General features: G+C 35.5%; 8 protein-coding genes and 1 pseudogene across 16 annotated transcripts; 3 read left to right on the top strand and 6 right to left on the bottom strand.

Moving 5' to 3' along the window:
• Nucleotides 1–3,057: 3,057 nt before the first annotated feature.
• LOC147539168 (basic helix-loop-helix (bHLH) DNA-binding family protein) lies at nucleotides 3,058–5,379 on the bottom strand. Its single transcript, XM_086643077.1, has 7 exons — nucleotides 5,264–5,379; nucleotides 5,047–5,175; nucleotides 4,819–4,924; nucleotides 4,668–4,682; nucleotides 4,514–4,576; nucleotides 3,673–4,401; nucleotides 3,058–3,471 (listed from the first exon to the last, which is right to left on the bottom strand). The coding sequence occupies exons 1-7, from the start codon at nucleotides 5,377–5,379 to the stop codon at nucleotides 3,058–3,060; spliced, it is 1,572 nt and encodes a 523-aa protein (XP_086499203.1).
• Nucleotides 5,380–17,806: 12,427 nt separating this feature from the next.
• CKX3 (cytokinin oxidase 3) lies at nucleotides 17,807–23,309 on the bottom strand. Of its 2 annotated transcripts, none has more exons than XM_086644484.1 (5): nucleotides 22,548–23,309; nucleotides 21,486–21,613; nucleotides 19,453–19,791; nucleotides 18,511–18,779; nucleotides 17,807–18,210 (listed from the first exon to the last, which is right to left on the bottom strand). In XM_086644484.1, exons 1-5 carry the CDS (start codon nucleotides 23,185–23,187, stop codon nucleotides 17,874–17,876), a joined length of 1,713 nt encoding a protein of 570 aa, XP_086500610.1. In that variant the 5' UTR covers nucleotides 23,188–23,309; the 3' UTR covers nucleotides 17,807–17,873. The 2 variants fall into 2 exon arrangements, with proteins under 2 accessions (XP_086500610.1, XP_086500611.1); XM_086644485.1 differs by having other exon boundaries at nucleotides 19,453–19,671.
• A 14,725-nt stretch (nucleotides 23,310–38,034) lies between these two features.
• On the top strand, nucleotides 38,035–39,522 carry LOC147539166 (mediator of RNA polymerase II transcription subunit 9-like). The gene is made up of 6 exons (XM_086639443.1): nucleotides 38,035–38,338; nucleotides 38,482–38,544; nucleotides 38,646–38,726; nucleotides 38,809–38,867; nucleotides 38,940–39,025; nucleotides 39,270–39,522. The coding sequence occupies exons 1-5, from the start codon at nucleotides 38,090–38,092 to the stop codon at nucleotides 38,998–39,000; spliced, it is 513 nt and encodes a 170-aa protein (XP_086495569.1). The 5' UTR covers nucleotides 38,035–38,089; the 3' UTR covers nucleotides 39,001–39,025; nucleotides 39,270–39,522.
• A 10,302-nt stretch (nucleotides 39,523–49,824) lies between these two features.
• LOC147539165 (phospholipase D alpha 1-like) lies at nucleotides 49,825–55,052 on the top strand. Of its 6 annotated transcripts, none has more exons than XM_086639436.1 (4): nucleotides 49,825–50,249; nucleotides 50,530–50,636; nucleotides 52,023–53,919; nucleotides 54,378–55,052. In XM_086639436.1, exons 2-4 carry the CDS (start codon nucleotides 50,538–50,540, stop codon nucleotides 54,809–54,811), a joined length of 2,430 nt encoding a protein of 809 aa, XP_086495562.1. In that variant the 5' UTR covers nucleotides 49,825–50,249; nucleotides 50,530–50,537; the 3' UTR covers nucleotides 54,812–55,052. The 6 variants fall into 6 exon arrangements, with proteins under 6 accessions (XP_086495562.1, XP_086495563.1, XP_086495567.1 ...); XM_086639437.1 differs by having other exon boundaries at nucleotides 49,834–50,249; nucleotides 50,518–50,636; XM_086639441.1 differs by having other exon boundaries at nucleotides 49,885–50,007.
• Nucleotides 55,053–63,789: 8,737 nt separating this feature from the next.
• Nucleotides 63,790–65,023, bottom strand: LOC147539164 (NDR1/HIN1-like protein 13). The gene has a single exon (XM_086643724.1). The coding sequence runs from the start codon at nucleotides 64,824–64,826 to the stop codon at nucleotides 63,999–64,001; it is 828 nt and encodes a 275-aa protein (XP_086499850.1). The 5' UTR covers nucleotides 64,827–65,023; the 3' UTR covers nucleotides 63,790–63,998.
• A 2,631-nt stretch (nucleotides 65,024–67,654) lies between these two features.
• On the bottom strand, nucleotides 67,655–70,874 carry LOC147539163 (transcription initiation factor TFIID subunit 9-like). Of its 3 annotated transcripts, none has more exons than XM_086643873.1 (3): nucleotides 70,570–70,874; nucleotides 69,663–69,965; nucleotides 67,655–68,208 (listed from the first exon to the last, which is right to left on the bottom strand). In XM_086643873.1, exons 2-3 carry the CDS (start codon nucleotides 69,927–69,929, stop codon nucleotides 67,936–67,938), a joined length of 540 nt encoding a protein of 179 aa, XP_086499999.1. In that variant the 5' UTR covers nucleotides 69,930–69,965; nucleotides 70,570–70,874; the 3' UTR covers nucleotides 67,655–67,935. The 3 variants fall into 3 exon arrangements, with proteins under 3 accessions (XP_086499999.1, XP_086500001.1, XP_086500000.1); XM_086643875.1 differs by having other exon boundaries at nucleotides 69,663–70,055; nucleotides 70,181–70,747; XM_086643874.1 differs by having other exon boundaries at nucleotides 69,663–70,097; nucleotides 70,156–70,676.
• A 2,999-nt stretch (nucleotides 70,875–73,873) lies between these two features.
• Nucleotides 73,874–74,513, top strand: LOC147539162 (triphosphate tunnel metalloenzyme 3-like; annotated as a pseudogene).
• Nucleotides 74,514–83,392: 8,879 nt separating this feature from the next.
• Nucleotides 83,393–84,358, bottom strand: LOC147539161 (pathogen-associated molecular patterns-induced protein A70-like). Its single transcript, XM_086643241.1, has one exon. It carries the CDS (start codon nucleotides 84,298–84,300, stop codon nucleotides 83,560–83,562), a length of 741 nt encoding a protein of 246 aa, XP_086499367.1. The 5' UTR covers nucleotides 84,301–84,358; the 3' UTR covers nucleotides 83,393–83,559.
• Nucleotides 84,359–88,005: 3,647 nt separating this feature from the next.
• Nucleotides 88,006–93,186, bottom strand: HTH (Glucose-methanol-choline (GMC) oxidoreductase family protein). The gene is made up of 6 exons (XM_086640424.1): nucleotides 92,968–93,186; nucleotides 91,824–92,205; nucleotides 89,755–90,065; nucleotides 89,288–89,673; nucleotides 88,554–89,122; nucleotides 88,006–88,262 (listed from the first exon to the last, which is right to left on the bottom strand). Exons 1-6 carry the CDS (start codon nucleotides 93,047–93,049, stop codon nucleotides 88,208–88,210), a joined length of 1,785 nt encoding a protein of 594 aa, XP_086496550.1. The 5' UTR covers nucleotides 93,050–93,186; the 3' UTR covers nucleotides 88,006–88,207.
• Nucleotides 93,187–131,866: the final 38,680 nt, after the last annotated feature.

Below are 131,866 nucleotides of genomic sequence, written 5' to 3'. Positions count from 1 at the left end.
TCTATCTATCAATAAGATCTTATGTTTTGAGATGGTTTAATATATTGTACCCCATAATTGTTTTGTTAGTTGTTTGGACCTTCCATTTTGGTTTCCCTAAAATCGAACTCAATTATTATTTATATGACATAGTCTTCTATAATATGAGGAGCAAAATATACATAATGTGTTGGTCAAATCGGGTATGTACTATATGACATAGTCTTCTATAATATGAGGTGCAAAACATACATGATGTGTTAGTCAAATCACGTATATACTTTTAAGCTTGATCTCTCTTTTAAACCTTTGTAAGATAAATAAATTGCCCAAATTTTTACAGAACTTCATAACAAGTGCCAAGTGCGCCACTTTAGTTCCATCGGCCTCTCACTCTGGAACACTAACTTAAAATCCTTTGTCGACCCACCTACACCTCTAAAATTATTTATACAACCCCATTTGAATAGATATACTTCTATAAAAGGATTTAATTTTCTGTGGTCACTGTTGATCCACATCATTTTTATTTTATTGTTCTTATAGTCACCTGTTTCAATGATTTTGATGTACATTCTAGTGACAACGGTTTGAATCCTTTTTTCTTTGCGGTTTCTCTCCTGCTTCTTTTCACTCAATTTTATATTGGATCATTTTCTTAATCGTTATTTTTAGGAAGTACAAAAATTAAAGGGAAACAGTGGTTTTAAGAAATTGTCTCCGATCACAAAATTCATTCTTCTTTCTCATCTCTAACCACTAATTCTTGCCACCACCATCACTTCTCTCTCTCTCTCTCTCTCTCTCTCTCTCCTCTCTATCTCCCCTCCCTCTCTCTCTTCATCTCTATCTATCCAGGCGACGCGAAGGGTGTTCTTCGTCAGATCGTCGATTTGGTCTGGGGAAATTCTTCCTAGAGATTTCAAGATGTAAAAAAAGGCGTCGGTGAGTATCTGACACCTAGACGGCTAGAATTATAAGTATCAACTATTTAGAGTTGGAAGGTATTTTAATAGCTTTTGTTGTGTTTTGTGGTAGAATGTTTACCTTATATGACATATTTTGTAGGTTTGATTGATTCGATTTACAGTGGGGATTTTGCTAAAATTTTTTGTTCTGCATTGACGGGACGTATTTGTGTCTACTATTTGCCACGAGGCGTTACAAATGGTAAATCAAATTTTAAATGAACAAAATAGCAAACTCTAAGATCATTGGATAAACTTGATCCAAACTGGCCAAAAAGTGCCACTTACATAGATATCCTCCAAAAAATTGTACATGTATCTATAATGTCTCTTATGTAATACCAACTTTTTTTGTTGGGTTAATAGCAAACCAAATGACCAGATATTAATCGATAACATACAAATTCACAAATCAACTAACGAATAAATATAAGATATTAAACGAAGTAGTTTCTCTTAATTGTAATATTAACCCCATCATTTTGAGATCCATTAATATGCAAAATAATCGATCTAATCAATTGGGCAAAAATTAAACTCAAATAACTCATTTCTAATACAAACAGTTGAAGCTACTCAAAATTGACAACTCAAGAGTCAAGTAAGGAATTTCAACAAAAAAGTAAGGAATTTCAACAAAAAAAAAGTCAAGTGAGGAAGGATGAGATAAATAATTGTGGGCCCAAAAAGGGTGAGATGGCAACTTGGGTGGGGGTACGTGAAGCAATATCCTTGTTAGCTTACAAGGGTGAGGTGGAATTTTCCATGGATCTTTTTTCATAGAAAGCCATCTTTGAACTTGGAATTATTCTTCAGCTGTTTGTTTCCTTCTCACTCCCTATCTCTCTTTCTCCTTAGTTTTCTATGTTTGGATTTGGGACCAGGATAAAGAGAAGTAAATGAGAAGTCCAAAGTGGACAGCATATATATATATATATATATATATATATATATATATATATATATGGTGGTGATGTGATAAAGAATATTTGATGATGATGTGGTGGTGGTGAGTGGTGCATGTGACTATGAAATTAGGGTAAAATTATCTGTCACTTAGCCACGTCATCAATATCCTTTCAATGGCTTCCTTGAAGGTGGACTCATCAAATCTTTGGTTACCCTGCAAACAACCATCACCACAAAATCCAAACCCTTGTCAATTGAAGCCAAAAGGTCAATAGTGGTACTCCAAATGATAATAAATGTACTTCTTTTACTTGTTAATCCAAATTAATAATTATCAATTAAATAAATACATCTTTTAACAAAAAAACTAAATAAATAAACTTAAAATATTAATGGATCTAGAGCTTTAGTATAAACAAATTTGAATTGAAGTATAATTAGTATGGAAAAAGTAAGAATGTATGATCTACCATGTCATGGTATACAAGTATGCATACACATTATAATAAAAAGAAATATAAGCATGTGCTTCTCCTAGTAAGAACCAACCATTTTTTTCTCTTATATTAAGATCAAAAGATATTTATTCGTGAAAATAAGTCTTACATGGACAAAGGTGACCTTTTAATAGAAGAAATATGATATCTAGGTCTTTTCTATTTGGATAATCGCAATGATACAGAGTTAGGTGCATATGTGATAGGTTTAAAAGTTACAAGTACTCTACGTAATTCAAAAAGAAATAACACATGTTAGCTAGGGGACGTATGAGAATAGTCTCATATATGACAACGGTGATCTATTAACCAAAAACATAACGTCAAGCCCTATTTAGTTTAAAACAAAATAACTAATAGTTCTTTTAGTTATATATATCTAACTAAAACAAACTATATTGGTCGAAGATGATTGATTGAAGAACCATATTTAATGTGCATACTAATTTAAATCATGAACATTTAATGTGCATACTAATTCAAATCATGAAGTAGCTAAAACAGAGTAAAAAATAGAGGAAATGTACATAAATAATTGTATTTTAAGGTATGATTACTACTTGCTACTTAAAAAAATATTAGTATTAGTTGTTTTCTTGAAAAAATAATATCTTATTACTAATTGATAGGATATATATACTTGGATAGCTATCTAAGATAAATGAAATAGAGCATTAACTATAATTTTTGGATTTTAATTATACTTAATTTACCTTGATTTTTAGCCTAAAGATTACTCGAAAAACAGATGAATCCGTCGGTGCTGATTGGGTATCTCCAGCTTCCATATAGTCCAACTTTACATCCTTCTTTACTTGTTTTAGGAATTCAAGTAATCGGCTAACCAAATCCATAAGATCACAATGCCTCCTAACATTGATCTGTAAATCGATTTGTCGCTCCTCAGATGTCGATTCAGAGGCTTGAGTTATCTGAATTTCAACCATTCTATTCGAAGTTCCACTGATATCGGTGGTAGCAGCTTCGTCACTACTAGATCCTCTTATCGGTGGATGTCGTCTCTCTAATAAACGATTTGTTTGTTTGAGTTCCAAAACTTCAGCTTTTAGTGCACTCACATAATCTCTAGTATTTGATAGCACAGATACCTTATCTTTCTGCCAAGATCACATAAAAACCCTATGAGATTCATACAAATAAAATCCACCAACCTATACATAAATCCTCATTACGAAATGGGACGGTGTTTATTTTTAATTAGGTGGTCGACCGATTTATATATGCATGCGTTGAAAAACTAGATTATGATATTTTACTAACAGAACTTGAATTGTATTTAAATAGTAGACAAGAAATACCTTGGAACCAGGAGGAAGAATTGATCTCAATGCTTCAAAGATATCATTAAGTTTTTCTCTTCGTTTACGTTCTGACATTTTATGATGCAATTGAGCGCTCGTTGGCCGACTTAATACTTGTGTATCTTGTTCTTCGATTATCATTCTCCTTCTTACAAACATGTTCCTATAGAAAGTTATCGCTTGTTTAAGCTTTTCTTGTCCTTGTAAATTAGCTCTAATTGGAACTTTTCCATGGAATAGACTAGTACTAGGCGTATATCTTTTGAAAGCGCTTGTTTCTTGGTTTAAATGGTATGGGTAGGTTATTTTATGTTGGGTTTGAGGATGATGAGATGATGAAGAAGAGGAAGGCGAAGACATAACTGCAAGCATAGCTTTTGTCAGAGCAGCATCTACACTTTCTGCATTTGGAAGTTGAATATTTCGGATTCTATCGATGTAGCTTTGCATTAGGTTGCTTTGATTGGGTGGAACCAAGAATGAATTAGGTCTAATTGTTTGTTCATGAAATGACGATGATGGTTCTTGCACAAGAGAAGTACTTGGTATGTTTAACATATAAGATGAATATTCTGGACTACCCACAGACAATAACGAAGGCGAATTAGATGATGTTGCCCAGCTACTTTGATCGATTATTCTACGAGGAATATCTCTTATATTGGTTCCCTGATGACTAAAATCATTCGGAAACCAGTTCATTATCTCCATTTCCATGTTAGTGGACTGCTCAAACAAAAACCCAACTACATATATAAGACTAAGTACATATATATATATAATTGACGACACGACCGAAGAAGGTATAGATATGAATTGTATTGATAATGTTGAGTACCTGATCGTCGTTGGAGTGACCAATCTCTATTTCTCCACTCTTACACCCCATGAATATTGCCCTCTGCGCGATTGTATAATTAAAATCTTCATTACTATACAACATATGATCACAATCTTACTTTAGCATATTAAAATTTGTGCTCTAGACGAACCTTTATTGACGCTTCCTGTAAAAATCAGAATTCAATTGTTTAATTAGTAATATATCATTTAGCAATATATATATATATGTTCAAAATTTATTTTTTTATTCAATTCATGATCAACTAACTAACTTAACCTAATCTAACTGATATGGATTACCTGATAAAACTGCCGTTGAATTTCCGTTGAAGATCTATTTAGAAGGTCTAATTCTTTGAACTCTAGAAAGGTGACACCTTCTTTGAAAGCAAGACCAGGAACAAAACTGAAAATACAATTAGGACAAACATTTTATAATTAGATAATTATACTCCTAACTTTGAATTAGTCCATTCTTGACAGTAGTTAGATCAACCAATCCGAAAAAAAAAACTTTTAATTAAATACCCATTTCCTAAATTGTGTGCTGTTCTTTGATAAGCATCGAAAAGCATCCTGACGAGACCTTGATGAGAGGAAGAACTAGGCTCTTTCGTGGGAATGTCGTTGAACCACCCGTATATGGAGGATAAATGGCTGACCATGCATAAGATCCATAATAAGTATTGAACTCAAGATGATTAGTCAATGACCAAAACAGAGAGAGGGAAAGAGAGAATCTTACTTGGCTGGTAAGGGATAGTAAGACCATAAGCAAAGGTAAGTGCAACCAAGAGCTTGAGCTAAGGTTAGAAGAAAACGATCTCGGGCTTCTTCGTCGAGGAAGAAGACCGAGTCCATATATGTATATATGCAGAGAAAGATGAACCTAGCTAGAACTAGTTCATATATTTATGAGAAATCCTTATGTTGAATCTCTAACTCTATTGATTCTTTTATATGATCACCTCCTCCTACTTGTTTATGCATTTAAATTAGAGATAGAGAGAATGAGTCTTGAAAAAAAACCCTAGCTTATTTGCATGAGAGAGAGAGAGAGAGAGAGGAAAAAGTCTAGACTCTTGAAAGTGATATAATCTTGGATTAATGAAAAAGTTTAAAAATTGTGAGTTGTTGGTTGTAGATGTATTCATAGGTATGTGAATCCAATTATGAGTAGAGGAAGCAATTCTTTACTGGGTCTTCTCATAACTCTTGTTGATCCCTTTGATCCATACACATGTTAAAGAAAGAAAAAAGTATTAAAGAGAAAGAGTAAGAGAGAGAGAGAGAGAGAGAGAGAGAGAGAGAGAGAGAGAGAGAGAGTAGTTGTTTTGAAAAGTTGATGATTTTATTATAGCAGCCAATGAGAAAATAAAAAATGCAAAAGTCAAAGTCCATTGGTAGCTTCATTAGAAATTGTACCCAAGAAAGGAAGAATTGAAAATGAGTCAAAGGAGGAAGGCTTTCTTTATGGCCCACAGACAGGGCCTCTTCATTTATTCCACAAATGCCCCCTTTATTTAACCTGATGGCTATAACTTTGATCTGCCCTTTGATGTTTCAATTGATGTTTATGCTATAATGAAAGAAATGGCTACCAATGTTTTGGGGGAAAGAAGCAACGTTTCGGGGGTAATAAGTTTTGGGTGGAAACAAATTTTTTTTGTTTCCTCCAAACACTATCCACTTCTTATGTCTTCTTCCACCATCTTCTTTCTCACCAGCATCAACCCGGCAACCATTATTTCCGATGACAACAACTCCGGTCATCCATCTCCCTCTCTTTCTCTTCGTCCCTTTTTTTTTTATCTTCTCCCCCTTCTCTCTCTTTCCTCTTTCTTCTCTCTCTTTTTTTTTCTCAAAATCCCGGAGAAAGAGAGTCCCCTTAGCCGGAACCCTCGTCTTGTTCTGGAATCCAGATCCAGACGAAGGAGTCCTCCCTTTGTCTGGTTTTCCAGACAAAGGGTTCCGCTGAAGGGACCATTCCCTTCGCCGGAACTTAGAGAGAGAGAGGGAGAAAAGAGATGCAGAAATGGGAAAGAGAAGGGAGAGAGAAGAAAGAGAGAAGAGAGAGAGATAGAGAGAGGAAAGAGGAGAGACCGTCGGCCGGTTGGCCGCCGGTGGCCAGAGAGAAAGTTGGCCGGAGAAGAGAGAGCCGAGAGATAAGGTGCCTTTGGATTGTGTTTTTTTGGGTTTCCACCGTTTTCCCTGAAATTTTTTTGCTTTCCCCAGAACGGTGGCCTTTATATTTTTCTCTACAAGGGCAGAGTGGATTTGTGTAAAGATATGACGACAGGTGTATTCCAATTTTTAATTTAAAAAAGGGAGATGCTAGAGAGCCCAAATTTTTTGGGCATTTTAATGCCCAGCTGATGTGGAATCACTAAAAGACAAGGTTTTTTTCAAAGTTTGACTACGGTGGGGACCGCTTTTATTTCTAAATGAGGAAATATGTCACCCTCTAAGTACCAATTTCTAAGTCACTCTATCATTTCCCTTTAAAAAAATCAGCTATCTCGTGAAAAAAAAATCTTGCCGCCAAAAGAACATAACTTTTATTGATTTGCAAACGAGACATAGCCTTGCATTTAGCTTGTTTTTTTTTATGAAGGACATTTAGCTTGTTATGTTCTAATTTCTAACACCATTGGCTCACAAAATCTATTGCGCGAAATTATCGAAGGAAGAGCTATATGATTTTTAACGGAGGGAGATTCAGAAATCGTTGTGTTTCTTGAGTTCATCTTTTGTTTTCTTTCAAACACATTTTCTTATTGTTTCTGGAAATGGCGCATAACAAACCTTAATAAAGTTTAGAATTATGTTACCAAATAATATAAATACGAGAGTTTTGGTGATACATGATCTAGTTTTTCCTTTCTTCGAAAAATGATCTACTTATTTTTTGTGGTGGAAAATGATTTACAATTTTTATGTTTATTCAAAATACTCACGAGTTAATTTTTGCGTTAAGATGACCAACTCATTAAAGTGGTTTCCTAAAGATAACCAATTTCTATTTTTGGTTTCTTTTTGCATTTTTCTTGTAGTCAACTTTAATAATTGACTGTTTTTTTCTCCTTCACCCTTCTGTCAAAGAAATATTTCCTTCCTGTTATTTCAATTTATCTCCGTTCGAGCCCCCCACCCCCACCCCCCAAATAATATAAATACGAGAGTTTTGGTGATACATGATCTAGTTTTTCCTTTCTTCGAAAAATGACTTATTTTTTGTGGTGGAAAATGATTTACAATTTTTATGTTTACTCAAAATACTCACGAGTTAATTTTTGCGTTAAGATGACCAACTCAATAAAGTGGTTTCTTAAAGATAACAAATTTCTATTTTTGGTTTCTTTTTGCATTTTTCCTGTAGTCAACTTTAATAATTGACTGTTTTTTTTCTTCTTCACCCTTCTGTCAAAGAAATATTTTCTTCCTGTTATTTCAATTTATCTCCGTCCGAGCCCCCCCCCCCCCTCCGCCTTGGGGGTCCGTCGTCGTGCAAATAAAGCTTAAGCTTGATCATAGTCAGTTGACCAAGTCAAATAAAAAGTGGGGGAATAACAGTGAGGTCCCTGGAATTAGCCTACATAAAAAAGCCTTGTAAGAGTTCTCTGTAGGGACCAAGACTCGTTGGGCCTCAGTACCTATTCAAATTAGTCCACCTTGAGTGGGCCAGGAAATGATAGCCCATGCTCTCTTTGGAAAGTTTTAGAAGCGCCTGCAGAACTATTGTAGTCTCACTCCAACGACGTTTGGCTATAGAGGTGCTTATAGTAAGTTTGCATTCTCTTATACAAATCCGCGTGGAAAGTGATTCCTTTTTGAGAAATCGACTATGATTGACGTTAGCTACTGCAAGGCATTTGTACATCATCTAAGTGTGATAAACACTATAACTGACTAAGTTAAACGAATAATTAAAGGGGCCAAAGCCCAACTACATAGAACCTAAAATCCAACAAATTTATTATCATTTATACTTTTTATAACTTAAATTCAACAACCGTGGATTCCATTTCTTTTGGGAATCAAATCTACAGCTTCAAATTTTTTAAGTTTATATCAATCACTTGGACAACCAAGTGTTGACCCTATGGAAAGAGTTAAAGGCCTCTTTGTCAAAATAAATTTTAAGGGACCATGTAAGAATAGGACACACCTTTGACAAACGTGAGGCGGCTTTTAGAACTTCCCTTCCTTCCTAACAAAAAGTTGTTGAGGGGACCTTTGTTCTTACGTATCCTATATAGAGGCAGCTCAAGCTTGTAGTATAGAATTTATGTAAGGGGAATTTAGAGGTACCCCTCACCACTAGTATCCAATTATCGATACCTCTTTTTTAACTGGATATTAGTGAAATCTCTTTTTCTGCACTTAAAAGTACGAAAATAACGATATACTTATTTTACTTTCTTGGTCGCTGATATATACAAAGCTAATTGGCTCTTTACAGAACTCAAAAGTTAGAACCTTTTCACTTTCTCTGTAAATAGCTAACTCTTTACAGAACTCAAAAGTTAGAACCTTTTCACTTTCTCTGTAAATAAGCTTAGCTATTTACAGAGCATAGAGGGATTAAAATAAAACTTTGATAAGGATGCAACTGAAAAAAGATTTTATATTGCTTATAGAGTAAAAAATATTTTATCTTCTTCATTCCTAAACCCCACCACCAACAGTTTCCACCACCACAACTATGAACAAGTAACTCACATTCACCTACTAGACACACTAGTAATTGAAGAACTAACAATGAGGAAGATGTAATGATGGAGGAGTTTGGTGGTCTAAAAGCTTCATTAATGGAAGAGTTTGATATTAAAGAACTCAACTACAACTCTTCATTGGACTTATACAACAACATTCTAAGGTGTCGTTTGGCAACCAGCTTGTAGTAGAAGTTCTTTTGCTCTTAAAAAGTAAAAAAATTTCAAAAGTATATTTGGCAAAAATGTTACTTATAAGTAAAAAAAAAGTCAAAAAGTTAATTTGGTAACTCAATATACTTTCGATAATTTTATTTTTTTTTCTCAAAGAGATACTTGATTTTAATTGAATTTATTTATAATTTTCACGATTACTCTCGTACACGAAGTAGGGGTGATATTGGTGGCAGTGGGGGTGCCATAAAGGTATGGTTATAGAGTGTGGTGGTGGTTGAGGTTTGATGGTGGTGGTAGAGGCGGTAGGATGATGGTGGCAGCGGTGGTGATTGTGGTGGAAGTATGGGTGATAATGGAGGTATGATGGTGGCAACGGTGGTGAAAGTATGGTGGTGGTGGAAGTATGGTGGTGGTGATTGTGGAAATACGATGGTGGTTGGGATACGGTGGTGGTGGTGGATAAGGTATGATGGTGGCAACGGTGGTGATTGTGGTGGAGGTATGGGTGGTGGTGGAGGTGGAAGTATGGTGGAGGTGGAAGTACAGTGGTGGTGATGGTGGAAATACGGTGGTGGTGGTGGATAAGGTACGCGAGTGATAGTGATGGTGGTAAAGGTGGTGGTGGTATGGTGATGGTGGTAATAGTGGTGGATAAGATATGTAAGTGGTAATGATGAAGGTACTATGGTGGTGGTGGTGATGGTGAAGTTACTGTGTTGGTGGTGAAAGTATGGTGGTGGTGGTGGTGGTGGCGGTGAAGGTACGGTGGTGGTGGTGGTGGTGAAGGTACCGTGGTGGTGGAGATACGAGGTGGTTGTTGTCGATGTGTGGTGGTGTATGATGGTGGTACGAAGGTGGTGGTTAAGGTGTGGCGGTGGTAGTGGAGCAGAGATACACTAAAAAAAACCGCCAAGTAATTCATGCATGTCTCAAAAAAAGTTACTTTACTTTGAAGTCAAAAGCTAAAAAATTGAACTTTAGAAGAAAGTCAAATTTTAACTTAAATGAAGTTGGTAGTTTTTGCGTACCAAACTAACTTTTTGGAATAAGCAAAAAAGTAACTTATTTTAGTGTTGCCAAACGACACCTAAGTGAAGACATAACAAGTTGACCACGTATCGTTAGAGGCAAGGCCACCTCTGGACTGGAGACCTAACCTAAATAAATAAAAAAATTGCCCCCTCGTCAGAAACGACTGGTTTCCAGACGTTCAATTTCTGCTTTTAAATCAGATCTGGTCTCCTTAAATATTGTTTCTTCTCTCCCCCTCCATCTATCTAACCTGAAACAGTTCGATAGGTCGATGCTCGACAAGGTAAAATTAATTGGATTCGAGACAATTCTTCCTTTAATCTTCTGCATATACCCTGGTGTCTATTAATTAAGACTTAAAATTTTTTATTTTGAACAGACATTTTTTCTTCTTTTTCCATTTATAACCGTGGGGTCTTTTCCCTGATGTTCATCTTGGTTCTCTAATAAAAATTTGAATCACTGTGGGAATTCAATGGAATTATGAATTTTTCATGTTAAACTATAGAATAGATATAGGGAAGATTCCTACTTCCTTTTTCTGTAAAAGTAGGGTTTGCTAATGGGTGCACCTTGCTTATGTAATTTCACATGGAACATATGTTTGTATTTAAAAGCTTTGATCGAAGTAACTGGAATCAAGTGGGAGAACCTTGATTTTAAATAATCAGTTCAATCTTAGTAGGGTTTTTATTTCATTTTAAGTTAGATTGCCGGCCGAAAGTTGATGGCGGCTTGAGGTTAAACTCTATTTTAAGCATTGCCTCTTAAACACACTTTACCTTTAACAAAACTAGATATTGCCTTTAACGAGATTGCCTATAACAACTTCAAGCATTGCCTTCAAAATCTTCCTTCAATGTAACCCAAGGTTATCTTTTGGGCTTAATTAAGGCCAGCGCTTTGGGGAAAGCTAAATAGTTTCCGGGGTGTGAAGACTTGGTCAAAAATTGGTCAATTTTGTTTGACAATTTTATTTAGGGGGAAAGCAAAATAGCTTCTCCACCTCAGCTCTCTCTCTCTCTCTCCACCTCATCTTCTCTCTCTCTTCTCCGATTAGGTCGCCGGCCGGAAAATTTTCCGGCCGGCGACCATGAAATTTTTTATTTTTTTTCACTCACTCTCTCTCTCTCTAGAAACTCCGGCGAAGGGGTTTCCCTTCGCCGGAGTTCCGGTCTGTTGAAGAACAGACCGGAACTGGTCTGTTCTTCAACAGACCAGTTCCGATCTGTTGAAGAATAGACCGATCTGGTCTGTTCTTCAACAGACCGGAACTCCGGCGAAGGGAAACCCTTCGCCGGAGTTTCTAGAGAGAGAGAGTGAGCGAAATTTTTTATTTTTTTTTTTCATGGTCGCTGCCGGAAAATTTTCCGGTCGGCGACCTATCGGAAAAGAGAGAGAGAAGATGAGGTGAGGTGGAGGGAGGTGAGGTGAGGTGGAGGGAGGTGAGGGGGAGAGTTTTTTTTTATCCCCATAAAATATGTTTCCCCGGAAACTTTTCAAAATTTTGCATATTCCCTTTAAAATTTCACACTCCGGAAACTATTTAGCTTTCCCCAAAGCGCTGGCCTTAATTAAAGATACTTTGCCTTGGTAAGAGAATATATTTTGGATCAAACTTGGTTTTCCTTTCTCCAAACAAGTCCCATTTTTCACCGAAATCAGTCTCATAATGTGGTAAATATTGCTTATATTTGATTCCCACTTTATCACAAAACCCTAAAATTTCTCTGTTTTGATCCTCCGAGTACTTCCAGTCACGGTCACTCTTTACATTTGATTGCAGTAATCCTAAGGAATAGAAGATCTCTTCTTGGGATTATTGCTGACACTCTATTATCCCACCTGCAATTTAAACAAAAATATCATCGTATTAATACTTTTAAGTATTTATACACTTTGTTTACACCAATCACTTTATTTGATTAAAGAAATGTTTCTTCCCTTTATCTATCATTTTCTCGTAATTCAGTTCCTTCAGCTTCAGCCCATTTATTCTACTATTGTCTTCTTGAGAAAAAAGCATTTTTTTCAACAAAAAAAAAAAAAAAAACAGAGAAAAAAGCATTTTGTTACGATATACGATAAGAGGTCACTATGGCCCGGTTCTTTTGTTTGTGAAAAATATTATTTTCCTTTTCTATCCTATATGGAGTTTTTATGACGAGTGTTAATTTTTCGTTTTGGTATGATATTTACTTACATGTTTCGGTTGATTGGGTAGACGAGGATTAGATCGTCCTTATTGTTGTGTCTGAGGATAATTCCATGGAAGACACCATTCTTGAAGACTACTTTCAGTGGTCAGAGACTTGATTTGGGTGATGGTGTTCAGAGGTTCAAGTATGTCCTTAAGCAAAATGAATTATTTTACTTTTCCTTTGTACCCAAAGGGCCCTTATTCTTAACTTAGTTTTGGGCTTCGCCGGTGATGCTGTCAGATTTTTTTTTTCTAACCACCTACAAATTGAAGGTTGTAAGTTTAAAGTGGAAAGATAAGTTTTAGATTTTGCCAAAGGAACATTACTTTTTGTTAATTTACAGAGGAGACAAAGGCATACAATTAACATGTTATGTTTTAATTTCTAACACCATTGGCTCACAAAATCAATTGATCAAAATTATCGAATGAAGAACTGTATGGTTTTTAACTGATTGAGATTCATAAATTGTCGTCTTTCTTCTATTCATTTTCTGTCTGTTTCCAAGCGTTCTTTTTTTGTTTTTGCGAAATGGTCCATAAGAAAGCTTAATAAAGTTTAGCATTATGTTTCCAAATGATATGATTACGAGAATTTGGTGATACATGATCTAGTTGGTCTACTTATCTTTTGTAACTTCTATTTTGGGTCTTTTTTGCATTTTTCTCTTCCGTCAATTTTCACAGTTGACAATTTCTTTTCTATTTTTGCCCTTCTTTCCAAAAAAATTCCTTTCCTGTTATTTTGTTTTATTGTCGCAGGAGAAAGGTCCCTAGCAGACAGCCTCCCCCTTAGCCTTGGGACCTTCGGGGTCAGCTGGTGGGCAAATAAGCTTAGACTTTATCATATCGAATTGACCGAGTCAAATAAAAAGTGTTTTTTTTTTGTTGAACTACAATAGAATTAATGAAGCAAAGAGTTCTTACAGTACATAAAAACTAAAAAATAAGGGATATTATGCCACACTTTACTCTGACTATGCTTCCTCGACCATTTCGCCAGTTTATCAGCTTGGGAGTTAGCTGCCCTCTTAACGTGGTGAAACTGGATTGCATTGAATGAACTACATCTTTCTTTGATTTTCTTGATGTGAATCTTTGATTGCCATTGGATAGAGTGACGACTGTTACGGATATGCTGTATCAGGTTAGCGTTGTCACTTTCAATGATAATCGATCTGTAATGCTTGTCTGCCGCCCATTCCATTCCTAGGAGGATAGCCTTAGCTTCACCTTCTTCACTATTCCTGGCTCTAGTGGATTGAATCTGAGCTTCAATGAATTTAGCCCCACTGTCATGAGCTATCATACTGATACCAACCGTGGAAGTGATGTTGAGAAAGGATGCATCGACATTAATTTTGATGAAATTATTCACCGGCGGCTGCCATTTATCACATCTTTTTTCTTTATTCGGTTCATGAGTTTTGCCAGTATTCGGATAATGTTGTATCATGTTAATAATTTTCGTAAGGTCGTTAATTTCATGCTGAAAGCAATGGTCACAACGCATTTTCCATAAGATCCACAGGATCGTAGCAAAGTGAATATTGTTACTAGTGTACCAAAGATCAGGCTGTTCTTCCCACGAGAAAATCCAATCTTCGATGGAGAGAATGTTTTCAGTTTTAATGTTATAGTGGAACCATATATTTCTCACTATAGCACAGTGTAAAAGGGCATGTTCAATGGATTCAACAGCGCTACAGTTCGGGCAGGTCTCGAACAGACCAATATATTTCCCTATTCTAGCTCTGACCGGGAGAGCCCTGTTACAAGTTTTCCAAATGAAGAACTGGATACGGGGTACCACCGGTAGAGACCATATGTATTTCCAGTTTTTGGAATTGGAGCTATGTAAACTATTCCTGGAGCTTAAGTGCTGATACATCGAAGAAACTGTAAATTTACCTGATTTGGAGAGTTGCCACTTCAGTTGATCTTGACCTTCTGAGTCCACTGGGATTGCCTTGATGAGGTTCTGGGTGTTAGCATCAAAGTTATCGTTAAGGACATCTAAGTCCCATTGATTGTTGCTAATGAGCTGTGAAACTTTGGTTAAATTGGAGTTATTGTTATTCACCACGTTAGTTTCTATTTCAGGGATCCACTTATCTATCCAGATGTTTATATCCTTACCTGAGTGAACTTCCCATACTGCGAGATCTTCAACGAAGTCGCAGTGTTTTCTTATGTTTTTCCAGGTCCAGGAGTGATGAGCTTTGGCAGGGCCCGGGGTGTCTTTGTTCGGATAATATTTGCTTTTGAGAAGTTTAGCCCATATAGCTTCCGGGTTATTTTTTAGTCTCCAAGCCATTTTCGTGAGGAGCGTTGTGTTGTCAAGTTCTGGCAAGTGGATTCCCAGACCCCCTACATTCTTAGAAGTGCAAATATCAGACCAAGCCTTTGTACGTATACCTTTAGACTTACCCCACCAGAAGTCCCGCTGAGCGGCCTTGATGCTTTTGCAAATCCCTTTGGGGATGGCAAAACATTGCATCTGATATCGGGGTACAACCGCCGCAATGGTTGAGATTACAACCGTGCGACCAGCTAGAGATAAGAAACTGTGATTCCATTTATTGAGCTTCTTATTAATTTTATCCAGAATATCTTTAAATACCGTGGTTTTTTGAGCTCCAATGAAAAGCTGCGAACCAAGATATTTTTCTGACGCTGAGGCATATTTCACCTTAAGTGCTCTCATGATCATTCGTTTGAACTTCGGGTGCGAGTTTTCGAGTAAAAGATATTTGATTTGGCATAGTTGATCATTTGACCAGAAGATTCGCTGAAATCCTGCAAAATGTTTTTAAGAATGTGAACATTGTCAATAGAGTTTTTACCAAAAATAATGCAGTCATCGGCAAAAAGCAGATGCAATATTTCCATATCTGAGTGATTGGTGTGGAAGCCTGTGAAATTGTCCTGGACATTAAGGTTATTGTTATCCATCAGCTTCCGACTGAGGCCTTCCATTGCCAAAGTGAATAAGAACGGTGACAGCGGGTCCCCTTGTCTTATTCCTCTGGTTGGGCTAAAAGTAGACCCAGGTCTGCCATTAACCAGAACCGCCATGGATGAGGTCGTTATGCAGACTTGGATCATCTTAGTCCAGTGCTCATTGTAACCTAATTTCCTCATGATATTCAAGATATAGTTCCATTCTATTCTGTCAAACGCTTTGGACATATCTAATTTAAGTCCAAAGTAACCCGTTGCACCTTTCATATGCTTATAAGAATGAATGATCTCCTGTCCCATTATAATGTTGTCCGTAATCTGTCTACCCGGGACATAAGCCGCTTGGTAGGGGGAGATGACTGGATTGAGAGTATATGTGTATTTCTTTTTGGAAATTTACCACGATCAACGATAGTGATTACATTTGGTATTGATACATCAAAGATGTGATAAGCTCGATAACCACCCATTCAAACTCTTACAAGACCGGGCCTATAGCCCAACTAAACTATGACCTAAAGTCCAACCACATTACTTATTGGGACCTCCAGAGCGTTCTGGAGTTTATGTCAACACCTTGGAACCATTTGGACTACCAACTGTTGACAAGTATATGTGTATTAAAATGTCCCTTTAACTAGCCTACATAAAAAAAAAAAAAAAAGCACTGTAAGAGTTCTCTGTAGGGCCTAATACTCGTTGGGCCTCAGTATCTATTCAAATTAGGCCATCTTGAGTGGGCCAGCAAATGGTAGATATGCACTCTTTGGAAAGTGCAAGACGCGCCTGCAGATATGTTATAGTCATATTCTAAAGGATTTTTGAGTCAACAGTCCAAAATCTGGGGGGTAAACCCAAAAAAAATCTACTCTTGCCCAAAAATTAGTTGCAGGTCCAAATGTCAGATTTTTTTTTTATTCCCCTCTTGCCCTTGGACGGGACATGCTGACGTTTTCCTGAAAAAAGAAAATGTCTGGTAAATAAAATAATTTACCAGTATACGAAAAATTCAAAGTTTCAAAATTTTTTGAAAATTTGAAAACGAAATTTCAAATTCCCGCCCAGCAAACCATCTCTTCCCGGTAAATAAAATAATTTCCCTTACACAAAAAATTCCAATTTTCAAATTTTTTTGAAATTTGAAAAACGAAATCTTTTTTTCGAAATTTTCAAATTTTTAAACGAAATTTCAAATTCCCGGCCAAAATTTCAAAATTTTTTGAAAATCAAAAAATTTAAAATTCCCGCCCAGCAAAAGTGTCTAGTACAGAAAAAAATTTCCAGTAAATAAAATAATTTCCCGGTCACAAATTTTTTTTTCGAAGTTTTGAAATTTTCATACGAAATTTCAAATTCCCGCCCAAATTTTTTTACGAAATTTCAAATTCCCGCCCAAAATTTCAAATTTTTTTGAAAATTTTAAATTTTCGGGCAAATTTTGAAATTTTATTCCCGCCCAGCAAAAGTGTCTAGTACAGAAAAAAATTTCCAGTAAATAAAATAATTTCCCGGTCACAAATTTTTTTTTTCGAAGTTTTGAAATTTAAAACGAAATTTCAAATTCCCGCCCAAATTTTCAAATTTTTTTACGAAATTTCAAATTCCCGCCCAGCAAAAATGTCTAGTACAGAAAAAAATTTCCAGTAAATAAAATAATTTCCCGAAAATTTCCAGTAAATAAAATAATTTCCCGCCCAAATTTTGTAATTTCCAGTAAATAAAATAATTTCCCGAAAATTTCAAATTTCCAGTAAATAAAATAATTTTCAGAAAAAAAAAATCGTTTCCCGAGAATTTTCGATGGCATGAACGGTAAATACTTTATTTTCTAAGGGCCCTTTACGTAATTTTGACCCCCAAACTGACACTTTGGACCTCCCTTTCATTTTTAGTCAACTTTGGGTGAAATTTTCATTTTGGCCCCCTTTTTGGACCAATGGCCCAACCCCCCTATTCTAAAACCACCCGATAATTTTGGCCATAGAGGTACAGTACATAGAGTAATTTTGCAGAGTCCTACATAAATCTCCTACCGGAAGTGTCAAGGAGCATCTCTCGAAACAAATTTTAATGCATTACAACCACAACGCATTTATGAACATGTCGTAATGTATTGTAGTGTCACTTTGTCCTTCCATTTCGAACTACCATTTACTATATAAATATGACGACTGTCGCGAATTTCTTCATACAAAGTGGGTGTTTAAAAACAATATTATGGCTCATTCACATACAAATTTCATTCAATACATGGATGATTTTTGAAGTTAATATATATGGTGGTTTTCAATGGAACCCAAGATTACAATTTGGGCTTGATTGAAAATTCTTTGCCCTGGTGAGAGAATATATTTTGGATCATACTTGGTTTTCCTTTCTTGAAACAAGTCCCATTTTTCACCAAAATGGTTCCTCCACTCTACCTCAGTTTCATAATGTGGTAAATATTGCTTATATTTGATTCCCACTTTATCACAAAACCCTAAAATTTCTCTATTTTGATCCTCCAAGTACTTCCAGTCACCCTTTCCATTTGATTGCAGTAGTCCTATGGAGTAGAAGATCTCTTCATTTGGGATTATTGCTGACATTCTATCATCCCACCTGCAATTTAAACAAATATAAATGTATTAATACTTCTAAGTATTTTTACACTTTGTTTACACCAATCACTTTATTTGATTATAGAAATGTTTCTTCCATCTATCATTTTTTCCTACATTTTTTTATCGTAATCATGCAGTTCCTTCAGCCCATTCATTCTAATATTGTCTTGTAGAGAAAGAAGGAGGTCACTAACGGCTGGTCCTTTTGTTTGTGAAAAATATCATTTTCCTTTTCTACGTATATATGGAGTTTTTATGACGAGTGTTAATTTTTCGTTTCGGTATGATATTTACTTACGTGTTCCGGTTGGTTGGATAGATGAGGATTAGACCGTCCATATTGTTTTGTCTGAGGATAATTTCATGGAAGACACCATTGTTGAAGTCCTCGATTTGAGATTTAGGCACAAATAGATTGAGCCATGGATGAGGAACTTCCCATAGTCCCTGTGATTGAAGATTTAGCTCTCCACTTCTAACTCTATTTAAAAAATCTAAGTATGAGACATCTTTTATGAATATAAGTTCATTAACGTAGTTCAATCCATTAAGTAATAATTTCATTTCCTGCAAAAAAAAAAAGAAAAAAAATGTAAGCACAATTAATCAAACAAAAAAAAAAATTCTTAATAGTCAATCCCACTTTCTCAGATCTAGAAATTTGAAATTTAGAATGTAAACTACTCGATCAGAAATGTGGTAGTTTAATAGAGTTATGCAGTATCAGTAACTAGTCAGCTCTTTAGAGATTAGATGGTTGGCTTTGTCTAAAGATAACTCTGAAAGCCACCCTTAAAAAATATCTAACAGTTTATAAGGACATATTTATTTAAAAGTCGAAAATTTTGATATTAAGGAGGAGGAGATTTAAAGTTAAAACTATTAGAGGCATGTCCAAAAGTCAAGTTAGAAAAAGTTCTGCATCAGCATCAAAGGGAACATTGTTAGTTTACTTCTGCATCAGCAAAGTTTCCCATTGTATACAATATTCCATTGACTTTTGCCAACCTGTCTTTTGCTCTCCCACAATTTACTTTTAGTCCTCAAACCTAATTTTATTTTTCTACAAAACCAGACCTTGGGATTTAGGGTCTGTCTCATATTTCTATTTTGGTGAGGACTTTCACATATTAGGGAATTAGGGTTTTTTTGGGCTAATGCTACATTTCTTTTATATATATATATATATATATATATATATATATATATATATATATATGTTTGTGTGCCTATAATATACCTCATCAACAGTGTGGGCAGTTGGATGGTCATAATACTTTGCAACTTCAAGGCAATATATGATGTTAGCACCATTCTTGGTAGCAAGAGAAAGTATTCTTGGATAATCAGCCTTTAAGTAAAATGAAGAAGACCTCCAATTATTCCCATAATTACTACTACCACTACTTGTTTGATCCAATATCATAACTGAACCCTCAACATAATCGAATCCTGGTCCCTGCATATTTTCTAAATTACCACCAGGTCCACCATCATTTTTATTATTTAAGGAGATCAAATGTTCTTGGTCTCTAATAAACTCAGAGAAATCATTGTAAAGCATTCTTGCCCACTTCACCTGTAAATTTACAAAACAATATTAATGGTGTGTTTGGTTGCAGAATTCCTAAGTAAGATTCCTATTAAAAGTGGGATTTGGTAGGAATCATGAATCCTTGGTCTGTTTGGCTACCAAGAACCCTAGGACTCTTGAATCCTAAGAATTTCTAATTCCAAATTTTATATTGGACCAAAATCCCACCCTACCCCATAAAATTTGTTAGGATTTTGGATTAATAACCTAAATTTCAAATTTAAAAGCAACAAAAAATTATTTCCCTTATACAAAATAATTATTTTTTCAAAAATCATTATTTTTTTCAAAAATTATTATTTTTTTCAAAAATCATTATTTTTTTTTCAAAAATTATTATTGTTTTCAAAAATCATTATTTTTTTAAAGTCATTATTTTTTTTCAAAAATCATTTTTATTTTAGGAAATCATTATTTTTTTTCAAAAACCATTATTTTTTTCGCAAATCATCATTTTTTTTCAAAAATCATTTTTTTTCCAAAAATCACTATTTTTTTCAAAAACCATTATTTTTGAAGAATAATGATTTTTGAAAAATAATGATTTTCGAAAAAAATAATGACTTTGAAAAAAATAATATTTTTAAAATAATTATTTTGTAGAAATAAATAACTATTTTTGAAATTTTCGTGAAAAAAATAGGTTTCATGAAATTTCAGTTACCTAGAGACAATATTTCGATGAGATTTTGTTTTTGGGATATTATTCATGAAATTGGAGGATATTATTTTAATTAGAATCATATTTTATAAGAATCCAAATATAATAGACTAACAAACCCAAGGATTTTAAATGAAGAAATCAAGAATCCTAATTCTTATTAGTTACCAAACAAACCAAAAGAAACCATTTTAATTCATGAATCCGTGGAATCATGAATCCCAAGGACACATGAATCCGTGGATTCATGAATCCTGCAACCAAACGCACCATAAGTGAATTTGTGGACGTGCATGCAAACGAATTTAAATAACAAAAATGCTATTTAGTTCGAGACTATTGCCCGCTTAAGGCCAGAAAGATGGTGTGGCAGGTTAGAATTTGATAATGAGCATGTCATGTCACCTTTCTAGCCATATGTGGACAAGATTATCAGGTTAAGTAGCATTGTTGTTCAAATAAGTACCATTTCAAAAGAAAATAATCAAATTTTATACAATTAATCTAAAAACATATTGTTAGTAAAATAATTAAGATTGTCAACTTATATAACTTCGATATTATGGCTTTTTTCATAGTTGATGACCAATTTATTTTAGTAATAGAAAAGGTAAATTTTCCGTTGAAAAAGAATTATTGATTAATTGACGGATGCCAGTGACAATCACCAGTTTGTTACTCAAACCATAAAATTTATAAAATATGACTTTTCCGGCACGAGTCAGTTGAATCTCTTTGAAAACGAGTCTAATTGCAACCAAAAGATTGCCCAATATTTATATATTTTACAAATTCTAATATAATGTTAATACTTTCAACCGTGTCTAGAATATATCTACAACCTAAACACAAAATATTCTTAAACTTTACTTTTATCAATTTGGTGATAGATGTCCAATAATCTTAGGTTATAAGTGGTAGTTGAGTAATGAAATTCTTTTGCAACTTCAATAATTGGGATATGTTATATTGGCTTCCACTTTTGGTAGTAGTAGTAGTTGAAGAAATATAAATGTACCCTTTGTGGGGCAGGTTGCAAGGCAATTCTTGCTCTAGTTATTATCCCAAATTGACCTAGACCTCCCAATACTGCAAAAAATAGCTCTGAGTTTATATGTTTGGAACAAGTCACTGTCTCTCCTTTTCCTGCAACCATTATGCAAAAAATAATTCAAACACAAAGAAAACAATTATGTACTCTAGCTCTTTAAGTTTATTGTAATAAATATTAGGTATACTAATTATAGGCAGAAAATATTATTTTTGTCTTTGTTGAAATTAGGCCGAATATACACTTATATGTGCACGAAATTGAAAAAAAGCCATAAGTTCACATGGAGGAAAAATATTTAAATATCAGTAATGATACACTGGCCGAAGTCACAACAGACTCTGGAATGAAGAGAGACAGTCAGACAGAGAGTGAGGGAGAGCGGCTAATATTTAGAGAACGTAAAGTTCATCAATATATAGACAATAGATAAGGGAGAGTCTGACTTCTCATCTCAGACACGGTCCGCGCCCATTTCGTTGGTCGGTATTATCGTTTTTGTTTAAATATAGCAAAGCATTCCAATAACTATAAAAAATACAAGTAATCAAATTATTTTATACAAATTCAATATTGTGAATTCTAACTTTTAGAGAAAGTGATTGGTGGAAGATTTAAGTTGAAACATTGAATATTTATGAAGTCCCACTATGGAATCTCATAAGCGCGTGCATGATCAATCGATCTCACTATATTATACATGTACCCATATGTCTTGATGTAGATAGGTGAAATGGTCCTCGTTTACATTTAATAAGATAGTGACCTAAAGCCATGGGCATAGAGTAAAGCTTGCTTAATTTGTAATTGTTGGTGTCTTTTGATTGATTGAGGCTTACTATTGTATGAGGAAAAAAAATTCATGCATGCAATCCATGACAACTATAGTATTCATGTTCACCTTTTTTAACTTCTCTTTCATTTCCAATATTTTAGTATTAGTTGGATAAAAAAACAATTTATTAAAAATGTTTAAGATTTTCGAACGATAAAGTATAATAACTAAAGAATATGTTCGTAAAGATATACCAGTAATCACATCCATCTCGTAAACATTGTTGATTTGAGGCCCGTAGCGAAAAGCTTGTCCACTAATTCCAGCATTCGATAATGTTCCACCAACACTTAGATATAAATAATCAGTCCATGATCTTGGTGAAAGCCCATGTTCAAGTGTAGCATTTAACACATCAATCCATAGTTGTTCTCCCCCAACATCTACATACAACTGCGTTTTCTCGGTGTTCTTCGTCAAACTTGGTTTAACAACATTAATCCGATTTCCGATATTGTTTAAAGATCTCATATTAATAACAACACCATTAAAAGCCATGGCTTGTCCTCTTAAAGAATGACCTCTACCTCTAGCTGCAATACTAAAAGGTCTAGAACAATTGTATGAGAATTTTATGATATTCAAAATATCTTCATGAGAAGATGGATGTAAAACCGCAAATGGTATCATTTGAGTTAGGTTGCCAAAATCAGTAGAAGCTAAGTTAATTGATTTAGAATCAAAACTTAACCCCTTAGCAAGGTCATGTGAAAGAATTTCTTTTGGTATCAAACTTTCCCATTGCCTTTGATTTCCTATGGTTGACATTAAACTTGTTAAAATGAAGATCACAACTATAAGATATGATGGAATTTGAGTACCAATGTTGATCATTCTTACATGGAGAAAAGAGAGAGAGAAAGATATGGAGAAACAATGAGAGGAAAATATAGGAAGAGTGAAAGAGCTAGAGAAAGAGAGATGGCATGGGTGGAGTTATTTGGTTCAAGTAATAATGTAGGAAGGAATTAGAGGAGATGTGGGGGTATTTATATATGAAGAACAATCAAAATGACCCCAAAGTCAAACTCTAATGTTTGAGTTCAAACTAGTTTGGGATGCTTTAGTTAGGTTGTAATCGATACTCTTCTATTCTATTATTTTTTGTTTTATTGCCGTCTTGATGACAACTTAAATTCGATCGATCTTTTTTTAAAAAAAAATGTGCAAACTTGTAGTCTTCAAGAGTTAAAGATACATCTAGACATGAAACGATGAAGTGTACTATAGTCTGTGAAAGCCTATGACAAACTAGTTGGACTCAAAAGTGTAATGTTTGTTTGCGAACTTCTTAGGTTATAGTTCTTTAATTGTGTTGTGAGATGTTGAATATTTAGCAAGAAACACGTAGTATACGATCTTTTAGTTAAAGAGGGGAAATATTGGTTTTCGCGTTTACGTATAGTTGGACGAAAATTATGGTTACTACCCATCAAACATCACATACTTCTACACGTATGTGATAAGTGGTTGACCATTCAACGACGTCTGTAAATCGAGATAAATACTGCTTTCTAACTAACTTCTATATATTGATATGTATTTTGAGTTCCTGACCCATGAAATTATAACTATTCTAACATTAAATTGTTTTTTAGAATTTCAGTGATGTATGCTCATGTGCATGTCCTAATAATTTGTTTTTTTAAAGAGGATGATCTTCTCACAGTATAGAACAAGGTCCAATTGTAATTGCATAGACATCTATTTTTTATGCTTTCTTACAATTATATATAGTCAATGAGAAGTGCCAAGAGCGCAGTAAGATGGCAGGAAGTTTATAGAATTGAATGGAAATTCGAAAATGTTACTCAAACATGGCCGAAATGACAACGTGTCACGCTTGAGAGAAAAAAATCACGCTTGAGAGAAAAAAATAGTATGCCACGTTATCAATCAAGGCATGCTGGGACAACATTTTCGATCGAACCATGTAACAACTTTTTTTTTTTTTGTATATTCTCTGATTAAATCACGTGTAAGGCTTACTTGGCTCTGATCTATGAGCTAAATAGTTTTTCTTACAAATCACTTTGTCCAATTTTCTTACAAATCACTTTGTCCAATTTCTAATAAAGAATTATGCATAATTTGATTGAAATATGTGAATTCAATTTCAAGTTGTTACATGGTTATCTCAACAACAAAAAAAAAAAGTTGGTGGAAACCACAGATTTCTCCCATAGGCTAGCAGCTAGCTAGGTATCTTGTTTTCTTGGTGGAAACTCAAATCAAGATAGTATTCATAGAATTAATCTCACCACTTCATTCATGACTTCAATGGTTGAGATCTAACTCAATTGCTTGTCCTATAACTATATTTACATAGGTACATTCCACTAAGAAGTAGGTACATGTGAAGAGATGGTTTCCATCCTTCTTGAAGGAAAGAAAGGGGCAGGGAGGGTCAAGATCTAGAATCTAATTAAGGGTCTTTATAAGATCTTTTCTAGATATCATGTACGATGTATCTATCAAGACCTTGTTTTTCATCTAAGAATCTTTATATATGGTGAAGAGAATCATGGATTTTTCTATACAAAAAGGGAAATTAAACATCTTATCAAGATCCTAAGATTTTCTTTGTTTGTGTTTAGGGCTACATAACTTGAAATAAAATCTTGAGTGTTTTCTCTTGTCAAATCAAAAGGTTAATAGTAGGATTTGTTCACAAGTGTCAAATTCATAGAGATAACCAAAAAAGAATTAAATATAAGAAAACATTTGATGTAGCTTGAATGAGTTGAATATTTTTAAAAACTTTGAGAAAACATATCTTTCTAAGGATCATTAATTGAACATTTTAGAGATTTCTAAGGAACTCTAATGAACGCACTCAAATAATCTTTGAAAAGAAAACCTAATTTGGATGGTTCATTCTTTTAATCAATCTACATTTCCTATGAATACAATGAATGTTATGATATAACTTTGTTGCTTTGGTGAAAAAATAAAAAACCAAAATAGTGAAAATGCAAAGTCCATAAAGGTAAGCTTTATAACCTAATGAAGTTCCTTTTGGACAAGCAAAAGTTGTTAGTGTATTTGTACATGATACTTAGTATATTTGTATAGTTTGGTTTAATTGGTATTTTACTTTCTATTCAAGAACAACATTGTAATTGTACTTTTGGCTCTCTCAATATAAATACAAACACTACCCTATTGATTAGGGTATCTTGACTTCAAAACTTTACATGTTATCAAGAGCCAATCCCTAGAAAACTTCTTCTTCTTCACATAGTTTTCAGTGTATCTTCTTCTTTTTCTTCTCTTCAATGGCCGACCCTATCACTGTTTCTGTTTCTTCTCCTTCTCAAACCCACCCTCAACCTCAATCTCCCTTCCCTGCTCTGTCTAACATTGCCAACCTAGTCTCCATTAGACTAGATAACACCAATTACTTACTCTGGAAAAGCCAACTCCTACCCATCCTTCATTCTCAAGACCTCTTTAAGTTCATCAATGGCTCATTCCCACCTCCATCTGAATTTCTACCCTCCTCTTCTGACTCTACTAATCCACCTGAAAGGAACCCTGAATATGTGTTCTGGTATAGAATAGACCAAATGTTACTTTCATGGCTAAATGCCACTCTAACTGAGCCAATCTTAAGTCAAGTTCTTGGATTAACATCTTCCAAAGAGGTATGGGAGTCACTTGAAAGAAATTTCTCATCCATTAACTCTGCTCGATTAATGAACCTCAAACTCCAACTTCAAACTCTCAAAAAGGGCTCTCTCTCTCTCTGTATCTGAGTATCTTCTTCGAATCAAAACAATTTCAGACTCTCTCTCGGCTATAGGGCACTCTGTTGCTGACTCTGAACTTGTTCTTATTGTGCTTTCAGGCCTTGGTCCTGATTATGAAGGGTTTGTTACTTCAATCACCACTCGATTGGTTCCCCCCACTTACTCTGAACTTCATTCCTTGCTTTTAACTCATGAGTTTCGTCTTGAACTCACCAAACCTACTATTCCTCAACCCACTGCCTTTGTAGCTCAACCTCCTCCTTACTCTCAACGTGTTCCTCAATACTCAAATCAAAGAGGTAACAGAGGTCGCCACAGTAGAGGTTGGTTATCGTGGTAGTAGGAGCTATCACTCAAACAGAGGGTCAAACTTTCGAAACAACTCCTCTGTTCTTGGTCCTCCACCATCTTCTTCACCTATCATATGTCAATACTGTGGGAAGATGGGTCATACAGCAAGATAGTGCTACAAACTTCAAAACACCTCTGATTTAGCTTACTCCTTTGCTGCCATGGGTATTGATGCTGCTCCTATTGACCCAAATTGGTACATTGACTCTGGTGCGTCTATGCACATTGCCTCTGATATTGCTTCTACATCTGCTCGATCTGAAGCTCATGGTCCTGAACAAGTCATGGTGGGAACAGGTCAGTTAGCCTCTGTTTCTGGTATTACAAACATCTCTTTCCCATCAACCCCAATTACTCTTAAGAATGTTTTAATTGTACCCTCATTTAAAAAGAACCTAATCTCTGTCTCTCATCTTCTTAATGATTTTAACTGCTTTGTGGTATTCCATCGAAATGGTTTCTTTGTTCAGGACATTCCAACAGGGAGGAGACTCCTAGTAGGAACGATTGATCAAGGTCTTTTTCGCCTATCTCTTCCCAAAGCTTCTCAACCACCAGTGTCATTGCTTGCTTCATCTTCATCCTCAGCTTCTTCTACCACTTCTGACGTTTGGCATCGACGTCTTGCTCATCCTCACCTGAAAATTTTTAATTTTATTGTTAAGAACAATGATTTGCAAATTAAAAAGTCTGTAATGAACTTCTCAAATTGCTTAAGTTGTGTTTCAAGTAAACATCATCGTCTTCCTTTTAATTATGTTGTTCATCATTCGTCTGCACCTAATGAGATCATACATTCTGATCTATAGGCTCCTTCCCCTGAAATTTCTGGTTCAGAACATCGATATGTTCTGTTATTGATCGATGACTATACTAGGTTCACTTGGTTATATTTTTTAAAAGCTAAATCAGAGGTTCCATTTCATTTTAAAAACTTCAAAGCTTCTGTGGAAAAGCAATTTGGTACAAACATAAATATACTTCAATCAGATGGTGGTGGAGAGTATGTTAACTCTGATTTATCCAATTATCTTCTCCAAAATGGTATACAACACCGTCGTTCTTGCCCTCACACTCCACAACAAAATGGAGTTGCAGAGCGCAAGATCAGACACTTAGTAGAAACTTCTCTTTGTCTTCTTCATCAAAGTTTTGTTCCATTAACATATTAGCCAGATGCCTTCCAAACTGCAATATATACTATTAATCGCCTTCCAACCCCTGTTCTCAATTACATTTCTCCATTCGAAAAGCTGTTTAATCTCAAACCCACTTATGAATTTCTTCGAACCTTCGGCTGTAGGTGTTTTCCACTTTTATCTCCTTATCGAACATCTAAATTGGATGTCAAAACTAAACCCTGCATCTTTCTTGGCTACAGCCCTCTCCACAAAGGTTACAAATGTCTTGATATGGAATCATCTCGCGTTTATGTATCTCGTCATGTTCTATTTGATGAGAATCTCTTTCCCTTCTCTGTATCATCTTCTTCCTCCCCAAATTCGACATGTTTTAAAAACCCTAACATTTCCCCTATTTCGTTAGAATGGACGGTCAGAGATTGGGTCCCTAATCCTTCTAACGGTCATTTTGTTCCTGCTGAGTCAACGCGTCTTTTACACGCGTCCTCATCTCCGCTACCAAATCAGACTGGGTTTCCAGCTGGTGGTCCACAACCTGACACGAATATCACCCCACTACTCCCTGTCGACAACTCTGCTCTGTCATCCTCCAATGACACGGTCCCCTCTAATTCTCTGCCATCTGTGTCCCCCACTACCACTTTACCCTTTCCTTCATCTAATTCTACTCAGAATACATCTTCGTCTTCTTCTACTTTACCAAATCAGTCCCCTGCAAATGACGACAACAACATCAATCTTCCATCAAACCCTAATTCATCCTCTATTCACGCCATGATCACAAGATCTCGTGATGGAACCAGAAAACCTAAGATCCTTCTATCCGAATCAATTTTGTCTTCTCCTTATCATGAACCTTCAACATTTCATCATGCCTCAAAACATTCTCACTGGAGAAAAGCTATGGAGGAAGAAGTATCGGCTCTTGTTAAGAATAGAACTTGGTCCTTAGTTCCACCACCGTCAAATGCAAATATAATAGACTCAAAATGGATTTACAAGGTCAAACAGAAATCAGATGGATCGATTCAACGATACAAGGCTCGATTGGTCGCTAGGGGTTACTCACAATAGTATGGGGTTGATTATGACGAGACCTACAGTCCAGTGGTTCGACCAGCAACGATCAGATCGGTTTTATCTTTAGCAATTACAGGAAATTGGTCAATTCGTCAACTTGATGTGAAAAATGCGTTTCTCAACGGAAATCTTCATGAAGAGGTATATATGCATCAACCCAAAGGTTTTATTGATAATTCTCGTCCTGATTTTGTTTGTAAGCTTCATAAAGCTTTATATGGCTTGAAACAAGCCCCTAGGGCTTGGCATTCTAGATTCAGTGGTAGTCTTTTGAAGCTTGGTTTCACTCAGTCGATTTCTGATCCCTCCATGTTCTATATTAATTCATAGTCCGACCTCACAATTCTTCTTCTATATGTGGACGACATAATTCTTACTAGTTCGTCCTCTCTCTTATTACAAAACTTAATTAAAAACCTAAAAGAGCAATTCGAGATCTCTGATCTTGGTAACCTAAGTTACTTCTTAGGCATGGAGGCCTCAAGATATACAGACCACTTACATCTCACTCAACGTAAGTATTCTTTAGATCTCCTAAATCGTTTTGGTATGTTACATTCGAAACCGGTTTCTACTCCGGTCATCTCTGGTTCAAAATTATCGAAACTTGATGGAGAACCGTTGTCTGACCCTCAACTATTTCGAGGAATGGTCGGAGCACTACAGTATTTGACCTTAACTCGACCGGATATTGCTTATGGTGTTAATCAAATCTCGAAGTTTATGAGCAATCCAACAAATGTTCATCTCGTCGCTGCTAAAAGAATTCTCCGGTATATCAAAGGTACTCTCTCTCAAGGATTAACTTTCCGGCGAGCCACGAGTAATCATCTCATTGGCTACTCAGATGCTGACTGGGTTGGGTCACCCGATGACCGAAGGTCCACGTCTGGTTATGGGGTTTTTCTCGGGCCAAATCTAATTGCTTGGGCCTCCAAGACCCAACCGACTGTAGCCCGGTCCTCCACAGAGGCCGAATATAGGGATGTGGCCCATACAACCGCGGAAATAATATGGGTTAAAAATTTATTAAGTGAATTGGGGGTGCTCTTATCAAATACCCCTATTATCTACTGTGACAATCTTAGTACCACTTATTTAACGGTCAATCTGATTCTTCATTCTCGCACAAAACATGCCGCAATAGATTTTCACTTTGTACAAGAACAAGTCAAAAATGGTAATCTACGTGTTCATTTCATCTCCGGTGAAGACCAATTGGCCGATATATTCACAAAAGGGTTATCAACTTCAAAGTTCAACACTCTCATGGTCAAGCTCTCTCTTGCTTCCGGCTGATCGTCTTGAGGGGGGATGTTAGTGTATTTGTACATGATACTTAGTATATTTGTATAGTTTGGCTTAATTGGTATTTTACTTTCTATTCAAGGACAACATTGTAATTGTACTTTTGGCTCTCTCAATAATAAATACAAACACTACCCTATTGATTAGGGTATCTTGACTTCAAAACTTTACAAAAGTTGTATATAATGGAACATATGATACCAAAGGAATATGGATGTTTTGGAGGATTTCTAATGTAAAATTCTAATAATCTTGCATGATTATGGCTTTAGAGTTGTTTACTTAGTGTTGCTCAACCTCCTGAGGAAGAAATTATGATTTTGTTTTACATCTAAGTTTAAAAATCAAGGACAAAAGTTCTATCAACTTAAAACACGCATGTAGGAAATTGGTACATAGCTGTTTCTAGGGCGGCCGCTACCCGTACCCCTTTCCCCTATTTCTTTTTTAGTAGTACATCTAATTTTAACTGTAAGTCTTAACTCGAATCTTTCTAGCACTAAGACAAATTAGTAGTGGATCACATTTTAACTATAAGTCTTAAATCGAATATTTTTTACACTGGAAGATGGAATCACACAAAAATTGAAGTTTTTACTCTGTCATCACTTTATAATAAATTCTATACACAACATTAGACTTCAGTGTCTGATTCACATTTTGGAAACTGCCATGGCATATTAAAACATTACCCATTACCACTTTTTTCTTACGAAAAATTTACATCCATGCTTTAATTCTAGATTATAAAATGTGCTACGCCGTGAAATGCACAAATTTATGTTATGTGTACAATTTACATGAAGAAAATGAATTATATATAATTTTTGCATTGTGAAGATGCTAGAAGAATATAGTGTTATTTTGGCATCATCACTGATTATATTGGGGCAGATAGCATAAAGATGGATAAAATCATGGCTTCTTAGTAGGCATTCTTAAGTTCAAGTTGATTATACGTTACACTATATTATATTATGATATTGTGGAAGACCATATGTAATAGTTTGTTTCAGGGGGTTTTCGATACTCCTTCGCAGACCATCAATAGTGTTCAACAGAATTGTGAATCTGCAGCGTAGGATCGTCGTGATTGATCAATCTGCTATGTTTATTCATGCTCCCGCTCCTAAGAACCTGGGAGAAAAACTTGCAAGGAGTTCGGAAACCTCACTGCGTTTGTAGACGGTGAGAAGTCTACGGGTCGGAAGTCAAAAGGTCGGTAGCGGAAACGTCCTCTGGAATTCCAAACGTCGAGTTCTTAATTGATGGGCACCAGCAACGTGTGAAAGAAACCTGCAAAAGAAGGTGAACAGACACAAACAAACCCGTGAAGGCTTGGGGAGACACCGGGATGGTGCCTGCCAAGGGCCCTCCGACGGTCAAGTCAGCAAAGTATTACAGTGAATAATAAATGAAAAGCCGAGGATGTAACCGTTGATGCGTAATCGGAGAGTGGCTAGGCTCGTAGAATGACCGGAGTTCGAATCTACGGGAGTGAAATGATCGGAAGTATGAGAGTAGATGTTACCAGTAGCGTCTAGCAAGAAGAAGGTTGTGATCTCCTCGAGGACGTCTGGAAGCGTCGAGCAGGGAGCGTCGAGCCGGAAGCGTCGAACAGGAAGCGTCGAGCAAGGATAAACTTTAACACCCTTAAGGCGTCTAGTAGTGTCGACGACCAGAACCAGGTGAACTTGTATGCAAAACGTCTCAAGGATAATCGAAGAACAGAGAGCGAGTGGAGAAGAAGAAGTAGTATGGGTTGCTTTTCTCTCTATTCGATGTCTTGAGAAATGAAAGTGCTCCTCTTTATATAGGCTTGAGGAATGATCCGTTGGGAGGAGTAAAGGCTGACCGTTACGGAGTAAATGCATGTTAAGATACCTGGGATAAGGTGACGTGTACACTGGCTGTACATGCACAACGGTTGTGCATGTTCTCTGGCAACTACTCTGATTGTGCATGTGCATGGTCTCACATTTATGTGAGACGTTACCATGTTATGCATGTCAATAATGGGGGAATATTCATTGTTGGGGTTACGTTGACCAAGTCTGATATCTTTGTCATTATGGATATATTTGACATGTAGAGTATCTCTTCATTAAATAATCTCTTACACGTGGTACGTGGAGATATAGACGTGTCGAGCGCCAGACGTGTGGAGATTTGAGCGTGTGGAGCTTTGTGCACGTGGAAACTCTTTGCACGTGATTGGGCCTTGACACGAGTTTTAGGGTCTAGTTGACGAGTACCCATTAAGAGACTTCTGGGCTGGGCCCAAACAAGGACAAGCGAGCCGGGTTGGGCTTGACGTCTCGATGGACATTTTATCGTCGAGGGCCCAGGTGTAGTTTTTGGTCAACACAGCGTTCAAGACATATTGCCCTTGCAGTTAAAAGATTGACTATTGAATGAACCTTGGAGTTCTTACCTTGTTCAAGGCAAGTTGATGTCCTTTTATAGGCTGCCTTTGATGATACATAAAATGGTCAACCATTGACTGGAGTCAAGAAGGCAAAAAAAAAATCAGAGCTCAACTGGTCAACCCGCCTCAAGGCAACAGGACCGATGGGACCGAAGAGATCTGCCACCTAAGCCCGAAATCGGGAGGTCAACAAGATCATCCAAGGAGTCAGCCCTGTTCCACCTAAAACACAACCAGGATTGTCTTGAGATTCTCAAGAAGTGTAGGAGTCCACACAAGCAAGGTCAATGCATTGCGCTTTAAACATGTGAAGGCAGAAGCGCGCCACACACATACCGACTTAATCCCGAATCTTCCTACAGATCTCAATCGGCTATGATCCTAAGAGTTTAACTAACTTAGGCTTCAAGAGTCTCAATGGAGGAGACATCTCCTAGAAGATCTATCAACTCGACAGGATATATACGAAGGATCCTTGAACAGAAGAACTTCTAATTATCCTAGATACGAGATAAACTCAAAAGAAAATCCCAACTACAAAATAGTAGTTCTAATACAACACGGTGGATCGCAACCGCCTCAATCTAACCGTCTATCACAGTCGGTCCAAAGTAGCCTATAAAAGGGCATCGCATCGCCTTCAACAAGGTATGCTCATTACGTTCCCCAGGGATCAATGAATACTCCATACTTTAATTGTAAAGGGAGATCTGATTGTCTTGAGTGTTTTGAACTCTTTGCAGGTTCCCCCTCCCCCAAGTTTCTAAGAGCGGGAGCTAGAGGAGAAGTATCATTCATCCAGACGGAGTATCATTCACTCAGACTCGTTCAGACGCCATCCAGTATCAAAGTCTCTATTTTCCTGACTGATAACCGGAATTGCCATTTTTGGCATTGACAGCTTTGGCTGATTGTTGACAAACGGTGATGAAGAGGAGGTTGAGATCCACCATGTTGGATTGAAACTACTATTTCGTAGTTAAGAGATTAAGGATTTCCCTTTAGAGTTATCTCGTATCTTTGATATTTAGGAGTTCTTCTGTTTTGGAATCCTTTATAGATATATTTCTGATTTGATAGATTCTCTATGAGATGTTTCCTCCTTTAGAGACTCTTGAAGTCCAAATTAGGTAAATACTCGAGATCTTAACCGATTGAGATCTTTGATAAGATTCAGGATTAAGTCGGTACGCGTCAGACACACTTATACCTTCCCATGTTTCAAGCTCAAGGTATATGGCTTGCTTACGTAGACCCCCTATCCTTCTCGCAGATCCCAGGGCAAACCTGGTTGTATTTGAGTCAGAGCTTAAGGTGCCTCAGACGATCGTGCCGACCCCCCCCCCCTCAGTTTCTAGCTTTGAGTCGAAGACCGAGTTCGAATTCACCTCCTTGTTGACTTAGCGCGGGTTGACCCGCCTGACTTTTAGTCTTCTCTTGACTCATTAACCGTAGTCAACTAATGACTATTTTTTAGATCATCAGTTATAATTATGTAGTTATGGATAAAACTAAGGAGAAAATAAAGCAAAATCTTGGCAAAGTAAGATCTACATACTTGAATTTGTGGAAGATAATTGATGAGCGTTGGAATCTTCAACCCCATAGGCATCTACATGCTGCAACTTATTTCCTAGATCTCAAATTTCATTACAATGATGATTTTAATCCCCAGGAGATTAAAAAGGGTTTATATGACACCATTGAAAAAATATGTCCTAATTTAAGGGGAAAAAAGTTCTTGATTCACAGATTAATAAATTCTCAAGAGCAGATGGGTCATTTGGAACAGAAATGACAAAATTTACAAAAGCCTCAAACAACCAGGTATACAGATTACAAACTTTTGTTATTTTTTCTAGTCAAGTGTATAATATTTTTATATAATGTTAAAAACATTCATATCCAGCTCTACGGTGGGAAGGTTATGGAGGTCATTGTCCAGAACTACAACGATTGGCAATTAGATACAAAGTTTAACCTGCAGTGATACAGGAAGTGAGCAAAATTATAGCACATTAGAACAATAATAAATGCCTAAATAGAAAATAAGTTTAAAGTTTTCCACTTTATATTTCGAATTAAATTGTGACTCGCTCACATATACGATTGTAGATACCCACAAAGAGGAGAAACAAGTTGGAACAAAATCGCTTGTCTTTATAAAGTAAAATCTTCGACTCGAGAAACGACAAGTAAAAAGAGAAAAAGGAACCGATCCGACATTGAATCCAATAATGAATGGATAACTTAGAAAGAGAGTCATGCACTCTCAGAACACACGACATAGTTGGACATAGATGATTTTGTTGAAAAAGAAGGAGAAATTCTTCAAAGACGTCGTCTTAATTTAAAACACTTTTATGAAGCTAATTTGTTTCAAAACCACAAATTAGCTCATCGCACACTTTTATGTCTTGTGCAGAACCAAGAAACTTAACAAGTTAATGAGAGGAAAAGGCAAGGAGAAAGAACTTATTGATGAGGATGAATCTTCAGAGTCCGACAATGATGAACATAATGATGATTTAGATTTAGAAATATATTGAATTTTTTAGTTAGCAAATCCCTTGAGCTATTATAGTTAATAAATTAATATATTTATATTATTATATATAATTCTTACGCTTTTCTATTTACAGATACAATACGATTTAGTAAATTGAAAAACAATTTATGATAGAGTTATTTCCTAAATGACCCCCAACTTTGTGACCAGCTTCCTGCCTAGCCCCCTACTTTAACAAAAATATCCATATGACCCCTTTTTCAGTTACCGTTAACTTTACGTTCCTCTCTCTCCTCCATCTGATCTCCTTTCTTTGCCACATCGCTGGTTCACCAGATCTAGAAAGAGAGCTTTTAAAAAAAATATTAGAGAGAGAGGAGAGAGAAAATAAACAAGGCTTTTTTTATGTTTGAAAGTCGCCGGCTGACGACCTTCGCCGGAGAAGATGATGAGGTGGCGTGACCAATGATGTGGCAGAGAGAGGAGATGAGATGGAGGAGAGAGAGTAACGAAAAGTTAACGGTAACTTAAAAAGGGAGCCATATGGGTATTTTTGTTAAAGTAGGGGGCTAAGCAGGAAGCTGGTCACAAAGTTGGGGGTCATTTGGAAAATAACCCTTTATGATACAATTTAGGATTTGAACAACATTACTCTTAAGTACGAGGTCTCCTCGTTTGGGCATGTTCATAAGTCAATCCTGGGTCAGCACAAACCAAATAGTGAATTTAGGTAAAATGAAGAAAAAGATAATCTAAATAGAGTTGGAAAAGAGGGAGTAATTGAGAGAGAGACTTGGCAATACATGGGCATGTTTCCAAACAGTTAATTTAGGCAGAATATAGAAAAGTATAAATCTTAATCCAGTTGGAAGAGAGAGAGAGAGAGAGATCACTGAGAAAGAGTGAGAGAGTTGGCAATACATATTTGTCTCTCTAAATTGAGCCGGAAGAGAGAGAGAAAGAGAGAGTGTGGGAGAAAGAGACTTGGCAAGAATCTCTAAATTTAGTCGGGGAGAGAGAGGAAGGGAGACTTGGCAATAAATACATATATATAGAAAGATATGGAAGAGCTTTGGTGGAGATATGATCAAGTATCATCTCATGTGGCCCCTTAATCCAATCCACCACCTCCATTCATCATCATCATTTTATCAGAAGATAAGAAAAAAAAAAAAAAAGGAAACTTACCCAGTTGGTTCTTACATCCAAGTGATATCAATTTTTGTTTTCATGGATGAATAATGTAGAGAGAGAGAGATTATTCATTATTTGGATGGATAATGCTGAACAATTCCTTTCATACTTTAGTTTTATAATGAAAGAACCCCATCAATCAATCAATCAGTTCTCCACTCGTTTGGAGAGTACCCAAGTTAGGTTCTATGTCACCATATTTTGGCCCCACCCCACAAAAGTAGGAAAAAGTTGTAATGACCACCAAAGAATAACAAAATTTAGAGAGTGAGATAGAGAGACAGAAACTAGGGGTGAGAACATGGTCGAGCTTTGGTGCCCAAGGGTAGTTCTGGTTCGTGATCGGACGTTCGGGTAGTCTATGTGAAAGGCCACTACACTTAGAGAATAGGCACGGGCCAGCTAAAATCAAAACTTCATTGAATAGAGCATGCCATGGGTGCTAGCCTGCATTGGGCAGATCCAACTTCGGGTTGGTTGGTTTTCTCATCATACATTAACAAATAGGAAAGAAAAGTTACTAACTAATTAGTCAAATATTGGTCAATCTTGACCAAACAAAGAAGTTAACTGATTGACCAAGGTTGCACGTGCCAACATGAACGTGACCTCCATTGAACCAACAAAGAAGTAGAACAGAATGAGCTCTTACACCTGAGTGCTGAAATAGGAGGTCGACACGAATCTCCTTGACACTATGCATGAGGCTAAATAAAACAGAATAACCGTTTGCCTTATCATGAGATACGATTTCATCTGCTATGATCGAAAAGATTTTACTCACGAGCCTACCACGTGACTCGTTTAAGCAAGTGATTCGCCACTTCTATGTAGGCCTATATAAATTACTCAGGTTTGCCCTGAAAAGATATCTGATCCTTACCCTTCGAAATGTACATTGACTTTCAACCTCAAACACTGAGTTGGGGACTCGTGTTGAGCCAAATATTGGTCATGTAGGACCAAGTTAAGAAGTCAACAAATTAGCCAACAACGCGTATAGGTAAACCCTCGTCAAAGCCACTAATCAACTCACGAAGGTCTTTACTAAAGCTCTTCCTAAAAGACAATTAGAGCGTATACTTGAAAAGCCTAGAGTTTGGAATATCTACTCTCCACTATCCGACTTGTGTGTGCGCGCCTTGGAGTTATGCACATACATATAAGAGAATATGTTATCTATGTAAGCTTTGTTTAGTCTTTACCTCTATTCTTTTTTATCTGACATATGTAACTCTTCGTAAAGAAGAAAGAGAAAAATATAAGAGGTCAAGTATCATGAAAGAAAAATTGAAGAAGAAAAAAAGAGGCAAGCATATTTCCCCTTGAAACAACCCCATAATCACCTGACCTCCTCCACTACCACCAATCCCACATTTACCACCCTAAATCCTAATTCAAAATTGGACCATATTTGATATTTCGCCTTCTCCAAAAGTCCTGAAACCTTAACTGAAGAACAAGAGGTCTAAGGGTTCAAGACACGGAGTCATACTCCTTAAAGTATGTTGACATTCTACCACCAATTCCACATTTACCATCCTAAATCCTAACTCAAAATTGGACCACATTTGACATTTCGCCTTTTCCAAAAGTCCTGAGACCCTAACTGAAGAACAAGATGTCAACGGTTCCAGACACGGAGTCGTATCCCTAACTAAAGTATTCTGACATTTCCGAAAAAAAATCATGAAGTGATCCATTGTTGGTCAAAATTGGAGAAGAAAGTGGTGTTTACATACCACTTTACTTGGTTCTTTATGTGCTTATTTATCAGAAAGCCCAGTACAACACAAAGCAAAGCTCATTGGTATCTTTAGCCAAAGCCCATTACAACATAGAGAAAAGCCCATTAGTATCTTTAGCCCAAGCCCATTATAGCTGAAGTCACTAGACTGTATTTTAGTTTTTAAGCCATGGAAGAAGTAATTTTAGGTTGAAACCTGTGACGTTGAAGAAGAGGAAGAAATTAATGGAGAACCCATATTCAGGAGGAAATTGGGTAACAATTCCAAATACCCAATCGCACAATATAACTCCATCATCATCAAATCAAGATCGTTTCCTTCATCATCCTCAACAACAAATTCATCAATTACAACAACAACAACAACAACAACAACGCCTTCATCATCCACAGCAGCAGCTACAACAACAAAATCAACAAACCCAACAAAATCAGCATCACCAATCTTTGGCTTCTCATATCCATCTTTTACATGTAAGTAATCAAACCCTAATTCCACATAATTTCTATATTCTATACTTGGTAACTCTAGGGTTCTAGTTTTTTTCCCCTAAGTTTTGGGTTTGTATTTGTGGTTTAATTTCAATTCTGATAATGGGTTTTCATTATATTTATAGTTGGTTGAGAATTTAGCAGAAACAGTTGAGAATGGAACTCGTGATCAACATTCAGATATGTTGGTTAGTATCTTCAAGTTTATAACTTTGAACCCATTTAGTAAAAGGGTTATTTTAAGATTGATGTTTTGTTAATGATTAATAGTTCATAATGTTGTTTATAGGTTACTGAATTGACTAACAATTTCGAGAAATGCCAACAAGTTTTAAACACCATAGCCGGGTTGATTAATACGAAAGCTGTGGTGAGTTAGTAAACTTTTAACCATTAACCCTAGATTTAGCTCAGTAGTGATGTGCACTGTGTTTGATTGATGTTAATCTTAGACAGTTGAGGGACAAAAGCGTAAGCTAGAGGAGAGCGAGCAACTACTAAACCAACGGAGGTCTGTTTTTTCATTGACGATGTTACTTCGACTATACTATCTGCTTTTGCTAAAATTTGATTTTCATGTCAGGGATGTAATTGCCAAATATAAAAGATCTATCGAAGAGATAACTAAATCTGACCGAGTTTGATATGACATTCATTCTTCTGTTAGTGGTAAGTGTATCTCTTAGTGATCTTTCTCATTTGTTTCTCCATTTACGTTCTTGGATATTCTCGATAATTGCTTTTCAACACAATTGGGTCGACATCCAAATAAAGATACTAAATGGCTTATAGTGTAATCATGGTCCCATGATTTTCAAGTACAATAGCACAAAAAGACTTCTGACTACCTTTTTCTCATTGTGTTATATGAACTTTTAGTTGCAATTGCTAAATAGTTACTCATTTCATGCAGGCGAAGACATCAGAAGAAAGATCAAATTGAAGAATATTTATCTTGCTGGACTTGTCTGTGTTGTGGTTAGAGAGAGACGAGAACGAAATGGTGGAGACCTATTGGTAAAAGAATGAATTTTTCATTAATGTCAATTACTTTAGCAGATTATGAGAATGGGTAGCTCACAAATATCATAAATTGTTTTCGTTGGTAGACCAATGTAAATGAAACTGATATTTATCGATAATGAGATCATATTTACCTCCTGTTATTTTGGTGGGCAAGACTGATACCGAAGGGCAGTTTCATAAGTACGTTTAAAGTATCTGATTCTCAGTTTCGAGTATTTTGTCAATAGTATATGTTGATTATCGTTTCGTTTTCCAGATTCTGAATTTCAACAGAGGTTCTGCTTATAACTGTTCCAATGTTGGCCGACAGTGGTATTCTACTATTTTTCTGTCGTTTGAATCTCGTCGAATTGCAGGGTATTTGTACGATGATATCACTGAGAAAGGAGTTCCGTGAACTCATCAAAAGCTCTAAACAGTCGGGGAGGAGCACCTCGTGTACCTCGACTGTAATTTCTTCTGCAACTGAACTAGAACCGAGTGAAAATTTTCCACTTCCAGATAACAGTATGCCACATGCGGAACCCCTAATCTGTCATTGGTTCCAGATCCGTCAAAAGAACTAGCAGCTTACGGGGTTAGGACTTAAGATTCCATGTCAGTTCTAAATACTAACCGGGTCAATTATGGTTGACTCTGATCAAGTATAGTTTATGAGCACCTATATGTTGCAGATGTCATCATGGTGCGAGTTACTGTTCTTGATTTGGGTACTGTTCTTGTGAATCCATTAGTAATTAATGTTAAGTTATTTAGTAGAAACCTACCATTCAACTGAGCACCCCCTTAATTCAATCACTCCTATTCCTCTAATGATGGGATTCTCTTCGCATTTCCACGTGCCAAATATGGCCTAAGGGGTTCGTGTCGAAGTTAGGATTTGACCTTTTCAAACTCAACTGAGGGTGTAAGAAGAGATGATGGATGAAACAAAAAGTATGAGGAGATTCAGCTGGAGGAGCCTGGTTTTGCAAAGCCAATTGGGAGATAGGAAGAGATATGCAGCTTGCTTTCTCCACGATCGCATTTGGTTCGCCTTCTTCACTGATGCCTGCTCTTGTCCTAATTTTTGTATTAATGGGTTGAGGGTTAGGGTCATGAATGATAAGACCTATACCCACTTGTTTCTAAATTAGGAGCAAATGCTTACCTAAATGGACAAAGGTGATTGAGTTAGTATTTGACAATTAAAACTTTATAACCACGGCTATCAATTGACATACATAAACTCTCATTCACATAAAAAAATGTTGTCAATTGAGGTATATAAATCTGATTTAACATCTAAAAGAGTGAGTTCTTCAAAAAAAAAAAAAATACATCTAAAAGAGTGTTGTTTTTACAGGTTAAGGGTTTTGGAATTTGTTAATGAGGACCTCCGGTGATGCAATTTTACTTCATATATTGAACACAACTGAACCTACTTTTTATCAGATTTTTGAGCTATGTTTTGCAGCGATCATTTCTTGCGCATCCAACCACAATTGAACACAACATATTTAAACCAGGTCATATCTAATTTTATATAGATCTTTATCAAAAGTTACTATCTTCTGTACCTACTTTTTATCAGATTTTTGAGCTCTGTTTTGCTTATCAGAATTATGTCATTGATTTATTCTATTTGTTTCATGTTTCAAGTTTATTTGTCCTCATTACTTTTCGTTGCGTCAATGGTTTGTTTTTAATGAAAAGTTATATCTTCCAAATTATTTTTGTTTTGTCTTTGCAACTATAGGATATGGTTACATGACTCCATTTTTATTTTGTCCTTATTACTTTCGCTGCGATAATGTGACGTCACATGTTACCAATTTTTGTTGAAGTGGATAAACATGAGATCGTGCGCATAATGTGAACTAACATGATGAATAAATATTGAAACATTCATTCAAAAATAACTTATGATCGTGCGCATAGTTTGCTCGATCTGTAACGCATTCGAAAAAACTGTCTGTGCCCCACGTGCACGGGTTACACCCTCGTATATATATATATGTAACAACAATACCCTACGTATTAAAACTGGAGAGAAAAATTGAAGCAATTTACAAACTATATCCCTTACATTTCTATCTCTTAGGATATCCCACCGTCTCTCTTGTGCTTTTTTAGGGTTATTTCCCAAATGGCCTCCGTATGGCCCCTTTTTCCGTTATCTTTAACATTCCGTGACTCTCCTTCTCCATCTCATTTTCTCTCTCGGCCACATCGTTTCAGCACGCCACATCATCGTCTTCACAGGAAACCGGTGTTATAACGGAATCTGAAAAAGAGGGTTATCTGAATAATTTTGATAAAGTAGGGGGGCTAGACAGGAAACCGGTCACAAAGTTGAGAGCTATTAGGAAAATATTATCTACAGTATATAGAGAAATATTTATGAGAGAAAAACTGGTTTATGGTATAAGGGGTGGTTCAAGGAGAGCGAGAGAGGTTGACAAGATGGAAGAGAAAATCGTATTTTGATGAGGAAAAAAAAAAGTTTACCAAGTTGAAAGTAGTAGAAGATTTTTTTGCTTTGAGAGGAGATCTTTTTTTTTTTTTTTTTTTTTTTTTGTTGAAACAGTGCTTTGAGAGGAGATAATTGATGAAATTTTAAACAGACCACTTCGGTCTGAGCATAGCTGAACTATACTTCCTATGATACATATTGGACTTTAAACTTCTTTCATGTGTAGATCGTAGTTGATTTCTTAAAAAAACAAAAAATATATTATTTTTTAACCGTAGCCTAAAGTCTGGTTTTGCGTGAAACTGCTTTTCCACCGGCCAACCTTCATGTATGATAATGACACCAGCCGACAGAGAATTTAAAAACGTTGTACGAGGTGGGGATTGGATCTGAAAGACTTTTTCTCTTCTTGTATGTCAATTTGGTTATGTGCACGTACCACTTGGACACGTTCCAAAGAAAAGGGAACGATTACCTATGAACACATCACCGCCCAAATTCAATGAACATTCCAAACAGCTAGGCTACCACTATCTTTACCCACCTAGATGGACGAACAAGAATTGAGTCCCATATGGTAAGCCTAAAAAACAAAGAAATTAAAAATTGGCTTTTAACTTAAAAATTCAGCCCCTCATCAAATAAATAAAAAAAAAAAACTTAAAAATTCAGCCCCTCAACGAAAAAAAATCAGTGCTTATTGAGCTCTACAAAAAAATCAGTGCTTATTGGCCTAAAGTCTGGCTTTGGTAGGCTTCTCTCCTGATCGAAACGACCTTATCCATTTTTAAGTTTTCTTTTTTTTTTTTATCTCTATCTAAAAGCCTTGTATTTTCCTTTCGTAGTTTTACCTTCAATTGATTTTTTTTTTAATTATATCTTTGATGTTTCAACAAAAAAAAAAAAACTATATCTTTGATGCTACTTTTAGATTTGTTATCAGTCCTTTTGTAATTTTATTTTTATGTTGCGTTTGGATGCAGGATTCTTACGTAAGATTCCTACTAAAAATAGGATTTGGTAGGAACCATGATTCTTTGGTCTAGTTGGCTACCAAAAGTCATAGGACTCTTGAACCCTAAGAATTCTAAAGTCCTTAATTTATTTAGACCAAAACCGGCTTTTTTTCGAAATTTTTCCCGAAAATTATTTTTTTTCAAAAATTTTCCCAAAAATTATTTTTTCTCGAAATTTCTCCCGAAAGTAAATTATTTTTTCTCGAAAAACTTTTTCACCTGAAAATAAAAAAATAATCATTTGGACTCATGAGTCTGTGAAATCATTTCCAAGAGACTGAGTTGATTTTTTTACTGCATCCTTAATGCTACTTTTAGGTTTGTTACTTGGTATTTTGTAATTTTACCTTTAGTTGATTTTTTCTCCGGCTTGAAATTGTAATAATACTTAGTTTTTTTTTGTCATGTCTAAACTTTTACCGACCAATTTTAATGTCGGTTGGATATGATTAGCCCCTATCGTCCAGTACATTATAAATTCTAGGGTGCGCCAATATGCGCCTCCCAAAATTGTTTAGGCGCCTCCACAAAATTAGTCTAGGTGCCTCTGAGCACCCCCGTCTTCTTCATTACTGATCTTTCTCTCTCTACTTTCAATTTTTCAATCTCAAAATTAATCAAACATTAAACTAACAAAAATACCTCAACAAAAAAAAAACTAACAAAAATCATTAATCTATCAAAAATATTATCAGTAAACATCATGAAGGAAATATAAAACCTAGACTTACCTTAAGGTCTTCAAGCTTGGGAAATCAAAAATCCTTTAATCTTCAAGTTTATACGTCTCTAGGTTTTGTTGAGAGGATGAAGAAACCTTAGATTTGAGGATGATTTAACCAACCCTAGATTTGGGGATGATTTAACCAACCGTAAATTTGGAGACGAAGAAGTCCTAGATGAAGGAACCAACGAAGAAGAACCACTAGAATTTTGTGAGATTTGAGACAAAAATCGACCATGTCCGAAGCCATCGGACTAGTCAGGCTGAAGCCCAAAATAAGGCTTCGGACTTGGACCAGTCCGAATCCTATCGGGCTAGACAGTCCAGTCTTTTCGAACTGGGCCAGTCCTATAGTTTTTTCCTCAGACTGATCAGTCCGAACGGGGGAGCCTACCATTATCGGGGTTTGATTGTGGTCAAACCCTGGAGGGAGGCGCCTACAACAATTTAGGGAGGCGCCCTACATTCTAATGTAATCCAATTTCAAACCCACATAGCTCCAACTAATTTTCCTCTTGTATCATGTTAAATATATACTTCTATTTTTCACAACGTGGTCTTATCTAAATACATTAATTTCATAATTTGTTTAATTGAGCACATCCTCAACTACCAACTTTTTTTATTAAAGGACTAAATTACCAACTTTATTGACTTTTAAATATAAAAATTTGAACCTGGTCCTAACAAATAACATTTTTCTTTTATAATTATTATTGTTTTGTGCAAGAGGTTAAGACTAAAAAAGTACATTGTCACTTGAAGGACAGTTCAACTAGACAAGCCTATGGTCAACAATTGGTTGTCCAAGTGGTCCAATGTGTTGACATAAATTCCAAAATTCTGGAGGTCTCAGGTTCGATTTTCAAAGAAGGTGATTTTCATGGTTTATTGAACTTGGGCTATTAAGGTATATAAATAATGTTGTTGGGCTTTAGGTCATAATTTAATTGGGCTATAGACTCATTCTTTGTAAAAGTTTGAATTCGGCGGTTTCGTATTTATCACATCTTTGATGTATATGTCAATGTAATAACTATCGCAGATGGTAGTCAATTTCAAAAAAAAAAAAAAAAAAAACTAGACAAGCCTACCTTCATCTGATACTTTTGGTGTCATCCAGGGAAGCATAGTTTATTTTGGTAGAATTGTTTTTTGTCGTTTGTTTAAAACTATTATTAATCCTTGCAACATAAAAGAACTATTATTAATTTTTAAAACTTAATCTCTAGCATAGATTAAGCAATTTTTTTGTTTTGGTTATTTTTCAAATGGCCCCTAGTTTATGACCAGTTGCCCGCATAATCCTATAGTTTATCGAAAATACCTAGATCGCCATTTTTGACCGTTACCGTCCTTTAACTGTTGACTTCTTTTTAGATTTCTCAAAAATACCCTTATTTTAATTACTCCGTACTTCTTCATCTTCCACAAATTATTTCTCCCTCTTCGTCATCTTCCCCAAGGTGTTTCTCTCTCTAAAATCAATCAAATAACCCATAAATTACTTCGAGAGAGAGAAACAATTTGATTCCCTCAAATTTCACCAGAAAATTGATTCCCTGAAACATCAACCCATTTCAAAGGAGAATTGCTTCTTCATCGGGAGAGAGAAAGGGAGAGAATAGAGAGAAAAAGAGGAAACGAAAAAGCCAAATAAAAATCCAGAGAACAAAATAGAAATGAATTACAATAGAGAGAAATTGAGTTTTGTTGTTGGGGTTTAGATTTGGAGGGAAAAAATGGGTTAGATCTTGAAGAAGAAGAAGAAAGGTCGTCCACCAAAACCTGATCTTTGTCATAAAGTTAGAAGAAGATCTAGAAATCCCTTTTCAGAATCTGAAGACCGACGAGCTACCCGTCACTGAAATCTAACATAAGGTTATGATTTTGGTTGATTTTTGTATTAGATCTATTCTACCCATTTCCATTTCTGTCATTTTTCTCTATTTTGGTATCTTTGATTTTTAATCCTTTCTCTGATTTGATCGATTTGGTTTTCATCCCTGTTTTTCTTTCATACTTTGGGTCTCTTATTCAACTCCCAAACCTTCAAATTTCGATCTTATAAGGATTGGGGTTTGACTTTTGATTTGAGATTTGATGGGATTATATATTGATTCTACTGGGTTCTCTGGGTGAGGGGCACTTTAATGGAGAAGTTGAGAATGGGTTACTGAAACTGCAAAAGTCTTCTAAAAATGAAGAAAAAGAGCTTTCAAAGAACATCTCTGTCATTAAAGAGGTTGTGAAAGTTCTGTTGCAAGGATTAGGAGAGGATTATAATCGAGAAGGATTGTCGACAAATGTTACTCTTTTACTTCTTTTTCTTTAATGAAGAAGAAGAACAACTTCATAAATTTGATTTGAAACCACTAGTGAACTTCAGTTTCAATGAAGTCATCCAATAATCTTTCTTCAAGAAATCGTCATGAGCACCAGGAACCAGACCAGATGGAGAAACAATCATCAACCCAAATCTTTCGTAATCTTAACTGGTTGGTCATTAAAATAAGGATATTTCTGGGAAATCCAAAAAGAGGTTAACAACCAAATGGAAAAGAGGATCATATAGATATTTTCGATAAATTAGGGAGCTACGCGAGAAGCTGGTCATTAATTTTGAGAGACATTTCAAAAACAACTCTTTTTTTTGGTGAAATATATTAGATTATATCAAATCTAAAGGACCAAACCTTATCTCCAAAAGAAAAAGGCATAGATTTCTTTTGAGAAATCAATTTATACGGCTAATAAACAATAGCTATAGCACATAATTGTTTATTTGTTTTTATCTTTTTCTTTTCCATTTTTTTCTTTTCTCTTTACCTTCTATTCTTGCATACTTTATTTCAATCTAGAAGCTCAAGAAAATAGCCCATACCATAACAATCGTTCAAGTCTAAACCGAATATGAATATCTATTAATCGTTTCTACCAATGTCGTTGATTGTCCATTGAGAAACTCACCTGATTGTGCATCAATTTTTGGACAATTTCGAGTAAGAAGCTTTAGTAGTTTAATGAAGTTACCTGGATTTTGTGAAGTTTCAGATTCATCATTTCTGCAAAACGCTAATCCTTATCCTGATAGATACCGAGCAACCTATATGGTAGCATAAATGGCTGTGGTATGATATTTGAGTTTGCTCGGAAGTAAGTTTATAAGATTTAGGGAAGATAAATTAAATTTTATAGGGTGTAGGGTTGTTGTGTTGAATTTTATAGGAATTTAAGATATTTCAATACATAAGAGTTTAAATACTTCAAATTGTTATAGTGGGACCCGAACCCGAAAACCTCACGCTCCGACTCGCCCACAACGCAATGTCTTAATTGCTAAACTTTAACCGCTAAGCCAAGGAATTCTTTATGTTAAATCAATACATCAAAACATATATTATATACCCCTATTTATTCAAAAAAAAAAAAATTACTACTACTAGTTCTTTTTTTCGGGAGGATCCAGGGGTGGACGCACCCCTCGCACCCAAGGATGGATCCAGGATTTTCACCTAGGGGGTGCGAAATTATATACTCAGATAATTTTTTTTTCCAAACACAATAATTAACAAAATACTTATAACAATTAATTATATTAATACATCAACGATTACGAACGCAACTGGCCTCTACGAGAGTTCATGTTTTGAAATGTTCGTATATCGACTAATTGACAATTTTATTAAAAACATCTTTTTCAATGAAGATTACTAAACTATCCTTCAATCACGGATCACTCATCTTGTTTCTTAAGCGTGGCTTGACTAGCTTCATATGCGGAAAAACTCTTTCAATGGAGGCAGTTTACGAATTTTATCTCTATATTTGGATTCACAACTTGAAATTTGTAATTTAATTCACAGATCAATTGGTAAAGATGATAAATTTAATCCGAGAGGACTTACCAATGTTGGAGTCGATACTGGTCTTGGAATGAAAAATAACGTTAGATTCGAGTCCGAAACTTCTGATGCTTAAATTTATTTTGAAGTATCTCTCTATAGTTGATAGTTGAACTTGAGTACGTGATTAGATAATGAAGAAGATGAAGAAGTAGTAGAGCAGAAGTGGTTTTGGTGTGGTTTAAAATGAAGAAATGAGAGATGTATATAGAGGTAGAGAATTTAGTTTGTGTAGTTGGATGATTGGGTAGTCAAGTTTATGGGGTATAAGTTAGATGAATTGAATCTTATAGGGTAGTTTTTTTTAAACATGTAACTTTATAGGGTACTTGAATTGAATTTTGTAGAGTTCATTAGTTTAGTTGAATAATTTCAAAACAGAAAAAAATATAGATTAAATGTTTATTATGGGAGGCGATCCTTCAACCTTAGGCTACCTCCATCATCGTAACACACACCACTACCACTAAGCTACGATATTAGCTAATTTTGAGTTTACACGTGATTAGATATATAAACAAGAGATATTGTCTAGGAGCCTTTCCCTCAATTTATAATATGGTCCTTAAAATTAAATATAACTTATTTAAAAAAGAAAGAAAAGAAAAAACTAACCCGTATAAAGAAAAAAGAAAAAAAAAAAAAAAAAAGAAATAACCCGTATAAAGAAAAAACTAAAGAAAAAAAGAAAAAAAAATCTATTCAGAGATAAAAGAAAGAAAAGAAAAGAAAAATAACCCGTATAAAGAAAAAAAAAAGAAAAAAAAAAATCTATTCCTAACTTATAGAGATATTCGTTTTCTACGTTCCATCTCTCTCAAGTCGTCTAGGTTTAGAAATAAAGCCTGGGTTTATAAAGAAAGAAGTTTAGGGCAAGAATGATTATTTCTACATCAATTCATCTCTCTCAATTCGTTTTGAGGTAATTTTTAAATACCATCTATCTCTCTTTAGATACGTTTAGGGCAAGAAAAAGAAATTTTCTAATGAGGTTTTATAGATTATCAATCTACAGAAACGCAAATCTCTCTTTCAATTCGTTTTGGTGTTTTGGTTTTGAAATCTATTGAGGAAATTCTAAATTCAATCTCTCTCTAGATTCGTTTAGGGCAAGGAAAAGACATTTTCTAATGGTGTTTTACGGATGATAATCTACAGAAACTCGATTCGTTTCTCTCAATTCGTAAAGAAATGAATTTTTCTAATGGTGTTTTTACGGATGATATAAAGGTAATAATATATCGACCATAACAGAATAGAAGAAAGGATGAGAATGAATTAGATGAAATTCAAAATGAATTTGGGTTGTTTATATATGAATCAGATAGGCACTTTCATTTGGGACACATCTCTTGATTTTTTGCGACATACCTCTTTGTTTTTGGGACACAACTCATGAAAAAGAGTTGGTTAAATAACTTGTTTTGTCAATTGCTCTCTGATCCATCGAACTTGGCTTGAATTCGAGGAGAGAACACCAACCATTATATGGATACCGAATGATGCCCAACAGATGATAAAAACGACTGTTAGATGATGATTCGGGCTATCCCACCTACTAACCCACGCAGAGGTAACGCTGGTCATTGGATCCTTGCGGATCCAACGCTTATGTCGCGTCCCTACGGGATCCCAAAAGGATCAACGTGCGTCCGTTGGATGCACTCGGGTTGAACGCGAGCTGTCCAGATCTGTACGTGCTCCCTTGGCTCAGAAGGCCCCCAACTAACTTGACTTTTTTGATGTTTTAGTCCCTAACTTAGCAGATCTTCGTCCAAAGTTTAAACTTGAATTTCTCATTCATCCGGATTCGAATTTGAGTGATTTTTTGGCTCTAAGTTGAAGAACTCGACGAGATGAACGCAATGACGTGATCCGTTTCTGAGTTGGACGAGTCAGGTCGAGCCAAAATCAACTCTTATTCCAACAAAGAGAACGATATTCACACTCAGTAGAGGATCGAGTTATTGTACCATGCTTCTTTGGAATTCACGAGTTATATATTTGAGATATTTAGCGTTAGGCTAAAAGAAAAGTACCAACATTAGCATTTGGGTCAAGAATTTGTCCGTTATAGAGTCTGAACTACAGACTAACCGTTGACATATTTGACTAGAGACGGTCGTTAATAACCATTAGTCTGTGACCTAAATACGAATACTGGTACTTTAGAATATGGTCTTCGGTCAGTGACCAACCGACCTCTAGCGATCGACCGACAACAAGAAAGTGACAAGAGACTAGAAAGGAAAGAATTTTGAAGAGAAGGATATAAAGAAAAGAAAAAGATTTTGATTTTGGTCTAGTTTCCTATTACACCCCAAATATTGGATATTTAAATTATACTCACTTAATTGAAAATGAAGCATTATAGTTGAGTGAGGGAAGGAAGGAAGGAAGGAGATAAATTGTATAATAGGCCTTGGCGCCTTGCAGCACCATATGTGTGTTAATCGAAGTGTTGACGCGTTTATAGATCTGTCTCGAGATCTACTTCCCTAATCGGTCTCTAGTAAACGATGCTGGTACCGTTTTCTTTCTTTATAAATCCTCCATCCTCTTGGCGCGTCATTTCTGTGTGTGTGTCTCTTCCTTTCTACTCCGTTTCTTTCTCTCTCTAAAAACTTCATCACTCCTTCATCTCAGATCTACTTCTTATTTAAAACTTCAATAAAATAACTTCTCATCACTCCAAGGATAATATATATTTATATATCAACTCCATTTCTTTCCTTCTTTCTCCCTCATTCTCGATTTCAGATCTCTCGTAAGCTCTCTCTCTCTCTCTTTCTCTCTCTAAACACACAGACTAACTCTCTCTCTCTCTATCTCTTGTGTTGAATCACAATCTTATCTTCTTCCGAAGTTAGTGGGATTAATTGAGAGTCATTTCACAAAGTCAATTTGTTTTCTAAGTTTTTTTTATTTGGTTTATACGATTACCATTTTTCTTTGATCTAGTGATCTTTTTTTCTGGTTAAGTTTTAATTAGAATCACCGTTTTGAACTATTAATTTGAGTTTCTGATAGCTAAGATTTATGTTCAGGTTAAAAAATGGCGATGATTTTACTTCACGGAACTCTTCATGCTACCATCTTTGAAGCAAAATCAGTAGGTAATTCTGATGGAGGAGGACCCAAGTTCTTCCGAAAGGTACGTTTTGATCTCTCTCTCTCTCTCTCTATCTATTTATTTATGTTCGTTTTCATTGATCTAGCAAGGGAATACTAGGCAGATTTGGGAGGGAATCTCAAATCAACGGTTAGGGTTGATTTGTCAACTTCCTCTTCATTTGTGTCCTAAATCAAGAGGAAATTTCAGCTGTTGATTTGAAATTCTCTTCCAAATCTGGCTGGGAATTTCCTTGCTCCATCACTACTAATAAATTAATCGATCCGACCATCGCTAATACGGCTATGGACATTTGTTTTTTAGTTCTAGACTTTACTTTGACTAAAATATAGGTAGCCTTTGTTTCCTTTTATAACTGACCCATGTCTCAATTGACTCGTAGTGTTTGTTTCTTGTCTCGACTCGTAATGTCTGACTAGTCTGAATGGTCGATTTTATATACATTTGAGTTAGACGATTCAGAAACAAATGAGTCAGGGAAGTTGGACTCAGACAATGAAAAACAAACACCTCGGAACGTAAGTTTGAGACAAGAGATAACATGGGAAAAAGTTCTGATTAATATTTTCTGGTTGGTTTTCTTTTGGCGTCATCCCTTTCAACTTTAATGATGGTTAGATTCATAAAATACATTCTTTTGGTAAAAATGTTCTATGGATACAATTATGAGCAAACACCTTTTTCAACTGCAAATTCGTTTCCTAAACAGTTTAACTAAACACATTTCTTGGAAATTTTTCTTCTTTGTTTCTGAGAAGACTAAATTATGTCCAGATCATGGGGACTCTGTGGAGGCTCTAATAGTCATCTTTGTTTGTAAAGTCCATGTTACGGGAAAAAAAAGAAGCTAAATGAACTCTCAATGTCCCGACCATGTATCAGAGTGAAATTGCTTATCAACAATGGATAAACACAAAGTAACTCCAATCCTGTATCTCCAAATATTTGGCGATACATGAAATTGCTTATCAACAGTGGATAAACACAAAGTAACTCCGATCATGTACTCTGTTCGGACTTGGGTTGATCATCTAACATTTCCTTAGTTCCCTTGCGGCCGGCTTTGGAATTTACGGGTCTGTTTTTTTTTTCTAACTTTTTGATGCTTTCTGATGCATAAGGTCTAACCGGGAAAGTGGACGATACCATTAGTTTTTCAACTATCCTGAAAATCAATTTTGATGCTTTTGTTTTGTTATTCTTAACTGGAAATATTTTTATCATCATTGCTGCACTATACGCAGATTCTGCTTCCATTACGTAGATTTATGACCACCTATTGACTTATTTCTATTATTGCACCTAATATCACTAAATCTTATTCTTGTGGGATACGGGTGAACTCATTTTGCTTGTTGCTATGTATCTCTCGTTATTATAATTCACATACCAACTTTCTTCCTTCAGCTTGTGGAGAATGTCCAGGAGACAATTGGACTTGGAGAAGGTGCTACCAGACTTTATGCCTCAATTGATTTAGAAAAAGCTAGGGTTGGACGAACCCGAATCCTTCAAGAAGATACCTCCAACCCCCATTGGGACGAGTCTTTTCACATTTACTGTGCTCATCATGCTTCTAACATTATAATCACAGTCAAAGATGATAATCCTATTGGAGCAACACTAATTGGAAGAGCTTATGTTCCTGTTGAAGAAGTCATGACTGGGGAAGAAGTAGATAAATGGTTAGATTTATTAGATGAAGAACGTAATCCTGTGGGTGAAGATTGTCAAATCCATGTCAAGCTCCAATACTTTGATGTTTCCAAAGACAAAAATTGGTCTCTAGGGATTAGAAGTACTAAATTTCCTGGAGTTCCTTACACATTCTTCAAACAGAGACAAGGGTGCAAAGTTTCTTTATACCAAGATGCTCATGTCCCAAATGACTTTATTCCAAAAATTCCTCTTGCCGGAGGCAATTATGAACCAAACAGATGCTGGGAGGATATCTTCGATTCGATCAGTAATGCAAAACACTTGATTTATATTACGGGATGGTCTGTTTATACTGAAATAACCTTGATAAGAGACTCGAGGAGGCAAAAACCTGGAGGAGATATCACCCTTGGCGAGCTTCTTAAGAAAAAGGCCAGTGAAGGTGTTGCAGTCCTTATGCTGGTTTGGGATGACAGAACCTCTGTAGGTCTATTGAAGAAAGACGGATTAATGGCTACCCATGACGAAGAAACTGCAAATTATTTCAACGGCACAGACGTGCATTGTGTTCTGTGTCCCCGTAATCCTGATGATGGAGGAAGTGTTATTCAAGATTTACAGGTATCAACCATGTTTACTCATCATCAGAAGATTGTACTAGTAGATGCCGCAATGCCAAATCCAGAATCAGAAAAAAGAAGAATTGTGAGTTATATTGGGGGTCTTGATCTTTGTGATGGAAGGTACGATACTCAGTTTCATTCCCTTTTCAGAACTTTGGACACTGCCCATAATGATGATTTTCATCAGCCTAACTTCACCGGGGGTGCTATTGCTAAAGGCGGGCCTAGAGAGCCTTGGCATGATATTCACTCTAGACTGGAAGGAGCTATTGCTTGGGATGTATTATTCAATTTCGAGCAAAGATGGAAAAAGCAAGGAGGAAAGGATATATTGGTCAATTTGCGAGACCTTTCCGATATTGTGGTTAATCCCTCTCCTGTCACGTTTGCGGAAGATCCCGAAACTTGGAATGTGCAATTATTCAGATCTATTGACGGTGGAGCCGCTTTTGGATTCCCTGATACACCCGAGGCTGCAGCAGGAGCTGGGCTTGTTAGTGGCAAAGATAATATTATTGATCGAAGTATTCAAGATGCTTATATACATGCAATTCGGAGAGCAAAAGACTTCATCTATATCGAAAATCAGTATTTCTTAGGAAGTTCATATGGTTGGAAAGCTGATGATATAAAGCCCGAAGATATTGGAGCTTTGCATCTTATACCTAAGGAGCTCTCCTTAAAGATTATTAGTAAGATTGAAGCAGGAGAGAGATTTACTGTTTATGTCGTGATTCCTATGTGGCCAGAGGGTATACCAGAAAGTGGATCAGTTCAAGCTATACTTGATTGGCAGAGAAGGACATTGGAGATGATGTACACTGATATCTCCCAAGCCCTTAAAGCTAATGGAGTTGAAGCAAGCCCTAAAGATTACTTAACGTTCTTCTGTCTGGGTAATCGGGAGGTGAAGAAAGACGGAGAATATATTCCATCAGAAGAACCAGAACCTGATACTGATTATAGTAGAGCTCAGGAAGCTCGTCGTTTCATGATCTACGTTCATACCAAGATGATGATAGGTACGTGATTTCTTTTGTATTTACACAGAAGTCTGAAATAGTTTCTTCTGAACTCAGACGGTGTTGTTTCATTGTCTCAAACTGAATCTTCTAAGCCTGACTTGTGATATAGTCCGGGGCTTGTCATTTCAAGTTATTTCAGACAATGAGCTCTTAAGTCAGACTTATTTTATGTCTGATTGAAAAGAGTTCATAATTAGCCCGAGTCAACTATTCAAAACGACTAAGACAAAAACAACCACGCTGGAGTCTAACTCGAATCAAATCAGATCTTGAGACAGATTTCAAATCTGATTAAGAAAAAAACTTAATAGTACTCAATTTGACATTTACTTTCACTCGATGATTTCGATTATACTCGCACCGTTGTTTGTTTTGTTAATTTGATTTTTTTTCAATCCAATGGCCATACTAAATTACTAATCGATGAATTTTGATTAAATTTTGTGTATTTGCAGTTGATGATGAATACATTATTGTCGGATCAGCCAACATCAACCAAAGATCAATGGATGGTGCAAGAGACTCTGAAATAGCTATGGGAGCTTACCAACCGTATCACCTATCCAACAGAGAACCAGCAAAAGGCCAAATCCACGGATTCCGAATGGCATTATGGTATGAACATCTTGGCATGCTTGATGATACTTTCCTTGCACCCAACACCGAAGAATGTGTCCGTAAAGTGAACAGAATTGCTGACAAATACTGGGAAATATACTCGAACGAATCACTAGACCGTGACTTACCTGGCCATCTTCTCACTTACCCCATTGAAGTAACTGATGATGGAGATGTCAAAGAGCTTCCAGGAACGGAATTCTTCCCTGATACTAAAGCTCGTATTCTCGGTACCAAATCTGACTTTCTTCCTCCAATCCTTACATCATAAGTTGGTCATTGTATCCAAGTAGTTTACGTGGAACTATCTTTCCTTTTCCAATACTAGTTTTGCTAGTAGAAATAAGCCATCATCTGCTTAAGTTTAATCGTTTTCATCGTCATTACCATAGGATTGGTTGTTTTCATGTCTACAATGTTTACTTAAACTGTGTTGATTTTAAGTTAAATTAGTTTGATTTTATGTTTGGATCTACATTAGTAATGAAAGGTTTTTAAGTTTGAAAGGAAAAGATAGAAACAATGGGCCGAAAGGCTCAACTATTCCCGACGGTTGTTTGGGCTTATTTTAGGTTCAAACAGTGATCTTGAACCATGATAAAACATGGTATGTTCTCTATAAATGTGGGTCTTGGGCCGTGGACTATTATGTGGAGTTTTATGTATAATAACTAAAAATACTAACATTATCTTTCACATAGATTAGAATATTTTACAAAAATGTTTAGTTTTATATATAGCTAAAAGTATTCTCATTTTATTTTACTAAACTTATATGTACTAATTAGATATTATATATGTGATAGTTCTTGTATGAATATGGGATACCGATACGACACCGATACGACGTAAACAAGATCTTAAGGCTGGTTTTAACCTTTTAGGTCTAAATCTCACTTGTTTGAATATAACAAATTGTTTGGTACAATAGTCAGATTTTTTTTTAGATAATTGACTTTTAATTTAGATTTATTTTATAGTATTTGATTTGAATGAACACAAAATCGACCTTAGACAACCATTCATAAAAGGAAGAAAGAAAAGGAGGCAGATAAAAGGAAAATGCTAGAACTTATTCATACTATTATTTTAAAATCAATTCAATCAAATTACTCAAAAAAATAATTATTATTTTCAAGAAAATCATTAAGAATTTGTGAAAATATTTGGGAGAGAGTGATTAGAGCAATGATTTTTGTTTTCTATAAATGAGTCAAAATCTTGCACTGAAAACAAGAAGAGAAAAGAGGATAACCCTTCCACTCAGCAAAACAAAGGGGGGGCAGACCCACATAACTAACCAGCTGGATCCTCAAGGATAGAGAATCACCATCCCAACCAAATAAAACTAAAACCTAAACATCTGCCAGCTAATAATAATAAAACCAAAACATTGCTATATCTGTTCAAAAATACTATTTGCCTCTCTTTGTAATTTAGTGTTAATAGGGGTAGAAATATATTAGACCACTGCTGGTTAAGTCACCTAATGAGGATGAATTAGAAATTAACTTTTCTCAGCATCTCTCATATAAGATCACTGCATACGAATTCATCAAAAAATTGCATCAAATTCCAAAAACCTAATCCTATAAGAAAAAGTTGCACTTTTTAAACGTTATCGGAGTTTATGTATGTCAATTCATAGCCGTCCATATAAAATTTGAATTGCAAATCAGAGTTTATGCGGTAATGATAGTTGTAGATACAAAGTTCAAACTATAAACCAGAGTTTATATATAACAATTGACTATGTGGTTTATGAAGTTTAAATTGTCAAGTACTAACTCAAACTTTCATTAAAAAAAAAGTACTAACTCAAACTTTCATTAAAAAAAAGTACTAACTCAAACACTGAAAATCCAACAAGCAATATGTGAAGGTAAAGCCAACCACAAGTGACATTATGATACAAGGACAAGCAACCTAACTTCTTTTCATATATAAACCATAGGAGCAACAAAACTCGTGTGTAAGTCTTAAATGAGTTTTTGTTGAAAGTCTTAAATGAGTTGGTCATGCATAAAGTGAGAACTTTTGGAAGCTTCTTTCTTGAATTTTTTTTTTTATCGGACACAAACACTCTAGCGTCTTGAAAAAATGCCCCTTGTTTTAGTAAACAAAAAGAAAATTAAAGAGAAATTGTGGATATTTTACCAAAGTTCGTAGGATACAGAATGTTTAAAAAAATTTGTGGGCGGAGCATAAAACTTCTTCTTCCTCGTTTAAGGTCATCAATCTCCATCCACCACAACCACCACCATTTCTCTTCCTATGTCTCTCTCCCTTTCTTTTTTATCCTCACTTTCCACCACGGCACCACCACCACTATTTATCTTTCCTCTCTTTCTCTCATCCTCTCTATCCCCTATTCTCTCTCGCTATATCCGTTCTGACGAAGGGCAGGACCTCCTTCATCGAATCTCCAGCTGGTTTGGGGTGATTCTCCGAAATGATTTCCTGTCGATACTCGATAATGATAGCACTGGGAGGTGGTGGTTAGAGGAGAAGAGAAAAAATTTTGAAAAGAAATTAAAGATCGTCGAAAACTGTCATGTGCCGACACCCATTACCAAAGTTAAGAAGGAACGGGGATGTAGTTAGGACACACACCTAAACCGAAAAAGGACAAAAGAAGTTTCACTCAAAATTTCTTGTCTAAAATCTTTTCTGTTTCCCAAAAATAGCAGTCAAATAAATCAGTTACACTTGTGACAAAAAAATAAAAATAAATCAGTCACAATTTGTTCAAATGTGACCATATGAAAGTTTACTAGGTTCCCACCGCGCCCTACGGGCGCGGTAGATCCCTCTTGGCTAACGCCGTTGTGGTTTACTACGTCCTGATTTTACGAGTAAAGTATTTTCGAGCATTCTCCGTGTGTGCGTGTACCGTGGGATCTATGATCACGTCGTTCACATCACGTAAACGAAGTGATCATAGATCCCACGGTACACGCACACAAGGAGAATGCTCGAAAATACTTTACTCGTAAAATAAGGACGTAGTACACCACAACGGCGTTAGCCAAGAGGGATCTACCGCGCCCGTAGGGCGCGGTGGGAACCTAGTTTCATGTAATTCAAGGTGGAAATCTAGTTTTTAGTTATTCCATCGTAAAAAAAAAAAATTAAAATTGTAATGAAATTGAAAGGGAGAACTAAATTTACCCACCAACCGCAACAAAACTACTAATCTTTTGTTAGTTCCAAGTGAAATTTTTTAAAAAAAATCTTAAATAATATCTCAATGTCGAAATCCATGTCTACACCAATTCAACATTATACAGAGACATGTAATTCGAATTTGCATCACAACTCTCTGTATTAATTTCGCAACACATAAACCTCTCTGTATACAACCGCCCTGACGTAAAAATAGCACTAATCTCCTTGAAGTGTCTATCGAACTTTCACTCATCTCGTGTATCAAATACAATCAAATTCTTCTTACGTCTTCCACACAAAAGATCAAACCTTGTTTTTCAAATGTGGGTCTTTCATAAAACACATGCAAACATACAACCAAACAAATGCCCATATTCTACAAAAACCAAAATACAAAAAAAAAAATGAGAGAAAACATACAATCAATGGTTACCTTTTTAGTAGTAAGGCAAGATGAGAAAAAAGAAAAGACAGAGAGAAAAAATACAACTGTTAGGTCAAATTGACATTTTTTTTATGAAGGTCAAATTGACATAGAAACTGGACTTAATATGGAGCACTTGATTCCTATCTCACCATGGAGGAGCCCGGTTGATTTAAACTTGAAAATAAAAATAAAAAAATCATTTGTCAAAACTAAGAAAAAAACTCGAACCAATTGTAGATTGGAAGAAATTTGGAAGAAATTGTTACTCTTTTACAGAAAACCCCAAAATAATCACAAATTGGCATACAATTATTATGGGGTGATTCTCCGAAATGATTTCCTGTCGATACTCGATAATGATAGCACTGGGAGGTGGTGGTTAGAGGAGAAGAGAAAAAATTTTGAAAAGAAATTAAAGATCGTCGAAAACTGTCATGTGCCGACACCCATTACCAAAGTTAAGAAGGAACGGGGATGTAGTTAGGACACACACCTAAACCGAAAAAGGACAAAAGAAGTTTCACTCAAAATTTCTTGTCTAAAATCTTTTCTGTTTCCCAAAAATAGCAGTCAAATAAATCAGTTACACTTCTGACAAAAAAATAAAAATAAATCAGTCACAATTTGTTCAAATGTGACCATATGAAAGTTTATAACCACTCACAATTTTTGTTTTTTATTACCAACACCAACATTAATTGTGCTATACAGGGATGAATGTTTAAAGGGTGTGACGAGGGAATTTAAAAAGTATTCAAGGAAAGATAAGTACAATTTTCAAATGTTAAATATAGGTGAAGATATGGCATATTCTTAGATGTGAGTAAGCTTTTATTTTAATTTTTAAGAAGCATAAAGTATTAAGAAATAAAAAGAGGTATCAAGAAATAATATATTTATATTTTTTAATTTAACAGTTTACGATCTTTGAGTTAAAGGTCGTGATTAAATATCTTTACAAGAAAGTTGGAGACAAAAATTGTCACTTTTTACGATTTTTTTTATCTAGGTATTAGTTGTCTCAAAAAATTAGTAGTCGGTTGCAATGGATCGGATTGTGTCAGTTTAATATATTAGTACTTATTTTACTGGTATAAGCCAATTCGGATTTAATTATGTAAATGTAAATACATTACTAAGAAAAGATTAGGAAATGAAATGTACCATATTACCACGCTCTACAAATTTTTACAATAATTTAATGGGAGATTGGGCCAAAGGCTCGACAATTTATCAGAATTAAAGGTCGAGTCTCCTGCAGAAAATAAATAAGTTGCAAGCTCATTGTTGAGACAGTAAAAAAACTACAAAATTAGATTACTTTACACGATATTGCATATTTTCCATTTGAGAAAATTCAGTTTAAATTAGAAAAGGTACGCGTAGATGTTATTTTTTAGAAAATTACATCTGTGTCATCGACTTGTATAATGACAAGTGTTTTTTTTCTTTCTCCCAATTAAAATTGCATACTCTCTCTAAAATCACGTCTCTTTTCCTCTCTCTCAAATAATGTTTCTATTTTTTTTGTCTCTGCAACTTTTACATTCTTTGCAATTTCTACTTTCTCTCTTCTTAATTTATTTTATATTTTTCTTCTATTCCATTTATACTCTCTAATTCTACTTTTTCTTTACAATGTCTTACTTCTCAATTTCTTTTCTCTTTTCTTATCTCAATTATTCCAGAGTTCATTTTTCTTTCTTATTAATACTTTCCTCTCCAAACATTTTTCATTCCTCAAAATGTATAAACATTTATGAAAATGTATTGGACATTAATGAATGTATATCAATTTTTTTTGTGATGTGCATTTTGTATATTGTAAGGAACATTTTTTGACGTAGTTGACATAATCAAATGTAAAGGACAATTTCAAAAAGGCCAGCGTTTTGGGGAAAGCAAAATAGTTTTCGGGGTGTGAAGACTTGGTCAAAAATTGGTCAATTTTGTTTGACAATTTTATTTAGGGGGGAAAGCAAAATAGCTTCTCCACCTCAGCTCTCTCTCTCCACCTCATCTTCTCTCTCCCCACCACTCTCTCTTCTCAGACAGGTCGCCGGCCGGAAAATTTTTCGACCGGCGACCATTAAAAAAAAAGTCACTCTCTCTCTCTAAATTTTTTTTTCTTCTCTCTCTCTCTCTAGATTTGGGACCTTCAACAGATCCTCTCTCTCTATATTTGTTCTAGAGAGAGAGAGTTTAAGAAGAAAAAAAATTTAGAGAGAGAGGTGAGGTGGAGAGAGAGTGTGGTGAGGTGGGGTGTTTTTTTTTATTTCCCCTTAAAATTTATTTCTCCAGAAAATTTCTAAATTTCTACATATTCCCTTTAAAATTTCACACCCCGGAAATTATTTAGCTTTCCCCAAAGCGCTGGCCTTTCAAAAAATATCTCACACGAATAAGACAAATAAAAATTTCTATGTAAGACATTTACGAGTGCACTTTACATACTCTAAAATTATTTATTTTTTCAATTTTTTTTTGCGAAGTGCATTTTTTTATATTGTATGCGACATTTTTTTTATGTATTTCATTTTTTTTTAAATCCACTTAGTCCATTTTTAGAGAGAAAAATTCAAATATTTTTCGAATTTTCAAGCTCTTGTTTCAATCTCTAATAAAATTTAACATCTTTTTCGAATCTTCAATAAAATAACATGTGATAATTTCACCAAATCTGACCCCTTCTCCGTAACAAAAAAAAACCATGATTGATTTCATTATCATTGAAAAAGGGGCAATTCTGTTTTGGCACCCAATTTGTGACACAACACAGCATTTTGATCCCATAAGTCTCTGACAGTTCGATTTAACTCCCAAGGGTAAAAAAATTAATTTTCTTCAGAACTACCCTTCGAGTGCCAAAATGAAATTATTTTCAACAAAAATAAAAACATAAAAGCCACATCAACCTTTTTATTTATCCTTCACTTCACCTCATCTCTGTTCCATCTCATCTTTCTCCACCTAACCTTTCTTCTGTGACGACCTAACCCTGCAAAAATTTCGACCGACGGCCTAACCCTAAAAATTTTATTTTTTCTCTTGTCTCTCTCTTCTTCATATTCCTTCTCTATCTTCTTCTCTCTCTAAACTCTCAGACGAAGGGAGAGAAAGGAAGAAGAAGAAAAGAGAGGAAGGTTAGGTCGTCGACCAGAATTTTGTTTTGGCCCTTTTTGCCGAAGAAGAAAGGTGAGGTGGGAGGAGGAGATGAGATGGAAGAGAGACGAAGTGAAGTGGAGGAGAAATAAAAAGGTGAAGTGACTTTTATGTTTTTAATGTTTTGGGAAATAATGCCACACTCCCAAGGGTAGTTCAGCAAAAGGTTAAAAAAACTTTGGTCATTCGGGGCCAAATTGATCTATCAGACACTTATTGGAGTTGAGTTTGTCAAAAATTGGGGGCCGCAACAGAATTAATCCTTAAAAGAAATACCACCAGACCAAAAAATACTATCAGATTTCTTCACGATTAAATTCTTGGTAGTTTCATTCACAAGAGAGAAAGGATAGACATCAAATTTCAGCATTAATGTCTTCGTCATTTTTAGAGAGTTTAAGAAAGAATGAAAGAACATAGAGAAAGAGGAATACAAAACATGGTTCATTCTTCATCATCCCTACCGCCACCACCTTTGGCTGCCACAACTCCGTCCACCCCACCACCTTGTTTCTCTCTCCTCCTCCTCTTCCACTACTCTCTTCTCGTCTTTTTTTCTCTATCTCGCCCTTAATTCCGACGAAAGGAATGGATTACCCTAGCCGAAGCCCTTCGCATGAGAAGGGGGACCCCCCTTCTGAGGCGAAAGGTCATCCCTTTCTTATGAAGAAGAGGGTGATTCACTTAAAACTATTGTGTCACTCATGTATTCTTCGCAATCACACCAGTATTTTCAGTAGCGTGACAACTTAATTACATCTTATTTTTCTAGTTAAAGCAAATTATCTTTCAACAAAAAAATAGTTAAAGCCAATTATGTATTTTTCTTTTACTCTATTATTGTTTTGTAGTCATTTACCCACTTTCATCCCTTCACTAGACCTCTCATAATCTCTTTTAATAGTGAGAAAAGCTAACGTCAACTATCTCGCCGTACTTTAATACAAAAAAAAAACTATCTCGCCGTACTTCTTGATTTGATTTTTCTTTTATGGGTTAATTCTATTTTGGCACCCAATTGTTGACCAACTCATTATTTTGACCCTCAATTGTGTCCGACAATTCGTTTTGGCCCGAATTTCTTGTTTGACCCCCAAACATTTTTTTAAACCTCCCAATTCTACCTTCACACCTTTAAAGTAGAAACTCAAAAAACAAGAATAATTTCTGGAAAAAAAGGTGGAAACTCAAAAAATACATGAACCAAACACACCTTTAAAGTACCCGGCAAAAAGTCATTGACTAGAGTTGTCCGTCGACGACCGACGACTTCTTTGTCTCTTCTCTCCCGTCTCTCTCTTCTCTATCTCTCTTTTCACTTTCCCTTCTCTCTCCCTCTCTTCTCTCTCCCTCTCTTCTCTTTCTCTCTTTTCCAATCTCTTTTTCTCCTCGCTCTCTTTATCTTTTCGCTCTCTTCTCTCTCTTTAACTCCGACGATGGGGAGGAACCCCTTTGTCGGATTTCTGGTTTCTCGACGAAATCAGTATGGTTTCGTCTTCAAACCAAGGTTTCGGTGAAGGGACTCCTCCCTTTCGCCAGAGATATATATAGAGAGAGAGAGAGAGAATAGAGTGAGAGGGAAGGGAGAGAGAGAAGATGGAGAGAGGGAAGGGAGAGAGAGAAGAGAGAGGGAGAGAGAGAGGGAAGATGAGAGGAGGAAGTATTGTCGGAGAAGGTGAAAGTTTCGGCGAAATTTATTGGAGAGGTGGTCGGACTTTACTGTGGAAGTCGATGGGGTTCATGGTGGAAGCGGGAGAGAAAGAAGAGGGATGAGGTTGAAAATATTAAGTGTTTGGACAACGATGAATTTTTTTATCTATTAGTGAAAATGACTCATCATGTCAAGGATTTTGTCATTTTAACACTCCCCAAAATACAAATTTTTTTTTTTCACTCAAAACTTTATAACTAGAAAAATTCCTTTTTTTCTCCCAATGACCCACCTTCTAAAACCGTGATGTTGATTATCAACTACTTAGCGGGAACTGGGAAGTTCTCGAGGGGTCCAGTATCAATTAAAAATCTCCCCTAAATGATAATTGTATCCTGATTAATACAAGTCATATTAAGACAAAAAGAAACAAACACCACTCAGAGAATAATTCACACAACTTAAATGAATAGGCTAACAAAACGCACTCTTCACCTGAAAATTCAATTTGTTGACACTTTTTTATTAATTATAAATATTAAAATAATTTCTCTAACCAAATTATATACTATTTCATTAAATACAATAGTAATACCAGTAAAGAACCAATTAAAAAAATTGTTTTTATTGAAATTAAGAAACTATCAAAATAGTGATGATTAAATTACGGGTCATCCTAGTCAAATATCGACATCCAAGAAACTAATAACACCCATAAAATGAATAACATTCAAACAAAATGAGAGAAATATAATTATAATTACATGAGTAATAAAATACAAGGAAAAGAAACTACTATTTCATCAAAAAAAATTTTAAAAAAAAGGAAAAGAAACTACAATTAATAAAAAGAATATTTATATCAATTTTTCCAAGTCTCATACTTTTCATCCAATAAATTTACAAATATATAAAATTAAAAAAAAATGAATTATCACTAAAATAATGAAAAACAAAAGAAGAAAAGAAAATAGATTGATTAATAAAAAAACAAAAATGGGAGAGAGAGAGAAAGTAAAACAGAGTTAAGTAATTTATTGATTTTTGAGATCAAAAAGTCCATTTCCAGATCTTGATCTGAAGATTAACCTTACATTTAGGAGTAGGAGAAGAACCAGAAAATTCCCAACTAGTTGAATTTGATTTCCCCCCTTTCCCTTTCTTTGGTACTGCCCTAATTTGATCACAATTGATTTGAATTCCAACTTTCTTAGTCTTCAATCCACCAATCTTCACTTTAACTTCTGTATTTAATTGAATATCTAATGGCAACCCAGATTTCTTCTTCATATCAGTTTTCAATAAATCAGCAGTAGCAGGATCTAAATCAGCAACTTGATTTGAAGGACTAATGAGTTTAAATTTAAGAAGGGTAACATTTTTAGTTCCATGAATTAAAGAAGGAAAAGATCCATCACCAATATCAACTCCATTAGAAAAAACAGAGATATTAATAGGATTATAATAAAAGATCAAATCTTTGTTAGGGTTTTTAGCTGAAATTATAAGATCAAGTTTTGAATTGAGATTAGAAGTACCATCTTTGAATGTAGTGATATTAAATTGAGTGATATGAAGATTGTAGAGAGAGAAAGTGGGTCGTTTTGGTTGATAAATTGAGTAAATAACAGCACCAACAATGGCAGCTAAGATTAAAATAATGATAATGAGAAGGGTAGACCAGAGGAAACAAGAACAACAACAACTCCGGCGACGGCGGCGCTTTGGTTGAGGACGATAAGTTGGACGGGTGGCGCCGTACAACTGAGATTTGGTAGGTGGGAAGGGTTGGTTATTATTAGTGTTTCCATTGCCGTTTAGGGTTTGACTAGGAGGATTTGCTAGTGGTTTTGAAGATGGGTAGATCCTCTCTGTCATCTTCTTGGAGTTCTTTTGTTAGGGTTTGAAGGAAATTCAGTAGAAGATGGAGGAGATAAGGAGATTTAGGGAAACAGAGAGATAAAGTAGTGAGAGAAAGGAGAGGAGAGAGATAGAAAGGAGTAAAGGAAGAGCACTTACTCCAATATTTGGATCTGAATCAGTCTTTTTCTTTCTTTCTCTAGACAAGTGTTTAAGAGGTGTGAGATAATAATAATAATTTTATTATTATTAATTCTTTTTGTGAATAAACAACTCATTTCCAATTCATAATTGAGTGTTGAAGAAACCCTATTTTGAATTCTAGGGAGGTGGTACCCATTTTGAGTTTTTGTCACTATTTTGGAGTATGACCAAGATTGATGGGTACTTGTAATTAATGAATGATGGATGGTTCGTGGGGATTAGGAGATGAGCCCTATTTTCATGGGCAGTCTCTGCCCAAAACCAAGTCGGCTGTGTAGCTATTGGACATGGGGTGGAGCTAAAGGCGTCCCTTCTCGCCTCAACCTTGACTCTTGGCCTTTCTCGTGGACTTCGGCTCACGGACCAGACAGTTTGAAGGCTCTCGAACCGACTTTAATCTATATTATTCAAGTCCAACACAGCTTAGGTGTTAGGTTAATCCCACTTTAATTGTGGAAGGGGCAGGGGGTGTATTAATAACTGTGGGAGAAGCCTTACCTCTTGAGCTAGCTTTTGGGATAAGAAGGCCCAAGACCACACAACCCTGGTATCAAAGTCCGAGTAATAACAAGTCTCGACTCAATAACTATTGAAGTTAAGAGCCAATGTGCGAGAGAGAGATTGTTAGGTTAATCCCACATTGGTTGTGGAAGAGGCAGGGGATGCGTTAATAAGTGTGAGAGAAGTCTTACCTCTTGAGCTAGCTTTTAGGGTAAGAGAGACCCAAAGCTACCCAATATTAGGCACAATCCAAGTGCCTCTGGACTTACCTAAGTTGTACAACACGAAGAGAGAAAGCAAGGCTTGAATAAAAAGGAAGGACCGCCTACAGATGTGCCAATTCAAGATTCTAAATGAGTCTCTCCTCTAAAATTAGTAGAAGTCAAATTTCTATTATATAAAGCATGCAGTGCTTGTAAATTATGATTTACATACATTTTTAGTGTATATGTCAAAAACCCTATAGTGTCAAAAATCTAGTTGTGACACCAACACGGTTTAGTCTCCAAATTAACCCGGTTATTCTTTAAAATAGACAACCCATTTATTGTACTTATCTTACCGGCCCACACACTTTACCGTGATCATTACGGTATGTGATAGGTATTGTTGATGGACACTCGATAATACTAATTTCTTCATTAAGGGAGAGTATATTTTGCTATTACCTTGTACATATTTACATAAAAGTTACTATAAGATAAAAAGACAAATGAACGATTTTTACTCATGCTATTTAATCAAGCTCGACATAAGTTATTTTAATAAGTACTTATCTCAACTAATCTAAAAGATAAAAATAAAATACTACAAGTTTAGATGATTTTGTGATGAATGACAATGATAACTTGTGGAAAAATAAATCCACTAATTTTTCATAGAACTTCATGATATTATTAATAAACACATTGATGGCTAGTTTCACTATATGCCCAAGGTTGTGTAAAAAGAATTTCGTCAATCCTGTTTGTACGATGCATCTGGTAATGTTCTAACTCGAACTTTCAAAATGGAAAAAGTGAAAGAAAGAATTGTATTCATAACACACCAAAGCTACAAATATAAAATAGGTAGTGAAATGATGTAGCCTTTAACATCAATAGTTTTTTTTTTTGATGAGAATTTTAACATCAATAGTTAACAACACGTACTTCTAACTTCTAAGTACAGAAATTCCATAAATTAGATGTTGGGAAAGTTTAAGGAAGAGTTTCTAGAAATACAAAAGCTCAACAATTTACCACTATAGTAGATGGAGTAAGAGATATTAAAAAAAAACTTTATGATGATAACAAAATTGAAAATGCAAAGACTTGATATTTAAACATCTCCTTTGAGTTGAACACGCCCTACAATCGAAGTTACGTTTTACCACTTCGGAAAATTTTGGAAATGTACTTTCCACTTCAACAAGTGATTTGTAATACAACATTAAAAATAAGTGACTCAAAATTCTATAAACCGATTCAAATAATAGAAAAAAGATAGTATTTTATGAGGATTAAAAAAATCCAACCACTTATGCACAAAGTACATATTTAACAAGTGACTACACCTTATTTCTTCCTGATCAAATGTGTATGTTATGTGGAAAAATATTTGATGTGAAAACTATTTTTTTTTTTCAGATGGAAAAGAAAACCAAGTTTTTTCTTACAATTGTGTGGTATGGTATGAGAGAATATGAAGTAAACTTCTAAAGGCATTTGACGATATTACTGGCAGTGTCCTTATTTACTCCTAAGGGACGCCAACTGCAATAAGTCTGGGTGCCTTTAGAAATTTGCAAGTCGAACCCTCCCTCCCAAACTTCTCCGTCAAAATTTCATCCAAATTTTAGGTTCATAGTTCTTCGTTTGGGGTTTTCTCTTTTTCTCTAATTCTTCTACGGTTATTTATACATACATTAGTTTGATTTCGTTTAAGTTTATGTCATTTAGATCGAAGGTGCGTTTAAGTTTATGTCATTTAGATTGAAGGTGCACTAATTCTTCTTCTCAAGTTACTTTAACTTTTGGATTGATTGATTTTGTAGGATTTGGACAACAGGGTTTCACATGAAAGGTTGATTTGGCTGATATTTTTATTCAACATTGGAGAAGATTAAAAATTGTTGTTTGAGAGATCTGGAGTACTTTCGGTTGAACAAATTAGCTGTGATTATTTTGAGATCAAAAGAAAAACAGTAGCTGTTTGGAGGACTTGAAAGCCCATCAATGCCCTAGGAATGAGCTGCAGGTAGCTTTTGCATGTACTTAGGCACAACATTTACAAAATCCAACCCAGGCTATAACTCAATTTTACACTGATATTGATGCCACAGTATTTGTATTTGAGCTCATCAAACAACTCCTAAATTCTCTCCATCTCTCTCACTTTCAGTCTCTCTCCAGATATAGAGTTCACAAGCTTTTCCTAGAATTTATCGAGGACGTTTCCCTGCAAGGGGAAAAGAAACTCTCTGGGGAGTACTTTGCATCTGTTCTGTCTTTAGCTCCTGTGGAGGATTTGGATTAACTACATCATCATCTTCTTCTGTTTCTTCAACTGCTTGAGGTGGTGTCCTTTTTGGGATTGCAAGTTGATAGTTTGGACTGATCAATGTGTCTTCCTCAGGCGGGAGCGGAATCCCTGGCCCTGTAATAGACTTCGGCAATGGAGTTTTGTTTCTGTTTCTAGCCAGCTCAAGTAGGACCTGCATTTCGATGAAAAATTACTCAAACATTAAGTCAGGAACAGTTTAGCGACCAATCTGTCGGAGCAGCCGTTAGAAAATGGACTCAGATTAAGTGCTCGAACAAGATACCCATAACATAAAGATAGCTCTTGAAAGGTTAAGAGACAAGTTCATAAAGAAAGTCAATCTGGATACAAATAATTGGGTTAATGGCTCAATAGCAAAACTATGATCTATATTGTTAGGGGTGAAAAAAGAGGAGCGGGGCGGAGTGAGGGTGAGATTGATGGCCAATCTACTACAGCCCTGTTTTGCGCACGGGAAAGGAATGCTATCACCAGGAATAGCAATCCTGTAATGTGATTCCGTAACCGCAATACCTCATTGTAGTACAGTACTTTTTGGTTTGGTCAGGAAGAGGATTAGTAGAGACTGATTTTGTTTGTAAATTATTTGATTGACGATTCAAAGGAACTGCGTTTGAGATTCCCCCTCTCAAGGCAAATTTATTCCTCTCGAATGCGGTTCTTGATGCATTACCCCGTACCAAATACCATTACGGGATGCGATTCTGGGAAATAACATTTCATGGGTCAAATATATCTATAATTGCTAATATGTGGTTTATATGGAGTTTATGTACTCAATTTAGCTCTCTATTCCCGTACTCAATGTATATGTAGGAATTTTTAGTTATTAATGGATGAAATATGAGTTTATGGACTGATTTTAGCTCTTTAACGCCCTAACTTGACATGTATATGGGAATTTTTAATGTATTAATGCATGAAATATGTTTATGATTAATAATTAGTTTATATTGTGTAGATTGGGTTGAATTTTATACATAATTACATATTATTACATATACAAACCGATGAAAACCGAAATGATCCCAATGACATCCCGCCTGATGGCTAGTCCCCAGTTGGTAAGTAGTCTTTGTTTTCAATTTTTCGAGCTTAGCCTATAGGTATATACTTTTTTATACCTCATATTTTTTTGAACAATGAACGAGTAAACTAGTAATAAACTGAACCAACGGATAAATAATATATTAGTATGATAAAGAATATACTTATCTAGTAAACTAGTAATATCCCCATGAATGTGACCCACAGTATCAACAATATACAAAAATCAGCATGATCTATAATAATGCGGCGTTTGTTTGCTAATAGTGAAAACACTAACTGATCCATTGTCCTTTACTGAGTAAAAGCAATTGAACTACTCAGATAGATCCAACATCACTTTCTAATCATCTTCTGAATAAGATTGGTCTGAGATGGTAAAAACGAAACTGTGGAAACACTATAACTCCATGAAATATAACTCAAAGTTTAGATGATTCGTGTAAGTATCAGCATTTTCCGCAGACATGTAAATTTGATAGTTAATAACTCAAACTGATCTGCAAACCAGTTTACTAATTAAATCGTCTAAACTAGAACGGGTATGAAGAATAATACCTCTCGAGGAGGAGGTTGTGAGAAACTAAAATTAACTTTAGTTTGGATAGCAAGCTTGATATCATCAGGATCAATGGCAGACTTTCCAGCATGCTCTGAATATACTTGTGCATCTGTCAACACATCGACAACATATCGGTGCCATAATTCCAAGAACTGGTGAATAACTCGAGGTTCATATTCCTCAATACCCATAGACTTTAACAGCGATTTAACAATTTTTGCGTCTCTGGGTAATTCATCATCCCCAATCTCCTTATCAGCCATTCCTTTTTAAATGTTTCTCTTCAGTAGCTCTTTTATCTGTACCAACGTAAAGATCTCAAATTAACATACAGAGATATACAGTTTCATCAATTATACTTGAACTCAATTACCCATATGATAATTATACTTGAACTCAATTACCCATATGATAATTATACTTGAACTCAACTACCCATATGATAATTATACTTGAACTCAACTACCCATATGATAATTATACTTGAACTCAATTACCCATATGATAATTATACTTGAACTCAATTACCCATATGAAAATTTTAGTAACTGTTCAAAATTTAAGACTAAATGATATAATTATGACCACCAAAATTCATTCAAACATTTTAACAAACACCTCTCAAGAAAGATTCTATTGTGATGAATCTGTTAATGTAATAAGATTGATGTGTTCATAATAAAATTTGTATCTTTTATGATCAAGTTATTATCATAACAAGAAATTGTAGCTAGGTTGAGAAAAAGGGGCACGAGATGAATTGGAACTACAAAGCATTTCGGAAACTGGGTTAGAGAGAGAGAGAGAGAGACTTCAACAACTGGAATTATGCAAACCCTAGTTTCAAACTTCGCAAGTACGCATCAGGCAAAGAGACAAGCTGAAAGGGGTTGAAGCTCTAACCTTTTGGAGTTGAATACCCTGGTGTTTTCCTTCAGGAACCCTAAACGAAGGAACTGGACTTAACAATGGCGAGAAGGAAGGCAAGAAGATCTCCGACGAACCACGGTGAAATTGAAAAAAGTTGGGGCTCTCGTTTAAAAGTGGAAAAGAGAGGATTCTTTGGGGCATAAGAAAAGTCACCGGGGCTTGTTTGACTTTGGAGACATTCGCTTCATTGTACTTTGCCTCCTAATCTTCATGCTTCCGTCACCTTCAACACCACAATTTCCGATAACCACCATCTGGCCACCGACCAACTCACTCTCTCTTTCGCTCACTGTTTTTTTTCTCTTTATGTATGTCTCTCTATAGATGTCTCTCGCTTTTCCTCTTTAGTTTTATCTCTTTCGTCATCTCTTTCATTCTCTTTACATATCCCAGCTTATCTGTAAACCTCTAGCTCAAAAACCCTAGATCTAACTCTCTCTCAAGATTTCATGGTTGGTCGGCCACGAGATCCGTGGTTGGTCGACCACGAGATCCGTGGTTGGTCGACCAAGAAACATTTCGAGTCCGACCAACCAAGAAACCTTCCTCGAGGGTTGGTTTTGGCGAAGAAAACACTTCCCTTCGGCGGAACTGTGTGTGTATGTGTGCCCTTGAGAGGGAGGAGAAGAAAGAGAGATGGACAATGAGAGATAACGATATTAGAGAGAGCACGAGGCAGTAAGGGAGATAGACAGTGAGTGAAAAAAAGAAATTAAGACTGTCAGAGGGAGTGGGCGACAAATAAAGAGGAAATGAGAGAGAATAGAGAGAAAACAAGACAGCGAGAAAGAGAAAGTAAGAGAGAGAGAGAGAGAGCATCATAAGAGAGGGGGAGAGAAAATGGTAAATGAAGGAAAGAAATGAAGAGATGAAGATAAGGGGAGAAAAACGAACAAAGTCAATTTTTGGACCTAATATGAAGATTCCCCTAGGTCGAATCTTGTTTACCAAAGTATTAAGCTTGAAAGACTTTTCTTTATGCCCTAAAGTCTAGGGCTGTTCATCGGTTGGATAACCGATTTTTTCGGCTTATCCATAGACCGAACCGAAAGTCTCGGTTATTGTAAAGTTCTAACCGAGCCAAACCATCGGTGGATCGGTTCGGTTATCCAACCGAAATCTACATGGCCGGTTTGGTTCGGTTGGATAACCGAACCAAATCTCTCTCTCTTTCATAATTTCCATTAACAAATTCAGGGAGATGGTGGTCTTGATCGAATGGGAGGGAGAGCAAAACGCTAGGGTTTGTTTGTTTTATATTTATTTTTGTGTTTGTTCTGATGTATAAAAGTTTTGATGTACAAAGTCAGGGATTAAATCTTAGCCATCCATCCATCACCCAATCATAAATATTTATATATTTATAATATTAAAAGTTTAAAAGTTTTAAATACCGGTTTGGTTCGGTTGCTTCGGTTATCCGACAACCTCATCCATTAACCGATCCGAAGGCTTCGGTTTTGAGGTTTTACTAGCCGAACCAATCCGAAACACTTTTGGATCGGTTCCCGAACCGCCCAAATCCGTTTGGATGGGTTTGGATTGGTCGGTTCGGATAATAAATGTTCACCCCTACTAAAGTCGTGGCCTATTCAAAACTTAGAAAACTCGGACCTCATAAAGAGTACAGAATTATTAAAATTTTATTGACATAACTAATGAATTATTATTAAACTACTACTGGATCCCTTTTATATAGCTTGCCTCTATTTTGGCCATCGATTTTTTTCATGTATTTTCGGTCAGTCGCTCTGCATCAGTCTCTTCCACTTGAAAAGAACTCAACCTCGAGTTATCGTTAGGATAAATCGACTTATCGGGATAAAAGTATAAATATCTATCGCATTAAAAGTATTTGAAATCTCGATATGTCCAGGAAGATCCACCACATAAGCGTTGTCGTTGCTTTTCTCTGAAATCTTGTACGAACCATACTTCGTGGGCTTCAATTTATTATAAGTACCTACGGAAACACTGTCTTTACGTATGAAAACCATCACTTGATCCCCCCCCCCCTTCATGCACCTTTTTTTCGACGATGCTTATATGGTGCTGCTTTGTTTTAGCATTAGTCTCCTCAAGTCGTAGTTGTACTTCTTTCTGCATCATCTGAATTTGTTTATACATATTCTTTTCTACTAGACTAAATCTTGCTCCATTTGGTAATTTCGCCAAATCCACAACGTGATTAGGAGGTTTAACATAAACAACTGAGAAAGGGGTAAACCATGATTCCACTGCCTGGGTTAGAGATAAATGGAATCATGTTGTCCAAAGTTCGGTTTATCACTTTAGTTTGTCCATCTGTCTGAAGATGGACTGTAGTACTCCTATTTAAAAAACTGTCGAACATCTTGCGTTAAAGCGATCAAAAAATGGCTAAGGAAAAAAACAACCTTATGAAAAACATCTTGCATGCATTAAAGTGATCAAAAAATCCCTATAAGAAGTAATCAATTGAGACACTCCATGTAATGTGACAACCTCACAAAAAAAAACAACCATGTTTTGTGGCATCCGAAGTTTTCTTACACGAAATAAAGTAGACCATCTTGAAAAATCTATCTACCACTACAAATACCGAGTCTACTCCACTTTCTGTTAGAAGAAGATCTAACACAAAGTGTAGGAATAAATCTTCTCAAAGATTTGCAGGAATAGGAAGGCGCATATAAGGACCGGTATTTTGACTCTGACCTTTGCATACTTGACAATTGTAGCATGTCTGACATTTGAATATCTTGGAAAAAGCACTGTAAAATTGAAAGAGGAACCCCAAACATTAACTAAACGCCCTAAAAAGGATAGATGATTAACTTGGAAAATATTAACTTGATAGATAAATGAGGTTTAGTCCTCTATGTTGAATTACAAAATCTATGTATCGAGATTGATCTAATTTCTTAATCTTTATTCAGGGATTTTATTCATAGATCAAATTTAACAGTAAATAGAAGATCCTCCTAATGTACAATATTGACATAAAATAAAAGGATAGGGTGCTTCTAAAGGCATCAGGCCAAAAGGCTGTTAGCATCCAGATATTTTGTGGACTCGGGTCAACGTGTGTTGACCCGAGTCCTCTATTAGCACCGGTTGTTAACGTTGGTTATGTTCCTGCGTCAGCTTCTCCCATTTTCTTCCAAAAAAAAAAAAATATTCGCTCTCCTCTTCTTTCTTCCTCTCTCTTCCCTCTCCTGTTCTCCCTCTCTCTAACTAATCTCTATCTACTTCCATTTTCTTCCAACACAAAAAACGACAGAAAACCCTAATCCATATCAATGGAAGTTGAAGTAAAGCTTCGTTTACCAGATTTAAAAACTCTTCAAAACCTATCAGATCTTTTCTCTCCTTTCCATCTCAAAACCCATCTTCAGGAAATCATTTTTTCAATGGTACAAGTTCTGAACTTTCGTCAAAACGAGTTGTTCTTCAATTACAACTCTACAATAAGGATTCACTCTGTGTTGTTTCTTTGAAAGCTAAAGCTGTACTTATCAATGGTGTTAGAAGATGAAGAGGAAATTGATCCAGCTATTGCTAGGGTTTGTGTTGTTGAACCATGGAGACTTGGATTAATTTATAATTCTAGTTTTTTTTTTGTTGAGGATAATTCTAGTGTTTTGAAAAGGGGAAAAGATGAATTTGGTATTGCTAGTGAAAATGGGTTTGTTTGTTTAGGTGGGTTTAGAAATGTTAGAAATGTTTATGATTGGAAAGGTTTGAAATTAGTATTGCTCTCGGCAACAGACCTCCTGTATCGTATTGCTAGATGAATTTGATATTGCTATTTATGATTGGAAAGGTTTGAAATTTGAAAAGGGGAAATGATGAATTTGGTATTGCTAGATGAATTTGGTATTGCTAGTTATGATCTTGAATGTGAAAGTGAAGATCCTGATGAAGTTCAGAAATAGTTTGAGGAATTGATGCATATCCAATGGCCATTGTTCTCGGAAACCAACCTCCTGTATCGTCTGGAACTCTTTACATATCTTCCAAGTAATCTCCCATTTTATCTTGAGAATCTCTGTTAATCTGTTCTGAATGGAAATTTTGTGCAGGAAAGTGGTGTGGTTGAGTGATATAGAGAAAGAAAGAGGTTATGCTGTTGATTTCTTATCTTTATCTCTCCTTTTAATTCATCCAATTGGTTCATTTGATGATGGCCGTGGGTTTTTAATCTCGGTCTTCTTTGATGAAGAATTTTTTTTGGGGTTTTCTCTGTTTGGGAACCGAATGGTTTTCAAATTTGTCAACTATTTTTCTTTTTTCTAATTTAGTTAAGATTTTGTGGGAGATGGATGGAAGGGTTAGGGTTAACTCCACTTTGACGGGTGCCTACATAGTTAGACGGTGCTAACAGAAAAAGGAGCAGTTGGACATGGTGCTAATAAAGATGGATGCTAACAGCCTCTTGGCCCGGTGCCTTTAGAAGCACCCAAAAGGATATTAGTGTTAACAATAAACTTTCCTGAATAGACCAAAATAGTTACAATCACTCTAAAGTTTTCTCTCTCGAATTTGGTTCAGACTATCAAAATCGAATTCAGTTCACGTTATATCGCAACGTATTTTTCGAAATCTGAAACTAATTCGATTTCTAAAACACATTTTCTCCGATCCTTCTCTCTTTCCCTTATTAGTTAATTATCTTACTCTTCCACGTAATAATATCTAAATCCAATGAATTATCATCTCTTACATTATGACGTTCATGTAGTGTGAGTCAAAGAAAGGAAAGAGAAGAAGAGTTTTTTGAGGAGAGAGAGTCTGTGCTGACGTCAACAGGCGATTTCTCAATCTCTCCTTTGCCGTAACCCTAATTCGTATCCACCATCAAGATCAAACTCATGGAAAACCTAAGAAAGCTGATCTGAAGCAATAAAGACTATCAATAACTGCTTTAGCTAAACAAGATTTGAAAGCCATCAACAAATACTCGGTTTCTTTAACACAGTCTAGGATAGGTTACAGAAAATCAATAGGAATAATCAAGGAACACTAAAAGCTGGCAAAAACATCTCAAGGAAGGATATCTGGATAATCTGCATATTCGGCCGAATTTCTCCTCGGGAAGAAGCAACAAGGAAGATCAAGCAAAACAGGTAAGTCTCTCTAAATACTCTTTTATTTACATCTGTCTCGTTTTAATTAGTAAAATTAATATGGGGGATAACTAATCCGATAACCAAGATGGGCTACTCATAAGACTCTCACGCATGCGCCGGATTCCGAGGATTTGAAGATGCTCGGCCTTCCCTCTCTGGTTTGCCTGCCCACTTACTTCCAAGTGGTATAATTCTGGTCGGTTTTTCGGGAAGGATGGCCTTCCTTTGACATTAAGTCTACACGTGGGTTCATCCTTGACATGCAGAAGCTGGTTGGTATTCCTTCTCTTCCCCTTTATAACTAGTTATGAGCTGCCTTCTTAAACAGAGAAGACAACTCCTCAACCTCTTGATTCTCTTTCTTTCTCTGATGTCGTCAAACCCCCAAGTGAACCCAGAAGAGCTCTCTCAGTTGATGTCGATCCAACTTAGTCTATCCGACTATGGTAAGTTGACCATCAATTACCCCAAACCTGCAGAGATCAAGCAACTTCCTGTCATATCGACTGGTTTTCTTGCTCGATTATGTTGTCAATATGATTATGGTATAGGCTTCATAAGAAAGCACCTCTCTGCTCAATCTAGATTCTTTAGAGAAAGTCGTATCACTCCCTCAGCTACAGGCCCTAACCACTTCATGATCAAGCCGAGAAACCTAATAGCTCTTAACGAAATTAACCAAGGTCGGCCGTGGGTTATTCGAGGTTACTTAGTGGTTATGCAAGAAGTCGACTTTCCTTTTCATGGAGAGGTTCCAGCTCTGATGCTCGAACCAATGTGGTGTAGTCTATCAGGTTTGCCTTCGTCCATACAGAATCGTCATGACTTGGACATAATCTTTTCGTGCATGGGTTGGATTCTGCAAATCCAACCTCGTAACTTCAGTAAGGTAACGAACACTAGTTTACGGATTCAATTTATGTATGATGTTCGAACACCTCTGCTAGCCACTCTTAACTCAGTCTTTTCTGATGGAGGTAAGCCGATCAATTTTAGCTATCTTAAGTTTCCAAAGGCAATCTGTCATAAGTGTAGGATAGTTGAGCATTCCATCAATCCTTGTCTTCCACTTCAAGATCATATTAACCGTGTCCCAATGGAAGTTAACTTCATCGCCCATGGTCCAGCTGAGAACTGGGCCCTCACTGTGGTTCCTCCTAATGTGGCCCCTTCCAACCTTATCCCTCCTCATGAAATATTCAAACAGAAAGGGAAAAGGAAGGACCTAGACAAGCTCATTGATGTTAAAATCGAAGTCGATGAACATCATCAGTATATGAGTAAGAAATTCAAGGAGCACAGTCTGGGTAGGAGCTCAACTTTCTCGGGTTATCTTCATGGTTGGAATTCAGGTCAATCTTCAAGGTCTTCCTCCTTTACTGGTTATGGTCCTCCTAGTTGGTACACTCCCCCCCAGAGTCAATTGATAGTCAGGAAGAACGTAGGAGGCACATCTTTGCAGATCAACTCTTGGAATCCTCAAGGCAATTCATGGAAAATAGAAGTGAAGGGGATCATGAGTAGCCTAAATTCTTGGTTCGGTTAAAAAAGTTCTTGGGTGTTTTAGTAGTTATTTTCAGTATTTATGTTTATATGATGATCATTAGTATATTTTTGTTATCTTTATATCACTTGTTTGAAAGGTTATCTCTCTATCGATAAGCTTTGATAGAGATCAGGATTTAGATTATTTGTGTTCAAATTAATTTTGTAATTTTGAGCTTTGAAAGTCAGTATATACTAGAGTAAAATCCTAGTATGTAAGGAAGTGATTAGTAGTTATATTAATGTTATAGCCATATTATGTTATCTGTTTAGCTTTATTTCTTCTCATGCTTATGTCGAGAATCTAAGCTTTTAGTGTTTTTCTTAGTTAATTGACCTGTCTGCTATACTCAGGTTCGATACAACATTAGTGTCTTGGAGAGATACATGAAATAACTAGTTTCTTTAGTACTAACCACTCATAACCTCTACTGTTGGTGCCTTTAGATTCTCAGGCATTCATTAACTCTAATTAGAAGATAGCTTACCATCATTAGCTTTAATAGGACGTAGATCAAACTTTTAATTCTTATCAGTAATTAGGGTAGAGGACCATAAGTACTTTGAGAGAGGCCTTAGACATTTGGGCTTTATTAGGGTTAGTCTTTATAGAGTGTGCCTCTATAATTCCTTACAATATACACTAGTCACCTGGCAGACCCCACGAGGTGCCTTTAGCTTATCACTTAGTTCAGTAATTAGGGTAGGGGGACCATAAGTACTTTGATAGAGGCCTGAGATATTTGGGCTTTATTAGGGATAGTCTATCTAGAGTGTGCCTCTATAATTCCTTACAATTTCTAATTCTTAGCCTCATCCTGAAGTACTTTGATAGAGGCCTTAGACATTTGGGTTTTATTAGGGTTAGTCTATCTAGAGTGTGCCTCTATAATTCCTTCGAATTTTCACTAGTCTCCTGGCAGGCCCCTCAAGGTGCCTTTAGCTTCTCACTTAGTTCAGGAACCGGGTGAGTATTTATAACAGTACAACTATTAGGTAGACTAAGATGATCAATAATTTAGGGCCTAAAGTCCTTAGTTAGAATGTAAGAGGAATCTCATCTTTTAGTACTCGTAAACACCTTATGAGCCTGATTAACAGGCACAACCTGGACATCATCTTCATAGCCGAAACAAAAACAAAATCATATAACATCAAAAAATATTTTAAGATTAACAAACACTATGATCACTTCTTTGTTGAGCCGACCAATAAATCTGGGGGCCTAGCGATGTTTTGGAATCACAACCTTACCCTTAAAATCCTATACTCGGATAATAATATGATTCACATGGAAATCTATAATAGCAATAAAAACCCTGAATATATTATTACAGGATTTTACGGTAGCCCATACCATAAAAACAAACTTAAACCATGGAAAATTTTAAATAATTTCAAAGTTCAGGATGAAACTCCTTGGGTGGTCATTGGAGACCTTAATGTTATCCTGGACATCCAGGATAAAGAAGGAGGCAAGGCGATCTCGAATTTTAATACTCACAAAATTCAATCCTATATTAACAACCTTAATTTAACAGATATGGGTTTTAAAGGTTATCCTTTTACGTGGAATAATAGACAATTTGGAGAAAACTTTATCCAGGAAAGATTAGACCGAGCCCTAGCCAACCTTCCCTGGCTTCAAAATTTCAGTTATCTAGTATCTCTCACCTGGAATCTGTAGGTTCCGACCACCTACCAATTCTCCTAGCAGACACAGACTTAAGCTGCAACAAACCTAAACCCTTTACATTTATTCGTACCTGGATGTCCCACCCTGATTGTCACAAGTTTATTTCGGACAAATGGACTAATCATCAGAATATTCAAGTTAACCTGAAAAATCTCAGTAGACACCTTACGAAATGGAACAAAACGGTATTTGGAAACATAGAGAATAACATTAAAGAATTAATCACAAAACTTAATAACATAACTACTAAAAAAGAATTCAACGTAATAAATAATCAACTCGAAGACTTGTATAGGCTTCAAGAATCCTTATGGAAAGAAAAATCTGGGAACAACTTTCTCTCAGTAGGAGATAGAAACACCAAATTTTCCACTCTCAAGCCATACAGCGTAATAGGACTAATAAAATTATAGCCATAAAAGATACCAATGGTGAGTGGCAGGAAGGATTAGAAGAGATCCAAGCTATATTTACTTCACATCTTCTCAATATTAGTTCTTCTCAGGGCCATAGCGATAACCACTCCATTCTCAATCTTTTCCATCAAACCATCACGCTAGAACAAAACATAGAGCTTACTAGAATCCCTGACCAGGAAGAAATTAATAGTGCTATTAGTAGCCTTAAAAAAGAAGCGGCCCCGGGTCCCGATGGATACCCCCCATACTTCTATCAATCTAATTGGGGAACTGTTAGTCCCAATATTTACAGATTAGTGCAAGATTTCTTTGAGACGGCTGAGCTTCCACAAGACATTAATCATACTCATATATGCCTCATCCCGAAAACCACAACCCCACAAACGCCAGCCGACTATAGACCCATTAGCCTTTTAAACACCACCTATAAGATTATTACGAAAATATTAGCTAATAGATTCAAACACTCGCTTCATAATATCATCTCCCCTTTCCAGGCGGCTTATGTTCCAGGCAGACAAATCTCTGATGATATTATCATGGGGCAGGAAATCATCCATTCTCTCAAAACCATGAAAGGTGCTACGGGTTACTTTGGACTTAAGCTGGACATGTCCAAAGCTTTTGATAGGATTGAATGGAGTTTCCTAACAGAAATCTTGGGTAAATTGGGTTATTCGAATCATTGGATCAATATGATTGCCCAATGCATAACAACCTCCTCAATGGCGGTTTTAGTCAATGGGCGTCCTGGTCTTATATTCCACCCCTCTAGAGGTATGAGACAAGGAGACCCCCTCTCCCCTTTTTTGTTCACACTAGCAATGGAGGGGCTAAGTCGTCTGCTTAAAGAGGAACAGGATAGAAATAATTTCAAGGGTTTTCCTAATCTCTCCATCTCTCATCTTCTCTTCGCAGACGAATGTATTATTTTTTGTCGTAACTCTCTAGATAATATCCATACACTCAAGACTATTTTTAATACCTTTTGCAACGCGTCTGGCCAAATGATCAACTACGCAAAATCTAACATTTTTTACTCTAAAAACTCTCATCCTAAATTCAAACGTATGATTATGCGTTCTCTAAAAGTAAAATACGCCTCCACGTCGGAGAAATATCTAGGAACTCAATTATTCATAGGTGTTAATAAAAAGCAATTTTTTAATGATATTCTTCATAAAATAAAAATAAAATTAGACAAATGGAATCACAGTTTTCTCTCTCAAGCGGGTCGCACTATAGTCATCTCGACTATAGCTGCAGCCGTACCCCGATACCAAATGCAATGCTTCGCCCTTCCCAAAGTCATATGCAAGAGGATTACGACTTTGCAAAAGTCGTTCTGGTGGGGTAAGTCCAAAGGCATATGTACCAAATCTTGGTCTTTCGATATGTCTTCCAAAATACCTGGGCGGTCTTGGAATCCACTCCCCAGAGCGGGATAACCAAGCTATGTTGAGTAAATTAGCATGGAGAATTAAATCTGAGCCGGAGTCCATGTGGGTTCAGCTTTTGAAAGCCAAGTACTTTGATAATACAGATAATCCAGGCCCGGCGAAATCCTATCATTCATGGATATGGAAGAATATTAATAAATATCTCAATATAATAGGAAATTATACGATGAGGGAAGTACACAATGGAAAAAGTATAAATATTTGGACCGATAATTGGATTCCCACGCTCCCATCTATTCCCTATAACCAGAACTCTAACCTCACTAAGGTATCTCAGCTCATCGACCAAGGTAACTGGAACAAAAACATTCTAAACAATGAGTTCGATAACGAGACTAAGAATCTTGTTCTAGCGATCCCGATCTCAATAGATAGTGAAGATCAAAGGAAATGGACTCTTACCAAATCAGGAAAATTTAGTGTTAAATCCATGTATCAACACCTATGTATCAGTATGAATACACCCCAACCCCAATCCCCTAATTGGAACTTTCTTTGGTCCCTACCGGTTATTCCTAGGGTAAAATTTTTTCTATAGAAAATTTGTGCTAAAGCACTCCCAGTTAGGGATAGGATAGGAAAATATATTGATAACAACAGAATCTGCCCGAATTGTAATGAGATAGAATCCATAGAACATGCCATCCTTCACTGTCCTCTGGCAAAAATATTTGGTTTTATTTTAATATAATTTCTGAAAATATTATATCTGTTCGAGATTGGATTTTCTCCTGGGAAATAAATGACCAAAAGGCTTATACAATTAACAACATTCATTACGCTACCATTATGTGGAACATATGGAAAATTAGATGTGACCATTGCTTTCAACACGAAATCAACACGCTAGACACAATTATTAACATCATTACGACTTTCCCACAAATGCAAATAGTGAACGAGACAAAAACCAAAACAGAACAAGGAAAATGGATCCCCCCTGAAACGTCCTTTTTAAAGATCAATGTAGATGCATCTTTTATAGACACACAAAGTATTACAGGTATCAGTCTTATCATCCATGATAATGAATCTAAATTGGTCGAAGCTGCATCATACACCTCTAGATGCAGAAACTCGGAGGAAGGTGAGGCAATAGCGATCCTCAAAAGAATACAATGGGCAGAATCTCATGAATATAAAAAAATCATTATCGAAAGTGACAACATTAATATCATAAAATATCTTCAGAAAGGAAAGAATAATATTCAATGGCAATCCCTAATACATATCAAAAGAATCCAAGAAATAAAAAGGAGATTAGAAATAGTTAAATTCTCTCATACAAGCAGGAAATTCAATCAAGCAGCAGATAAGTTGGCAAAATGGGCAAGAAAGAAAAACAGATCGAAGGTTTGGAAACAAGTACCTTATTATTTTCTTTGTAAGTTGTATTGTAATAGAACTCTTAATTCTATCTAATATATATTACCTTTCAACAGAAAAAAAATGTAGTGTGAGTCAACAGAAACATATATGGACACTCCAAATATTCATAACCGTACCACATTACCCAAAAAAATCGAGCACAAATCCTTGCATTTAATTCTTAATTTTTCTTTCTTAACTGCCAATAGAAGCTTACTGCAAGTAAGATATGAAATATCTTCAACAAAAAAAAAAAGTAAGATATGAAATACTAGTAAGTTTTTTTTTTTTGTTGAAAAAATACTAGTAAGTTAAACGGACAAAATACTTGCCTCCCAATCAGGAAGATGTGGGTACAAAATTTATAAATATTTTCAAAATCAGAAGCATATGTGGTGGGAACTGGCGGAGACTTGGAGGCTTCTCATGAAACTCAAAGGCACCGAAATCCCACCACCGCCACCGCCACCGCCACCCCCCTCCATGTGCAATTACCAACTACTAGTCATCAACTCATCACCACCCAGGCACCCACCCAGCTTACATGTTCATAACATTTGGAATTTGCTAAATTCCAACCGGAATACGTGGCTTAAAGTGATTCAAGATGCCAAAAGCCACTTTACCCAATAAAATAAATACCCTTCCGTTTCCTTTCCTTCCTTTTAATTCTCTGATTCTCCCTTCATTTTTGTGTTTTTCTCAATTTCCCCCGACCCAAACTCCAAACTAAGGGTGAGCAATAGTCGGTTGGACTGACCAGATTGAACTTGACTGAACTGGCCAGTCCAATTCGACCAGGGCGAATTTGACCGGACCGATCAATCTAAATTTGACTGAACTTTCTAAGTCGAACTCAACTAAACTAGATTGAAATTGACCAGATTGAAACTGAACAGATTGAAACTAAACAGATTGAAACTGACCAGATTGAACTTGACTGAACTGACCAGTCCAATTCGACCAGGGCGAACTTGACCGGACCGATCAATCTAAATTTGACTGAACTTTCTAAGTCAAACTCAACTAAATTAGATTGAAAAATCTATGAACCGATCCCAATTTGGGTTGGCTTCGGCTAGAATTTTTTAAAACAGAATACCCTTTCGTTTCCTTCCTTTTAATTCTACGACCATGTTTGTGTTTTCTCCATTTCCCCCACTCAAACATGGAGTTATTATACTAGAACTCATGACAGAGTAAGTAAAAGGATAAAACTACCCATTGATATATTTTGATATTGCAGTATATAGGACAACAATGTCAAAAGCAAATAAATGCTCATGTTCACTAAAAAAAAACTTGAAAAAGAAAACAAGTAAAAGAATCCATTAAAGATGAAACCCTAATTTTAATTTGTAAGCTTAACCTCTTTTGAGCATTTCTTTGTAACGCAAAATAGAATCAAGTCTCTGTAACTTCAATTGTTGTTTGAATTTATTAATGAAATCATCTGCTTTTGCATCAACTGCTAGTTCATCATCACCACCACCACCACCAAATGACTGTAATTCATTTGATTTCTTCTTACCTTCTTTAACAGTTGATGGTCGAATTTGAATAATTTCTTCTTCTTCCTCAAAATGAGCAAAAGCTGATTTTGTACTAGCTGATTTCCTCATCTTCTTTGATAATTTCATTGGAATATCACCTGATGTTGGTATTGTATCAGATTTTGTTCTTGTTACATGATTATGATCATGATTATCATCTAGGGTTTCTTCTCCCACTTGTTTAGGGGTTAAAACAGGGACTTGTAAATGTTGTACATTATGGGTTTCTGGTTCTGGGGGTGGGTTTAAGATTGTTGTAGTGATTAATGGAAATGGGTTTTGATTTTCGGAACTGAACTTATAGAAATTGAATGATTTGAGTCGTTGTAAAGTGGATGGAGTTCGAATGAGTTGAGGATGAATACGTTTCTGTTCTTCATCAGTTAGTTGGTTTTGTTGTTGTTGTTGTTGTTGAGATTTGCTCTGATTTCCAATACCAGAAGAAAGGGCGACTGTGCCAATCATCAGATTTAAGAAGATGAAGAGAGTTGTGGGAGTAAACCAACTATTCATTGTAGACCAGATGATTACAGGTAGAGATTCTTCTAGCATTTTTGGTTTTGGGTACTCTGGTTTTTGTTCTATACTCTCTCTAGATTTCTTTGTTATAAATAGGAGAGTGAGTGTTTGGAAGATTGTCTGCCACTGTTGTGTACAGAAATTTAGAGCATCTGGGACACTCACCAAAAACTTCAAAATTTCTAGTTTTCATGTGCCAATTAAGGGGTAGTGCTTGTGGACGTATGTGGAAATATTTGTGTTATTCGTTTGAGACATTTCAAATATCTCGAAATATCCTGAAATGTTTGTGTTATTCATTTGAGAGAATTCAAATATTTCTCAATATCTGTGTTATTCGTTTGAGACACTTCAAACATCTTCTAATATCTCTGTTATTTATTTGGGACGCGAAAACACAGACATTTGAAGACAAGTTGTTTTCATGAACATTTGTAGACATTTTAGTGTAAATTTGGAGGGCTTTTGGACTGACAAGTAGTTCTGAGAGCTCCTTCTACTTAACCTTTTCCTTGAAAAAAGAATTCAAATTGTCTAGTAAAAAATACAAGATCATCTCATGAACTACTTGAGAATATCAAAAAAATGAATCTAATATCCACTTTCTAACATCTATATAACAAATGACATAGATTTTGGTGACATGTCAGAACTTTTATTTATAATCTAAGGCGCCCAATTTTTCTTTTGCCGCGACTTTGGGAAATAAAAATAATTCTCCGGGGAATAAAGATTTTAGTCAATAAATATTGATTCAAGGGAATATTTTTCATTTAGTCCAAAAATTGACTTGATCAAATATTGCCCCCTAATTCATCTTCTCTCTCCCTCTCTCTCACTGTATCACACCATCTCTCTGGTGTTCTCTTATTCTTTCCATCTTCTTTTCTTAGCCTCTCTCTCGATTCCTCATTGTCCACCTCTTACTATCTCACTATCTATGTCTCTCAATCTCTCACTGTTTCTCAATCGATCTCTCCTTATTTCTCTTTCTCTCTCACACAGGCACCGCTTCAAGAAAGATAAGTGTGCCTTTCGTCGGAACCTGACATCGAGGAGGGTTTCTAGTGAAACCACCTCGAGGATTTCGTGGCCACAATACATTTCGTGGCCACGAACTCTGTGATTTTCACAGAGAGATCTATACAGACTGAAAGAGAGAGAGAGAGAAAGAGGATGCAAGGAAGATAGATAAAGACTGTGAGAGACATAGATAGTGAGAGAGATATGTCTATAACGAGAGTGATCTACAATATAAGAGAGAGAGAGAAAGAGATCTAGAATGAGAACTACAGAGAGATAGTCAGTGAGAGAGAGAAAGGGTAACAGTGAGTTAGAGAGGATCTAAAGAGAAAATGTGACAATGGTGGTCGGAATGGTGGTGGTGGGAAGTGGTTGTGGTGAAGGTGATAAAGAGGATGAAGATTAGGGGCAATGTTTGACCAAGTGAGTTTTTGGACTAAAATAAAATATTTCCCCGAGAATATACAAAAAACATGGATTCCCTAGAGAATTTATTCTCCGGAGATTATTCTTTATTCCCCAAAGCCGCGGCCTTTTTTTTTAGTAAATCATGACTCTTATTTCTTAAAAGCTCTTTAGAAGGTAAAGGTGTAAAAGTCAAAATAACTACCCACTTCTTATAAAATCTCACCATATTTTTTTTTCTCTCTCTTTCTCCCTCCCATATCTTCGCTCTCTTTAAATTCGTACATTTACATTTAAAAAATATTTATAGGAAGAGTAGTTCTGACATTTACATTAAAAAAAAAGTCATATTTGAATTTACGGAAAACATGAAGCCATAAAAGAAACTGGTCACAAAGTAGGGGGCAAATAGGAATTAACTCTGCTTAATTTTATTTACTTGATTTGATTTTATACTGGGTTTGTACGAATGGGTGAACTAGATCATGAATGAATTATATTTCATGATCAAGATTCACAACTTGATCACGAAATAAGTGACTATTTTACTGATGCATAGTGATCACGAGGTGATCAATCTTAATTACCTTCATTATTTCACATTCAACATCATCAAGTTCACATTCTGTTGAAGTGAAAGATTTTGAGGTGTTGAAAATCTTGATAATGTATCTTGATGATGTTGCATTTCAGAGACTGTGTTGAAGCCTTTATACAATTCCTGCAAAGTCTTGCTTCTCTCTCAATCCCCTCCGTAAAAGTTGAAAATAAAGTTGTGAAAGTGATAATGAACTTACGTGTCGATTACAATCGACCCTTATTTATTAAATAATACATTGAACTATAAACAAATAAGACATTGTTCTTTCCAAAGAGTTGTATTCTCTTCGTTTATTTATTAAACATTTCATTATTCATACAAATAATATTAAAATAATTTTTATTACATACCATTAGTATTCGTACTCATTGTTTTAAGAAATTAGCTTTCATATACTTGGAAAGAGAATGAAGTCTCGTTATAAATCTGAATTCATTTTATGTAGAATTGAGAATGATAAAAAGAATAAAGTATTTTGAAAAAAATGATGACGTCAAACGGACATTTTGACTTTTTTGTTTATAAGCAAGTGTTTTTGACAAATTAACTTGATATTATTTATGACTATTTAAAAGCAGATGAACTATTATTACAGGTAAAAGTACTTTTATTTTTTGTAGGTTCTTTGCTCTTTAGTCTATTTCTTTTAAGTTAGTCTAATTTATTAGAAGTATAAATGAAAGACAATAAAATTGTAGAAATAAATTAATTTTTATTTAATTGAAATGAAATAAAAAGTTACTACAAAAAAGGTAGATAATTGGATCACTATAAATTAAGCACATCCTAACTAGGTTGGCACCTACTTAAGCCGACTCCGGTGCAACAGTTGATGCATGGGGAGATAGTAAATGACGCGTCATAATTTGCATAAGTGCCAGTAACTTCCATTTGTTCTCCACCATTAATTATAGAACATCGGAGTTCACGTCATGTATGTTTTTGTAATTGTTAAGTATCTTGTAAATACCTTTTAAGTTCAAACCACGCATTCACAACAACTTTGATTGCTTTGATTGTTTCTTTTGCGTAATACCAATTTTGCGGTAGATGACCTTCACTAAACGAAGCTGAGTATCTTGAATTCTTTGAGTACCATATCCGTTCACAGCAATCTAGTTAGGGCCTATTTAGTTTTAGCAATAAAGTTCCTTTTGTGATGAGGTGGTGGTTGAGTTGTTAAATGTCCTAACTAAAAACTCCTGTTTGAGGTTCATGTGTACACACACAGAGCGACTCAGACACGTCATTTTGTAGAGGTATCCATATGGGGTGTTCTTATTAGGGCGACACCCATATGGGGTGTTATCTCACCACAAGTATATGGGGTACCCCATTATGTTAAATTGTCACTCTTGAAAGTGCTTGAAACTACTAGGAATGGGTCTCTCATTATGGGAAAGGAAGTTTTAGATGGTACAAACTATTCAAATTTTTGTTTTTTATTGGCGATGATCTGGAATACGAGAACGGCAAATTTTTTTGAAAGATTGTTGAACTATATGATTTATAAAGTTAAATTTATGATTTTTCGTCGCGTTTGAGGGCATGCATGGGCTTGAAAGGCGCAAATTATGCCTTTTTTTTGACAACTTTATAGCGCACTCGATAATGATTCTTCGTTAAAAGGAGGAACCAATAAAATTGGGAGCCCATAAGAGCACAACATTAGCAAAATGTAAATGTAGGTAGATTGATAAATCTATTGATTTTTCATGAAAAAGGAGGAATGAATAAAATTGGGAGACCCATAAAAACAATAGTTAGCATTTTATGAATACACAATGGAATTAATATGTTCCATTCGTTTTCATTTGGTGGTTATACATAATATTATCTGCAATTTCAATAAAGACAAAAATCGAATTTACGACATTAATCAGTCGATACACACCAATCCCAATCATTTATTTATACACCTGCTGCTTTCCCTAATCTCTCCCTTAGTATTTTCACTCCCATGTATCTGTAAATCACCAAAAATGAAATTATAAGTACATATTATAAATAAATATTAGCAATAAACCAAACCTAGCCATTTTTGAGGTTTTTTGTGTTAGGATAATCGAGTCAGGCCCGTGTGAGGACTAGATTAGCTGTCCGGGCTGGCTATACTAAGTCCAAGTTGGGCCAACAGGTTATGGAGAACGACCCAGCCTTAAGCGGGCCAGATATATGTTGGGCTTAGGTGGTCCTAACTAGTTGACAACACTATGTGGAATTGGATCATCAATGCCTTAAAAAGAAAGAATCATACCTGCCCATCATCATAACTGTAGCTTGAGGATTTGTGCCAGGTGAGACACTAAATGTAGAACCATCAATGACGCGTAGACTATCGACACCAATCACCCGATAACTTTGGTCCACAACTTTGCCAACGTGGCAGCCACCATGATAATGCCATATTGTTGTAACACTGTCCTTGCAAAATTGTGCTAGTGACTTGGAAGAATTGGTGTGTTTGGGTATAAGGTTAACATTAGCGTCGACACTCATGTTGCGTATCATACCTAACGTATATTCATCATCGTTCGTGAATTTCTTGAATTGTTTTGTACGTACGATTTTCTCTATCGTACGTATACCACCAACACATTTTTTAACATCGTACGGATGGCTGAAGTAATTGAAAGTAATGGATGGATTGTCATCGACGTTTGTGTTGATCAAGCTGAGGTGGCCAGTTGAGAGTGGTCGCATAATCTTCTCCAAGACGAATCCACCTTTGAAATATTCATGTGGTAGGTCCTTCTTTTTGGCCAAGTAGGATTGAATTGATTGGTGGGTCCTCATCTTTGGAGGAACTGTTGATAGTTGTCCTATCTGTTCGAAAAATATTAAAATCTTTTTTCTTAAGCTCGATTACTTAAACTTTGGTGAGATAACTAACTTTCGTGATATAATTAGGACATCGAGAAATACAACTATTTCTAGTCTTGCTAATGGACCAGATATATGACATGAAAGTTGATGTAATGAGATACTAACCTCGGCTGACATGAGACCGTGGTTGCACCGAATGCTATTAGAGTTTTGACTAAATCCGCTGCTAGCTTCAATATAGACACCCTTTTTCGTAATTCCAACTGTTTGAATTAGTGATTGTTGGACTGGCTTTTTCGTCGGTATGAATATGGAGTTCATTGGATTGTCAGACATTCCTTTGCCGACATACTTGTTGTTGAGAATCACCGGTATATCCATCCGTACTAGGTCAGATTTGGGTCCAATACCGCTTAGGAGTAGTAATTGAGGGCTAGCGATTGCACCAGTTGACAACAATACCTCACCCGACTTCTTATTCAAGAGAAATACTTTATGTTTTTTTCCATTTTCGTCCTTGAATTCAACTCCTATTGCTTTTGGTTGTGGCCCTGCACCAAAATGAAAACACAATGTTATATCGATCGTGCTCTTTTGTTCTAATAAAAAACACTTCCATTTTGTAGACGTACCTTTAGTATTGAATATGATTTTCTGGACCGATGCATGAACAAGGACATCAATATTTTTAGGGTTTGATGAAGCGAGTAACTCCGCTGCTGTATGTCGACGACCATCTTTATCAAATGTAGTTCCTCCTACTTTAGTCCCATAAACATGATCGTAAGAATAACCATTAAATGGTGAAATGCCAATATCTAAAAGACCATCCATTACTGCCTTTTGCCATGGTGCAAGTTTGGGCCAGTGAACAATTTGCTTCTCAACCCATGGATATGACTCATTAACCAACTCACCATCCCATCCAGCTTTCTTTACATACCTAAATTGAATAAACTTTTCAAATGTTAGAGAAATATCTCAATATATAAATATATATATATATATATATATATATATATATATATATGTATATATGGACCACAATACATATAACATAAATGTTATTAGCTACCTTATAGTACAATGTGGTCTCACTTAAAAAATGCGAAACTTCGCGTGTCAAACTTCGTAAAATGAGTCAATTATATATACTTGATTCTTACCCATATTTAGTTGACAAATACAAAAAAAACTTGTTTTATACATACATGGACAATGTTCAAAAGACTAAGATTTTGTCGACAACGATTTCAAGCCTTGAATATTTTTTCCTAAAAGTTTTGAAGTGAGATTTTGATTGCTATACAAATTTAATCGTATTTTGATGTTTAAAAGTTATTCTAGGTTAAAGTTTTAAGTAAGAAAAAAAAGAAAGAAATAGTGAACGAATTGGTAAACAAAAAGAAAATGGTAGCAACCGAGATAACATGTTGTAATTTAATTGGACGGAATCGATATTTCTATTAGTATCGTACTTGAATAGTATTTCTTTTATGTGGCATTAGATAATGTGGTCCGTCCTACCTCCTATTATTAAGCCCTTCAAGGCCTCAAGTGTACCATTAAATTGGGTAGTTGGCTTCCCACCAAAGTCCTTTCTTTGTGTATGAGCTGTTTGGTTACCATAATAATTTCTTTCTAGTTTAAAACTATTCCTATTTATGCTTTAAGGACAATGCTGTCTTAAATGGTCCCACAACAAACTCCCCTAGGGCTACTAGGACCAACTTATCTCATTACCTTAAATACATTTTTAAACAAATGTTGTAAAATTTCAAATAATAATAGATAAATGTAAATCACATATAAACGGATGACTACCGTCAGTAAATATTTTCTAGTAATGACCATAATATATAAGAAATGTAAAACGAAACAACAATTTCTAGAAGTAGTATAACAATTCTGATATAACTCAGATGAAAAATCTTCAAATCGATGTCTCTATCGTTCTCTCTTTACCATAACAGCTAGGACTAGATTGTACTAAATAGAAAAACTATGATGCAAATTCTTTAATTAACATAACCTTATTTTCATATAATTTAATAATCACAAAAAAAAAAAAAAAACTTTAAAGATAGAATAAGAAGTATTGCATTAATAACACATTCAAGATTAGCTCCAACTACATTACAAAATTTAAAATGTCTTTCTGCAAATTTGTCCAGCATAATGGGAGGCTGACAGACCTAGAATGTCATTTTTTAACTACCAAAAGTGTTGAATGGTTTTTGTTGTGCTATGATGCTATCACCATTAATATCTGAAACCCTAATGTACTTTCAATTTGGGTATCTAATGCCCAAGATTCTCCCTCTCTAACTAGCTTATAGAAGCATGTGTATCAAAGATTAAATTAAGGGTTAACTTAAATTTGTTTTAATCACCAAAAACTACTAATGCACAGTCACTCGATTTAAAGAAAACTAATAGTAAATTGTTTTATGTCGGGAGTGCTATATCTACAAAAGATTTTGACTTAATTTATAACATTCTGACTCACTTTCACTACAAAGAAAATCAAAATTTGATTACGATCTGATTCTGAATAGTTTTTTTTACCTAAACAACCTAGCATGTCAAAAATTAAGTTAAGATCTTTTATACACTTACTCTTCATTTTATATCAGCTACAATTTAGTTGTACAAACCAAAAATCTCTAAGGAAAAAACTATGGGTAAAATATGAACATACCTTGGGCTTGCCCTAGTGTAGAATCCAGCATTGATACAAGTGCCCCCACCCAAAACCCTAGCTCTTGAATTAAATACTCCATCAGTTGAGACAAAAAATTGGGAAGCAGAAGTAGGTGAAAGATCTGCTAAAGTAAGATGGAAATTTTGCATATGGGAGACATTCATGTTTGTAAAAGGAACTCCTCCTCTCTCTAATACAAGGACACTAAAGTTTTGTGATAGAGTTGCAGCTAAGGGACATCCAGCAGTTCCACCTCCAACTACTATATAATCATAAAACTTATCTCCACCATTTAATGCCGACGATGCCGCCGATGATGAGAATGAGCTTGCTTTCTTTATAAATGGGTATTTGTAGTCTGAGTTTTCATCTACATTTCCTGCATTTTCATAATATATGTTAAATTAACCTTAGTAAGTTCACATTTTTTTTTGAGACATTATTCTCTATTATAGGATATAGTTTGAATGTACTTGTAATAAAGCATAAAATAATGATGAGGATATATGTTAGAATAATAACTAATAATGTAGTACTTTTTTTGGAAAGTCTATTTGAACCTAACTAGTCCATTAAAAGTAATTAATTAATTAATTATCAAAATCTAATTTAGGTTAGGTTATTCATGTATTGAAAATAATTATTCAACTAGTAAGTCATAGAACAAAGACTTTTCCCCTTCTATATATATATATATTTATATATGAGAGAGAGAGAGTGTGTGTGTGTTTGTGTGTCTCTCTCTAAATGTATAGACATGACATTTCTCCAAATAACTATGTAATTGTTTGTGGGTAGTGGAGGAATTGGAAGATTGTGAATGAAACTTGGGATAAATTAGACTTGGGTGGTGAAAATTTTGTCCTAATTCAACTTAGTGGAGTATTTCTAAAGTGGGTATCTATGGGTTTTAAGAAATTTTGGAAGAAAACAAACTAGCAATTGAAAATTCATATTTTCTTTGTATATGGTGGATGTGGGTTTCCAAAAACTTTGTTTGGAGACAAAAACTTGACACTCAATTGCAGTAGTAGATGAAAAAGAGGAGTCACCCATGAGAGAAAATAGAGAGAGAGGGAGAGAGAGAGAGAGAGAGAGAGAGAGAGAGAGAGAGAGAGAGAGAGAGAGAGAGAGAGAGCACCTTGAAGTGATGCAGTTATTAGGAAATTGAAACATAAGAGGAGGAGGAGGGTAAAGAAGATCCTGATCATCACTAAGGCCATTGAAAGGCTAACTTAACAGAACTACAGAAACAGATCAGAAAAGAGGGGAGTCCCAAGAGAAATCTGCCCCCTCACTCTCTTTTTCTCTCTCTCACTCTAAGATTCTTACCCACACTCACAGTCACTCAATCTCTTTCCTCTCTAGAAATGTGTCTAGTGCTGGTTGGTTTTTGTTGAAATATATATACAAATGTTGAAGCATTATAAGGCAAGAAAAGAGAGAGAGAGAGAGAGAAAGGATGAAGTTGAAGAAGACAAGTAGGAAGCAAATGTCATTTAATAGGTGATATGAATGCAGGCAGTTGGAGTTATGAAACGGTGGTCGATCGATCAATTGTCCTTTTTTTTTTACTTATGATAATCATAATAAATCTCTAGGGTTTTCCAGCTTGCTACCACATGTTAACATTTAAACTTGAGTCAATAATTGTTTTACTCCATCAAGTCTAAGAAGTAGCTGGTGCTAACAAACAGCTATAAATCTATTAGAAATGTAAGGGCCCCTAATAAGATATAGTTAACCAATTGTGGCACATGGACCACTAGTTTAACGGTTGTAGGACTCGTTCCTTCTTTTATGTAAAAGAAGATTTGTGACATATGGACCTATTGCCAATAAGTTGTAGACCCTTCTTAGGGAAAAAGGGTTATTTGATTCGAATTTGAGAGTTTACCAAAGAAAATTATCCTATGTGATTGAGTGGTTTGAAGTTGAATTTACGAAGAACAAATGGTACATCAAGAACGCATCACCAGCAATATGTAACAATACATTTGTAGTTTATTAACAGAAAGTGTCACCTTTCAACAAAGAAAAGAAAAGCAGAAAGTGTCACGAACTAACCGATGTACTACCAAAGAAGTAACTCCAGATATTCAGATTTATATATGAATTCTACTGGAGATATCGCATCTTTATCAGAATGACATATAGACGGAATATCTACAACACTTGTTATATGATACATAAGCACGACACACCCAAGTGTTGTGCCAGTTTCATGGCATGGAGTGTTTTATTTCCACGGTCTGAAACTTAATAAATGTAAGTAGGAGATGGTTATTTGTAAATCCCCTTCCCCATCATTTCAAAGTCTCACACCACTTTATTAATGACTAATCACGTCACATTGTCCGATTAACCGTGGGTGGCCTCCATTTCTCCCTCTTTTTCTTCGATTATATCTTTTTTTAGTTTATAATGTATTAAAGTTTCAATTTATTTTACATTTTTTACTTTTGAATTTTTTATAGAACCATAAAAATGCTTCAATATTTTTGTTTCACACTTTATTACTTTAACTTGTTAATTTTGTTATAAAATTTAAAGCCTAAAGTTGATACTTTTACATTACAAAAGACCAAAAGAAAAATTTGGATATACCCCTTTGTTAATCTAGAAAGTTGAATTGAAATTGCATCACTATAGTTTAGGTACATCCCAAATTTATCCTCATCTAGCTATCTATCATTTACTATACAAAAAATTTAGATAAACAAAACTAATAGTACTCCATATTCGCCACAGTCATCATTGTCATCATCATAATAATAACAGTAATAATAATAATAATAATAATAACAATAACAATTGTCGTCGTCGTCGGTTGACCATTTTATGTATCATCACTAACCACATCAGAAAAAAATAAAATATCTGCACCTTCCCTGAATGCATTTGAAGTAATGTATATCTTCACAAGATCTAAGCAAAAGAAACAAAGAAACGTAGAATTCTTACGCGTGTAAGTGTGTTAGTATCTTATCTTAGTTTTCTAAGTTTAACTTTTATGTGACTCATAAAGTTTTGTACTTTTCATATTTACTACCAACGTACATGATATATTTAGACACAGGTCCAGTTTTTTCTTTTTCATACAATTCATATCATTAATCTCGTCGATAGATAAACCCATCATGAATAGTCAAGTTGATAAACCAATATCTAACATGTGTCACACTTTTTCCACTGACTATATGGTAGAGATATCAATAACTCTACCATTTGGTCGTGACATTTTTCTACAAGTAATGACACTTTGTTTACTGTCTGCCAAAAAGAGTTAACTTAAGTGGTGGTACAATAAACGTAATATAATCTATTAAGTAATGTCTGTAAAAAGTTCAAAAAGAAGTTATGTCCGTAAATTAGTGGTAAATGAAAGAGATATTTTGCAAAAGGAGCAAAGTAATGTTCCAAGTGATGAGTTTGGAGCACAAATTTGAATTTTTTTGAGTTTGGAGCATTGACTAACTTTGACTTAATTTTTCATCCAAAAGATAACAAAAACTAACTTTTTAACTTAACTTGCCATCCAAAGTTAACGGAGACTAACGGATGTTACTGTCAATTTTTCATTACTGTTAGTTCTAGCATCAACGACTCACATTATATTGCATCAAATGGTCGGTATTAACTCATATTGTACGACCAAAACTTTTTCTTCTGTAGAAGAAGTCAACTTTTAAACTAATGCAAACTCCATCAGTTCATCAATTCATTAAGAAGTGACCCCAAAGTTAGTAATTAAGGTGGATGCAACCCTGACTTGTTGAGAAAAATTGTTATGATCGATGATTGAACTAGATTAGTAACTCTTATATTTTTTGATATTTTGGATAACATAAAGATACTTAATTGATTTAAAGCTTGTTATTTTTTGGACGAGCAAAGTTACTTTGATTTAAGAGTTTACGGTTGTAATTTTTTGACAAAACTAAATTCCTAGATAGATGAATGTGAACAAAGTGTTGGGAACATTATATAAATATTTCAATATTTTTGAATGAAGGTTATGTTCATGTTAATGAATTGATGAATGCTATATATGGATGAATCATGTAATTTTTTCAGTGTTTTTTACTAAACTTAAGTAGTTTATAAAAGTTTATATGAAAATAATGGAGTTTGCATTGGTTCAAAAGTGGACTTCTTCTACAGAAATGCTAAATGAATGATGAAATGAGTTATTTATCATTTAAGTCTTTCATTTCTCTTAATCTTTTTTTTGATAATATCTCGTTTAATAGTGTTTCTTGACACTCTTCAGAGGGATAGTTGAAAATATGCCATAATATAGTGCTCAAATGCAGCCATGCAGGACTTTCTCCAAAAGAATTGAAGTTCACAAAGAGCTACATAGTCAGCTAGCCCTTTCTTTGTCTGGCATGTTTGTAGATAAAATTAACCAAACTAGTACTTAGCATAACTAATCGTGATTGAACAAGGTCTAATAATGGTGATGATGATGGGGATAATATTAGTACTTTGGGAAATCACTATATCATTTATTAGTAGTCCCATTAACTAAAAAATAGTTGATAGTAAAAAGGGTTATTTCCCAAATAGCCCCTAACTTCGTGACCAGTTTCCTGTCTAGTCCCTAACTTTAGTAATAATTTCTATATGGTCACCTTTTTCCGGTATCTTTAACTTTCCGTTACTCTCTCTCCTCCATCTCATTTCTCTCTCTGCCACATCATTTCAACACGCCACATCATCGTCTTCACCGGCAGGGGTCACCGGCCGACGACCTTCAAATTTTTTTTTTTCTCTCTTTAAAAATTTTTTTTTCTTCTTTTTTTCATTCCTCTTTCTCTCTCTCTAGAACAAATCTAGAGAGAGATTGTTCATCACGAACAGAGATCTGTTCGTGATGAATGATGAATCCTCTCTCTATAGATTTGTTCTAGAGAGAGAGGAATGAAAAAAAAAAATTTAGAGAGAGAGAGAAAGAAAAAAAAAATTTTGAAGGTCGCCGGGCGGAAATTTGGGCCGGCCGGCGACCCTGCCGGTGAAGATGATGATGTGGCAGAGAGAGAATATGAGATGGAGGAGAGAGAGTAACGGAAAGTTAAAGATAACGGAAAAAGGTGGTCATACGGAAATTATTGCTAAAGTTAGGGGCTAGGCAGGAAGCTGGTCACAAAGTTAGGGGCTATTAAGGAAATAAAAAACATTAAGAAATTAGCTTAAAATAGAAAATAAATTGTTAAACATAGAATTCGTGAATGGTAATATTTTTCTTAGCAATTTGATCAAATAGAACGATAAAAGATACTATAAGAAATGTGCATTTAACGACGTTAAAATGGCTAACTGTGTTAAGTTAACTCTAGCGGTGTTTTTAAGTAAATTTTAACAGAGTTAAGTTTTTCTTTTGAGAAATCGATTACTATCTATGTTAGTCGTTACAAGGCATTGACACATCATTAAGATGTGATAAGCACGATAACCGCCTAAATTAAACTTATAATGAAAGAGACCTTAAGCCCAACAACACAAAAGATGTCTAAATCCCCACATACTTGTTACATCATTTTATTAATACCTTTAATAACCCGAGTTCAATAACCATGGAGTCCATCTCTCATGGGAATCGAACCTAGGACCTCCAGATTTGTGGAGTTTTATGTCAACAATTTGAGATTTGTGGAGTTTTATGTCAACAATTTGAACCACTGGGGCAACCAAGTGTTGACTTAACGGAGTTAGTTTGGACCGAAACTACAAAACTCATTAAAGTATCACCCATTCACATCACCTAAAACATCTGTGTAACTTATTTACAAAATAATCCCAAGTTAATTTGAGCAGAGTGAGAGTGGTCACCAAACTCCTACAACCAGAACCTTGGTATCCTCCCATTTAAGCAAGTCTTTTATTTCTCTTAATTTGGGTTGGGGGTAATTTCTAAAAAGGTCAAAATAATATTGAAAATGAGTAGAAAAACACAAAACATTTGAAAATTATTATTCAGGTCAAAAAGTGTGCAAATACTAAAATACCCCTTTTTGTCATTTTGTGTAACTAAATTCTTTTGTTTTTCTTTAAACTTTAAATCGATATAACTTTTGTTTGAGATGTCGGATTTCTATAAAAATTATATATTTAGAAATGATTTTTCATTAGCTTTCTAACAAGATCCACTTTCAATATTTTTTCAAAAAAAAAAACCTAGAAAAAAAACGGCGTTTTTTTTCCTTTACGTTTTTCTGCAAACGCGTTTGCAACAATCTGTTATGCAAACGCGTTTGCAACAATCTGTCATGCAAACGCGTTTGCAACAATCTGTCATGCAAACGTGGTTGCAAAAATCTGTTATGCAAACGTGTTTGCAAAAATCTGTTATGCAAACGTGTTTGCAAAAATCTGTTATGCAAACGTGGTTGCAAAAATCTGTTATGCAAACGTGTGTTTGCATAATGTAAACTGCAAACTATGTTTTCATTTGCGACATTGCAAACTCAGTTTGTGTTTGCGGTTTTGCAAACACAGTTTGCACACGTTTACACCTTCACAAATTGCTTAAAGCCAACTTTGATTTGCACCCAAGAATTTTCCTTGCTTTACTAGTATTGATCTCTCCCTGTATGTATGAAAATTTCATTGTATTCATTAAATAAATAATTTACATCTACAATAAATAGATACTCAAGAATTAATCATATTCATCCATTCTTTCATTAATAAATCATCACATTCATTCATCATAAGAGTTCAACCCTCAATATTAACAAAGAGTATGTGTCTACGAAATCTCGAGTCTGGATTAGTACTATACCACCACAATCGCTACCATCACCACCTCATCCTCTTCCAGAGATTCAAATCCAAATGATGTATAAATGGACAACTCACATGGAGAACACCAACTGTTATGAAAATGACAATACACAAGAATTAGGGAAAGAGAAATGAACGATACACAACATTACAAACTGAAAGATGCCTAACTCATTCCGAACCCACATCTGTAAAATGAACGATACACAACATTACATCGTCAATGGGATTTAGAACAACATCATGGCATTTGTAAACTCAGAAATTATACAAAAGCATGTCATTTGTAAACTCAGAAATTATACATAGTTACCATTGTGTTTGAACTCAAGTTCATTTGATCACATCAAGTCCAATCCCACTAAGAAGACATTAAAGTCTAAACTCAAACTAGGATATAAAACACTTGTCAACACACAAAATATCCATCAAAAGACTTCCGCCAAGTTTATTTCTTCAAACAGTAGATCAATAAACCTCTTTCTCAACAAACAAAAGTAAACCATTATCAAGAGGATAACAGAAATCAATACTAGCTACAACATATTAGCCACTTGAATAAAATGCTCACTGGAACACAGAAAATTTTCTATTGCATATGGATAACATGTTCTACGCGGGCAGTTAAATGAACGAAAGGGCTTACTTAACACGGAAGATAATACCAAAAGAAAAAGTGTGTAATTAGCTGAGTTAAATCATCCTTGAGTCGCTTGAGAAGTTTGCCAGCCCATCGTCTAACACGTCGTCTTAGCGTGTAACCCACAACAACACCAATTAGGAAACCAACTGCACAGATATTTGAACATGTCCAAACTGAAACTACTTGGCTGCAATGACAAGTAAAAAAAGTGAAATAAAAACAAGAATATCGATTAATAACAAATTATAAAAATCTCCCAACAATAAAAACGATAACGAAACGCTTGCAACTAAGACAACATAAATCTCCTCCATCTTCGCTTACCAACTAGTTATAATACACACATTTATAGTGAAACACTAGCATGCTTAACAGCTTAATCACATAAACCAAACAAATACAATTCCACTGCAATCCTCATCGTCTCTAGCCTTTCTACTAAAGGAAGAATTTAACAGACCAAATAAACCAGTTTAAGTCTCGGATTCTCGAAATCAAAAGAGACCTTGAAAATGTGATTTTCTAAGATGATTCATTGTGCTTTTGCCATCAATAATATATTACCCCTATATAGAAATTACCCCTAATGTTACAACTATGGGGTCTTTTGATGGCAAGAGCAGATCCATCAGAAAGAAGTACTAGTTCTCGTCGATATTATTATGCTTTCTTCACTAAAATTTTTAGTTGCACCCATCAAATCTCCTAATTTGAGATTCACAATAGGTTTCTTAACAAAGTCCCCTGAATTTGTCTATAAGGTTTAAATCTCTCTCCCCACTTACTATCATCAATTCCACCTCCTCTCATAACTCGATGATGGCTAACCCATCGCCATAGTGCAAACGCAAACAACAACGATATAGACGCACTTGCAGTACCGACAACAATTATGACAAGTGTGTTTTTCTTCTTCTTATTACCATCACACTTAGACTCAAGAGGACTATCACAAAGTCCTTTGTTACCATCAAATCACTAGCACTGCTGGAATTCGACAGAAATGAAGGGATCTCACCGGATAAATCTCTATTAGCAACAGAGAATGTTTTAAGACGATTAAGACTATCTAACTGGTAAGGAATTGGTCCAGATAATTGATTATTAGAAAGAATGATTTTATTAAGTAGGTACAATTAAATAGTTCAATTGGGATGGGACCAGTAAGATCATTTCCAGAGAGATTTAGGGTTACAAGGAAAGGCAATCATTTACAAATTTGAGAAGAAATATTACCAGAGATCTTATTATGAGAGAGATCCGGAGTTTGAATTCTTGGACAATACTGTAAAGAATCAGGGATTTCACTAGAAAGTTCCAAATTTTTAAGTTGAAGACTGATCAAATGATTCTCCTGATCATTCCAACAAGTAACACCAAGGAATCTACAGATGAAACCCACAGTAGAATTGCCAAAAGCCATGAATTAAGTCTACCCTGAGGATCTTTGAGTGAAGTTTTCACTCCTTGAAGACATCAGGTATCTTCTTCTTTAGGGTTAGCAACATCAGAGAAAATAGGGAAAAGAACAAACAATACGAAAATCAGATGAAGAAGATGATAGCGAAGAAGATGATGGCGAAGAAGAAGATGATGGTAATCTGGCGAAGAAGAAACCCTAGAAACTTTTGAGATTTTTTTTAGTAGATAAACTGATTTTTAGTGTAGAAGGGTATTCTCGGAATAAAAAGAATAAGAAATGACCTGATTAATAATTTCTCATATTGTTTCAAACTTAATATATCATTAATCATAATATGTTGGTAACTTCTACTTAATAAGAAAAGATCCAAGTGTTTTTAGTTATTATGATAATTTTGTAAACTTAAATAGTCATTTTCCCTTTGGGTTGTTAGCCTTTCTTATCTTAAGTTTACGAGGTTGACCAGTACCACAATGAAGGTTGTAGTTGATTATGATGTGAGTTTAAAAAACAATTACTATAATATAGGGTCATCATTTCATTGGAAACCATCAATCATCATTTGATTCTCAAACCATCTGATTTATGGACTGATGTTACTATAGAGCACCATAAAAATAAAGAGGACGATTTAGGAGGACATTCGTGGACAAAATGTCTCATAGACATTTCGAGACATTTGTCTGTAGACATAAGACATTTTAAGACATTTGATTCATGGACAAAAAGTCTTTATGGACATTTCAAGACATTTGGTTTATAGACAAAATGTTTTGGAGACATTTCAACATATTGAATCCATGGACAAAATGTGTAGTGGATATTATTATTATTATTATTATATTATTATTATTATTATATTATTATTATTATTATTATTATTATTATTATTATTATTATTATTATTATTATCTCATCATGGATGACAATTGGTAGGCATTTATTATTTTAGTATTATCATTATTGTCTAACCATACAAAATAATATATTTGTACTCATATTTTAAAAATATATTTTTTTCGAGTTTTGTGGACGTCTGTGGATATCTGAGGACATTTATGGACAATTGGTGGACATTTATTTGTTTAATTTTATCATTATCGTTTAATCATATGAAATAAAAATAATTGTACCATTATTTCGAAAATATATTTTTCGACTTAGGTAACCATCCGTAGATATCTGTGAACATTGATGGACAATTGGTAAATATGTATTATTTTATATAGTATACTAATATATATATATATATAATATAATAATAATATAATATAATAATATGATAATAATATCATTATTACTATAATATAATATAATAATATAATAATACAATAATATAGTAACATATAATAAGTTAATAATAATATAACATAGTAATATAATAAGATAATATTATAAAATATAATAATAATAATAATACAATAATAAATAATATAATAATAATAATACAATAATATAGTAATATAAGAAAATAATGTAATAATAATAGGATAATAATAATATAATATAGTAATATGATAATAATATCATTATTACTATAATATAATAATAATAATATAATATACGTAATAATATAATATAATAATAATACAATAATATAGTAACATATAATAAGATAATAATAATATAGTATAATAATATAATAATAAGATAATATTATAATAATATAATAATAAGATAATATTATAATAATATAATAATAGTATAATATAGTAATGGCAATAATATCATTATTACTATAATAAAGTATTATAATAATTAATATTTTTATATATTATTTATTATAAATTATTTAATCTAATTTGATAATAATAATTATTTTTATATTCCTTAATGAAATGTCCACAAGTGTCTTCCATATTTTGAGAGACATTTTCTCTCCAAAAGCTCTCCAAATTTACACTAAAATGTCCTCACATGTCTCCAAAACCAATTTGTCTTGAAATGTCCTTAATTTCGTGTCTCTAACGAATACCACAGACATTTCAGGACATTTGAAATGTCTCAAACGAATAACACGGACATTTAAAGACATTTTGAGACATTTTAAATGTCCCCAACCAATAACATGTCCCTCCAAATCCCCAACCACTACCCCCCCCCCCCCCCCTTAGTTTTGTATGAAAGATTACGATTTTATTTTGCACTGGAGTATGGTTTTTGAGTCAAAGCAATTATTATTTTTTTTTTTTGTTGAAAGTCAAAGCAATTATTTGATAATTGAAATGTTTTACAAATGAATTTAACCGTTATGGGGCTATTTGACGATATCTAATTATGGAGGGACCAAAGATTGAGCTGCCAAACTATGAGCCATCTGATTCGAATTGCATCTACAAAAGGGGTATGAGGCGTGGACTCGTGATGCGCAGCCATGTAGTTTCTCGAGATCTGTCAAAATGCGACAAGGGGACAGATGGATTATCGTAAGATAAATAATCTAACAGAACCCAAGAATCTCCCTCCGATATGAAGCTCTATGAGCTTACTGTGGAGAGGCGACTTTGGATCGAAACTTAGGGTTTTAGTTCGAAGAATACCGCCATTAGAGTCTCTCGCCACTGCTGCAATAAAAGATGATGGTCCTGCTCTTTCAGGTACTCCGTAATTTTGTTTTTGTGAAACTCAAAACTAAATATCTGTCGGAATAGATATTTTATCTGTATTAACCAATTCTCAACTTATACCACCAAAATTATAAGGTCAGAACCCCCGTATATAAAGAGAAAATTTAACTTAAGTAGTCAGTGGTGCAAAAAATTGACTCCACGTCGTTCCGAAAAGCACGATTATTCCATCCGCATCAAATGTTCAACCAAATAGAAAAAGATATAACGTGAGGTTGGTAAGGGCTCATCGGAGTTGACTTGGCAGCTTTTCAAGAAGGTACAAATTAATTTAGACCAAGTTTAGAGGACAGAGATTCAACTTGAACTGACAAAATGATGCCATAGAGATCTTTTTTTTAGTTAATTCTTATTTGGAATTGGCCCCCTATTTTGTGACCAGTTGGAGAGAGAAATGTGAGTTGGAGAGAGAGGTGAGATGGAGATAGAGAGATGTGACGTGTAGAGATATGAGTGGAGGAGAGGGAAGTGAGGTGGAATTTAAGTTTTTCTTTTTATTTTGTTTTGAAAAAATATTTATAGGAGGGGTAGTTAGGACATTTACATAAAAAAAAAAAGGGTCACATTTGAATTTACAAAAAATAGGAATCCACGAAGGAAGCTGGTCACAAAGTAGGGGGCCAAATAAGATTTAACTTTTTTTTTTTGTTTTGGTTGTTGAAAGATGCCATAGTGATCTTATACAGCAAATGTGATTTCTTTCTACATGGCTTATCATGCAAGTAGGGTTCTAAATGTTATATCTAGGACATCTTACCTACCACAATTTTCAGATAGCCCTAAAAGAAATTAACTTGGATTTGTAAAAAAAAATCAGGAATGACTGTTTAATATTAAGAACAGAAAATAAATAGGTCTAAAGATGGTCACAGATAATGTTGTGGCCTCCATAATACATTTTCATCAACTACTCAGACTATACCTAGATAGTACATATATCATGAGAATGGAAGGGTCTTTACTCAACTAGCTCGTTAAGACAGTGTGACACTGACTACTAATATGATGGGGTAGCAAAAATTTATGATGACTATGCTGTTAGGTAGTGCCTTAAAACCCCTTCAATATGAGGTAAAGGTTTCAAAAATTCTATCAATCGTTTCATTTTGGTCCCTCCCCTACCTAGCCTTCTGCTGATGCGGGGACATATCACTGGAGTATATTTTGTTGGAAATATAGGATTGGATCAACGAAAGTATTATCACTCGGAAAACTAAAAACGGAGTTTGATGTGTCATGGTATGGAGGCCACTGCCTTGAAAGTGATTTAGGTACAACCTCGACGCAAATTGTATGATTTCGAACACTTCCCAAGGATTTACCACATCTACCATCTTCCACTGCGCTGAAGAAGACAATATTGGAGAAGCAGAAAATCGACTTCAATATTTAGTAGAAGATGAATCCTTCTTAGTGTTGTGTGTTTCTCTATTCTGGTTTAGGTCTTATTTATAGACCAAGTAAACCCTATTAGGGTTCCCCCAGGAAAACGTGGAGAAGAATAAAGAAGTTGTGGGATTTGAGGATATCCGTTACTTGTACTACAAGGAAACAAATAATAGAGTTTCAGAATTAATAAATACCAAACAGTATTTATTTTATTCTAAATTTCCCCAAACTCGACCCGACCCGACTTGGTCAGACCGACTATTCTCCTCAAGTGGGACTGTCGGATTTAACGGCTTTGGAAGCCATTTATCCAACATATTTTCTCACAAATTTCTCTCCAATTACTCCACACTCAAGCAGTGGCAGATCCATGTAGGGTCTAGGAGGTCTATAGACCCCCCTCAACTTGTAGGATCTCATATACGACACCTAATAAAAAAGGTTTATTGTTCTCCAACCATATCAAGGGAATCATTGTGGTAGTAAATCTATTTTTGGAGATCTCCCCAATTAGTGTATTATTTATACACAACGGAAGATCGACGAATTATAACTCAAAATTAAGAAAGGTTCTTACAACTCAACATAAATAAAAAAAGAAAAATAATTGAAAAGTTGATCAGTGGACGTATATGGAGTACAATATAACTATAAGATCAACCAGACACATTATGGCTGGTTTAGTCCCTTTCTCCCTCCCTCCCTCTCTCTATATATAATGACTAGGGTATAGTCAGGGCACAAATTTTCTATAATTATGTTACTAGGGAGTAATATATATACAGTAAAAAGTCCACCTCTCTTTGGTGTAGTCGTGAGACATCCTCTTAAGTACATGAGGTCTAGGGAGCGAGTCTCGGTGGAAGCAGTTTATCACCAAAATTTATCTCATGTAATTTATGCACTACATAAAGTAGATGCTGTATGAAGTACGTATTAGTAATTTTCATATAAGAGAAAGAAAAATATGTCATTTGTTATATAGATTTGTCATAGACTCCCAATCTCTCCAACGATTAATAACATATAATTTTCATCCCCTCTTATTATTTTTATTAATTATTTATAGAGTGTTAGAACTAAAAGCCGCGGAAGCTATCGAACCTATCCTAGAAATTGATCCGATTATGAAGATTAATCGAAAAGCTAAGTCAAAATCAAATATGCGAACAGAAATTTAACGAGGTTCGGCTTTAAAGCCTACGTCCTCGGGCGAACAAGAAATCTTTATTGAAGGATAGATGAAGACGACTCACACAACCCGCAAGTTCGTCCCAAGATGGTACCGTATAGAATTAACCTTCTATACTAAATCTTCGACGATCGAAAAATTAAACACCGCTCAAAACTATGAACAAAAAATTTCTAGCTCTCTCTAGCTCTCTCTAAAGAAGAGTTGTTGTTGATGTTGTTGATGATTAGAAGCACTCTAAGACCCCCTATTTATATAAAATATATGCCGACTAATCTTAGTGCCAATTTTGAGCAATTTCCAAAATTGGAAATCCAATTTGGTTAAGGATTCACCAAACCGACTCCAATTGGATGCATCACCACCGACTCAAATTGGATGCATCACCACCGACCTCCAATTTGGATGCATCACCACCGACCTCCAATTTGGATGCATCACCACCGACTCCAATTTGATTTGAAAAACTGCCTCTCACATAGAGTATATACACTTTCTTATACACACTACTTCTAGACCATATTTTACATACAACATACTTTATTTTATAGATCATGTCATACATTACGTAAAATGTTATGAACATTATATCTTTCAATGTTATGAGCATTTGAGTCAAAATATTTTACGTAATAAGCAAAAGAGAATGATTACTTTTGAAATCACTAAGAGTGTCAAGATTAGCATTTCCCATGATAGTGTATGTGATTTTGACATACCTTGTACCTCAAGTTTCTGTGTTTGGTCTTTAATGGACTGTTGATCCTATTGGGTCTTGGTGTTTGGGTATATGGTATTCGAGCGAGTCTCATGTTCAAATAGAGCAATTATAGTGTGGAGTAGATCCTTTTTGAACATCAAATTGTGTCTTTTTATTCTTTAGTTTGTATTGCACAATTGAAAATTGAAACTTCAAAACCTTATCTATTTAAATCTTAGGCTCAGCCGTTCAGGGTCTGTTTACATACAAATCCTGATTTCTTATGATACCAATGTCAGATAAGAGTATTTCATGTTATCTTAGATTTGATTGCCAGTTGATCTCCAAGCTTGAGATTTTTCTTTTTTTTTTGTTGTTGTTTTGTTTATGTAGTTATGTTTCTATACGTGGTTATGACATTTAATCTTATTCTTGCCATTATGTTACAGATCTCCAATGAAAACTCATTTACGCAGGATCTGCAGAAGATGAAATCTACGGCCAATTCTTAGAGAACGTGCTTGTTGGGCCAGTAAATGTGGACAACTATCGGTTTATTTTCCGAAATATATGTTTTCGGAAATCCAAATGCGGATATGCTTCTTTGTGAGTCTGAACTCAATGTGGACTAGGTAACCTTTTACCCTAGACTCCAATTTGAGATGTTATATATACCTTTGTTTCTTTTACCAACTGCCTTCCCTTGGATTTTTTTTTTGAACTATTTGAATTAATATTGGAAAGAAGAAACTGGATACAAGAACGCTGGATACAAACGAAAACAAGACGATAAAACTAAAAAACGGGGGAGCGACCAACGCTGGATACAAACGAAAACAAGACGATAAAACTAAAAAACGGGGGAGCGATCCGGTCGCTCCCCCTACACAAAACCACAAGCGGTGGGCATCACCAACACCAACCCGGCCACCGCGGACCCAAGTACCACGAAACGAAAAAAAAAACCTAAAAACTTACTCACTATTAGAAAAGAAGAAGAAGAGAGAATTGATTTCGATTTCATTTATTAACATTAACCATTACAATTCAACTCTTGAGTTTAAATAGAGATTAAGAGAAAGAGAGAAACAGAAAGAGAAACAGAAAGTAGAGAGAGAGAGAGAAAGAGTTAGTTATAACTAACTCTTTTCTTAACTAACTCTAAAACCCTTCTTAACTAACTCTAACAGTTTCATAACAACTTTACTAACTAATATTGATTAAGCTAATCTAACTAGGTTATAACCGAGAATAATTACTTGTCCTTAACATCCCCCTGCAAACTCAACATGGGTGGAGAGATGTTGAGTTTGGATCTTAGGGCAGCAAACCGAGTGATGGAGAGAGGCTTGGTGAGGATGTCAGCAAGCTGATCATGGGTAGAGATGTGTCGCACCTGAAGCTTATGATTCTTCACCATGTCACGCACAAAATGATAAGCTATTTCAACATGCTTCATGCGACTATGAAATATTGGATTGGCTGTGAGATAAGTGGCCCCTAGATTGTCACACCAAAGTATTGGGGAAGAATTTGATTGAATTGTTAATTCATCAAAAAGGGATTGAATCCAAAGAAGCTCAGAGGTAGCATCTGCAATTGCCTTGTACTCAGCCTCAGTGCTAGAACGAGCAACTGTTCCCTGCTTCTTAGAACACCATGAAATCAAATTAGAGCCCATGAAAATGAGAATGCCACCAGTGGACTTTCTATCATCTGGACATCCTGCCCAATCAGCATCTGAAAAGGCTTGGAGGTTGCAATCCGAGAAACCATTAAGAGTAAGAGATGACTTATGAATGGTAAAACAATAGTCAATGATGTTCTTGAGATATCTTAATATTCGTTTAACTGCACTCCAATGATCTTGAGTAGGTTGTTTAAGAAATTGACAAACTTTGTTGACAGCATACGAAATATCCGGTCTGGTAATAGTAGCATACTGTAAGGCACCCACTGTGCTTCTATATAGAGTGATGTCTGAGTCACTTAAAGGATCACCCTCATCCAACTTCAGAATTGTGGAAGGAGCCATTGGAGTGGAGACAGACTTAGCATCATTCATCTTTGTTTTGAGAAGAAGGTTGGAGATATATTGCTTTTGAGAGAGAAGAAGACCATCTGAATTAGGTGTCACCTCAATTCCAAGAAAGAAATTGAGAGAACCTAAATCAGAGATAGCAAATTCTTGAGAGAGAGAAGAAATAGTAGATTGAACCAAAGAAGAGTCACTCCCAGTGATGATGATATCATCAACATAGATGAGAATATAAAGAACAGAAGTAGAAGAGATGCTATAAAACAAAGAGGTATCAGTTTGAGAAGCCATGAAACCTTGACTTAGAAGATAAGAGCTTAGTCTCTCAAACCAAGCTCGAGGAGCTTGTTTGAGACCATAGAGTGATCTTTGTAGCTTGCAGACATGAGTGGGTTTATCTGAATCAATGAAACCAGGAGGTTGGCTCATATAAACCTCTTCCTTGAGAAAGCCATTAAGAAAGGCATTTTTGATATCAAGTTGTCTAAGAACCCACCCTTTTGAGACAGCCAAAGAAAGTATAATTCTAATAGAGACAGGTTTGATGACTGGACTGAATGTCTCCTCATAATCTATACCCTCAACTTGATTGAAGCCCTTAGCAACTAATCGAGCTTTGTATCTAGAAATAGAACCATCAACATTTTTCTTGATTCTAAATACCCATTTACAGCCAATAACATTCATAGTAGAAGAAGAGGGAATAAGTTCCCAAGTACCATTCTGAATTAGAGCATTGATCTCCTCAGACATGGCTGATCTCCATTTGGGATCTTTAGAAGCTTGGAGATATGTAGTTGGAGTAATGTCATTGGGTGGAAGAGAAACAGTATAGGCTTTTGGTTTTCGAATACCATCTTTGGCCCTGGTTATCATAGGATGAGAGTTCAAAACAGGAGGAATAGAAGATGGAATATGAGGAGAGGATGGAATAGGAGGAGAAGATGTGATAGGAGAAGAAGATGGAATAAGAGGAGAGGATGGAATAGGAGGAGAAGATGGAATAAGAGAAGAGAATGGAATAAGAGGAGAAGATGGGATAGGAGGAGAAGATGGAATAAGAGGAGGGGAGAATGGAATTGAGGTGGAAGGTGAGAAAGATTGAGAAGGAGTGATAAGTGATTGATAGGGAAAAAGGGATTCATCAAACACCACATTAGAGGAGATGACAATATGATGATTGATAGGATTAAGACATCTATAACCCTTATGCTTAGGACTATACCCAAGGAAAATGTGACAAGAACTTCTAAAATCTAATTTGTGTTTATTATAGGGTCGAAGACAAGGATAGCAGCCACATCCAAAGATTTTGAGATAGTTGTAGTCTGGTTTTGTGTGAAATAAAGCTTCAAGAGGAGAGATGTCATGAAGTACTGGAGTAGGCAATCTATTTATGAGATAGACAGCAGTCTCAAATGCAAAATCCCAAAAAGAAATAGGTAAGTTAGCATGAGCTAACAAAGCTAGACCAGTTTCTACTATGTGTCTATGCTTTCTTTCCACCATACCATTCTGTGCATGATCATGAGGACATGAAATTCTATGACCAATACCATTTGCCTCAAGAAACTTGGATACATTTCGAAATTCACCACCCCAATCAGATTGTAGACATTTTATTTTGAGAGAAAATAGAGTTTCAACATGAGATTTGAAGAGAAGGAAAGTTGAGAACACATCAGACTTATTAAGAAGGGGAAAAATCCAAGTGTATCTAGTGAATGTGTCTAGAAAGGTAACATAGTATTTGTATCCATTAAAGGAAGGAGTGGAAGCAGGTCCCCAAACATCAGAGTGTATTAAGTCTAAAGGAGCATTTACAGAAGATACACTTGATGGATGAAACAGAGAATGGCTTTTGGCCATTTGACAAGAATTACAAACAAATGGAAGAAGAGAAGTAAAATGAAGTTTATTTGATTGAATTACATGTTTCATTGTTCTGAAAGCTGGATGACCAAGTCGAGAATGCCAATCAGGAGCCAATGAGGAGGCATAGACAGCACCATTAACATCAGATGAAGGAGTATGAAGCTGAACTTTGTAAAGACCATCCTCACATGGCCCTTGGACAAGCTCCTTGTTAGTTTGAAGATCCTTGATGTTAAAATGATAGGGAAAGAATTGAAAATAACAATTATTGTCTTTAGCAAACTTATGAACAGATAGAAGATTCTTAGTAATAGAAGGAACATGAAGAATGTCCTTAAGTAAAAAAGGATTAGAATCAAAAGATGCATAAGTTGAACCAGTATGAGAAATAGACAAACCTGAGCCATTGCCAATCTTTACTTGACCTTGACCTTTGAATTCTGATTGAATACTCAAATTTGCTAGTTCAGAAGTGACATGATGAGTAGCACCAGAATCTGGATTCCAAGTGGTGGAGGAAGAAGATGAAGAAGGTGGTGGAGCAGAAGTATATGTGTTATGAATCTCTGGGAAATAAGTCTCATAATCAGTAGAAGATGGAGAATCAAAGTGAGAGGGAACATAAGATTGATCAGCATCAGAGTAGGGATAAGAATGATAATAGGCTGATGAGTAATCAGGAAAGTAAGAATGAGAATCATCAAATTCAGTAAGAAAGGTTTGATGATCAGAAGAAGAAGAAGATTTAGGTTGAAATGCTGAGTTATTCTTATTGTAACAGTAGAAGGCATAATGACCTGATTTGCCACAAATTTGGCATATAACTGGAGAAGAATTATTAGGTGATCGACCTCTAATCATATTTCTACCATGAAATCTCACATCAGATCTTCCTCTTCCTCGAAAATAAGAAGGAGCTCGATAAAAACCTCTAGAAGAAGAATTTTGAGTGAAATTAATAGAGGAATTAGCAAGATAAAGAGAAGCCTCATGTTGTAATCTGTTTTCTTCAATAAGGAGAAGACCTAGAAGATCATTAATAGAGTAATTTTGTGATTGAAGAGAGAAAGCAGCACGAAAGGGGCCATAATCAGAAGATAGACCTCTGAGAATTGTATCACAGAGATCATCATCAGAGATAGGTTTAGAAGCTTGTCGTAGTTGTAAAGCAAGAGATTTGGCTTTGTTAAAATAGGTTTGAATGGAATCAGAACCTTTCTTTAAAGATTGAAGATCATGTTTGAGGTTTGAAACTCTAACTTTTGAGTGAGAGGAGTAAGATTTTTCTAGTTCAGACCAGACCTCATGAGAACTGGATAGATCAAGCACTTGACTGTGAATTTCTTCAGTGAGAGAGGCAAGAAGCCAGCTTAGGATCATTTGATCTTGCTTAATCCAATTAGTATATTCAGGATTAAGTAATGGAAGATCTGAATCATGAGAACGAATGAATTTGGTAGGGCAAGGAGATGTGCCATCCACAATACTAAGAACATCATAAGAACGCAGTAGAGGAAGAAATTGAGATTTCCAAAATATGTAGTTTGTGGATGTTAGCTTATTTGAAACATATTGATTGACAGTAGAAGGAGATGGAAGAGTAACAAAGGAAGAAGAAGAAGAAAAATTTGGAGAAGAAGAAGAAGAACCAGTAGCCATTAATGGAGAAAAAGAGAAAATTTCGTTGATTGAAAGAAGAAAAAGGAACAATTAGACAAAGGAACAATTAAACAAGGAAAAGAAGAAGAAAGATTAGAAAATTAAACCTGATTTGATCGAGCAGATCGAAAAAGTTGAAGGCTCTGTTACCATATTAGAAAAGAAGAAGAAGAGAGAATTGATTTCGATTTCATTTATTAACATTAACCATTACAATTCAACTCTTGAGTTTAAATAGAGATTAAGAGAAAGAGAGAAACAGAAAGAGAAATAGAAAGTAGAGAGAGAGAGAGAGAAAGAGTTAGTTATAACTAACTCTTTTCTTAACTAACTCTAAAACCCTTCTTAACTAACTCTAACAGTTTCATAACAACTTTACTAACTAATATTGATTAAGCTAATCTAACTAGGTTATAACCGAGAATAATTACTTGTCCTTAACACTCACTCACAGACGCGCCTCCCTCCAAGGACTCTAACCTCACTAACTAACTAAACTATCCCCCCACCCTTATCAACCAACACAAAACCTAAACCCAACAGAAAGATTGAAACTGAGGCCCTCCACTCCCCCTCCTTTGGCCCTCCCCGTCGATTTACTCGCTCACACCCGGTCTGGTTGCTTTTCATCATCCTCCTTGCTCTTTCCTTCGATTCAAATAGCTCAAAATTTCAGTTTGGTATACTTGCAGGCAACTATATTTCACTTACTCTGTTAGTTTGATTGTGGATCTTGGTAGATTGACACAACTTACTGCCCTGGACATTGTTAAAGAATCAGGCTGCATTCTCTCGTACCACCCGAACTTCAGATGGCAATTATGGCCATCAGCTGAAGCAGCTCAGAAAGGAATTATGACTTGGTTGTTTACTTCACTCTGTATGGCGTACTTCGGAGTTTGTGGTATTGAATTGTAACTAGCTACTTGAAGGTGTGTGTTTGAATTGTAACTAGCTACTTGTTGTTTACTATATATGGAGAGATGGAACATAGTCTTGAAGGTTGTTTGAGCCGATCTATTCGGAGTTTGTGGTATTGAATTGTAACTAGCTACTTGTTGTTTACTTCACTCTGTATGACGTACTTCTTATAAAGGTGTGTGTTTTATGTCTTGGTTGAATGTAGCCTTTTTTTTCTTTATAATATTCTATACGTGTTTATTAAATTTTTGTTATTTTAGTTTCTAGATCAATATAGTTTCTTTACTTGCAGGCTTTATATTATTTTTTGATGCAATGTTGCAGGTTTATTATAGTTTTGCGGAAATAAAAAATGAAGAACGTCTCTGACGGCACTATTCATATAGGCCGTCGAAAATAGTCTGATTTCCTTGCCATTATGCGAACAGTATTTTCAACCGCATGTATCATTAACCCAGTCAGAAATAGTCTTTTCAACATACCACTTTCATCAGAAAATGTATTTCCTGCACCACAATTTATGACGATTTTTGACGGCTTCTTACTGTTATCGCGAAATTAAGATTCAAATCTGTTTTTTTTTTTTTCTGTTGTATGCTATTTAGACAACACAAGTTTTCTTTCTTGCGACCTTATATTTTCGGATACTTGATGAACATGATGGAACGATGATAAAACACAATGAATAAAAAAAACGTGAGCACAATGTGAAAGCTTGTTTCAAGATGGTAAACTTGCTCAGATACCATGTTAAATTTACTATTATGTGATAATCCGTAAGATGCACAAAAAATAGTGGACACCAATATTTAACGTGTTTTAGTCGAGAACCTCTCCCCAAACCTTGACTTCCATCCATGGAAAACCCATAAACGACTACTACATCTAAATTAATGTCTACAACTTTAAGTCTATGGGATGATTCATTACAGTTAATAATAATTGAAGAATTAAAACTTGGAACGAAACCGGTATTTGTAGTGCGAATTAGGTTCCTAGTTTCGTAGTGTTCGTAACTAATCTCCTTATTTTGTGTTGAAAGATAACTGCATTAACCTTCTAAATTGGTAACGTTATTAAATATTTAAATAAAATTAGAAACGAAGAAAGGCAAAATATATCTTCGGTGCGTAAAATATTCTTCATTACGTGGCTTGTAAATATGACAACTCATCTTGAAAACGATATGGAATTTGATCTTAGCAGCCTGCCTAAATAAGTGAAACATGAAACTTGAATCTAGCATCATATAACATTGAAGATGGATAAAACGAACACCCAAAGTTTTGAATGGAAACAAGGATGTTCGCAGGGAGGAACCAAAAAGTGATCCCGAGTTATCCTGCCAGTATTCTCCAAACAACGAAAACATGCCCACTCGAATCTTAAAAAAAAGAAATGAGACGAACACCTGGTTACTGGGATCTTTTTCATAACATGGGTACAAATACTGAACTAAGCCAACAAATGAATTGCGGGTAAGGGTGAAGGTGGAAATGTTAAGGAGTTTGGGTAAAAGATTTGATGTATTCGATAACCAAAAATCAGGGGCGGCCCGGACCCAAAGCAACCAAAGCGGTCGCTTTGGGCCCGACGTGGTCAAGGGCCTTATATATCGAATGATGTATGGCATGTTTGGAATAATAATTACGTTTTAAATGAAATTTTGTCATGAATCAAGTTATAACTCACCAGTTTAAAAGCTTACACTTTGTATGAGAGGTCATGAGATCGACTCTACCTCTAAGCGACACTAAAATTTTACTTGGGAACAATAAGAAAAATTCATATCTAATATATAGTATCCTCCGAGGTTGAAGGGTAAAAATAAGAAATTAAGCTCAATCCGAAATTATATTAAAAAAACCCAAAAGTTATAAATATTATAAGATAAATACTAAAAAAAAATAGGGTAAAAAATGGCTCTTGAGAGTTGAGACACAAGGTGAGATTTGTGCCCAAGGATAAAAAAAAAGAAATATCATAAGATAAGTACGATAGTTCTCTGAAGACACGGAAAATGACTGTTCAGACACAAGGTCAAGCAATCAACTTGTTCAATGATAACTTGTTATGATTCTTAACGAATCCACAAAACTAGATTTTACAAGATATGTCCTAAATTTATTAACCACTATGTTGTGTATATCTTCAAATATCTTGGGTCTTATTATTTATTTTTTTGAAAACTTCGAGGGTTGATATCAAACAGGCTCACCTCAACAAAGAAAAGATTAAACAGGCTGCCTGGGTTCGAAGAACTAATGTTTGAGTGTATTAATACTCTGATATCCATCTTTATCTTTATTACTTATTACTTAGTTTTGAACTTCTAGGTCCTAGTTGTAATTTTCTCTTGGTATTTTCCAGACAGTTGGTTTAACTTTAGTTCACGAATTTTAGATCTAAAATAAAATTCAAAAATGAATTAAGTTCTTTTCTCTTTTGAAAGAAACATTGTTGATACATAATGTGTTATGTGTGACACATGTAAAATAAATGAAATAGAGTATGAAACTTTAACAATAAATAACACGTTACTTATGAATCAAAACAAGAATCAATAAACAGAAAAACACTGTAACTTTGAAATCTAGACATACTTTAACTATACTAAATGTATTTTGTTGTAGAAATATACTGAATAACGTGTATATTACAAAACAGATAGTAAGTTTGAAATCGATCGAAAAAATCTGAAATAAAAAAAGAGAATTTTGGGGATTGGTTTTCAAAAGTGGGGGTTTCCTTATATAAAAGGTTATAATGGGTATTGTGATTAAATAGAAACGATAGAGATATGTTTTTGTCATAGAGATGGGTCAATTTGGACTAAATATCCATTATAATTATTATTTTGGCTTAAAATCCTATATTAATATTAGGGTAGACCAAATGTGTGTTTAGGTGTAGATTTTTGGACTAGGAACCCAAAAATTATTAACCTTTTACTCACTTTAAAAAAAAAATCAATCCTCTTCATTCCATAATTTTCTCGAGAATGAATCCTTAATTACTTCTAACAATTGTCTCTCCATTTTCTCTTAATAACTACTCCATTAAAGTATATGTTACTTTGACCACGTCACATGGTTTAATTCTCATGAACTTATCTTACGTTTTCATTTGGGTGGAGATATATAAACAATCAAATATCTTACGTAGACAACAACTTTAGTCTGGAGTCAAATATCTTATGTTTAATTGAGAGTTATATTTAATAGGGGGACAAAATTATAAAGTCTTATATATTAAAACAATAACTAATGAAAGGAATATAAACAAATACATAAAAATAAAAAACCTAATTCCCTTACTTATTCTTTCACTTTCACCTATACACAAATGCCTCTCAAGAACTAATCTGAAAAATGGTCTTCCTTCATCATCTTTTAATCTCATAAACACTGTTAGGAGATCTGATCTTGTTGATTCCTGAATGCATAATCCATCAATACAAGTTCTCTCTTTCTTGTATGAATTACTTCGACAACTTTATTTTTATCTCACATATCAATTTCATCCCATTAGAGAAGGGAAACTTCTTTATAGCATTAATGTTGAGATCATGTCATTTAATTTTTGGTCTAGTTACTTGTGAAGTTATAGTTTTACATTCCTATAATAAATACTCAGATGAATTTGGTGAGCGGTGGGTTGAAAACAAAGAGCTCGTGAGGCTGATGAAATTGCCAGCAAGAGAATATTTGAAGCTATGTTGGTTCAACTTTATCCTTATTCAGGAATTTTTGTAAATACGACATTTAAATCCAAGCGACCTGTCTATGTACAGAAATAAGAGAACAAATTTGTTCTAGGGTTCATGACACGATCAGGTCTTGCCATGATTAACAATTTCTCTCTCTAGTTGTTGGTGATGATTTTTCGTCAAAACAAAATTGTTGGTGATCAGAGGCGGAGCCAGGAATTGGTTGAGGGACGGGCTGAAATCTGAAGTACATATAACCATCCAAATTTAAATTTTCGAGTTTATAATTAACTGAATAAGGTCCCAAACGAAAATATGATCTATATAATATTAGAATAACTATATTAAAAATATATATATATATATATATATATGTGTGTATATGGGCAAAATAAGTACCATATATCTATCCATATATGATAGATACGTACACCAGAAAAAGCAAAACATATAAAAAAAAAAAAAAAAGTCGTCGACACCACGACTTCAATATATATCAAAAAGCAGTATAAAACTATTCTAAGTTGTAGCCTTCGGTTCTTTAAGCGGTTAAAATCATCTATTTTAGGTATTAGTTTTATTCTACGAAGTACGAACTCTAAAGAAGAAGTGAAGAAGTTTAGGTATTAGTTTTTATAGTGCTCAATTAGGGATTTTGGAATCCACACACCACTATTCCAACAACTTAGGTTTTAGTTTCAATGTTATAATTTGTAACTTATAAGACCATCAACACACCATTATTCCAATCAATTTTAGGTATTAGTTTTGTACTCAATTAGGGATTTTGGAATCCACAATTTCACATCTATGTTTTTTCTTCTATTAAATATAAAGAAGAAGTGAAGAAGTTTAGGTATTAGTTTTTATAGTACTCAATTAGGGATTTTGGAATCCAAACACCATTATTCCAACAATTTAGGTTTTAGTTTCAATGTTATACTTTATAACTTATAAGACAATCAACACACCATTATTCCAACCATTTCCAATCAATTTTAGGTATTAGTTTTGTACTCTATTAGGGATTTTGGAATCCACAATTTCACATCTAAGTAGTGTGTTTTTTCTTCTATGAACTATAAAGAAGAAGTGAAGAAGTTTATAGTCATTAATCAACTAGTTCCACTTTCACTCTTTCATAATTTTATAATTTCAAAATAGGGTTTGAAAAGATTATAAAAATTATGGACTTACTTGTTGAGTGATGGTCTAAGAGAATAGAAGAAGGATAATAACTTCATTTGTAGCCCCCTATTCTAGATTGAACAACACTCCAAGTCTCCCAAGCCAAGAACAAAGAAGATTTCTAGTAGCAATGAAAAGAGTAAGGGAACCAGGAAGAAATAGTGTAAAGGAGGCTAAAGAGAATTATGTTTTTTAAGAGCCGGGCTGGGTTATAGGGAGTGTTGCGTTGGGTTACTAAATACTAGGGTTTATGTGGAAAATGTTAGGGTCACACCCGGGCTGCAGCCCGGGTGAGCCCACTAACACCTCCGCCCCTGTTGGTGATGAAGAAAATGAAAAATGTGTTGCCTAGAGTTTATGGAAGAAGAAAAACGAAGGACTTTAAGTAAAAACTATACTTTTTTAGAGGACATGAGTGAATATATTACAGTAATGTCCTCTAAAAAATTGTTGTCTATATAAAATTTATAATTTTTCACTTATCCACATAAAATTATTGTCCACATAAAATTGTTGTCTACATAAAATATTTGATTGTTCATATATTAGTCACCTTCATTTATAACTAATTTAAAACTGGTAATCTAGGTCGGTGTTTTGGAGAAAAAAATTCGGATTAAAAGGCGGGAAGCTAAAAAATAAGCCACCAAACTCACCTTCTCTCTCTCTCTCTCTCTCTCTCTCTCTCTCTCTCTCTCTCTCTCTCTCTCTCTCTCTCTCTCTCTCTCTCTCTCTCTCTCTCTCTCTCTCTCTCTCTCTCTCTCTCTCTTCAATGTCCTTCTCTTCTCCGGTCGACTCTCTCTATCCGGCCAACTCCGGTCGGCTTTCTCTCTATATATCTCTCTTCCTTGTGTCTCTCTTCTCACTTACTCTCACTCTCTAAGTTCCAGCATAAGGAATACCCCTTCCCCGGAGAACCCTTCGTCTGGTTCTACCAGATAACTCATCTAGTTTTCCAGACGAGGGTTCCTGCGAAGGGGCCTCCCCTTTGCCATAACCATGAAAAGAATAAAATAAAGAGAGAGAAGTGAACAAAGAGGGATGAAGATAGAGAGAGAGAGAGAGAGAGAGAGAGAGAGAGAGAGAGAGAGATCAATAGATAGATAGATAGATAGATAGATGACTAGAATTGTTATCGCCAAAATTAATTGTCGCTGGGGTTGGTGGTGAGAAGGAAGACTGAAGAAGAAGAAATAAAAAGCATAAGAAGTGGGTAGTGTTTGGAGGAAACAAACAATTTGTTTCCACCAGGGATGGATCCAAGGGCTTGGATCCTCACGAGAAAAAATAGCAGTAGTTAATTTTATATATGTATATATATAAGTATATATAAATATGTATCTTATGATTTTTAAAGAATATACAAAGAAGGGCTTGACTTAGGGGCAATTGTGTAGGTTGGATTTTGTCAAGGAGTATGAGATCATGAGATCAAGTCCCGCCATAACCATTTTAAGTACCTTTTTTATATACATATATTTCTAATATATAAGTCTGGCTGCTCATGGGAGCTTGATAAAATTCACATCTGACGACTGGTATAAATCCCTCTTTATATAAATAAACTCAAAGGGAAGGGTAATGTTGTCATTAATTTTTTTAAATACGGTTAGGATATCCCTAAAGTAACTACTGGCCCACTTTCTTCTCATTTTGCTCCAACAATATGATTATATATTTCTCTCTATTCTCTGCAATTATATTTCTCTCTATTCTCTGCAATTCTCACTTTTAAAATTATCGAAGTTTTTAATTTGTAGGAATAATTTGAGAATGTTACGGCGTTAGCCAAGAGGGATTTGTCGCGTCCGTAAGAGGCGGCGGAAACCTAGTGTCTATAAATATATATATATCTAATCATGTGTAAAAATGATATTAAGTAGAGCTTAACTCACTAGTTGGGGTGTGATTTATGGACGAGTGGGAGCTTGAGGTCGTGCGATTGAGTCGTACCATACGCATTTGTAAGTATTTTAACTTTTATATTTTAAAATTATTCAATTCAACTACTCTAAATCCTACAAATTCATCTATCATGACTTAATGATAGTTTAGTAGTTTATTGGAAAAGAAGTTTTTTGTGAAATTGCCAATAAATCGATTATGCGAACATCAAATATGAATTTGAGTAAAAGTTAATTGTGTTTGTAATCGTTGATGTATTAATATAAGGCTGCGACTTTGGGACATAAAGAATAATCTCAAGGGAATAAATTCTCTAGGGAATCCATGTTTTTCTGTACATTCTCGGGGGAATATTATTTTTTAACCCAATTCTTCTCCTCTCTCACTTACTGTTACCCTCTCTCCCAGTCTCTCCCTCTCTCTCTCTCATTATCTCTTTATCGCTCTCCCTATTTATGTCTCTCGATCTCTCACTATTTCTCTCTCAATTTTTTATTATTTTTTGATCGATCTCTCATTGTTTTTTCTCCCTTTGCCAGAACCAGACCTCGAGGAGGATTTTTGGCGAAACCCTTCGATTATTTTGTGGCCACGAAACATTTCGTGGGCACAAAACATTTTGTGAGCCTAACCATTTCCTGGTTGCAAAACGTTTCGTGGCCACGAACTCTATGATCTCCACAGAGAGATCTATACATACTGCAAAAGAGAAAGGACGAGATAGAGGTTGCGAGAAAGAGAGATAAAGACTGCAAGAATAAAAAACTAAAAACTAATTTACAGAGAGATATGTCTACAACGAGAGAGATGAGAGTGATCTACAATGAAAGAGAGAGAAAGATCTAGAGTGAGAACGATAAAGAGATAGTCAGTGAGAGTGAAAAAGATGGTGAGAAATGTATGTATAGAGAGAAAGAGAGGGGGCGAGAGAGAAGATGAAGATTATGGGGCAATGTTTGATGAAGTCAATTTTTGGATTAAAAGAAGAATATGCCCTCTAAATTGATTTTTATCGACTAATTCTTTATTTCCCAGAGAATTTTCTTTATTCCCCGAAGTCGCGGCCTAATATAATTAATGAATATAAGTATTTTGTTGATTACTATGTTTGCCGAAAATAATAATTATTTAGGTATATAAATCCGCACCCCCAAAGTGAAAATCTTAGATCCGTACCTGATATCCACCCATAACATTCTTCTCCGAAAAATATCTTTATTTTTCAGAAATATCGACCGTATTCTATATCTTAACCTACTCTTATCTAATATAATCTCTCACATATTAAGGAATCAAAAGTGAGAAGAATATATCATGTTTTCTCTTTGTTTTTCTTGGCAGTAAGCTCTTGAAAATTAGTTTAAGTTTATTTTTTTTTTGTTTGTTTTTATCGTGCTAATGTTCACTTTGACTTACCCATTGTTATGATTCTTTTTGTTCGTATAATTAATTTCAAAACACATATTATTTCTATCTTGTATTGACGAGGATTTTTAGCTGGAAAGATATTGACGAGGATTTTAGCTGGAAGGATATTGACGAGGATTTATCTAACCTATACGCTTATATTCTTTGGTTTATATGGAAGATAAGATGTGATAAATGCTTCTCGAAGAAATGTCAAACTCTTATGCATGTTATAACTCGAATCACAACAACTACCACTAAGAATACGACAACCACAACCACAACGGTCAAACAGATTCAACAGACAAAGTGGACTCTGCCAATTGCACCATTCCTCAAAATCAATGTGGATGCATCCTTCACCAAAATGACGAATTTGGCAGGTATAGGCTGTATTATGCATGACAATTTATCTCAATTTGTTATAGCGTACTCAGACACATCAAAAGGACAAAACTCGAAACAATGTGAATGCTTAGCTATACGAGTCGCAATGCTCTGGGTGAACGATTTAAAGATTGAACAACTCCATATCGAAAGCGACAACCTGAACGTGATTAGACATCTTCACGACCATAGAACAACAGTGCAATGGCAATCTATCAAGATTATAGAAGACATCCAGAAACTCAAAAACAAATTCACCAATATCATATTTACATATACTTTGAGGCAAAATAACTTATTGGCGGACGACCCAGCCAAATGTAGCATGAAGAATGGGCAACAACGTGTGTGGCACAACATGCAAGAGTTAATTACGTGTTGTTCTTAATTTTGTTTTTTCTGTATGACTCTCAACAAAACAAATATTTATTCATATTTTCACGTAACATTTTTTTTACTTGTCGGAGTGTCACGAGTCCTTAACCTAAACCTCATACAATTTTCACCTAACATGCTCCACATGATTGTTGGCACAAGTTATGCCTAGTTTCCCTGTGACTTATTTTTTACATGTTGGAACTTAATTTAAAATTACTTTCTAATTATTTTCTTTTGTACTCTTGTGCTTCGAATAAATTGGAATTTATTTTCACATTTGTAAATAGCCAAACTAATTTATTATCTTGCACTTAAAGTGGCGTCCACGAACCACAACACATATGCTCGTATACAGTGGCGAAGCCAGAAACTTTTATGAGTGGGGGCACCTTTTTGTTATAGGTAATGAAAAAATTACACAGTAAACGATCAAGCTAGAATCGAAAAGCAAATTCTTAACAAAATTTTATTTATAGTTTAGATATTTCGAGGCAATTTTGATGTATAACAATCAATCTCTAATTTTCTCAATATGGATCAAAGATCTTTCCTCCAACTGGATTCCCAAAATATACTGAAATAAAAAACAAATGAGGGGATGAAGAGATAATGCCTAATGGTGAAGATTAAGAAGAAGGACGCTAGATGATGAAGAGGAAGTGATCGTAATGGAAGAAAAGATGAAGATTAAGTTTTCTTTCTAACAACATGTTTACAAGAACAAAAGTCTAAAAAAGACGATTTTGAAATTCAAAATACAAATCACCGAAAAATCAGACAAAATCAAAATTAAGGGGCACGTTTAGAAAACTCATCATCTCTACGAGGCCATTTATTTAGTTGGTCACTTTGAGGAGGTCAAAATTGACTTATCTCAATTAATAAAACTAATTTTAAGCCAAGCATGACCTTTATAATGTATTTTTAAGAAGTAGTCATCTTAAACCAAACAATAACTTCAACTAACTTAAGTAGTAGATATTTTAGAAAAAAAAATTCTAGAAAAAAGAATATTGTGTGTAGGACTCGATCCCTTGACCTCAATATTGAAACATACTCGCGCCACCAACTAAGCTAGGGAAGAATTGTGTTTACAAAATGGAAATATATATATATATATATATATATATATATATAGATATATGTATCTAATATAGCGGCAAATGTCGCATAACATTAACGAGTCATGTTAGGGTCGTGGGGGCCTGCGCCCCCACAGGCCCCTATGTGGACTCGCCCCTGCTCGTATACCTAAATACCCTACTTAAATGGCCGCTGATTTCGGAAAGAATTTTTGAGCTTATAGCCCAAAAAACGGTCCCTAATATGGCATTTAGTCTTCCGTAATCCTATAAAGGGTTTCAAAACCAAAATATTAATGCAAATAGATATCTAGTCCATTTGTATACATCTAGAGAGAAAACACAAATCCCTAGAATACATATTAAATTATAATACTTAATCTAACCTTCCTCATATATTATAACTGATTTACCTTCAAAATTCACAAATATCTTTTTCCATTTTTATCTCCCACATTCTCTCTCCAATCACGTTTCAATTCAAAGTAAGGTTAGATTCATTATCTTCAGTAACGGAAACCTCTTTATTTTCCCTCTCTAAAACCGAATCACCTAATAAACCTCCATTAAACTCAGAAATCTTGTTTCATCTTCATTGGAGCAGTTGTGCAAACCTTCATTCTTTATCAGATTTTACATTGTGAAAGTCTTTGTTTGTACCATTATTAAGATCTAATATTGCTTCTCAGGTTAAATAATCAGATGATCTCGCTTTATTATTAAACATAACAGATTTTGATCTGATTCTATAAGATCTGTTTACTAATTCATTAACTTCGAATGTGTGATGTTTATTTTCTCTCTCTAAAATTTTCATAACTGTTGAAGATCTTGATATTTACTCCTTATTCAATGGTTCCTTCAAATCGAGTATGTTATGTTTGCATCCAATTATCATATCATATTTCTTTAGATTTACGTTTAAGCTTCCGTGTTTTGTGATATTTTTTCACATCAGATTTTTCTATCCGTACAATTTTCGAACCAGGTGATTATCCGTACGGTTTCTCATAACATAATATACAATATCGGTAGTTTACAATACATTTTCATATGTTCTCTCTGCCACTTCATCATCTTGCCGCCTCATCATCTTCTTCGGCGAAGGTCGCCGGTCGGAAAATTTGCCGGCCGGCGACCTTCCCCGGAGAAGATGATGAGGTGGAGAGAAGATGAGGTGGTAGAGAGAGGTGATGAGATGGAGGAGCCTTCTAAAATTTGTTTTATTTTGAACTCCCAAAATTAGAAGCCCCTTAGCAATAAAAAGAAACATAAAAGTCAATCTTATTTGACTAATTTTAAGAAAAATCTTTATTCCCCAGAGAATTTTCTTTATTCCCCAAAGTCATGACCTTTATTTTTACATTAGATTTGTGTCAAAGCAACTCAGGACTAGTTGTACCGTAGTTAGCTGAGAGCCTTACTATAACATGGAGATATCATTGGTTTGATTGACACGTGACTTGTTTCTATTGTCCACTTATAACACAATACTAGTTTTTATTAATTTCAATATATGATCGTGTGACACTTGACAATTTGTCATTGGTGATGGAATTCACTTTTTACTATTTAATATAATAAAATGTGCCCCCACACACCAAAATTTCTGGGTCCGCCACTGTATATATACATATATATATATATATATATCAATCTCCTCCCTTCTTCCACTCTGTCCCGAAGAGTAACTAGAACCAATTCAGTCACGTTTTCCTGTTCCAATTGAACACTTTCCATTTTTGATTATTCTCAAAAGAGAAGATTATTCTTTTTACCAAACATATGCGGATCCAATCACGATCTTATAATACGAACAAGAGATCTTTCTCAATCAACCCCTTTGCTCCTCATTCTTCGAGAATCAGAAAAATCCTTTTCGAGTTTGAATTTGTTCATTTGGAATCTGGGTTCTCTTACTTATTTATTTTTATTGACTTTTCGAAGCGTATGTGAATGCAAATTGCCCATTTGTATCCAATAAAGAATTCCAGCTGGTTAATCTATCTGAAACACAAATGTGACATTTCAGTGAGGAGCTCCAATCTCAGCAATTTCAAGTTCAAAGCAACAACTTATAAACGCCGAAGACTTTAAGAGGGTTAAGGTTAAAATCATACCTCTTGCGGGTCGTTTGTCAAAGCAGCTAGAGGCATAAGCCCACCAGGACCAGCTTGATTTGGGGTGAAGAGACAGGGCCGTGCGGGCAGGGCGCCCGCACTAGGCCCCCAACCACTAAGGGCCTACTTGCGATAATGGTCTGACGAAGTTACTACTATATATACATACACGGATAGGCATTTTAACCCAACATGTACTTGATCTTTGGTGGTAAGGCATGCGTGGAATCCACGTGAGTGGCACTGGTTCGATCCACGAAGTCTGCAAATTCTTTTTTTCTCTTCATGTTGGCATTACCATTGCTAAATTATTCTTTGTTTCTGCTCCGTTGCACTTTTTTTAATCGTTTTGTTATTTTGGGTAAGTTTTCTTTTGAAGTGCTTTTCAAATATAGAAATCTAAAAATTGTAATTTTTTTTCGAAAACATGTAAATATATTGAAAATTATAATACAAAAGATCCATATTCAAAAACTCGTCATTAGATTCTAACCTATACCTTGAACAAAGAAACAATGTCTTTTACAAAGAAATTATACCTTGTTCGATTTTTGTTTGTGATATTTTTATTCTTCAAAAGGCCCAAATTCAAAATTCGCACGGGGCCCCTAAATTCTCAAGCACGGCCCTGTGAAGAGATATACTTTTAGGGCGTTAGTACTACTGCCAGGGCCGGCCCAAGTCTTCAGGGGGTCAAAGCGAACTTAAAAAGTGGGGCCCTCTTTATGTACATGTGTCAATAAAAAAAATTCTACTATCATATATGTATTATTCAGTATGGAGAATTAGACTCAATGCTAAAATTAAAGAAGATAAAAAGACTTTGTAAAATTCAAATTATTTGATCCATCGAGAAGCTAATCGACTATGTAGTTTTTCTTACATATTTCACTTTCCATAATGATGTACGCAAATTTTAGTTAGTTGCTAATTCGCCAAGTTGTATCATAAAAATTAACTCATAGTGACTGGTTTATCAAATTCTCCTATTTCAAGAAATAAATAAACATGCCGAAGTACCTTTTACATGAAAAAATAGACACGCGTAGTATTCACATAGCTAATGTAAGCAGAAATATTTGAAATGTATGCAATGTATTGATTCAAGACATATCAAATTATCTAATAATAAGAAATTGAAAAATGTTTATTACAAAAGTAATAGTTAAAATAACAAATAAAAAATGAAAATTACTAATTGAGATTTAAAGAGAAATTCCAATGGAGATACGAAGGAGAAGGAAACAAACCGGTAGAAAGAGATAATTCTTTTTCTTTATAGAAAGTGGGAATAGATCAATAGAGATTTTTTTTTTTGTTGAATATTGATTAATAAAGGTTGGAGATAAAAAGTTTAATAAGAGATGGGTGGAAGATGGTATTTTGTGCCCTAAGTTTGACGGGCCACCTTTCCATTAAACTTTGTTGGATGTGCCTTTAAACTTATATAAAATGGGGGCCTTAGGTGAACTTGGGGCTCAAAGCAGCCGCGTTGGTTTCTTAGGGCCTGGGTCGCCCCCTGACTACTGCTTACTGAATAATGAATGAGCAAATCGACAATCTTCCTACACTTTCTCTTCCCAACTCAGTTCAAGAGGTGAATCTCCGAAAGTGTCTCTAAGGATTTGGGGTTCTTCCTCCTTGTATGACTTCTTCATCCTGGTCAGCCGACCGACAATGACAGTTTATCGGTGACTCTTGCTGGCATGGAGAAGAAATGATGAATACAATTTTATTCCCCATAACAATTAAAAAATATATTGGTCAACTAAAGTTGACAAATTTTTCGTAAAGTCTTTTCACTCCGGATAATTTTTTATATTTTCTCAAATGAGCAGCCTACATAAATTTGCTTTGCCCCACCACTATATTATATTTCATATTTTAATATTTTTCTACTTCTAACACGTGTGAATTTTGTGGCATACAAGATTTGGGAATAGTAAAATCAATGAAAGCAGATTCATTCACTTAGGTTTATTGAATAGGTGATCTCTGGGGGTGAGGTTTTTTTTAGGAGAGAGAAGCTCTGTAGTGACGTCAGCTTTCCTCTCTCCTTTCCACCTTACCGAAACCCTAATTGCGCCGCCATCACCATTCAAGACTTGCATAGAACCCTAGATCAAACTACCACGACCTCCCACGCTCACTTCACATTCAAACCCCTTCATTTAATTTGTCGTTTATCACCAACCACTCACCCTCGATCAAACTACAATCCAAGCTGCCCTCGAGTCTCCCTTCTTCATTCAACGGCAGTGCATGCATGAACAGCTTCTTCAACAAGAAAGCGCAGTCATTGGGAACTCATCAAATCAAGGTATAATCATCTGATAACCTCCATCTCCCGAGGTAATAAAGACACTCAACCTTGTAATTATTTCTTTTTATCGTTTCCTATTCCCCCTTTTATAGGTTTTGCGTAAGTTAATAGGTGTGTGGTCTTGATTTCCCTGCGATTTCTCTTCTTCTCTCTCTCGCCGGTATTTGTCGCCTGTCTTTCTAGTATGTCAACAGTCGCGTCCGACGAGTAGCCAACGCTGGTGGGTGGCACCACCCAATCACTGGGTCTGCATGGTGATGATTTCATGGAGCTTTATTTGTCTTTTCTTTCCAGTTTTGGTGTATTTAAACCCCAACTCAGCTTCGTCTCAGAACAACCATCCTCACCTTCTTCCTGTAGTCACCCCTTCTCCCCTTATCTCCTTCAGCACACTAATGGCAACTCACTTCGCTGTTTCCCCTCGTGGTCACCTATCCCTTAGATATTCCAAGCCCTCTACCAACCCTGAATTGCAATCAATCTCTCAAGGTTTCGTGGCTAGATGGTGCTGTCCAGAAGCAGCCACCCTTACCCAAATCAAAAAAATGCTCTTTCCACTCACTATTTTCTTCAGAGACTGTCACTACTCACCATTGGAGGGTCCGGTCAATACATTCCTTATAAAACCTAAGAGTCTCTTCATTCTTAATGCACTGAACTTCGGTAGACCTTGGATTCTGAAAGGTATGATGATGGTACTCAAGCAAGTGGTCTTCCCACTTACAGAGGAGATCGATGATCTATACTATGAGCCCATGTGGTGCACCTTGTACAAAATCCCCATGGCCATTCAAAATAAAGAGGATTTAGACACAATCTTTGATAGGATGGGGAAGATCATTCAGGTGAAGCCTCGGAACTTAGGTTTTGTCGACAACAAGGTGATTCGAGTTCATTTTCTTTATGATGTGAGATCACCTCTTCTGGCTACTATCAATCTTATGTTTGTGGATAAGGAAGTCACGTTTAATATAAGCTACCAGAAATTCCCTGGTGCTATCTGTCAGACTTGTAGAGTTGTTGACCACCCTCTAGGTCATTGCCCACCTCTCATACCCATCTCCTCCTCCGATGATGAAGAAGACCCCAATTATGAACCCATGGAAGATTTGGAACAGGAAGAACCGATTCTGTTGGCCCCTCCCCCTTCGCTTGTCCTTCGTACCATCCCTCCCCATCAATTGTTCACCCCTTCAGGCAAAAGGCTCAGGTCTAATTCGTCTCACCACTCGATTAGTTCATCGGATGAATCCCTTGATCATCATCACTACCCTTCTAGGATGTTGGACAATTTGGAAGCTCAAGCCTTACTGGAAGAATCCAATGTGCTCACTCGGAGTTTGGAAATCCTCACCAACCAGGGTCCGGAGGGTGCCGATATCCCACCAGCTTAGGCTTTCTCGTCGAAGGGTCGTTTTGTCGTTGTTTGTTTTTGTTGTTGTTTTGGCTGTTTAGTTGTCCTGTTTAGTTGGTATTGGTCCTAGTTAGGTCTCGGCATGTTCATCCACAAGAAGTGGCTCCCTCCTTTGGTCTCTGTTGATTGAAGGAGGGTTATTTTGTGTCTTCTGGTGGGGAGTACCTGTGTTTGTTTCTTCGTTTTCCTTAGTGGTTTTATTAGTTTAACTTTGTAATCTCGTTTTGTTTATCTTTAAGGTCTTCGTTTATCGTTTAGTGGTTGTTGTTTTTGCTTGTTCTTCTGTTTGCTTCTGTTCAGGGTGGTGGGCTTTTGGTGGTGTGTGCCCTTAGTTTCTGTCCTGGTGGGTTTGGGAGGTGGGCCTGGTGGCAGTTCCTGCTTTCTGTGAGGAGCGCCCCTAGTGTCCTGCTTCAGGCACTCCCGCGGGTTAGGTTGTTTTGGCCTGATCTTTTGGGTTAGTGGGCCTCCTTGTGGGTACATCTGAGTTACCACTCATGAACAGACCACCATTTGACACCCTATCCATGCTTGCGTGGAATATGAGGGGGTGTGGTAATTTCATAAATAGAAAGCATCTCTGGTCCCTTATTCGAGAGCATAAGCCGGAATTTATCTTCCTCTCAGAGACTAAATGTATGAACACTAACTTAGGCAGATTGCTTAATCTTCATGCGGACTACAAACTTTTCTCGGTTGAACCCACTAACAAAGCGGGAGGCCTTGCTCTCTTTTGGAATCCCAACTACGATGTAGAGATAGTGTTTGCTGACAAGAACATTATACATACTAAAGTTACTCCTAACAACAATCAACCAGTTTTCTTCATCACTTGCTTTTACGGTTACCCCTATAATAAGGACCGTCTGAAACCTTGGGAGAAGCTTCATACCAGAGCCCCAATCCCCACAGACCCTTGGCTTCTCATTGGTGACCTCAACACTATCCTGCACCCTTCTGAAAAAAGCGGAAACCAAAGTTCTCTTCCCAATCATGCAAAAACTATCCGATCTCATATTAATAGTCTTAACCTTCAGGATCTCGGCTTCAATGGGGCTTCCTTTACCTGGTCTAATAGGCAATTTGCAGGAAAGCTGATTCAAGAAAGGTTAGACAGAGCTCTAGCGAACATGCAATGGCTTTCGGATTTCCCGAATTCCTCGGTCCACCATCTGCCCGGAGTGGGCTCTGATCACCTCCCTATTCTTTACACCAATAAAAACAAAATCCTCAGAGGTAAAAAACCTTTCAAATTCATCAGAACGTGGATGGCCCATCCGGACTGTGGGCACTTCATTCAGGATAACTGGTCCTTATCGGCCAACCTCATCCAAAATAAGCTCAACTCTCTAGCCATTAACTTGGCTCACTGGAACAAATCGGTTTTTGGTCATATGGACAGGAAAATCACACATCTTGTCAAAGCTATTCAGGGGACTCAAAATGTCGACAGGTTGCGGGAGCTTAACACCCAATTGGAGGAAGCTTATAATCTTCAAGAAAGCATATGGAAGGAAAAATCGAGAGTGATGAACATTCAACTGGGAGATAGAAATACCAAATTCTTTCATGCCAAAGCTATTACCCGTAACCGGAAAAACCATATCAATGCTATCCTCAAGAATGATAACACTTGGAGTGATAATCCCCTTGAGATAGCACAACTTTTCTCCGATCACCTCATCAACATTTCGACCTCTACGTATCCCGAAAGCACTAACCACATTCTTAATCTTTTCTCCCAGCAAATTACAGAAGAGCAAAACTATTTCTTAACGATGCTGCCTATTGAAGAGGATATCCGCAGAGCTACTTTCTCCTTGAAACCTGACGCGGCCCCGGGACCGGATGGATACCCCCCTTTCTTTTATCAAGCTAACTGGGATACTGTCAAGAGCGATGTTATCGAAATGGTCAGCAAGTTCTTTACTTCTTCTATCCTACCACCCTCGACTAACCATACTCATATTTGCCTCATCCCAAAAACCAAATCCCCCCAGACCACAGCCGATTATCGGCCGATTAGCCTCTTAAACACGACATATAAAATCATAACCAAAATTCTAGCCAACCGGCTGAAAGTGCTGCTTCCAGATATCATTTCCCCGATGCAAGCGGCTTATGTTCCAGGCAGACAAATCACGGACAACATCATCATAAGCCAGGAGTTGTCCCACATATACCGTACTAAGCGGGGTTCGAAAAGCTACTTTGGCCTTAAACTCGATATGTCCAAAGCTTTTGACAGAATTGAGTGGTCCTTCCTGGAAGCTATCATGGCTAAACTTGGATTTGATGATCATTGGATTAGTCTAATACACACGTGTATTGCCTCTTCCTCTATGGCAGTCCTAATTAATGGGAGACCGGGACCGACGATCAATGTTACTAGAGGAATTAGACAAGGAGACCCGCTTTCTCTCTTTCTTTTCACGTTGGCTATGGAAGGCCTGAGTCGTCTACTGACGGCTCCTAACAGCCCCCATAAATTCATTGGTATTAATATACCCCGCTCTAATTTCATGGTTAACCATCTCCTCTTCGCGGATGACTGCCTCATATTCGGGCTGAACTCGTTAGATAATATCAATAACCTTCTCCACATCCTTAAGATATTCAGTGACAACTCTGGTCAAGTCATCAACTATAAAAAATCCACTATCTTTTTTACCAAAAACACCCACCACAAGTTCAAGAAGATGATTATCAAATCCCTCAAAGTTCAACAAGCTTCTTCCCTTGATAAATATCTGGGCACCCATCTCTTCATCGGAGCGAAGAAAAAACCTGCTTTTTCGGCACTCATCGATCAAGTTCAGAATAAACTCTCCAAATGGCAGACCAACCTCCTCTCTCAAGCTGGCCGTTCTATAG

The sequence above is a fragment of the Eschscholzia californica genome, unplaced genomic scaffold (genome assembly GCF_041429995.1).
Source record: "Eschscholzia californica isolate CP2 unplaced genomic scaffold, dmEscCali1.0.p SCAF_5, whole genome shotgun sequence".
NCBI classification, from domain to species: domain Eukaryota; kingdom Viridiplantae; phylum Streptophyta; class Magnoliopsida; order Ranunculales; family Papaveraceae; genus Eschscholzia; species Eschscholzia californica.
This window is presented reverse-complemented; position numbering and strand designations above follow the sequence as displayed.

Coding starts and splice junctions, on each gene's coding strand:
- LOC147539163 (XM_086643873.1), bottom strand. CDS start 69,929: ATGGCTGATAAGGAGATTGGGGATGATGAATTACCCAGAGACGCAAAA. Junction 68,209..69,662: donor CACAACCTCCTCCTCGAGAG/GTATTATTCTTC, acceptor ATCGAAATGCAG/GTCCTACTTGAGCTGGCTAG.
- HTH (XM_086640424.1), bottom strand. CDS start 93,049: ATGGCCTTAGTGATGATCAGGATCTTCTTTACCCTCCTCCTCCTCTTA. Junction 92,206..92,967: donor AATAACTGCATCACTTCAAG/GTGCTCTCTCTC, acceptor ATGAAAATGCAG/GAAATGTAGATGAAAACTCA. Junction 90,066..91,823: donor TACACTAGGGCAAGCCCAAG/GTATGTTCATAT, acceptor TATTCAATTTAG/GTATGTAAAGAAAGCTGGAT.
- LOC147539166 (XM_086639443.1), top strand. CDS start 38,090: ATGGAGAACCCATATTCAGGAGGAAATTGGGTAACAATTCCAAATACC. Junction 38,339..38,481: donor CTCATATCCATCTTTTACAT/GTAAGTAATCAA, acceptor TTATATTTATAG/TTGGTTGAGAATTTAGCAGA. Junction 38,868..38,939: donor CAACTACTAAACCAACGGAG/GTCTGTTTTTTC, acceptor TTTTCATGTCAG/GGATGTAATTGCCAAATATA.
- LOC147539161 (XM_086643241.1), bottom strand. CDS start 84,300: ATGCTAGAAGAATCTCTACCTGTAATCATCTGGTCTACAATGAATAGT.
- LOC147539168 (XM_086643077.1), bottom strand. CDS start 5,379: ATGGACTCGGTCTTCTTCCTCGACGAAGAAGCCCGAGATCGTTTTCTT. Junction 5,176..5,263: donor TACTATCCCTTACCAGCCAA/GTAAGATTCTCT, acceptor ATGCATGGTCAG/CCATTTATCCTCCATATACG. Junction 3,472..3,672: donor TTCTTCCTCCTGGTTCCAAG/GTATTTCTTGTC, acceptor TGATCTTGGCAG/AAAGATAAGGTATCTGTGCT.
- CKX3 (XM_086644484.1), bottom strand. CDS start 23,187: ATGATCAACATTGGTACTCAAATTCCATCATATCTTATAGTTGTGATC. Junction 19,792..21,485: donor TGCAACCTGCCCCACAAAGG/GTACATTTATAT, acceptor GTAAATTTACAG/GTGAAGTGGGCAAGAATGCT. Junction 18,211..18,510: donor TATCCAACCAACCGGAACAC/GTAAGTAAATAT, acceptor TTTAAATTGCAG/GTGGGATGATAGAATGTCAG.
- LOC147539164 (XM_086643724.1), bottom strand. CDS start 64,826: ATGACAGAGAGGATCTACCCATCTTCAAAACCACTAGCAAATCCTCCT.
- LOC147539165 (XM_086639436.1), top strand. CDS start 50,538: ATGGCGATGATTTTACTTCACGGAACTCTTCATGCTACCATCTTTGAA. Junction 50,637..52,022: donor GACCCAAGTTCTTCCGAAAG/GTACGTTTTGAT, acceptor TTCTTCCTTCAG/CTTGTGGAGAATGTCCAGGA. Junction 53,920..54,377: donor TCATACCAAGATGATGATAG/GTACGTGATTTC, acceptor GTGTATTTGCAG/TTGATGATGAATACATTATT.